We start from the raw sequence: 121,896 nt of genomic DNA, 5'->3' as shown, positions 1-121,896 counted from the left end.
CCTCCACACCAATCTCATCAATCCGTGTCTTTATGGACCTTGCTTTATGGAGAGGGACACAGTCATGCGGGATCAGGAAAGGGCCTTCCCCAAACTGGTGCCACAAAGTTGGAAGCATTGAATTGTCTTCAGTGTCTTTGTGTGATGTGGCATTAACATTACAATTCGCTGGAAGTAACAAACACTGAAAAACTGCCCCTTGAGATCTAACAATGCAAAAACTTGGTGATATCCTAGGAGGGGTGTCCACATACCTCTGGTCGTATAGTGTAGAAAAGCTTCTTCTCCTTCTGTATTCTGTAACATATTAATGTACTTTATTTCCATGTGTGCTACACAAATCGGACCTGCTTAGGTATGTAGTAAAACGAAGAAACAGAAAATAAGTTACTAGATTTTCATACAAAAAGACTTGTACCTCTTAATATCCTGCTGTGACATTGCCTGCTTTTATGGGTGTTGTGTTGTGATAAAAAATCCATTTATTCCCACATCTGCAGCAAGAGTATCTGTTTAAATGAAATAACATGGGCTACATGCATTGATTCTCCCCAGGGCTCAGATCAATAGGACTGCATAAGCAGTGAATACGGTAGATTGATTAAAGGTATGTGCTGCCTGGAAGTCAGGCAGTAAAAGCAGCTTGTTTAAGCTTATGAGCTATTAGCTGAATACCTGGAAGATTAAAGGGCCCCAAAGCCTATATTATCATACACACTTGGGTTTCAAGGGCATCATAAAGACCATACAGATTGCATTGCCTTTGAAGATGTAAAAGGTTATGCTAACTGTTGCATGGCAGGAATAACTCAGAGGAACCCAGCGCTAAACCCTTACTGAAACATTATGTTGTACAGGCAGAAGAACAAAGGCAATGAAGAGTAACAATTTAGATTTGTGTGGATTTAATGAATGTGACAAGTAGTCAGACGTTGGTTTTATCTTTAATAGCAAACCCCCTACTGTCCTCTGCACTCTATAAGAGATCATTAGCACTCTTTTATATATAGGACAGCAGGTAAAGCTCATTCTTCTTCTTCGATTCCGTCTCTTATTATAATAAGATGCTCACGTAAAGTTTTTTTTTTGTTACTGCTTTGTAAGTCTTAACTTGGATTAAGCTTTTAGTGTCAAAGAGATCCTTTGTGTTTTTTTATCTGTTTAAAAGTGTTCTGTCTGACCACTATTTCTTACAAAAAAAGGTTTTTGTACCACTGTGCAATGCAGCAGGGTCTGGTGGTACTGCAAACACAGTCAGTAACGTATCTTGGCTTATCCACACCACTTACCCTCACTGCCTCCATCCTCTTTGCTGAGCACCGGCGTTTGATATCATATGCCGGCATTATGTATTTTAAGGACATGCGGCATGGACATTACTCCACGCTAACAATAAACAAAACACTAGACAACTTTAGGCTTATGTAAAAATGTGCATTTATTTTTTATGCTTACAGGTGTCCTTGTCCCGGTGGAAAGAAGCAAGGCATTGCTATTGACTGGTGGGAGCACCGGTGACTACAGACTGCAACCTAAAGTCCAAGAGGGGGCTTGCATTTTGGAATCCGGAACAAGGTGGGGCTGTTTTGTTTCCGCTATGGAGCCTGTGTCTGCTAAGCACAGTGCTCGATATTGCATATGTGTCAATTATATGGGAGATCTCTGATCTGCCCAACTGGCTCATGGAGCAGTGGCAAGTTTGGGAACCTGATTGTCCTGGTAATGCGGCAGAGGCAATGCTGCCGTTAACAGTTGCCCTAGGCCAGAATATGCCACGGATCACAGTGAGATATGTGTCTCTGGCAGCACAGATGTTTCTTCTGCTTTTATTTGTCTGTTTGCTGGTGACAGAGTGCTGGGGTAGATCTTATTATTAATATTATATCATTATATTGGGGTACTGTATGGATATGCATCAGGATTCCACCGTGCCAGCCTGGACTATGTGACATCTATACCTCCGTAAACCAGTCTTGTTTCTATTAACCGGCCAGTCGTGCTGTTTCCTAAACATCCAGCTATGTGTGTGTTTTCTCTTAGTGTCTTAGTCTGTACTGTCACATCCGGTGTCATGCATCGTGGGGTACAGAACCCAAGGTATCCTCTACAACTTGGCTCCTACCTGACCTGCTTACCCGCGTCCTGACAGCAGCAGTTTAAGGCAACAGTGTGCAGCCACTGGCTGTCGTTAAATTACCAGGGCTGCTTTCTGACAAGATCAATTTCTGTAGAAGACAACATTATAAAAGATTAAATGTCATGCAGTGTAATGAAGGCCTGCCCTACCATATAGGCAAAGTAGTGCTAGCATTTCTCCTAAAGCACAAAACACCTTTTTTAATGCAATTAAAATCTTGCGTCTAAGATCTATCCTGAATCTAACATGAGACCAAGGACTGATTAAGGTTTGAGTCTCTACATCAGGGCAGACTTGATTGGGAGAATGTTTATTTGCCATCCACTTCTATGTTTTTGGTGTTTAATTCAGGCTGCGCTGAAAATTAAATAAAATAAAATGTTTAATGAAACTGCCCTTTTCAGTAATGGCATAATTAGTTAACATACATTGATTGCCCATTAGTGATGTATTTACATTACCAGCCTATAATGTATTTTATTTATCAAGATGGTTAGCTAAAATAATGATTTAAAGACAAAGCGTTAAATGCTTTGATTAATGTATATCAAAATGGCTCATAAAAACCCATACAATAAACTTAATAATATTATTTACTTATTCTCTGATTTAATCCTCAAACTCTGGAGACAGCAGCGATATTTTTTTATTAGCTTTTATTAGTGGACATCATATGTTTATGTATCTCAATTTCATGAAAACATGTAATATCTGGATTTTCATTTCAGTGCATCAATAAAGCGCATTAGTACTAGAACCAAGAGTAGTGCTGCGGGAACAGTCACTGCTTTATACAAAAGATTCTAATTAAATTTTACTTATTTGGTGGGCAGCGTCTGTCTATTAAATTAAGTTTTGCTCTTCTCTTTCAATACTGTGCCAATGCTGCAATATGTGTTTGTATTATAAAAAATACATAATAATGTGAAAAACCCACATTTGTTTTATTGTGAAGGATTATCTGAGACTCAATGATTCCGCATTTTCTAGTCTGTTATATACGTTGGCTCTAACCAAATAACGTTTATTATTTGATTGATCCAAGAAGACTCCTTTATCGTGTGTTTTATTAAACTAGCTAGTAAGGTTATTAAGAAAAAGTGTTTTTTGGATCCTTTTATCCCATGATGAGTCATTTTTCATATTCCTGTTCTATCCATTTATGATAAATGAGTGAAAAGCTGTAAAAAAAAAACATTCAGATTTCTAACATCTAGAGAAGATGGTCAAGAAGTTACTCATGGAAGAAAGCATTAACTATTTATGTGCTACCTGGGAGTTCTTATGGTTTTAACCAAGGCTGGACTGGTGATCGCATGGTGGGTCTGACGCTTTAAGGCCAGTGGCTGCCTGGTGGCATAGTTGCAGCCGAAGGATGGATATGTGCCGCTCCATGCTACTTTTTTCATGCCGGCCCTGGATTTTACAACAATCTCAGGTCTCAGAGGGAATGGAAGAATGCATAGATTCTCAAGCCACACAGTCCAAACGTGGATTTATTGGTATCCAAGCGTTCCTAGAATCCCTGTTTGAATATGGGTGACAATAACTTTTTAGAAAATCTATTTAGTTGCCACAGTCACTACAATATAACATTTGTGATGGACTATTAGAAGAATAATTTTGCATTGTTTTTATATGGCAAAATGGGTACAAAAACCTTTACTTTATACACTGTGTAAAGTAATCTTTTATACCTATTTGAGCTTAGATGTCTTTGTAATCAACCCCAGCATCAGGAAGCCTGCAGCTTATTACCATGATAATATCAAAAGATTCATCTGTACAAAGAGGCTTATTCTCTATTGATCCAAGAGCTAGCATGCTTCAAACCACTCTCATAATTACTTTTTATAATACTGTTAACCAATATTGTCGAACACAGGACGTAGGTATAGCAGAGACTCTTAAATCATATTCATAGAAGACTTTCATGTGATCATTAACTACTTTGGGGCGATTATAGTTTAATGACAATCATTCCTTGGTACTTACTATGGTGAGACAATGTGATTATTCATCAGTTTTAAAGTGATAACCCCAAAGATATGAATCCTTTTTAATAGAGAGCAATTCTGTATCCAAAACAAAACATTGGAAGTGAAAGATGGCCGTGGTTATTAGGGGGCATATACAGAAGTGATATAGTCTGACAGTTCGCATTATGTGGCGGCTAAGTCATAATTTTCCATCAAGCTGGCAAGGTTATTATGAAAAGTATCTGCACCTGGCCATTCACAGATAGAAGATAAAGTTCCATTAAAGCTTTATAGTAACTTGTTCAAAGTGAGATAAGGGGACTGAAGCACGCAGATCTACTGGAAATAGCCACATAAAAGGATGCATCAGGCAAAGTTTATGGGATGTTTACTTTGTGTGAGTGTGGAATGGTTGTTTAGTGTGGTCTGTAGTAATAAATGTACTCTCATCTTAATAGTATATATATATGTATATATATATATATATATATATATATATATATATAATAAAATGCCAAAACTGTAAAAAAAAAATTGTGTCCTGGATACTTTATGCTGTACTCGGTGCTTTTAATTTTTATACATGCTATTCCTATTTGATTCCATACTCCAAAAAAAGTTTATTTTTAGGATGTTGTTTCACATTTGTGGACAAGGGTGATTCCATACTCCATAGATATAGATCTATCTATCTATCTATCTATCTATCTATCTATCTATCTATCTATCTATCTATCTATCTATCTATCTATCTATCTATCTATCTATATATGTATAGTATTACAGAACTAAGGGGCTCTGTCCATGGTGCTGAAACTGGGATCTCAAAGGACATCAAGTAAAAAGCGATTTTTCCCATTTAATTATTCATGTTTTAAAATGTAGTAAAATATTTAGCCCAATAAAGAGTTAATAAAAAAGCAACATTAGGCTTTTTGCCGTGTTTATCTCTAAGCACTCCCTGTCTCTTTGAACCTGCATCTCTTCTGTATATCTCCTTAAGATAGAACCATTCATTGGGACAATTAATAAAACTATAAGGCTTTACCTTTTCTTTATTTGTTTGTAGTACCGTGGTATATTTTAAAACTTGATGCTAAGCTTGAATCACCTTAAGAACACCGAAGTATAACAGGTAGACCGATCATTTGGCAGCAAAAGTCTCACTACATCTGCAATGTATGAACCTTGGGTTTTGAGGATGTCTGATTAGCTTCCTTTATTTTATTGTAGCAGTTACAAAAACAAGCATAATCTGTAAAACATACAAATAGTTTGTCTTGTAGATCTCCAATATATCACAGATAACATTTTTTCCCCATTCAATTGATGTGTATATGGCTGTGATAATTACAGAGTCTAATAATTAATATTCAGCCTTAATGCATGAAAACTGCCGGATGTAATTTCACAATTTATGCTGTTAATAGCCTTACAGCACGGCATGACTTAATTAATTACTTAATGGGCTAATATGAATATTTAACTCACTTATAAATTGATTTGTTGAACACAAAACAATGAAATGATCTATGCTGTAGGAATATCAATACGACCATATGTTATAGAGAATCGGCTTTAAGAACAACCTATTGGCAAAAGTGAATTTAAACAGTAATTCGTGCTATGAACATCAGATACTTCTGTGTGAGGATATAGACGTCTTTTATGTTGATAGGGGATCCGTATCTACAATATCCAGTCTCTGGCAGTAGCCGATTTCCTTTAAGTAAATCAATACGAATTTAATGGCACCTTGTGGCTCATTCTAAAACAATGTTAAAAGCATTAGATTGTAGGTTCGGTGGCTACAGCTCTTACACTTTACACAAGAAATCTGGAATGGTTTGTGCCTCCGGCAAAGGCCAGGGGAGGAAATACATGACCTAAATGTTAAGCGAACACTAGAACCTGATCTGATGCACTGTTGCTATAAAAAGAAAGAGGGTTCTTAATTCTTAATCAAAATAAATATTGTACTGTTGGTCATCTAATGAATAATGGCAGTGACCTCAGCGTAATTCATAGTACAGTTTGCCATCTTTTCAATACCAGTAACAATGTATAAACTAAGAATGTTTCCTGTAAGATGTAAAATAGGATAATGAAAACTGCATGTAGAGCGACACTGCACACCTTTTTATATTCAGTGATGTATTATTTCATTTAATTTAATCTCTTATTCAATGCACACATCTTTAAAACATTTCCCACATCAACATTTCCCATTATTGGCATCCATCACCAAAAGCTTAACTAACTCTAGATAGATTAATCAGGAAAGTTATGGGTTTGGACGTGGTTGATCACATGAAAGACATGTATCAGTGGAGCCGCCTCATTCCCATTCTCTTCAAGCTACTTAATAAACAAAGTTTATAACCACAGCAACCAATGAAAAGATCTTACAAAAACACTTTTGCTTATTCGCCGCCCACTTTTCCCAGCTCTCACACACTATAGGGTGTCTAGAGTTAGCCCCACCCCTATGTGTGGAAAGCCACACCCCCAGAAGTGGGAGAGCTCCAGTTAGCATACCCCTGGAAGCTCCCATGTATGTTCATGGTTTTATACATCTGTGACATTATTTTAGAAACCATTACTTGTAGAACACGCCAGTACCTGCATAGAGCAATAGAATACATGTTATTCACATTTATTATAGTGACGTTTGCTGTTGCTGGTGTTTTGTAGTTTTGCTGGCTGGCCAACAGATGGAAATGTGTGCCTTGAAAACTCTATTCCTGCAGAACTGAATAGGCGATAGGAGACTAGACATTGTGTTAATTGTCTGCACACACTGTTATGTGATGAATGGCTTTAACAAAATGGACTTTTACATTACAAGTGTTTTTGGCAAATTAAATTATATTTATTTCACCCTGTGAGCATCAATGTGAAAAGTGTAAACATGAAACCAAGCACATTGTCGTGCCTACTTGATCCCTATGAACTGTTTGAGTTTTGCATATTGCCATACTAGATTTTTGTTTCTTCTTTCTTATTTTTTACTTTTGGGTTCTGTTTAGCTATTTGGGCTGTGCCGATGTACACCATCTAATTTTATTGTAAAATAGCTTATTGTGTTTCCACGCTTAATAAAAAAATATGGTCCAAGCAATATTTCATATCAATAGTATTGAAAGTATTCAAATACTGGTGTTTGTGTTTTATTATTATTTATAAATACCATATACAGCTGTCCAAGTGTGCTTAGTGTAAAAACGAAAAGTCATATAACATTTTTTTCGTGAGTGATAACTCTCAATTATGCAAAAAAAGAAAAAATGAATCATAGTGTATACTGTGTATGAAGATAAGCCGTACACTATTTAAAAAAAATGCATTCACAAAGAAAACTGATCAAATAGGCTCCAGAAAAAGGTTTGATGCTTTTACAGGAAGCAAAAACAAATGTGAACATCCACTTATGCATGAAGAAAACTCTTACATATGTAACAGCATATAGGCAGCTGCCTGAGGCTTTAAGAGGGACCACCACAGGTTTATTTACGATGTTAAGAAGCAACTGGGATTCCAGTGACTTGTGGGTCCAATAAACTTATTTTTTTTGCCAGATGTATAAAAAAATAAGTTCCTCCAAAAAGTTTAATATGTTTGGCAATTTCTATAGAAAGCAGTGCAATGCTGAGAAGTGAGGCTAAGATCATTTGTACTGAACATGCAAAGTATAAAAAATACTGCACCAGCCGCTGTGCATCAACAGAAGAGTGACCGACCATAATGTATCCACGCGTTCCATGTTCATTACAAAAACACAGCTTATTGATGCATTTATGTTTATTGTTTATCTAATCTAATTATCCATAACGCATTACTAGCAGGTAATGCCATTTACTCCTGCAACGTTCACTCTCTTTCTTCTTCTGGAGTGCAGTAGAATGAAGTAAATCACAGCTCCATTTTTCTGATTTTTTCAGCTGGCTTTGGCCGAATGGTCTTGTTCACGGCCTTTCTCCTGGGTACAGCTTTCTTGGAGATGTGTTCAGAGATCCACTCACGATGATACTGAGTGGAAGTGTACACTCCAGGGCTTTGCTTGTTGCCGCAGCCAGAGCCCCAGCTGCCGATCCCAACCACAGTATAGAACTTAGTTTTCTTTCTTTTGCACATCAAAGGTCCTCCAATGTCACTCTGTGTGAATTAAAGAAAAGGAAGCATTGCTTGAGATTTTCAATAATTATCATGCATTAATCAAGCAATAATTGAATCCAATAGATAATAACATGGCCTATTTTCCCTGTATCTCACTATCTTTGCAGCATTGTGTCTTTTCTATTGTGAAATTTTCACTCATTATCATGTCCCACCTGTCTAACCTGATAACCACCCCTCAGTCTTTTTTTCCTGACCCATATAACCCAGACCCAGAAGCTATTTTTGAACTTGCGTCCGTCCCACGGCAAGTTTTATGAAATTTCTATTGTCATGATACTTAAAACATTAACAAAGCGAAAGCCACACTGACAAAAATTGGCATACCTGGCACCTATCAATACCTCTACCTCCATATCCTGCACACAGGTTTTGGTCTCCTACGGCACCATTGTACCAGTCTGGGCAGTTGCAACGGTCAACTAGGATCAGATTCACTTCTGCTTCCCGGAAAATATCTGATGGTTTAGTGACTGAAGGAAAAACAGAATATTAAATGCAGGGCTTCCATCACAAATATTAGGCTAAAAACAAGACCCATTGCCCTGTCCAACCCACACTCTTCCAAATATAAATAGTCTGAGCAAAGCAATGTCATTTTGCCAAGTCACGGGGTTGTAGTTCTCATGTTGAATTTTTTTACGTACAATTCGGATCTGACTCCCATATCCCATATCTGATAGTTGATTGTTGCCAAACACAAGTCGCCAGGCATAATATTCACTGTGTAAACCAAAGTACAATTTTTAGTCATCTTACTTTCTCTGCATGTTTTTATCACAAAAGGCAAGCCACTAGCTCAATAGGGTAATTTAACGAGTTACATTTTGATATTTAATATCCTAGAAGGACTGACAAAGGAATACATTACACAACTAATTCCAACTGTCATCCTACTATTGTTTTTGTATGAAATCTGTGCTCTATTTTAGCACATCATGATTTTTACAGGTCTGCAATATCCCAGTCTCACACATTAAAGGGGCATTACATACATCAATTCAATCTGTATGGTGCTTGCATGGCCCCCGTGCAATAACAACTTTTTAGGAAATAAACATGCTAATGCTGTCTAATAACAAATAGATTAGAGTATGGTTCTGAATTATGTTTAATGTTTCTTTTTTTTTTTTTTTTTTTAAAGTTGTCGGTTAGTTGTTATACAAACACACAGATCTCCTAATCTGACCCAACTCTGCATTGTTTCTTCTACGAAAAAATGTAATTTACTTACTTGCCGCGATAATTGAAACAATGGGCAGCTGTCAGAACCCATAAATTGTTCAGGATGACACCTTCACATATGTGAAAATAAGCATCTTCACCTGGCTCCTGGATGCTGACTATCCAAGGCCAGTTACCGGGCTCCGCATCCCTCTCTCCAACCACACGGGAGCCAAGTATATCGTCCACTAGAGGTCTGTTTCCACAGCCTGAAAGTAAAATGACAGAGTCGTGAAATATAAGGATGCAAAACAACATATGTGGAATGGGTGGATATAACATATACAGATACCCTGCATATAACATTATAAGTTACCAATAAGAACAAAGTAACATCTTATTTCTCACACAATCAAGGAAGAGGTCATTTTATTGGTATAAACAGACTATAGGATCCAGGATCCACAAATCATTAGATATCTGATCACAATGTTTAAAACAAGTTGACAGTTAAAGGTAACAGTCTATACCCTATATATTCCCTAAAGCCACCAATGGCACATTACTAAAAACATGAGCTTTTCTTCCCTAATAACAAATTTATTTACCTCCATTGTCAGAGCTCTCAGAAACACTGAAAAAAGCACAAATAATGAGAAAAATCAGGTAAAGCTTCATGCTGAAACCTGCGCATTGAAATGCTATCTATAACAGAATGTAGAGACTGATGTACCCAACATCATAAACCGAGAATCACCAGTGAGGCCACAAGAAAGGGTTAAACTGAGCTGAGGATGAACTGGGACAGGAAAATAAATAAATGCAATCACATGTACAAAACCACCTAATATTAATAGAAAAGGAATTAAAGGAAATGTAATTAAAGGAAAACATTCAAACAAGAAAATGTTAGACGTTTAATCCGCTACATGTGTCTATTCTTTCTACCATTATCACTTTTAGTCCTTGTGATCCAACTTGTGTTACATTATTAAATATACAATTTATTTATATGACTTAAGATAGACCACCCCAAAGATTGTCTTCAAGTAAATAAATTAAAGATCCCAGAACTACACGGCTTCTCAACATTTGGATATTTTATTATGTAAGAATTCATTACAAATAATGCAACAAGACTAAACGGCACAGAAGCCCAGGTTATTCTTTTATAACAATATGTAGATGTAAGTTTTCTGCGGTCCTGGATATTCTGACAGAAAGACATATGGATGGTAAAAATTAGGACATAAATAAAGGATGCAGCTTCCTGGATATGGTAAAGCCAGAAGAATCTGTATATGCAGGAACCTGCGTAGGAGATATACCTAAGGACATTTACTTTACCAAGAGGGTGGTAGATAAGTAGCCCAACCTCCCATCAGAAGAGGTAGAGGATAATAGAGTGGTGGAATTTTACATGGCATGACCAAAGACTGATTAAACGTCTCTGTCTTTACATCGGGAAAATGGACAGACTAGATGGTCGAAGGGGTAAAATCTCAGGGTCACACAGTCTGGAGCTGACGTTCACTTTGTACGTTGATCTGATGACATCTCAAAGACATCTAATTTAAAGGGCGACCGCTACATGACAGGGAGACGAGACTGTCAGGGTAACGGCCGCTTAACTGCCAAGGCAACTTAAAACACAGTATGACACTCAGCTATGTGACTTGAGAAGGCATTCACAGGCTATATAGGTTGTGGGCGGTAAATTACATTCATTGGGCTGACCTAACGACTCCGAATTATTAAAACTTGAGAAACTTTCCTACTGTGTTGTCGTGAGAGTCAACAACCAATCAGTATTAAGTGTAGTCGATGGAGGACGGATTTTCAGTTAAGGGAGCCAATGAGAATCCTCGTAGTTGACGAGCTGCTGCCGGTTTCTGTCTCCTTGTCGCGGCCTGCGTTGTTTGACCCGGCGCGGCGCCCCTAAGGAAAGTGACACTGAGCCCGGCACTGGGACATGGGAGGCAGCGGCAGCACGCGGAGAGTCTCGTTCGAGGCCGACGAGAATGATAACATCACGGTGGTGAAGGGAATCCGGGTGAGTCAGTCAGCTGGAGTCTGGGCAGGAGCCGGCCCGCCAAGGACAAGCAGCACTGACACATGGGCTCTCAGTTACCGCTGCTAGTGTCGGGCTGCGGGGCCTGCTTTGAACGGACATATGTTTTTTACGCATTGTAACGCATATGATTATTGCCAATGTGCGGTGTCCATCCGGTGTCTGCACTTCTTCTCAGAGTTACCCAGTCCCGTCCTAAACCCTTCACTGCCTTTCCCAGTACCTCAGCACCGTGCGGTGTCCTCTCGTGAAGCATGGAAGTTATACTGTCTGTATGGAGAATTAGTTATTCTTAAGAAGCAGCAGCCTGACCTTCCTCAAGGTTGACGGCAATCGCCGTGTTTGTAAATATGTTGGTGGAATGCTTGGAACACTTTACATGTAATCTGTCATGCCTGGGTATCTCTAACATACATTGTACATGTAAAAAACACATATAACCCCTTGACCGTGTTATCCTGTATTATTGGCCGCTTGGGTCCTTGTGTGTATAGCTTGTGCTTATTCTGACATAAGAATAAAAAAAACATCCTGTAGATTACTGGTGTGTTAGTGCTGGCTACAGTGTAAATTATATATAAATTCCTGGTTTGTGATATGCACACAAGGTTGTGAATGAGTGGTTATTCCGCCAGCCACTTATTGAGTGGCATTGGAGATAAGCTTGATGAGCAGGAAAGTTGATATCGGGAAAAATAAAGAGAATATGGCCAGGACAGCACTAAACAAACAGGATAAGACTTTTTTTTTTTAACTAACTTAACCTTCATATGGTGCGTTAAAATGTTTGACTTTGTTTTGTTTAAAGGGACACCCTAGCCATCATATGGACTTTAATACAAATGAAAGCTGTGTGGTCCCTTTAAATAGTGGTACGGCCCATTTTGCAAATGCATGGGGGGGCGGTTTGCAGAATCGCCATAAGTGCGTATGCTTCCCCCCCCCCTGCTAAATGCCCTGTAGGTGATGCTGAATGCGGGTGTCTACGCACGGTATGCCTCCCCCAGTCAGGTCCAGCACTGGCTCTGCTGAAGGCTGTATGCATGGGGTCTCTAGATCTCACTGCATAGGTGTAAAGTCTTCACATTGATTTTAAAGGGTGAAGTCACTGATTGGCTGCTTACGATGTCAATCAGGGACAGAAACATTCCCATTGGTTTCATTGTACGTAGTTTACTGCCACTGATTGACGGCTTAAGCAGCTGATCAATAGCTAGAAATTTCAGATTATGGAGGGAAAAAATTCAGAGAAGGCCACCAAACTGAAAAGGCTTATACTGTACATGTAGTCCAGCTTATGGCTGTATCTGTTAACATTACATGTATACCAACAGAACACAAATGTTGGGTAAGATTTCTTCGAAGAAGTAATGTATTCACTATGGACCCTGTCCTGGGAGAGTCCCCTCTAAAGCTGCCGTCCTTACTGCAGAGTGCCAGGTAGTGACATAGTGAGTGTGGAGATCGTGGCAGCTCAGCACAATCCTCCATAGTGTAAATGGGCTGGTTGAGGAGATAATAGATCCATTTCTGTCCAGCACACTGAACAACAAGAAGGGGCCTGGCGTCTCCCGGACCTGCTGCCCTATGTCTTGTCGGCCTAGGCCAGAATACATTTAGCGGCAGACCTAATAGTGATGCCTGACTGTATGGAATGCAGCCAACAGGGAAATAAGCGTCTTTTCTGAAGGAAATGTGTCTAGTTGAAATAACAGTAATATTAATAAAGGCTGGCATGACTGCGCCTTTGATATAACATTTCCTCTATGCTACTATCCAGTTGCTGATAAAGTCTGACTGATGAAACAATATACCCTAAAAAGGACCTCCTGATGATAGTGCTAACAGTGGTGTCTATCTGTTTTTTTGTAGCTTTTTTTATATTGCTTAAGCAGCTGTTGCAGCACCTTTTATTTTTATATGAACACATTTTGTATAAATGCGCTAGTGCCCAAACAATTAAGCCAGATATTTACATGACCACAGTGATTTATTCTGAACACAGCTGCAGAGCAAACCTTTTTCAATAAATGCTCTTTTGAGATTAGCTATAATTTCTTTTTCCAAAAGCACTCCGAAAGCTAAGCACACCTCTGCGTTCAATTTTACGTATATATTTATTTTCCCTATGATATTATCCATTGCGTGCATAGGCGTAATAAACCTTTAGCTGCACAAGTGAGCATATCTTATTTTGAACACTGGCACGTTATTCGTCGTTTCTTGTAATATCTTAATGACCTGCGCCCGCTGCAGGTTTGTTTAGGTTCAGCACACAATATGTGTGAATTTGCCTGCTCCTTGCCCCCGAATTAGGCAGTTTTGCTTGTACAGTGAAATCATGGCAGTTTGATGGATGGATGTATTTTATTGGTCAAGGTTCTTTAGAAAAGAAATTGGGTTTTTTGGCAAAATGAAGCCTGAAACTAGTCATTGTAACGTATTAGGAGCACTGCGTGTCCATAACACGTCATTTCCCTCTTCACTGCGGGGTTACTATGAAGATCTGAGCTGATCTGCTTTACAACTCTATGATCAAAAAATAAACAATGTATTTTTAAACAAATTCTATAATGTATCATCTTTTTGTACATTTCTAGCACACATATTGTTTGTTTTTAATAAAACAGCTGTTACTTCACTGGTTCCCATATTTCCAGACGTGTCTCTTTCTGGCCTGATCACTGCTGACCACAAGTATAGTACTGGATTTTCTGGAGTTATACGAGAACATTCTTGATTCTTTTAGCCCAGGAAAGGTTTCTCATTTTTTTTTTTAATTATTTCAGAATGTTTGTTTTGTGAAAGAGTGCTATCATGCCTAAATATGATCCAATTCTTCTTGGTCATGCACCCGATTGCACCAACAAATCCCAAATGTCGGCATCTACTCCACCCTCTCACAACTGATAATGGCAGCGGTTACCTTGTGGTGACTTGGCTCAGACCCGTTATAAATGGCAAATTAAGTTGCAGGTAACAGTGAGATAACTGCGGCAGTATTTTGTGCTTCATTGGCCTTGTGTGCATGAGCTACGCTGGCATTGATGAGTTGCTAGCAAGCGGGAATGCCTGGTGTTGTGTAAAATGGATTAACTACCATTGGAGTGTGATAAATTAATCTCTAAATTGCCTACTGTTGGAATAAGTCATATGAGAAGATATATTATTTCTCACGCCCGACCAAGTAATCCTATAGTCCCTCTGATAGACATGTAGATCAAAAGTTCGGAAGGCTTTTTTCTGGCATTTTAATGGAGATGAAGGTGTTTTGCAACATGACAAAAGGCGATCTGTCAATTTACACCCCTTGTAAATGATGCGGCTATGCTGTTAGTTTACATAGTATTCCAATAGATGCCTTTAAATTATTTCACTTTCCAAATCCTGGTAAAGGGGTCCATACAAAGTGTGGCGGTTCTTGCATATGTCTGGTTTTTGCACACCAAAATCCAACAAAATTGGAGCCACATGCGGGAGTTTCATCTATTTATATTGTACGGTGCAAGCACAGCTTTAGATTTTGACCACAACATGGGTTTGTGGTACCTTTTTGTAACGTACCTTTATAGCTATAAAATATCTGTTATTAGAAATCGATGCCTAACCGACTGGTTCTACGTGTTTGAATCTATGTTTAAGACATGTTGTAACATACCGAGTGTAGCTGTTGGATGAGACTGATGATTGTGGTACTTGTAGCAGTGCTTGTACAACAGCCGGAGAACTTTCTTTTGGTTATGTGTGTGCTGCGTGCCTTCCACTTTCTGGCTATGAAGTGGCGATTTGTCGGCTGATGCTCATGGCTGTCACTTTTTCTCCTCTTCCATCCAGCTCCCTTGTGTTGTCCCAGAGAATAAGAGCACTAGAGTAATCCACGCACTTGGGTCCTTTTACATACATGATAGTGAGTTTGCTTCTGTGAGTACACCACCGGTGGCTGCAGGTTACACTGCCTGTAAATAAATAAATAAAATAAAAAACTATTTGCTAGGGGTCCCCAAAAACCTAGCTCTAAACCATTAAGAGGCGGTTTTTCCTTTAACAAATGAGACGTCTATATGAGACGTCCTATACCAGGATGCATTTATGGAGCCCCTACCTCGCAACTTACAGGACTTAAAGGATCTGCTGTTAACATCGTGGTGCCGGATACCACAGCACACATTTGTGAGGTCAGGCGCTGATGTTGGATGAGAAGGCCTAGCTCGCAGTTGACATTCCAATTCAGGGCTCTGTGCGGGCCGCTTGAGTTCCTCTGTACCAAACTCATCCAACCATATCCATATGGACCATGTTTGGGGGCAAAAGACATGTTGGAACAAGAAAGGGTCTTCCCCAAACTGGCGCCATCATACAGTTGTCTGAAATGTCTTCGTATGCTGTAGTATTAACATTACCCTTCGCTGGAAATAAGGGGCTTAACCCAAACTCTGAAAACCAGCCCATACTATTATCCTTTCTCCACCAAACTTTACAGCAGCCACTATGCAGTCCAGTAGGTAGCATTCTCCGGGCGTCTGCCAAACTCAGATAGTAAAGTGTGTTTCGTCACCCAGAAATCTCTTTTCCATGGCTCCAGAGTCCAGTGGCAGTGTGCTTTCCACCACTCCAACCAGTGCTTGCCATTGGACATAGTGATCTTTGGCTTGTATGCAGCTGCTGGAACATGGAACCATTTCATGAAGCTCCTGATGCACAGTGCTTGTGCTGATGTTGCTTCCAGAGGTAGATTGGAACTCTGTGGTGGCTGGTGCTACAGAGGACAGGTGATTTTAATGCACCGAGCAGGGCAGAAATTTCACAAAGTGAGTTGTAGCAAAGTTGACATTCTGTGGCACTGCCGCGTGTTAGTCGCTGAGCTCTTCAGTTAGACCCATTCTACTGCTGATGTTTGTCTATGTAGATGACTGCCTATGTGCATGGTTTTATACACCTGTTAGCAATGGATGTGGATGCTGAAATGTATAAACTCTTTAATCACAAGGGGTGTGTATACTTTGTCATATAGTGCGTGTTTATGTACACACACACACTGTTAATCGTCTTCCATGTTAAATCTCTTTAAGGTACATTGTGATGTTTAATAAGATGTGATAAGAATGTGCTGACTCTTTATTTTTATTCTTTTATATTATATAGCTGTCTGATAATGTTATCAACCGCATGAAAGAGCCATCTTCTCCTGTTCCCACGACTCGGCCTCCATCTCAGCAAAAAACACCTATTAGTGACCCAATCTCTCCTACATATGCAGGTATTTCTTAAAATGCGTTAACTAATTTTCATTAAATAGGAAAGATTGTATTTTGCTGTTATTTGTTACGCAAAAAAAATGTTTTAAGCTCTCTAAAAGTGTTTGTTTTTTGGGAGTGTGGCTAAGGAGTGGCCACGTGTGTGCTTTTATCAGTATTAACTAAAAACCCTTGATTAAGTAGAGAGAAGGGAGAGGGTGAAGGAAAAATAAAGTAGTTGAAAGAAAGGGGTTGAAAGAAAATGGTCTTGCAGGGTCTGATGACTTTCGGACTCCTCAGCAGATCCTGTAGTTTTCTAGGATGTAAAGGTATATCTGCCATCCTGCAATCGCCTCTTTATTGTGAGCCTGTCCCAGAATTAGGGGTCATTTCCCGGACCGATTCCAACCCCATCTCCTGCAGTGTCATTGTGCGGTTGTGTTATACGGCTCCCTGCACAATATACGCTCAGACACACACATTCACTAACACATATCCCTGTTTACACACACATGTAAATACATGGAGTCCTCCACTTACATACAATATTGAGCTTCACATACAGGGCTGCGAGTGTAGGAAGTGGTGAAATGCCAATCAAATCCATAATGGCTGCTCTCATCTGCCAAACGGGGAAAAGTATGTTGCTTTAGAAAACACATACTATTGTCCCCCCCCCTTTTCAAACAAATTTTATTAATCTGGAATTTTAGAAAAAAATAGTATACAGATAGCTATAGTATTCGCTTTATTTTGCTAATACTCTACTACTTGGGCACTTGTAGATAAAATACACTTTATAGATTTTAAAAACTTCCATTTTTGTCCTGTTGATACCTATGTTTTCGTTAACCAAATGTTAGATTATTGTTGGCCCATGCCTACAGGGATCAGGTCATTATGTTTGTGTGTGTGTGTGTGTGTATAATATATATAGTGTGCAATCCTCTAATGTGTAAGCTTGTTAATAGGGCACTCTACTAAAATATTGGTTTTTATCATGCCCTTTGAATTACGGATGCACTGATATATCGGTGGCCAAAATGTATCGGCCAAAATAATAATAGTGATGACTTGGGACATTTGGGGTATTTTATAATAAGTTGGTTTACTGTGTTTATAAATATAGCATATAACCCTATCTTATGTGTTTAACCATCAATACATTGGGGTGCAAATAGCAAATTACCGTATTTGCTCGATTATAAGACGAGGTTTTTTTCAGAGCAAATGCTCTGAAAAATACCCCTCGTCTTATAATCGGGGTCGTCTTCTAATCAGACCTCAAATAGAGGTCTGATTAGGAGACTAAGATCCAGATCCCCCGCACCGCTGCAGGGGACCTGGATCCTCCTGTCGTCACCCCCCCCCCCACACTTACCGGTGCTTCCGGAGGTGAAGTTGGCAGCGGGGGTTTGTATGCGTCCGTCGCAAATACCTTCCCCGACTGTCAGAGATCAGAGTTCCTGATCTCTGACAGCCGGGGGGAAGGTATTTGCGACGGACGCATACAAACCCCCGCTGCCAACTCCACCTCCTTCCGGCTGCCGCGGAATGAGACGTCAACCCGCTGCCCCGGCAATACAGCAGGAAATTGGAAGCACCGGTAAGTAAGTAAGTGTGTGTGTGTGTGTGTGTGTGTGTGTGTGTAGGGCATTTCTGGAATGCCTTACACCCCTATATGCCACTCTGGCACTTAGGGGGTTAAAAGGCATATTATGGGGCAGAGTGGCATATAGGGAGGTATAAGGCATTTCAGGAGGCAGAGTGGCGTTAAGGGGGCATTTAATAGTGCACTCTGCCTCCTGAAATGCCTTATACCTCCCTATATGCCACTCTGCCCCATAATATGCCTTTTAACCCCCTAAATGCCAGAGTGGCATATAGGGGTATAAGGCATTTCTGGAGGCAGAGTGCTCTATATAATGCCTTTTAACTCCCTTAATGCCACTCTGCCTCCTGGAATGCCTTATACCTCCCTATATGCCACTCTGCCCCATAATATGCATTTTAACCCCCTAAATGCCAGAATGGGATATAGGGGTATAAGGCATTTCTGGAGGCAGAGTGGCACATAGGGGGTCAAAAGGCATACCATGGGGCACAGTGGCATATAGAGGGTTAAAAGGCATATCATGAGCCACAGTGCCATATTGGTGTGGCAAGCCTGGGGGCAGATGTGCGTAACTGGGGGACAGGTTGGAAAATACAAGAAATAAAAACAAAAAAAAAATATTTTTCTCAATCATAGCTTTTATTAAAAAAAAATAGTTTACATGAATTAACATTTACTGGTAAAACTTTTTTCCTTTAGGGTCGTCTTATATTCAGGCTTTTTCTTTTTTTCCTAAGTTAATATTCAGATTTTGGGGGGTCGTCTTATAATCAGGGTCGTCTTATAATCGAGCAAATACGGTATATATTTACCCCCCCATTAAAAAAAAAAGCTTTCAAGCTACTTCAAAGATTGCCTGGTAAATAGAACCATGAACCCTATGAAATATGTCAACATTTAGCCTCTCTTATTTACTCCGTGTATTATTCTGAGAACCACTAGTAGTCTATCACAGTTCCAGAACTATAAGTAAATAAGTCATTTCTTAGAATATTGATTTCAATTAAAATGATTAATTTGAATTTCAGTAAATCAAGTATTTGTATTATATTTTGTGGAAAAGAATGTATTCATGAGTAATAGCCAATAAAATACAGCCTCTTAGTGGAAACTGCTATACGGATTGTGAAACAAACTGTGCACATCAAGTCATTGAGCGCTATTCTCAGTTGCAATAGCTTTTCCTTTCTGCCATTTACTCTAATTTGTCTGCAGAAAGGATTTTCTTTTTTTTTTTTTTTTTTAGCAGTGTTCTGTGGAGGGAATACAAGACCCCATAGTTTCTATTACCAAACAATTTAGATGGGTGCTGGGAGCTATAAAAAAATATATTGGGGCAGATTGGTACAAAAATAAGTGTTATAGAGCCTCTTAATAGTAGATCCCAATTAAGCATTCACAGAAACTTAAATAAAGGTAAATTCATTAATTCGATACCTAAATTCATAAAGGAGCAGCATCTGAGTCACCACAATGATAAATATCAATTCTATGAATTTGTGATGTGAGATGAGCTTTGTGTTCTTCTTCTTTTTCAGCAGTGGTTATCGCCTTCCATATCCCCCATGGATGTTTTTTTTTTTTTTTTGGCACAATTTCTTTGTGATTTGCGAACACTGACCTAGACGAAATCAGGAAGGGGGCAAATGCTTTTTTGCAACACTCTATTAGAAGTTAAACCAGACTATTAAGAGTAATTGAGTTCCTCTGCTCAGAATAGCTTGCACATTAATAGTGTGTGTTTACATTGTAAGGCACCCCTTTTTTTTAAAAAAAGATGGTATTTGAGGTTTGGTAAAGGTGTCTCTGTGAACTATTATTTTCCCATCTCGTACGGGTACTATTGCTGTGTTTGGTTGACCTGGTACTGGTTTTCCTTGATGAATGATAACTTTCCCAGGTGAAGGGTGAACCTTGGTTGCTAAAATAGAACTTTTTTGTGTTTTACAGAAGAAACTAGACAGTCATCAGAAATGACATTACTTATTCATATAGTGACAGCAGATTCCATAGCACCACTGGAGTAGGTGACTGAAAATAATTAACCAAGATCATTTAAAATGGACAATAACAATACACATTAAGACGTACTGGTGCAGAAGGGGAAGAGAGGCCTGCTCTTGTGAAGTGACACTCCTATAGCTTTAATGTTGGAAAATAATACTTTAATGACAGTAAAGAGATAATTTGTATTAACGGAAAACATTGTGCCTGACTGTCATCATATATACGGTGTGATATTTTATGACTCTTATAGATATGATGAGTCAATCACAATGTTTTCAGTCAATACAAATTATCTCTGTATTGTCAGTAAAGTATTCTTTCCAACATTAAAGCTATAGTCGATTTATCGCAAGAGCAAGGCCCTCTTCCCTTTCTCTACCGCTATGCCTTAATGTGTATTATTGATAAAATTGAATTTATCTCAATATTGGAAAAGTAGTCCTGTGTGTCTCATTATCTCATCAATATTTTTTTTTTTTAACCCTTCCTATGGTAATACAAAACACAGCGGTCTTCCTTTTGTATATACATGGATACTTTAAATATGCCACTAAATGACATGCATATGTGTGTGTATATGTTTATACTGGGTGATGATTGTAGGTGTCCTGTCCACTTTCATATCGTTGTCCAAGAGGGAGAGGGCATCCAGCGCTGATGGCTACAGAGCCTTGAGCTGCTGTACATATGTATGTGGAGGCCTGGGCTGTAAGGAGTGCATGGACGGCACACAATGTGATCCAGGACTACAATCTATCGCAACACCAATCACTTCTGTGAGGCCGTGCCATCATCATCGTCACAAACACAGAGCAACAACATAGCTTTTGTTGCGACACATGTTGTTCAAGCGCCCCATAAACAGGAGTGCAACATGAGAACAGTATCATCAATTGGGATGAAATAAGGTTTTAAATAGTGTTTCTGCAGACACCAACTTAATAAATAAATAAAATAAAAAAGAATTGCAGGCTAATTGAAGAGGCTCATGAAAGCCTTATGCGGAAATACCGTGTTTCTTTTCACGTGAAGAGGTGGCGCTTTCTCTCCGTGTGCGAGTCATCTCTTGGCGTGTGGAGGACCTATGAGTTCCTATCAAAGATTGATTTCCCAAATGCTCATTGTTACGGAGGAGCATTCATCATTGTTTGTGAAGGACTCAGCAGCTGCAGGTATCAAACTCTCACATCGGGCGCACATTTTAATTCTTTCCATAGCTTTTTATTCCCCATATGTTCTTCTGTGTAACTACACAGAAGGCATCCACTCCAAAAATCCAAGAGGCATCTGTACTTAGCATTCTGAATATGTAATTATGTCAGTACTCCTTCTGCACTGCCTCATTCATAGCATTTATGAAAATGTGCCCTTTGAACGTTTGCCCATGTTTATGGCTTCATGACATCCCAATTCTAAAGAAAATTAACAAATCTGCAAAGTATTCTGAAACAATGTTTTTCTTTCTTCCTTTCTTTCTTCCATATGTTACTTTAAATTCACTAGTCTATTCTCTGTAGGAAAGTACCGTATTGGCTCGGATATAGGCCACCCCCGTATATAGGCCGCACCCTAAAAGTTTGGTGCTTTTTTAAAGAAAAAGTTTTTTTTTCTTTAAAAAAGCACCAAAAAAACCATGCTGCCACTCTGTCCCCCCCCCCGAGATATGCTGCCACTGTCCTCCCTCCCCGAGATACGCTGCCGCTGTCCTCCCTCCCCGCGATACGCTGCCGCTGTCCTCCCTCCCCGCGATACGCTGCCGCTGTCCTCCCTCCCCGCGATACGCTGCCGCTGTCCTCCCTCCCCGCGATACGCTGCCGCTGTCCTCCCTCCCCGCGATACGCTGCCGCTGTCCTCCCTCCCCGCGATACGCTGCCGCTGTCCTCCTCTGCCCCCCCTCCTCGACTTACCGGAGCAGACTCCCGGGTGTCTTGCGGGGCCGGCGAGGGACATCTACGCAATACGCGTATGCAACTTCCGGTACCGGTACCGGAAGTTGCATGGGCGTATTGCGTAAATGTCTCCCGCCGGCCCCGCAAGACAGCCGGGAGTCTGCTCCGGTAAGTCGGGGGTGGGCAGAGGTAAAACGCTTAGATAACCTCCCGTGCCGGCACCCCCCCCCCCGTGGGAAGTGCTGGCAGGGGAGGCTGTCTGAGTATCAGACAGTAGGATGCAGGTCCCCTGCACCGCTGCGGGGGATCTGTATCTTAACCCCGCTGCCTGCCCGGCGCCGGGGACTGCATGTCCCGGGCGTCGGGCGCTAGAGCCCGAATATAGGCCGCACCCCCACTTTAAAAACTTAAAGTGGGGGAAAAAAGTGCGGCCTATATTCGAGCCAATACGGTATATAAAATGTCATATCTATAGAGGCAATGTAACTTGAAGCACGACAAATAGGTTTTACTGTTGCGTATTTGATTAGTAATTTAGTAAAACAATACGTTTCCATAGGAGGAAATTGTTCTAGTGAGTCTGTTACGGATGGCTTTTAGCTTTTCCTTTTAGTAGCTACACCTATTGGGGGCTCCTTAATTATAGCTACACGTATTGCCCCGAACACCTGCTATGAATATGATCAGCATTCGGTGATGCATAGGATGATTAAGGGACAGTGATTGTTGCGGGTACAGAAGAAAACTTCTGGTCACTGAAATTAAACTGAATTAGCTTGTTACCTCGCTTGTTTTTTTCTCACAGAGACGATCTTGATGAAAATGCAAGCGCTAACAGAGCAGTACTAAAATCTCTGTCCCCAAAAATAGACCCCCCAAAAATAGGGCTAAAACACTACATGTTGCTATTTTTAACAGAGTGCGTGATCATTTTGATATAAATTTTAAGCAAATTATTTTACTTGGGTTCTCATTGGATCTGCAGGTCCTAAAATGTAACAATCCCGTTACTCGTATCAATTGTGTTCATAACCGAAGAGAAAACGGTAATGAGGAGGAGAGTATGAAATTCATCTTGTATGGAGAGAATTTCCCTCTTGTGTTTACAAATGACCTCCAGAGCCAAATGGACATGAACTCATGCCAACACCAGCCAGTTTCCTCAGTGGGCTGGCCCTGTGTAATGTGTAATTCATGGGGCCCTGTGTAATGTGTAAGTCCTGCAGTGGATGCTCGCTGGGGTTGGCCCTTCATAATATATAGTGACGTCAGATGATACCCAGTTGACCATGCTTCGCCAAACCGACAAAAAATGCAACAAACTACCAAACTGATATACAATCAAATGCATTAAAGAGTCCGCTCTCTGGCGATGGTAATCGGGGAAGCTGCTGAAACTGTTCCTGCGATTGCATAAGCACATGGCCCCTGATGCCTCGGCTCCCGTTCAGGTGACGTATCTGTCACATGACCCGGATAATCCCCAATCTCCTGGGTATTGATGGGGATTTCAGTGTTGGATCACGCTCCCATTTAATAACCTAAGCTGCAAACGCAGCCGGACCTGGCATTATGTATTGTGTATTGTGCTTGTCTTTATTCTGTGCTCTGGATTAGAGAAATAATTGGCAGGTTCTTCACAATTTTGGCGCTTCAATGCCCTGGATATACGCCAAAAGCCCCACTACAGCTAATTTGAAATTTTGAATTAGTGTGCCTGTTATTAAAACAGAATTGTCTGTGTGCGCACTACATTGTCTTTTAAAATAAATGTCTTAATTATTTTTCCTTGTTTAAAAACATAATTTAATTATATCATATGTTCGTGTCCCAACAAAGTACAACCTGTGGCTACTTGGAAACGCGTCCTTTTCTAAGACACAAATGTTGTTGTTTTTAATTTTTTATTTTTTTCTTTCAAAATTCTTAGAATCTTTTTAGATTAAAACTTTATTGGCATAATCAGCCATGTCTATTTGCTCAAATCCATATTGCTTCTAAATACATATTTCTCGCATTCCCAAAGATAATAATTTCCCCGAGAAGTATTGCTGGACCTGGCAGATAAAAGACCTCTGTAAAATATAACTCTGCAGTCCACTTTAACAGCTGCTTATTGACCGCATGTGGGTACTTTAAAGATGGATTATCTTAATAATATGGTTCTTGGCTGGTAATTTGCTGCCAGGGGCCTCATATTGACAACTAATTGCACACTAATGCCTGTAACTCCCTTTCTTCTGAAACTTTTTTCCTTCCCAGCTTGCTGTACTAGGGCTGCGTCTGCAGTAAACAACGCGTTATGTGATGCTCGTGATGAGTTTAACTCATTAAGGTCGTGAGCGTATTGGCACGTTTTCTAGAGCTGTCGTGCCATTGAGTGAGCTATAGTTTTATTCACATGGAACCCCTTGCAGAAAGTGGCGACTTTATCATTTTTGTCGCCAGATATGACCTGTTCAAATAATGCTTGTAATAACATTGAAGTGTTTTTAGTATACCTCCCCAGTTCAACATTGTACCAATTTGTCCCTGACCAGAATGTGGATGCCCATAACCATTGAGTTGAATTGTTGCTGTGAAGCTGCACTGCAGGCCGTTAATGCGCAGAGCAAATTGCGTCCTATTCCACTAACTGGAATGTTCGGGGAAAACGATGAAGCCGAGGTTGTGTTCAGCACCTGATATTTAACCGTTATAACCCTTGAGTGCAGAGTTGGTGCTACAAATTGCAAGGGCCTGTGACTTTCCACTTCTTGCGTTTCTTCTGTTGACGTGGTGTCTGCTTTACTTCACTAAGAGTGTGGTAGATCCATTTCACATAAGTGGTAGAGACTAATACAGTTTAAACATGCATGGTACGGGCATAAAGCTATCCGGAGTCTGAGCCAAGGCTGAGCACTGAGTAAAGTCTTTACAGGCAGACTAGATGGACTGAATGCTTCTTATATGCATACAATTCAATGTCTCTATGTTCTCCTCTGTGTATTTAGCGCTATATCTCTGGATTGAGTGGCAACTGGGTGCGGCGACATTGGCGAGTCAGTAAACCTTAGACAAGCTTCTTGCTAGAATCTCTATTAATATCTTTGCACAGTGTTTGCCTCTGTTACAGGTGGGCTTGCTATATCAGTTAATATGCACAAATACAAATAGAATCCTACTAATGAACCATCCGGTATATTCTTTAGTACAGGTGCACATAGAGGTTTTCAGATCAGATTCATTAAGTGCAGGAAGTCCGGGAAGGGGTTACCTTGTGGTGCGTTGAAATAGTTCTAACAAGACAGCTGTACACGGTCACAAAGATGATCATAATATACAACGTCAATGTGTTACCCGCAAAAAATGTAGGAATAGAAGGGTGACATTTTGCACATTTATACACAGATCTCTGCTTTTGTTAAAACTAAATCTTAAAAAAAATCAAAAGAATAATGCTTATTTCAAAAGCGTGGGCTTTATAGTTGTAGAGCAAGTAAATTCATTCATTGTCCGCTTTATTGCCCCTCGCTTCACTCCCATAGCAACTATTAAAGAAGAAAAACTGCTTGAAAGAATGAATTGTTATTCCCGTTTAACTTTGAACTCAACCTTGATATTGTGAGAATGTGACCATATAAATTATGGAAATAGTGAACGCTGCACACCTCTACTTGTACATGAAGTATCTTGTTAAAGTAATAACGGCTATTTATTATTATTATTATTATTATTTTTTTTTACATAGGATTTTATTGTAGTTGAATGTTGAGAATGAGACTTTTAGTACCCAGTTTCTTCATTAGCCACAGAAACAATGCTTACAGGAAAATTGTGTTTTTTTCTCTAATACAGGCTTTCAGTTTTGTTTTTGATTTCAGCGTGGCTGCACAGTTTGATGTTTGATCTCTTTGTGGTCTTTGATTAGTCAATAACTCTCCTTATTCTGTAAAGGAAATGAGATTACCCTTAATCCTGGGCTAAGTTGCTCCGCTAAACGCCAACTCACTGGTTGTTGGAGAGGTACATTAACCTACATATGTCTACTCCTTTTGGATCTTTGATTGTTTAACAGTTTTGTGATACTAAAACAAGTGGGCGGAGTATTGGGGCAAAAATTAAATTTTTTCCCCCAAATCCCTTCATTTCACAGTCTGCACACTATAAACTCATGTATGTGTGCACAGGTTATAATAATCCACATTACGCTTTATCATGAGAGCAGCTATATTCCTGTCCTCGGGATCTGTGTGATTATTCCTCCCTATCAATTTATCTATTTTAAAAGGAACGCTCGACCTATCATATGTTATTATTTATCCCCTTGTCTGTCCTTTACGTGCGTTGCAGTGGGTTTCTGGTACATCATGCAAGGTCAGTTCAAGCCCAAGTGCATCATCCCCATAATGAACAGTCTTGTTGTTGCCTTTTATTTATATAGAGCCAACAATTTACGCAGCACTTCTACTTCGTACAATACATAGATTCAAAGGGTATGGCAAGACGGATACATTAAGTAAAGGGGCCTCGCTGACAAGCATACAATCTAGAGGAGGTAAGAATGGAGAATACACTCAAGGGAGAAATCCTGGTGAAGAAGCCTTGTGGGGGTAAAAAAGAAGTTTAGCCTTTAGGATGGGGAGATGTTCACAAGCCAATCTTGCCTGACGTGTGTAAAAACTGCTTGGTCAGAAGCAGCCAAGTCATGGACAGATGAGTTTTTGTCTGCCGGGTGTTCTCTTTGTGCAAGTGGATAGCATTCTCTTTCCTGAGTACCTTGTCACTGCCTGAGTTCCTAAAGCTGTGTTTTAAGATCATAAAACCCAAATCAAGATAAGAAAGTTGTGTATATCTTGGCAAAGCAGCACTCAACCTGTACAGTGCACGGCAATAAACTCAGCAATAAACACTTTGTTTTTATTCATCTGGAAAGGCTCTTGGTCGGGGAGAGATTTGTGATCTCCCGGACTAGACAGATGAAATAGCTGTCACTGATAGTCCTTATCAAGATCCAAAAGCTCATATATTTTGCTTCACTCATGTGGAATTCATAAATGCGCTTTGTCTTCATGTGGCATGCAATATCCAGCCGTGACACATCCTGCGGTCCTTATTAGGTGGCACGCAATAAAATGAGGATTATTTGCATATTATGCGTCTCAAATTGGAATGAAATAAAGAAGCAGATTAATCCTGAAGGGGCAATAAAAGGCAGATAATAAACTCCTGGTTTGATGCTCCAGGTCGCCATACTGTTTGGGACTCAATATTTATGATTATTAGTGTACGGTTAAGACTTTTCTTTTTGACATCTTCATTAATTTTTATGTCTGCCTCACTGCTGTTACCCTGCCATTTACTGTATTCTAGCAGATGGTGCTGTCATAAAAGGCCTTCAGGATCTCTATCCTGTGTTCAAGAGTTCACAAACGCCCCAGCTCAAAACAGCCGAAATCGTGTGTGTGTGTGTGTGTGTGTGTAAAAAAAAAAAAAAAAAAAAAAAAAATATATATATATATAACATAATATATACATATTTTACAAATATGGGTGGTGGGCATGTTAGCTTTGAGCCGATTAGTAGGAAAATGGTTATATGTATTACTGCTGAAGAATGGAGGCACTCACAGGTCTTTGTAATAAGATAATGGGGTTTATTCGCTCAAAACAGGGAGCTGGCTTTCATAGTACATATGTTCACTATACATTATAAGGTTCCCAATAAACTGTTTATAAATTGAAGCCTAGGCCAGGAGGATGCCCGCCTCTGTCTTGTGATTGCCCCCCCTGGCCAGTACCTGCCAGCCTTCACCTGCCCTTGACATGTCTATCCCACATGTCTGATGCCAATAAATACTGGTAAATGATACCGTGGTCATTTAAAATAGATTTTTGTTGCAGCCCCCCGCAACACCTTTTTGCTTTAACTTAATGCACGTTGATGTATACTTTTACATTTGTGATTTGCAGAAACACTGAATTTCTGAAAATTGTCACTATTGCGGAAGGATTGATGTTTGGTGTTTCAACAGAATGTTTTAACTGAACATAGATTTTCAAATTGTTTGCTTTTCCCCCCATACTTTCATTTCAATTTCATTTTGTCATCACTCTGTACAGTGATTTGGTATACATGTACTGTTTTTCCTTGATAACCTGAAATGAAGCCTGGAGAATAGTAACACTGATTCAGCTATTTAACTTTCTTTCTGGAAATGCATTAAGTTTCAGTTTCTTTTTTTTCCTTGCTTAGTTAATGAAGAAGAACTACGAAGAAAGATTGCAGAGGAGCTGGCTTTAGAACAAGCAAGAAGGGAATCTGACAATCAAAAGAGGTTTGTGTAGCTGCCGCATAGGAAGCAAAACGTTAGGTCTTACCACACCTTGCTTGCATAGCATTAGGAAGCCTAATGTACTGAAATACTAATATAATACTGAGCATGCTACTAATGCGCGAGTTTAATTTAAGATTACAAAGGTGACTAAAAATGATTTGAAGTTGTAATAACTTTAACAATAATGCTACATACAAGAATAAAGTGTAATCACGAAGGTATATATATTTTTACAAAATATATACAAAACACAAATTCTCTGTCTGTGTGTGTGTGTGTATATATATATATATATATATATATATATATATATATATATATATATATATATATATATATATATATATATATATATATATATATATATATATATATACTTTTACTTTTTTTTAGAATGGGTGCAAGGACTATATAGCATTAACAGGAATGACCCCTTAAAAAGATTTTTGTTAGCTTGCTAGATCAATGAATCTCAGAAAAAGTCACTTTCTTAAATCAGAATGCAATTATTGCTCCGCTGTTTAAACGTCTCATACATTCTGTTAATACATTCACACGTAGAGCATTATATCAGTATTTATTAAGGTAGGCCGACAGGACTGGTAATTGGTTAGTGCAGTGTAAATTATCAAACCCTCATTGGGCACATTTTAAAAATAGCGAGGCAGTGTTCTCTTCTGAATTACGTGGAGTTCTTTTTATTAGTAGAATCTGATGTTTATTGAGCGTTACGTGTTTCCCTTTTTTTTTTTTTTTTTTTTTTTACACTAATGCATTTTTCGTATGATGATTAGAAAAAGGTCCTTTTGAACTTTTGAAGGCTTCACACGATATATATATATATATATATATATATATATATATATATATATATATCCGTTATCTTTTAGTTTCCTTTTGTAATAACTGCAAATAACAACCTTCCAATAAGTGCTGCCACAAAACAGTCATGGGCTAGTATATTATTAGGGTGTATATTATATTTTCTAATTAAATTTCTTTATGCAGGAAATGAGTGAAGGTGGAACTTTAAATGCAGATGAACTCTAGTTAGCGCAATCATAATTCCGATGCTTGTGATGAGACTCCAAACATATGCTGCACTTACTCTATTTAGTTAAAATGTTTCTATATATATATATATATATATATATATATATATTATTATAAACAAATATTTGTTAGCAAACTCTGCGGGTAACTTTGGCTATAGACTCTTTCTCTCCAAGATAATGCATTCTGCAGAGACCACGTGGTCTGCCTGTGTTCTCTCCGATACTGCAGGCTGGGAAAATGATTTCCGTGTTTAAATTCTCTGAAAGTCATGGTGACCTATAACTTTATGTATAGCGTACTGCGCCGGGCATAGATCTTGCCTTACAAAAGAACGACATTTAATGAAAGCGGTGGTTTCATTTTTGAGGACAGATGTATTCAGAATTTGATAAATTGCACGAAAGCAACATTGCCTCCATAATTTATCCTCGGGCCGCATTGGTATATTCATACATTCTTGCACACAGTTTAACACCATATGTTGTATTATGCTCCTACGTGCTGTGCCGTTATTTCTGGATTACAAATCCGCTACCAATCAATATTACACACTGTTTAGAATTATTATAGCTTATTGCCACATTTATTATTTACTACATATTTTTGAGTAAAGAGCCTTGGAGCTTTGCATAAATATGTTTTTAGATTTAGAAGGCTAGTTCTTTCTTGACTGTGTGAAAGAACATGGCTATATCATTCTGTCCAGCAACTCTTGGACATGAGATAAGTCTAGAGGAGTAGAATTTGTTTGAAACCCCACTAGTTTAGCAGTTTTCTGGGTTATCTTGTTTTTAAAGAGAAACCCTTGATACCTTGGAGAGTTGGCTTATATCCTGGTAAGGTGTGCAAGAGATGCGTCTGCCAGTGGATAAAATTGGCAGCATTTTTCTAGGCGAGTCTGTTAAGCCAGATGGTGCCATGGCTCATGAACTTTGGAAATGAGATTGTGCGCCTGGTCAGCTGGGTACAGATGCTCCATTACGTTCTCCTGAGAAATGTGCGCTACCCATTGGAACAACCTTGTAACCTCCTGCATCAGGGAGCACATGGAAACAAATAGCTGGCCCGAGAGATCGCCCGACTATGAAATTCACTTCAGCAGTAAGCCGAAATATATGATTACAAAGCTTACAAAGTTTATGGGTTAGAGAGAGTGACATTTTCGGTGCCCTCTAAGGTTTTATCCAATTAACTTAGTTTAAGGTTGCCTTTTCGAGTGAATTCCTGACCCTACGCCAACTAAAAATGTAAGGAGAAGGGAAATTGCATGGCGTGAAGGAAAAGTAACTTTAAGAATAGTTCTTTTTAATCTGTTGATTGGTCTTGTTCTCAACCTTTACATGAACATTAAACATTTCAATGTAACAGTGTTTGGTAATAAATTGGTCATATCGCTTGCATGTTTAAATTCTCTTATTAAGAAGAGAAGCACAGACAGTCGTTTCTAAGATCAGCATTGAAATAATGTATGCGATATTCAAGACTAACTTATATTTTACTGATGCGATCTGTTTCATTTCAGGCGCCTATGCTTTTAGTTTTTAGATTAGTTGCCCGTTCCTGGTTATATTTATAGTCCTTCGTTATATTCATCCTCGTGTTGGTGGAGGATCCCAACGTTCACTTTGTGGAGGCTGGATTCTCACTTGGAGAACAAGCTTGTCCCTTTGTTGTGAGCTTTGCTAGACTCTGACAATCTATTTGCAATATCCTAGTCTGACTGTTCTTATGGCACATTTTCCGAGAATGATATAAAGTGTAAGAAAAATGAGCTGTATTACAAAAGGAACCCTTCGGGGAGGATAAGCAAAAAATGTTATATTAAAATCAATTCTAGGGGCCTAGCCTTTTGTGGTTTGGTACACGTTGAGCCTTTTTTTCTTATTGATTTTAGTTTTAATAACATGTTTATTCTAGTCTCCTTGACTGGGTCTTGAGAGAATAAACAGCAAAGATTAAATTCTTTATTATAACTGCTATTTAGGTTAGGCTGCGGTATTCCCACTTGCAAGTGATGTATTATTAGTTTTGCTTTATGTAGAAAATATATTAGACGTTGAATAATGGTAAAAATTCTATCAATCATCGTGTTGCTTGCTTTTGACAGGTTTAGAAATTGACCTCATTAGTTTGATATTATCCTGTTTATTATTTCAAGTCATGTTTTTCAGCTGAGTTGGTGGTCTAATAAAACAGGCTTTAAAGGGACCCTCCAGCCATCATATCTGCACTTAAATGCTTATGATAGCTGAGCGTCTCCTTTACGTTGTTTTCTCCCCTTTGTAAATCATGGAGGCGTTCAGCAGAAACCTCCATGCATCTGCTTCTTTCTCCAGTCCTTGACTTGCAGGAGACCTCTATTTACCACCATACCTGTCTTCGATTTACCACCATACCTGTGTGCTATAATCAGCGCTGTTTGTGTAAGAGTTCCTGGGGGTCTAATGAACATCGCCCCTACAGAGAGACGGAGAGAGCTCCCATTGATTTTGTGGGGCCCTTTCTTGCTACTTCAAGCAGTCATAAGGGACCGTGACTAGAAAACAGTATCCCAAAGGGAGGGGATGGTTTACTGCAGCTCTGGAGCTGCTACTTCTCCTAAAGGAAGTGCATTTTTTTCCGATACAGATTAAAGATTGCAATTAAAGCACTTTCCAAATATTATTAAATCTGGGAAGAACGTACAAAGGTTCAAATGCCAGCCAGAAAACTAATTTATCAAATGCAAGATCTGTGTCGAGGACAACATACTTGGAATTTTTAGTTAATGCGACAATAATATAACAATGCCATTTTAAAAGGTTTAGGATTAAGTTCATTTTGAGTGTTAAGATTTATTAGTTTTGACAATGGCACCATTATAGTGACAGTCTTATTTGCCACTATAATCAACTTGTTTGCTATGGCAAAACTTTATTATTTTTAAGTGCGTGTTTTGCGATTGAGGCTGCTTCTTTGTTTTTATCATTCAGATTTACATTTTATCAGATTAAAAGTGTCAGTTTGTAGATATCTGAGTGTAAAGTCTAAAGTGCCAGCCGTGGTGAGTTCCTCCTGCAGGAGGGCCGGACCCTGGATAATGCATAGCTGAATCAATAAAACCTTTCATCTCTCCAATGCAGCTCTGCCTTATACAGAGTCAACTCTCAGGCTTTCTTGCGAGGAAGCCATGTGGGTGACGGTCCTTTTATAATGCATAGTGAAATCGGTTTTCCAAATGAATCCTCCGTAAGTAGTGTTGCTCGGCTCCGCTTGGTACCCGGTTTTGTCCAGTGACCCAGACTCCAAACAGTGTGAAATATATATGCGATCAATGATTCATTATCGGGCTGAGAAACTCTGAGCTCTGTGCATACGGTCAGCTTGTGAACCCCTACGTGTGAAATTTCCGATTCCCATAGTGTGGCAAGGAAGACCGAACTTTTTAATTACAATATTGACTTTCATTGTGATTGCGCAAGTAATTGAATCCAGTGGGAACGTGCTTCATTATAGGTTTTATGTTTTTCTTCCCCCCTATTTTTTTATTTTTTTTAATTGAGTGAATTACCCTTGCTGCAATTATTTCCTCTTTGGTATGGTTACATTTAGAAATTGTTCTGTGTGTCAGGGACTGATAGCCTTTGGTAAATAACAGGTGCCGTAATGAAGCCCAGCTGATTGATAGCTGAATTATATTATATTTTGTTGTTTTAAGATAGTGTGCTTCATGCCGTGGCAGATTTTTGTCTGGCGCTGTATTATTAATTACTGTTCTATGACCTTGCACTGGATTAGACATTTCGAAGGGGGATATTCACATTTGGTAAGATGTTGGCTGACCGTGATGGGAGATATATACCATTATACCGTAGCATAATTAATTCCACCATTCAATCAATGGATTGTCCCTTATATTTTGCCTTTAAAGAGAAACAATAGAATTTATATGTACATATTAAGCACAGCTTCATTTTTACAGATAAGAAAAGATGATTTTTAAATTTTCCATGAAATATTCTTTCTTTCTTCCTATGTGCTGCTTCATGTAGGTAGGGCTTGACCAAGTTGTATTGAAATTGAGAAAACGTACACCGTTTTTAACAGTGATATTTATACCTTTGATGGTAATTAAATAAATGTTAGATACATTGATTAATTTAATGGCCAAATACTCACTACTGCACAGATGTATTTGGCTTATATCAGAGTTCCAAGGGGTCTTATGAGACCCCCACAGGCACACTCGGCATATTTTAGCAGCCCAAACTGGCAGGAATATCAGACAACAGAGGGGTGAGGGGGTGACGGTCTCCTGCGGTTCTGGATCTGCAGCTTCTCTTAAAAGTAAGTTGTATTTCTCTTTCAACTTAAAATACCTATTAAAGTACCTTTTTAATATGCATTCTTCGTTAGTGGGGTCTGCATATGGTACTGCTGTGCCCCTTTAAATACATTATCATTTTTATAGCCGCATTAAAACATTTTATTGCAGCACAAATTATGTGTTTAAAACAGCTGAAGCGTTCTACAACTGAATCATTTGTCACTGGCACACATGGAGATGGGGTTGGAAGTGGTGGTGTGTTTCGTTGGCCTCTGTTAATAATTGCAGGTTAAAGCTCACTGCTAAACAAATGTGTGTAAAACGCTGTCCTTTTTGTGCTTTTGTAACGGAGCTAATCAAAGCACTTGCTATGTTGCGTTCTCCTGGATATATGCCCCTTTGTGTTTGTCACTTGCCATTGAACAGAACAGCGACAAAAACCCTGGTAAAACCCTGCCCTGTATCCTATTTATTCTGCAGATCAATGAGGTTTACTGTAAGCGCTGACTCAGTTGGGACAGTTCTTTTGTTCAGTTTTTATTTCCCTGTAAAGCATTGAAGTCCATGTGAATAGAGCCAGCAAGTTGCATATGCAGGAGGAATGTTATCATATGGCTATCCAGAATCTAATACAAGACCAAGTACTGATTAAGGTCCTAGTCTTTACATCAGGAAGAGAGCAAGCAGATTGTCCCTGATTCCCAACATGCTTGGTTAGTCATATGAGCTGGGGAAGACTTATTAGCACTTTATTCACCTAAGGCATTTTCTTTCCATAGATTGGAGCAAGGCAAATTACTGGTGCAGGATGAACTTGGGAGAGCTTTAGAGCGAGAGCGAGCGTCCTCCACAGAGCAACTCACCAGGGCTGTGCTGCGAGAGAAAGCAGCCACCGAGGAGGAGCGTCTCAAATCGAAGACCTTTGTAAGTATTGCCCATTGCTTAGCGGGCGAGTTTCATATTTGAAAAGCTGCCATTTAGCATACAACACCTTCGTTATCACATAAGTATATATATATATATATATATATATATATATATATATATATATATATATATTTATATATATATATATATATATATTTTTAATCTTCTGACGCTGATGGCCAAGTAAATATATTTTACTGCACAAAAGTGAATTCGCTAATGGTCTGATGCAAAGCAGTGCTGATTAACTACTAGATTTCTGGACAAACTGCGTGTGGCTCTTGTCTTGTTTCAGGTGGAAGAGTAAAGAAAAAGTAGTTTTTCTTTTCAGTTTGAATGTTTTCAAAAATAAAACACTATTTGCAAACGCACATAATTGAGTTAAAGTGTACGTTTTATTGTTGGGTATAACATAAATGTATGTATTATAATATTTCACTATACACGAAGACAGAACTCCTGTAATCCTGCTCTCGAAACACACATCTGCAGCAGTGATTGATCCATTGTTCAGTCCCACATTGCCAAGAACAGGTGTATTTTCAGTTTTTTCCTCCTGTAGATGTATTACTGTTATAAACACAAATAGAAATGTCTTGTTTGCCTTGTTTAAACCATATATCACCATGTAAATGTTATATTAGATATACATCCAACATAATTTACTTATCAGGACCCCCCCCCATAACTATACAGCGTCTGCGCTGGATCCAGCTGGCACAAAAATGGAGCAGGTGCAGAGAGCATTTTGTGAAGTTCGCTCCAAAAATCCTGCACTGAGAGCTTGTCTTTAATACAGTGATCAATTTAAAATGATAATGTATTAATTAAGCAATTAACAACCTGCTGCACTAATGAGCTCTACTATTATGCTCAATATAACATAAATGTAGCCATGTAAATAGCTGCACAATAACCAAACTCCCAAATAACGCGAAGAGGAATCGGCATCTGGGCTCAATTGGTTAATGGTTAAATAGCATCGTGCTTGAAAGAACTAAATTGGACACAGCTGGTAAAGCAGATTATATATATATATATATATATATATATATATATATATATATATATATATATATAGACATATATATATATATATATATATAGACATATATATATATATATATATATATATATAGACATATATATATATATATATATAGACATTACTCACACTCACTCACACACTCTTATTTCTTGTCCTTTTCTTTGGGGGCTTTTCCCCACTCTCTGCTCTGTTAACCAGGTATCCGGAGCACTACCGCGAAAGGGTAGAGCACGAAATTGTCCCTTTTTAACATGGTTCCATGAGCCTCCAGAGCATGTCAAGTATTTTTTTGCCCACATTTTTGTCACATTGTAAACTCTTGATTCATGTGTGGATTCGCTTTATGGACGCAGGCGAAAATGTTTAAGTTGCATGAGACGCGTGATAGCTTTACAATGGGTTGTGCTGGTGGAATGGTGCCTGCACAGTTCATTAATGGAAGAGATAAACTAACCTGCAGTGATTATTACATAGGCCATTTAGCTCACTAATCATCTTAGTAGATATGTGGCTCATTTGGAATGATTCTGAAATATGTAAAAGCTGTATGAACAGAGCAGAAAAGCAGTTTCAAGGCACAAAAATAGAACAAAAGCTGCCGGCTTAAAGAAAGACCCGAGAGGGTACTTTGACTTTATATTATTCTCCAGACTGCTCGGAGTGAAAGGTGTTTTACAAATTAACACAGACTTTTCTTCAGCCTGTTTCCTCCATTAAGAGAGTGAGTATGGGCTATAAACTTTCATACTCGTTCTATCCGTATCACCTTTCGGTGTCCATGGCAGTTTAAAACTTGACACTTTTCAGCATGACACTGTAATGCCTGAAATACAAAATAAAGCTGCTGGCATCATATCTGTTACTGACACTCCGATAATTATGGCTGCAAAACACCATAAGCCTCTTACATTTAACCCTTCTGTCACAGCGGTCCTGAAGGAGCGAGGGAATATAAATTGGGTTTCTACTGATTCTACTTTATTTTCTTATGCTTAGATGTTTAACTAGAATAAACATGTTTTCTCTGATTTAGTAAGATGCCATCAGTACATCTCAGATAATGCTTATGTCTAAAGATAAAAACTCTTTGTGGACATTAAGAATGCTCTTCTATGAGTAATTTACATCATTTATTGTTCGCTTACTTATACAGAGAACATGGTGGATATAGGGCTTCTCACGGATGTGCCTAAGGGATATGATATGGATTTCAAGCCTATGAGGGTTCATCTGCATCAATACGTTTGTAAACTAGGCTCCAGTGTTCCTTCCTGAAAACGGATGTTTTATGTTTAATCAGCCGACCATCAAAGCTGTCATATGTTGTGCTCATAAGTGAATCAATGATTAGCCTGGGCAAGGATCTTTGTAAATCTTGTAAAGGAAATATCCATCTGCTCTTGATTCGCTAAAGTTGGTGTTGGTAGGTGAGTTTATAAGGAGTCTGCCTGGTGCATTGACTGTATTCTGCAGGCTCTGCTTAGCCCTTATTGCAGAGGGCGTCCATGGATGGCCCTTAATAATGTTTGGTAAAGGTAGAGAATTCAAATGGCTTCGCTCTTGTAGGTTCTCACATTGGTGAATAAACCCTGAGTCTCCCCCAGAGATGTGTATGTAGAAACTTGCTCCTTGGATATATTCTGATTCATTTCCTTTTAATACACCATGTCATAAAACGGCAGATGTTGTGAATTCCTTTTTAAAACCAAAATGTCTCTGACCTGTAGCCTTCCCTGTTCCTGGAATTTTTAACTATATGGGTTATTTTGAATATTTGTGTAATAATAAGGTATAAATATTATATGTGTGTGTGTGTGTATATATATATATTATATTATATGATATATTATATTAAGTAACTGCCTCTTCCTGAGCAGTTGTATGGGTAGCGAGGGGAGAGGTCTGCTTTTTCTTCTAGATATGTTGTCCTTCAGCAAGAGCAATGCCATTTTAAAGAGACCTTACAACGTGAATATACTTGTAATATGGTAGCTGTGTGTTATTGTGCGTCTTTGCATATCGGACGACGTCATGGGTGAAGCATTTTGTAATATTAAGGAAATTTCTGAGTTCCCAGGGTATATTACTGGAAAATTGATTAGTATTTTGTAGGAAGTATTGTATTTCCTGGGGCGACAGTATCATGGTAAATCCCGGTACACTGGGGGAATTCCGTTTTAATTGGATTTCCATGTAAGCTCCCGGCGCATTAAGTGGCTTAATATTTTCTGGATCTATCTACCTGGAAATGCGTTCGGGTTGCTTCAACTTTTTACTTTGTGTTTACTATCCCTCTTGTACACAGCGGTTATTTGTGTACTCCTTGCCTTAACAGTATAATTATGTTCCACAGCCCAGTGTAACGATGATTCTTGAAATCATTCCCTCTGCAAATCCTCCATATTATAGCGCAAATAATAGACATTTGTTCTGGTCTCGGCGAGAGAACTTTCTGATCTTTGTCCGTTAATTCTCTTTATAAGTGCTGGGAGGCAGGACAGAAATAACAGAACTCAACAAATGGTTGTAAAACTAAGAGAAATAAACTGTATTTACCATACTGATTTCTTGCCATCTCTCGCCGACAGTATGGGGGGCGCCAGTGTCTCTATTCTGTCAGATCCACGCAAACTACAAATTTTGCATCTCCCGGTTCCACCTTCCTTTTTACAAGTTTATAATTAGACACATTCAGGAAGGTGGTGGGCGGGGTTCAGTGTTGTGCGCCGGGATATGACCTCAAATCCCGACCCGCAGCATCAGTTGCCGCGCATGTTGCAAGGGAGCAGGATCGTAGGGTCTGCATCCTTGATCTCCCCAACTGAGCCTGCTCCTCTGGAGGGGTGCGTACCCGATGCCGGCCTGATGGCACCCCCTGATGCGTGGCACCCGGGGGGGACTGCATTAAACACTGAGTATATATGTATGTTTTTATTTACTTTGTGCTTTACAGATTACAGTATAATAATAATAAAGTGATCGTGGTACGAGTAGAGAAGTATCTTCACAAGACTTTTCTCATCGACACTGAGCATAACATAATGCTGACATTTACATGGGAATATGGAAAAACATGTTTTTTGAGGCGTACTTTGCAGTTGAAGGTTTACTTATGACTGTAAAATAATATTTCACAGTGTTTCATTTTCTTAATTATCATGCGGATAAACAGTAGGGATCTGAACATTAGGATAAGTAAGTGCTGCGTGTTTTTGCCTGCGAGACCGCACACCCCTCACTGTTTCCTCCCCGTAGGCTAGGCAGTTGTAATAAATGAGCAAGTTCAGAGCACTTTATGATAGATAGTTAATGGTGCCGTGCCTGAGCCAACAGGCCTGTTTCTTCAGCATCTGTCACAATTCATAGTCATTAGCATACCTTTAATGGTTTCTTTTCGAAATAATTTCAACCAGGGCATGTAGGATACATCAATAAAGAAACCGTAGAGAGAAAATATCGTTTATGATGTAGACAAAGGCTGCTGCCTGTTTCGTTTGGCTTTGATACTCGAAGTGCGAGTGACACTTACACAGGGAAAAATCTACTTCTTCTTCTATTGCATTTTCGTTTTGGGACGCTCACAAAACCTATAGGAACGTTCCATAGCTTGTTGGGCCTAAATGAGGTTAAATTTTTTTTTTGGCCAGTTTTTATTATTATGGCAAAAACCATTTTCTTTTGGACTTTTGGAAGCGGACGCTGCTACTCATCTGGAAATTGTAGTTCCATTCACTCCTTGGGAGCTTAGAATACGTTCTCGTAGAATCTATATTATATATAATCCGATTTTACAGCTTTACGCCTGAGCTGCTCTTTTTACATAACCCCCACGATATTAAGACACCGGTCCCAAGGCTGGACACATCTATGTTCAATAGCAAGCATGGTTTTTCTAGGAGGCACTGTGAAGACCATCCCTTGCTTCCATGGCTTTCTGGCGCCAGCTGTTTAGGGCTCTGTTTGCAGAGCTTCATCAGTCTATAATGTATGTTTAATTTACAACTTGTTTTTTATTTTTTGTAAATGTTTTTGGAGAAGGAGAACGTTTGTTTCCCTTTCTTCCTCTGATGAAACTCTCTGCAGCCCTGCATCGTGGATCCCAGTATGTGTGATCGGAGCAGGAGGACATCATTAGAAAGCTCAGCAGGGTCTCCACTAAACTGATACATGTGTCCTGCGGGAAAGGAATGCCTCAAATGTCATCTCTGCATTTAACCCGCGTGCAGGCTCTGTCAGCGTGTGATATGAGACTAGATTGTTATATGTTAATGTGTTAATGTGTCCCGATGGTATACCGCACACCCACGCTTACGACATATTTCTAAGTGCTTGCCCATGCTGGCTTTCTGCACCGCTTTAGTACTCCGCACACTCTCCTGTTATTAGGATGCGGCTGTTTTTATTACACCAAAGTATTGAAGTGTTCTTTCCCAAAGAATATAGTTTATCATTTAGTAGTTTAGTTGTATAGTTTGCTTGCGCCTCTGGTTGGGGAGTGAAGGATTCCTTCTTTGAATGAAGACATGAATGTGTTTATGAAGCCAAACAAAGTTATTACGTGAACATTCTGCGAGAGCCCCTGATGTTCATTGTTACTTTGGGTGTTTTCATTTTCTTTGTGCACGTTAAATTAGCTACGTTATTGCACACATCTGCTCGGTCTATAGATTTTTCTTTTCTTTTTCATACTCTGTGTACTAGGTATTTGCATTCTGGGAATGCATTCGTGCAGGTAACACAAACGCAGGTAACACAAACCGCAAGATGCGTGGCAGGGGGCAAGTTTATTGTTGAAGGCTGTAAGGAGTGTTATTCGGGATGAAGTGCTAGCTCTCTGCTTTAGTGTGATCTTGGCTTTCCTTGCAGCTTTCGCAGCGGCTGAGTTCTTCGTGCTGTGTACAAATCGCACGTCTCCTGTTTGTGAGATAACCTAATGAGGTCTGAAAGGGTTATACATCCCATCACTTCCTGAGAAAAGTATGGTTCATTTAAATGTTAATATATGATATATATGTACCATTACTGCGACATAATCCGTGCATTCAATTAGGACGATATGGAAACTTTTACTTACTGTGTTAGGCTGCGTTTTATGCATATTTTTCTTGTTTTTGCCCTGTGTGCGTTCTGATGTATGGGAAATATTCTACGTCTGGCGGAGAATGACTATTTTTTTTTTCCTCTTCCCCCTGCAGTGCGATATTGAAAATGGATGCGTATGTCAGGACGAGTATGTGGCTTGCTTTCGAAACGTTGTGATTACTTGTGTGTGCATGCAGCCGTTTCTATCGGGTGGAAAGCGAGAGGGGGAAAAAATCCATTTGTTACTTCATTTAACTATTCTATAACATTAATAATTTGTAGCGGTTCTGCTCTTGTTGCTGCATCCTGGATGATAAACTACTGGCAGTTTAATGAATCATCTTTGAATCCCCCCTCCCCCCTTGCTGTTAATGCAGTTTACAATTCTAACTGTTAAACTACAAATCCCATAATGCTCTGCCAGTGTAGCTGTGTTCCAGTAGGAAAGGCACCTATTATGGAGGGTGCTTTTTTGTCATTATGCAATGAAAATGTTAAGATCCTTTTTAGTCATTCAGAATTTTTGTAAAGGTATTTCTAAAAAAAGTTTCTACTTAACACAGGGCTCTACAAATCCCAGGTGCAAGGTCCTGGCGCCTAGGTCAGGGACGTCCAACGTTCGGCCGCGGCCCGCTGGACTTAAATGTGCGGCATGGCACAGCCAGCGTGTGCAAGCCGGCCGCTTAATAAAATTTAAAGCAGCCGGCGTGCACACACGGCGGCCTTACCACCTCACTGCCGCACCACGTGAACCTTGGTCTGCCCACCAGGTGGGCTAGCAGACCAACGCTCACATAGTGCTTTCATTTTTTGGGGGCTTTAGGCGTGCACACACCATGCTGCTGAGTGGCAGGGCCTCAGTGAGGCTCTTTGCCCCGCCCCTTTCAAGACGTGATGCTAAAGGGGGCGGGGCTCACAGAAGAGTTCCTCGTGACGGGGCGAGGATCGTCATGTCAGAGGAGAGTGGGGAAAAAGAAAAGCAAAAATGTAAGTATTTAAAAAAAAAAATAGGGGTTCGAGGAAAGTGGACCTTTATTTAAGGTGGGGGATTCCCTCGGGACATTATTAATTTTTGTCATTGAAAATAAAACTTTTTTTATTTTTGTATTATTATTTCGAGTGACTTTAGCAATCACTGTAAATTTATTGACCCTACATATAGTTTTTTTTGCCATTACTTTTGCTTCATGTGCGATGGATCTGCTAAATCAACTCCAGAATGCAATGCATGGCTGCAGAAAGAACGATCCTAGTCTCTCGTATCGTTTTAGATCTAGGATGGCAGCAACAGGCGGCTGCGGCAGCCGGCAAGAGTACTCCCAATCCTGCCGCATGAGTATATTAAATTTCATTTTTTGCAACGCTAGAAAATTAATAGAGCATCAAATTCTAACGGCAGTGTGTCGAGAATGGACTCTGAGAAAGAATTGTCCTTTGACAAATTAGAACTCATTCTTTTTTATGTAGTACACTGCAAAACAGCCGCTGCCATATTAAATCTTAATCAATAACAATGTTTCACTAATTACTGGAACGACTTTATATATTGGCTAGATGGCTGTTTTGTAAATGTTGGATTATATTAACTAAAGCAGCTAATTGCCGGCAGAAAAAATCCCGTTTGCTGAAAGCCTCCATCAGAATATGTGAGCTGTCAGCGCAGCCTCATATTTCTGCCAGTGCGGAGGCTAAAGGGATGACATTATAAATACATTTATTACACAGGCTGATTACTTTGGAAATTCATGTGACCATTATTGCATTATTACAACACTGTGAAATATGGGCTATTTAATGCATTGCAGCCTCTGCAATACTGAGCAATAATTGATCTAAGAAATAAATAAATAAATAAACTTAGGCCATGAATCACAATTGACAAAGCAAGTTAAAGGTACGTCTTACTGCAGCCCTGGTGATGGTGGAACTTCCATGATGTATTGCTAGTCGGTTTTGATTATCGGGACGGTGGGACCGAGGTAGCGCATGTCTTAATAAATGTAGGCCACGTAAATGCAAAGTTTGGTAATGAAGAACTGGCCCGTCCATTCCGGCCATTTCCTTGAGCGAAGAGTTGCGATTGTTCCCTTTCTTTGCTATATGTGGCATGTCCTAAATTCTATATAACCATCAACAGGTCCGCGGTGGCTGTGCGTCCATGAATACCTTTTTAGGTTTGCTGAACGTTGTAACCGCATCAGTTCCAATGCCAGATGTTACATTTAACCAAAGATTTCAGTGTGGATGTGAAACCAATTGGGAAATGTAAAAGTTAAAGTTACAAAAAACAGAATCCAGAAGATCATGGCTTGCACATTGATTTAGCATCACAATAATCTGATACTTCTAAAGCTTGCTGAAAAACCATTTTCCTGCAAAGCCGTGGTTAAACTTAGTATTGCAAGCCGAACACCAGTGTACTTGGATGACTGACAATCGCATTAATGCTAAACCAGACCGTAAATAGGTACTTTTAAAATGTTTCTTTGAAACCATGGCTATTACTGCAAATCACAGGCCTTTGGTTTGCACTTTAATTGCTTGCAGAGAATTGCCTGCAGTTTTGCAAATCTCTAGACTCAATAACAAATTATTTTAGTGTTTCTGCATGACTCGCTTCCACATTTCTGACAGTGTATCAAGCAATTGTTAGCATTTCATATTAACATACTTTTGCATAAAAGCGAAAGTAAATGAGTAATCTAGCACTCTGAGACGATTGCTATTTAGCGTGTGCGTTCGCTTAGGTATCTGATGCTCCAGGTAAGAGAGCTGGATAAACACGCAGTATGTGCTTGCTCGGTGTGACACATGTTCAGCAGGCTTGGGGATGGCCAGGTTTACCGTTGGGCCTTAAAGGGTTACTCCAGCCATGATATGCACTTTAATGCACATGTTAACTAAGTGGTCCCTTGGAAATGCATTGAGGGATTGTGTGGAAAATCCTCATGCATTTGCATCCTCTTAGAGCCTGGCCCTTGAGTGTCCCTTTAACATTACTTTACGATTTAAAGTTTATAGTGCAAAATTTATACTGTTTATAGAGGCTTCGATAGACCCATAATATATTATTTGAAAGTATGGTCTGAAACAAAGAGGAGTTTGCATGAAAACGTTATATAAAGATGTAATCTCAAAGCCTATTGACTTAAAATATTATTCTCTGCTAGATAATTTAATAAAAAAATCTCATGTTTTATGCAGAACGTCGTAGAAGTTTGTTCCTTTAGGTGAAAGAAGAACAGTTGTGTCACTAATTCTCCTCTTGCTATTCCCAGGATAAATAAATTGAAGTCCCCAGGCTATGCCTAGCATACTGCTTGGATGCAAAACAATTAGTTTTCAAATGTAATAACCACTAATACTATTATAAGAATAAAACTACCTTTTTGTTATGTAAAAGATGCATTTAGATAAAGCAATTATTTATAGTTACAACTTTGTAGCACTAGTACAGTTACTTAAAGGGCAAGAGTCATGCAAATGCTACAATGTGACATTATTGAGAGTGCAATAATCTTTCGGGGCTGTATAACCCCAGTCGTCTAGGCCCGCAAATAGGGCCACACATTCTATGTAGTAGCTGTACTTTTATTCCAAGCATGATATCTTTATATACACTGCATTTCATGTTCACAGTTCTGTGTAAAGCTCACATTTGGGGACAATCTTAACTTAAGGAATTTGTATGCAAGGGGATAGGAAAAGTTAGATCTCTGTTACATTGTAACTATCAGCAGTGGTTATTTTTTTGTTGTCAATAAGTGCAAGATGTAACACAAAGAGTGAATTAGGGTGTATAGCTTCATAGTCACAAAAATGACATTCATTGTAAACTGGTTTTACAGAAATCTGTAATTGTGATTATGAATAAGATGTCTTTGGCTGTCGTGAGATGTGAAAGACGTTGCTGCTGGCTGCATTGTACCTCCTGTAACATTATTTACATTGCCAGTTAACTGGTATGTTACAGAACAATAGAAAACATACTCTTGTGTGGTTTACATGTTGGATTGCTGAAAGATGACATGCAGAAGTGTAATAACTGTCATTAAAGCAACAGGATAAAAAACAAAGTTCGGAATTTGATGGTGGATCCATCCAGTCGGCTCATCAGTCCTTCCCATTTTTCCTGCTGTAAAGACTCAGACCTTAATCAGTCCTTGGTCTTGTCTCAGGTTCAGGAGTCATTTGCATATCCAATGCTCCAGTAGAACTGTAGAATATTGTGTTCTATATAGTTGTTCATTTTTAATTAGCTTTAGTCATTAGTTATGAAGAATAAAACTAAACAGGTATGTGCAACTTCCAAAGACATTGCTTGACTGGGTTGGGTGGTGAAAAGAAAGACCATTGTGATTAAAGACCGGGATCCCAAGAGTTCTAGGCCCCCCCAAAAAGGTTTGATCTATGCATGTTGGCAGGTTTAAGCAGGTGTTTTTATACGGTATAAAACATGAAATGTGCTAACATTTCACTGGACTGTTAACATGACTGATGAATATTACTCGTTAGAATGTCATTGCTTGCGTATACATGGAAATAACTTTTCTTATACTGTAGTATTTTCTGGTATTGTTTAATGCTCCAGTAAGCATTTAGATCAAATTTTCATCTAAATGCTTACAGAATATCCTTTTAGCATTTTGCAAAGAAAAACCCAATAGCCTTAATATGAGAAATCATTCAGTCCACATGAGCCTCTATTAAGGCAATCGTGAATGCTCTTACATTGTCACTTGTAGTATCTGTTTACTAATGTGCCATTGTATTTAGAGATTTGACTGTTTTAGCACACAGCGTAGCATATTAATTTTGCCTTGCATCAGCACTAATCCATTTTACTTAATGAAAATACATAGTACTTGGTTACTCGGTATCTGAAGATGAGTAGCAGTATATAGTGTGTGTGTGTGTGTATATATATATATATATGTGTGTATATATATAATATATATATATATGTGTGTGTGTATATATAGCCTCACATTCCCATCAGAATCCCCTCGTTAAAATTTAAGAAATTGTTATCATTTGCCTGGTAGCTCTAATTCAGATTTTTGAAGAAATAAATACCATTTGTTATCCTTTAATTTTACTTTTCCCCCCAGCACACCATTCCTACCATTTACCTACTCTTCCAGAATGATATAATCTTTATTTTTAATTTGCCTCTGAAAGATTGGTCTTTTAAAGATCCCTCTGGGTCCCAATGAGCCATTTTCAATACAAAACACATCCTACTTCAAAGGGCATGAAATCCTTTTCATTGCAAGAAATAAAAGGAGTTGCACTGATTTTATACTAAGGCATATCTATTCCTGCTGTTAGTCTGATTATGGATGTTGGGTGTATAGTAAATACTTCCAAACTTCCATATCAATGTCCTAAATTTCCAAGGGCACATTCCTCTTGATTTGCAGTGACTGAAGTTATATTAAGGTGATGCCATTATCTTAAACGCATAAAGAGATTACATGGTATCTGAGAACGTATAGAGCCCATTTGACTCATGTAGTCCTATTTTTCTAGCACCTGTGCAACTTTAAACAATACCTGCTGTCTGATATATACTTATGTTTAAGGTAACCTTATGCCTGTCCGGTGCTTTTCTTCACGGTGTTACCCTCTACTACATCTGCTTGAAAGCTCCCCTTGTAATAAGTAATGCTTTCTAGTATTTCATCTAACTCCTGACCCTCTAATTTTATGGTATGACCCTTTGTCCTAGTATTCCTTGTATCTTGAAATATACATCCCCCTTTTTGTTTTTGTAATATCTATTCTTAATTGTGTTTTGTTCCAAGTGGCACAGAGCAATAGCAAATTACCAATCTTTTTGGATCATGTAAACTGCTACCTTTTTTTGCAGAAAGCAATTAAAAAAAGTTAACATTTTGGTAACAACTTTAACACTATGCTTGATGATAGGTGGATTTGTCTTAAGGATGAATAAAAGATGGGTTTGAGAGCTGGCTTGGGAAATGTTTTTCTAGACATGATCATGACATATCGTAACCCTCTATTGGGAAGCCCGTTCCTCTGGGACCCAAGTCCTTCTCTCGCTTTCGATCAGACTTTCGTCTTCTCTGTTTGTTTGTTTGTTTTTGGTTTTTTTTTTGAGTAGTAGAGAGATCCACATCAAAAACATACAAAGTAATATGTTCATACACGGCAAGAAAATAAGAAGAGCAGTTTTAAGGCACTTAATTACATAGTTCAATAAATAGATTATGAAGTAGTGTCCCCTAAGCTTTTAATGACCACAGGAGTTTCTTCAGTTGAAGGGACCTCTGAGGTCCAAAAAGCTTATGTAACTGCTATAAAATGTATACTTTGACTAACCCCTCCATCTTCTCTTGGACTAATATGAAATAATTTTCCTTATTTAATAAAGTTACCTAAATTGTCTTTCTGTAATGCCCTGCCCCAATCAGCCCCAAAATAAAACCTATATTAGCCATATTTCAGGTCAATATGGTCATTCCACAGGCTGCTGTTACTCTAGAATACAGTTGATGATTTGTGGAAGATTTGAAGGATTTTTTATTTATTTAAAGCCGCTAGAATGTGGTAATAGAATATTGGGGATTTAGCAATAATCTCCAAGCAGTGACTGGCCATACATGGTTATTAAACAGTGATGATGAGGTGGCTGAAGCCATGTGTTGAATTGCGACAGAATAACTATACCAAAAGGATAAAATGTGTCAGTCTGGCATCAGAAGCCACCTCAGTGCTCAGTGAATATATTTTAATGTTCATTAGGAAAAATGCAATTTTAGGTGCAAATGAACATGCAGAGAGAATTCCCATAGCGCATTGCAAGGTGCACATTATAGCATTTCCACACCATCCTATTTTTCCTTGGGTGTGAAGCTGCTCTAAATGGTAGGTGTGAAAGTGTTGACATCTTCTAGCACAGTGTATAATGTATATGTCAGACTCGGAATTTCCCAGCCAGTCTGTATGCTGCAAGCTATGGTCTTCTGGGTGCTAAAAGGCATTTGCTGAGCCTCAATCTTATTCGGTCATTTACAAGGTATACTAGATTTATATTTTTGTTCTCAAATGCCAACACTTTTCTAGGCAAACTTACAGCAATTACTAGATGATTGACTGTTTGTGATGTGGTTTAATTACGTGCGTTTTTGTTTTACTAGAGTTTAATACAGGCCTCAACATAGAAACATAGAATTTGATGGCAGATGAGGACCATTCGGGCCGTTTTTCCTGATGTAAAGACTTGAACTGTAATCAGTCCTTGGTCTCTTCGACAAGTTCACTCTGCATGCTCCTCTCTATAACCGTGAGGTCAGGTGATGTTGCGTCATGACCCCACTGAGCTGCTGCTTCCAGGGAAAGCCGGCTGTGTGTAGAGCATGTCCAACGGGTGAAGTTCTGGGCGACAGGATGCTATAGTAGCTCCTGGGTTTTGTCACGTCCTGATTTATTGGTGCCATGAAATTGACTGTGTTAAACATACTGTCAAACAAGAAAATCCCTCAGATCCCTAATCTTCTGAAATTTATATACTCTGTCATGAGAAAGTTTGTAGGTTTTCTTCACTAAACATTGTGTTGCTTTGACATCATCTAGCCTCCTTCATTATAGATTATACATGGCCAACTTGGCTATTAACAGAGGGCACATTCATTCAGCTTGGCTCTTCACAGGGCATAGTTAATGCGGGGGCCCACTCTACCTTTTTAGAAAAGGTTCAGATCTAAATGTACATCCTGCCTAAGACAACTAGACAAGCTTTTGGCTTTATAGATCTGTCCGTTTGAACTTGCCGTAGGAGTCTGTGTCTTATAACAAGAGGCAGAATGGATTGCCCCAGTAATTCCTGTGCCGGTTAGCGAGTACAGATTTAAGACATTACAAATAAGCCTCGTGGCATCAGAAGTACCTTTTCATACATTTTCCTAGAAGAGCATAACCATTTCAAGGGCAATATATAATCTAAACGGAGGCATTCAGCTGTTTCTTTATTATTGCAAAACTTGCTAAAATGTTATTGCTCACTCTCCCCAGAACGGCAGAGAGAAATCGTTACTGAACTGTTAATCACAAGCCTTGTCTCATTGTCAATGTAGTGTAGCAAAAGTTCTGCTAATCAGAAAACGCCAAAGCGCAGGCTGATAATTTCCAGACTCTCATTCCATTAAATCAATATGTTGTTTTCAAGTATTGGCATGTGGGAAAATTACCAGTCAATACCATCTACACCTCTGCAGCTAAAAGTCACCAGTTTAAATAAACTGTTTTAGTTCTTATTTGCTGGAAGAAGAGCAGACAGAAGTTATTCAAAATGGCCTTTACTTGCGAGTGAGAATGTGCCCTGCGTTCTTCTATATCATAGGAATGTTTATGTATGGTGTTTTTATGTACTGGTATTTGATGTTTTCATAGAATGTTAGCATTAGTTTATAGTGCATAAGCTTCCAAGTACCCATGGGAAATGACACGTACTAGCCCATAGAACTTTAAGGTGGTGTGACCATTGCATATGTAAAGGAATAGGAAGGTAACCTTTGAGAGCCAAGTTTTTTCTATAGTGGTCATCAGATGCAAAAGGTATGATTCAATGTGTAAGTATAATCATTGCACTATATATCTTGTAATTGAGATCACACACGTGCGGTTAGAACACGATGTAACAAAGTTGCATTCGTTCAGTTGAATATATATTTTGAATAGCACTAAAAGGTGTGCACAGAATTTTACAGTTGATATTGTTACCCGTGTAGGTGAGATGCCGTAAGTGCCCTAGGTTATTATTATAATGGGCGTTTGACCAGAATGGCCTTGTTTCATAGTGATTACAGAAGGGGTACACAACTCCAGTCCTTGAGGGCCACAGTAGGAGCACAAGTGTCATTATTAAACTGCTTGTTTTCAGGGAAAGATACGCAGAATTCATGGCGTGTTTGCGGCCCTTGGCAGCTGGAGTTGTGGAGTCCTGTCTTACAGTGTTAACTGGAAATTGACTTATGTACAGTTAGGAAACAGGTAAATTAAAGCAGTTCAGTCACGATCAAGGGGTATGGTGCAAGTTTGATTTACTGTAGTGAAACATGCCCTAGCTCTTTGAACAGTTGTGGTGGGACTTAAGCAAGATGCTGTATCTTCAACTTAATTTATTGAGCAACAAGCTAACAATCAATGCCAATTAGCTTGATCCTGTTAAAACTAGCTGGAATTGACATCTGGTCATCAAAACCAAACAATCTCATTAGCTGTTAAAGGGATACGTCGAGCTGCCTTCGATGCCTAAAGGGCAACACGCTAATTCTTTATAAGGAGATTATTTCAGATTTTTGGATGACTATTAAACCAAGCATGTACCATAACTGATGACTTCATAGTGAGCAGAACTAGGCATTTGATTTTATATTAATATAGAAATATATTTCCATTTTGGTACCATTATGGCTACTTCATGTCTCTAATGGGAAGGCTTTCCACAAGATTGTATTTTTGTTTGAATTTTCGCCCATTCATCCAGTAGAGTATTTGTGAGATTAGACACTGATGTTGGACAAGAAGGTCTGGCTCGCAATCTCCATTCCAGTTTATTCCAAAGGTCTTAGATGGGATTGAGGTCTTTATGGACCTTGCTTTGTGCACTGGGTCACAGTCATGCTGGAATAGAAAAGGGTCTTCCCCAAACTGTTCCCGCACAGTTGGAAGCATAGCATTGGCCAAAGTGTCTTGGCATGCTGAAATATTAAGCTTTCCCTTCACTGAAGTTAAGGAGCCAACCCCTGAAAAACAGACCCATATCATTATCCCTCCTCCCCCGAACTTTACAGTTGGCACAATGCAGCCAGGTGGGTAACGTTTTCCTGGCTTTCACCAAACCCAGACTCGCCCATCAGACTGCCATACAGAGAAGCAAGATTTGTCACCCCACAGAACACGTTTCCACTGCTCCAGAGTCCAGTGGCGGCGTGCTCTATACCACTCGATCCCATGCTTGGCATTGTACTTGGTGATGTGAGCCTTGCATGCAGCTGCTGGGTCATGGAAACCCATTCCATGAAGCTCCCACCACACAGTTTTTTGTGCTGATATTAATGCCAGGGGACGTTTTGAGCTCTTCAGCTATGGAATCAACATGATGTTTGGCGACTTACGCACTCTGAGCCTCAACGCTCAGTGACCCCCGCTCAGTGACTTTACATGGTCTTCCGCTTCGTTGAGATGCTGCTGTTTCTAAACGCTTCCACTTTCCAATAATTCCACTTAAAGTTGACCGTGGGATATCTAGCAGGGATAAAATTTCATGAACTGACTCATTGCAAAGGTGTCATCCTATCACAGTGCCTATTTTCAGAATGACCCTTTTTTCACGAATGTAAATGCAGACTGCGTGGCTAGGTGCTTGATTCTATACACCTGTGACAATGGATCTGATTGAAACACCTGAATTCAGCAATTATGAGGTGTCCCGATACTTTTGTCCATATAGTGTTTGTGTATGTGAGAAATAGGTACTGAAATAATTAAAATCACTGTCACTACTAGAGAGTGAAAAAAAAGCTAGAGAAAAAAATAAACTACTGTTCAGATGCCTTAGTGTCCTAGGTATAAGAGATTCCCCTTATGATATGAAAAGAGACTGAGCTGAATGTGTAATACATTGTTTTTAGAACTTTTCATAAATATATTGTTTAATATAATCTTGAAAGTCATATTGTGACTAGGAATATGGTAATCTGTGTTAATCGCATAGCAAGACAGCAGGAATTCACCGGGTACCCTGATTTCTACATGCTAAGTGAATAGAGCAATGCAAGTAATTACATTACTTTGGTCCTAACCATATACCCAAATCAGATTCATTAAAAAAAAAAAAAAAATACCCAGCAATAATTCAAACAAAGGTTGTGGTTAGTGAGGTTAAATCCTGCCTGTGAAACAGAAATGCCAATTTATTTTTAAAATATGTTAATTTATGTGAGAATTTCATAATGTGTTAAGTTTGCATAGCCCAATTCTTAATTTATGGGAAATAAGCCAACGCTGCACTATGACAGAGTCCGTCATCGCATCAGGTGGCCATTGGGCAGATAAGGTGATATCCCCTAAGCAGTCCATGGGAGGTTATTGTTGTTATTGAAAGAACTTGCACAGGCCGCATTTCCTATAGAGGGAAGTAAAAGGTATGCAAGAACGGTATGTATACTTTGTGCAGTTGACTGAGGACCCAGTTTATATTAAATTACCCACAGGCTAATGTAACATTTACATTCAGATGGGAACGCTCCAAATCTTTTTTTCATGTTAAATGCATATTGGAGCCTATTTTCTTTTTACTGCATGCAGGCATTCTTTAGTTATTTTGGTCTCCTTTGTTTAACTCTTTCCTCTGATTGTCCCTACTGAAAGCAAGGAACATATCCCAATATGCTTCCTGCACATGCTCAGTAGCTATTACTTCATACAATACTTTGTGTGACAATCCCAATACACCTTCCTAGAAATGACACGTCCCGTGTTTGAGGGGCAGTTTAATGAACTCGCAAGCTGTCTAAAGCTGTTATTCTATTCCACAAGGCTGATTCTACTGGGGATTGGTGGTAGATGTTTCCTAGCTCTGAGCTAGCAGCATTATACCGGGGTTCATGTCAAGACCCCTATAATAATGACAAAAACCCCACAGACGCGTAAATCAATAAAAAAAGCAAAAGCTTCTCTGTATTTTATTCTATAGCTTTGGAAAAAAAAAATAATTAAGGACAGGCACTTTTTTACTAAAAAAAAAAAAAAATGCTGCTGTTTGGAAAGCTTGAAACCACTTTATCACCTCTTTACGTGATAAATGTGAGAGCAGACAAATCCCTCTTGGTGTCTGTATGAGTGCCATCGTGATAGATGGGCCTCCCACATCAAAAAGTGTAATCTGATTTATGTTCGACGCAGCACATGGCAAATCTGATTGCAGCAGATAACTTACCGGGGACATGCTCTTTGCACTCTCCACTACTTTCGCTAGAGGGCTTAAGTTTATTTACAGCAAAGTGTGAGCATCTGTTATGCGATATCGCTCGCTTCCTGCCGTGATTTGTTTTTGCTCTGGAGATTTATAGCAGTGTTGTATGTTCTGTATTTCTCAGAACATGATACCATCTGAATCGGTAGCGCAATTATGTATTTAGTCTGCTTTGTCTTTTAAATCCATTAAGTGAAGATGTATCTTGGCCACTGGATGTTTCGTTTGATTATGTTTTTAATCAGGCAATAGTAATTAATATGTAATGCAGGGGGCAAGTATCCCAAGATGTGTACAGTATCTGCCATCTGTTAGACAGCTTTGGTACATGCTTTAAGCAATAAGCATTAAGTATGTTTAAAAAAGTTTCTGTTTGTGGCTCGAACCCTCTAAATTAGCAGTTGCAGCCTCTCTGAACAGAGTTTAAACCGGTAGACTGCCGTTTCTAACAGTCCTTGGTAAAATTCTGTTCTAGTATACCTTACATGAGGTAGGTCTCTGTTTGGGACACTGTAATTAGCTCCTAGCATTAGAGCTGATTATAAACACTGAAGAGGTGCAGAAGACTTGTTATTCTCTACCTTGTGTCAACTGTTGAGACTTTCAGCCAGCTCATTAGGTGACACGGCCACCTAATAGCTTTAGTGTTAGTGCTTGAAGCAAGTAATAAGTAGATAATGGGCCCCGTGAAGATACATGTTGGAGGCAGATAAGCCAATTAATTGTGATCATCAAATTGTTTTCTCTTTCCATTCCTTTTGTCCAGCTTTGATGTAGAACTTGAATTCTATGTTGCTCATAGTTGCTCACGTGATGGTTTCCGCTTCCCACCTGGGTAGGTGCAATTTTGTGTTTAGTATTTGATGTCACAATCCCCTTTGCCTTCCTGCCATGCTTCATGCTGATATTTTTTCCTGGGTGGGAAAAAGTCCTACCAAGTACTTGTTCTTGGCTACTTTGGTATTTGTAGTCGAGGTCCTGGTACACTTGGTATGTTTGCCATGGATGTTTCCGTTGGATCTTCAGAGTCCTGAAGTGGAAGGTCACAAATGTAGCAGCTGCTCCTCTCTTGACCTTTTAATGCATTGACCTTCTCTTCTCTTGTACATCAGTCAGACCAATCACACATTCCGTATGTTCCATGACCTTTTGTTTCGTTTCAATACAAATAGTCAGAGTAGTTCAGTAGGTTTTTCTTTTTATTGAGAACTGTCAAATCACGTTGAAAGACATCTTTTTGTTTAGGGGAATTCTCCAGGCATTTCCCTGGAAAGAATGCTTTATTGAAAATTAAGCTATGCCGGTGTTTGCAACCTTTTGTTCACATAAGTTACTGATAGATTTGAGGTTCTACGTACTATAAGCCACTGCTTCAGATCCTACTAACCGCAACTCTGAGGCCTTGGTTTACCAAAATAATTCTTGTGGTACATCCCCTCTCCGTTCAGCTACACCTGAAAGAAACCTTGCCCGTGCTCACCCATTGTATGTAGCAAATGAAACAAAGTATTAATTACTAATATGATCTGTATATCTACATAATTCCCCCTTCACATCATCATATGAGGCTAAAGAAAATATTTTAATCTCAAAATGTTGAAAATAGAATTTTATGTATTATTGTATATGTTTACGTTCCAATCTTATATAGCTGCGCTTATCTGAATCATACATCTTAAGACAAAGTCAGAACAGTGTTTTTATTCGGGTGGCTGTAGCGCTGTTATGGATTTGACCTCTCTATTGTACACACTGCCTACAGACTTTATAGTGATCTGCATATTTTGCCATACTGCCAATACTAATGTTTCGAGAGTTTTATTTAATACATTTAACAGTTAGATGTTATATTTAAAACCCATGGCTTGCTCATTCCCAAACACTATTTATTTTGTAAAATCTGATATCAGTTTAACTACTTAAATACATGTCATATATCCTGGGGTCTCTCTTAGCTGAAGGTCACTAATGTAGTTTACAATTATTAGAACAATTGTAATTTAAAGCATCACCTGTCAAGCTAAATGATATTTAGCATCTCTCAGCATAGTCTCATTATTATACATCTGTTACGTTCCAGATATAGTTTAACCTGATTTGTGGTTTTGGGCCATAGGTCACTGAGAATCAGGGCATCTTAGTGAAATACTGTTTCTTAGGCTTAACAATTGAGGTAGGCATTCTTCTTACACAAAGAGTAATAACTTATTGCAAAATATTACGTTGAGCCTTTAAGATGTCGGTAAAATGTGGTAATACCGGTGCTGTACAAAGATCCTATAGTGACTCTGTAGTGTAATACTCCACTCAATCCATAAATGTAACATAATATTTAATAGGTTGGTTTGCTTTTATAGCTGTGCAATTACTGCAAAGAATGTTTGTATTATTACTGACAATTTATGTATTTTTTCTCATTGCTTCAGGAGCTGAAAACACAAGTAAGTGTATTTCACATGAACAAACTCAGAGCCTATTTTCTGTGCTTATACTATGATATATAATTCCATACGGTACGCTGAAAAATTATTTCATGTTACTAAATTACAGTAGAGATTATATGGTTAGTTAAAAATGTGTTCTGTATGATTTTATTTTTAAGACACTAAAATCAGTCCAGTATGGTAAAGTGGCATTTGTTTTTATTTTGTATGAAAAAAAACTCAAATGAATGTTTAGGCTAGGTTTCCACTTGTTTTTTTTTTTTGCTAAAAACGCCCATAAAAACACCAATAGCGCCACCTGGCGTTTTTTTAGTGAAAAAACGCTGCAGCCAGATGTTAGCTGTTCTTCAATAGGAAATCGCAAAATGCCATTTCCACTTGGCGTTTTTCTGTTTGGCGTTTTTTCAGTCCTCTTTGGCGTTTTTCTGCTTTTTTGGGCTCTGTGGCAGTTTTTCAAAATCGCAGCATGTTGACACTCTGGCGTTTTTTGCAAGGAAATCTTGGCTTTTTTTCTCCAATAGAAGTCTATGGGAGAGAAAAAACGCCATGAAAAAGCCATGTGGGTTTATTGCCTTGGCGTTTTTTATGGCGTTTTTTCCACAGTTACAATGCAGAGGATGGACCCAGTATCTGTGTGTCCTACGAGAAATAGGCTGAAAACAAACAGTTTCACACAAAACAAAGTCCTGGACTGGTTCATATTGAATTTTACACCATTTGGAACAAACATGCCATTACAAACAAACATACCCGACGCATCAACTGGATCCTGCGTGCCAAAAGCAACAGCAAACAATTTGCACCATCATTTGGGGCCAATCTTCTTAGAGGAGCAGACATTCGGAATAAAGCATGCCTTACAAACCACAGAAAAGAGACAGAAGGGTCTACCAAGTAAATGACATCAGGAGAGGGCAGATACTTGCCATTTATCCTAATCCCTTTTAGCTGGGTGAAACTTCTAACCTGTAAAGGCTGGAAAAACTGCCTAAGGTCAAAAAAAGCAATTTCCACAGAAAGGCTAAAACGCCAGAAAAAACGCCAAAATGCAGGTAAATGCAGTGGCACTTTTCTTGGCGTTTTTCCTGGCGTTTTTCATCAAGAAAAAAACGCAGGACAAAAACCCAAGTGGAAACCTAGGCTTATAATAGCCTTTCTAGCTGTAGATTTAAATACCTTGGGGTTACGTAGGTGCATGCTCTGCACACATTGAGGTGATTATTACACATTATTTTTTGCTACAAGATGTTAATGTTGGGAGATCTGCACATTTCACATGGTGCCACGGATTTGCAATAGGGTATATGGAATTGACATGTCCACTCTACTATATTCACCTTTTTGCTCTTCTATTCATCTGTATATGCTTTATGAAAAATACTTTGTGTTTTCAAATATGATGCCATTCACAATGCTACTGTCAATATCTAAATGCCTCCAAATACTTTTTCTGCAGTGTATGCATTAGCTAATAATGAAAAAGAAAGAACGCCCTCTTTGAATTCTATGGTTTTACATATGAAGAAATAGTAACAATCATCTTTTCCTTAGCATTTGGTTGAGGTGTTTGTGCTGATATGCTGTGGTTGGTTTTCGCCAAACGTGGCGCTGTACATTATGACCAAACATCTCCACTTTGGTCTCGTCTGTCCAGAGACATTATTCCAGAAGACTTGTGGTTTGTTCAAATACAATTTTGCAATCCTAAGACATGCTGCTATGTTCTTTTTAGAGAGAAGAAGCTTTCTCTTGGCAACTCTTCCAAACAAACCATACTTATACAGTATTTTTCTAATTGTGCTGTCATGATCTTTTACATGTAACATGCTAACTGAGGCCTCTAGAGATGTAACTTTTATTTTTTGCAATTTCTCTAAGCATTGCCGTGGGGTGACTTTGCTGGGACATCCACTCCTGGGAAGATTGGCAACTGTCTTGAATGTTTCCCGCTTTTGAATGATGGACTTTTTTTTTATGGCCTTATAAGCCTTCCATAGGTTGATGGGCAGCAACAGCTTCTTTTCTAAGATCATTGTTGATGTATTTTCTCTTTGGCACCAACACCTGAATGCTCCAGACCAGCAAACTGCTAAAGCTTCAGCTTTTATAAAGGTGGTCACACTGATCAATTAATCAAGGATATTTGATTAGCAGCATCTGTCTGCTACTTAGCATCTTAATTCCTATAGGAGCAGTAAGGGTGTACTTAGTTTTCATACATGGTTACTCCATTTTGGCTTTATTTTTGTTGAAGAAATTATGACACAGTGTAATGTCATGTAAGGTTGTATTTACCCAATTTTGAGATGATGATGTGCTGATATGTAAAACCATAGAATTCAGGGAGAGTGTACTTTCTCACACGACAAAAAAAAAAAAAAAAAAAAAAAAATCAAGAAATCGTTCTACATGATGCATTGGTACAGATAAATTAGTTGAGATTGAGACTAGATAGAGTTTGTAGTGCTCTTGCAACCCAATAAGACACCCAGGTGTAGGGAACCTATGTTCACCTTAAAGCTTCATTAGATCAGTCTCATGGATCTTCTCTTTCTATCGACTGCGCTCTGCCGCAGCAACTTATTCTAAAATATTGTGATTTTGCTTTTCCCATTTCTGTGATATAAATATTACCATTTCTAATGAACTATGTGTGTGATGCCTTCACGTTTGATACCAATGTACAGATGCTCTGCCATTTACCTGTTTTACAGAAATGTTCAACATTTTAGTTATTGTTATTCAAATTGGTGTCATCAGTCCAAGTGAAGAGATTAAGTTTATTTACATGGCAGTGCATAAATAAAGTGCATCAAGCATGTTGATTCTCAAGTATATGGAATATTTTTACAAACAAATGTACTGTTTATTTAAATCTTTAGGCAAAGAAGCTGGAGGAGAAGGAGCGAGAACTAAAGAAACAGGATGCTTACTACAAGGATCAGCTGGCCAGACTGGAAGAGAGGGTATGTGTGTTTTAGGAAGACAGCACTATTACAAAAAAGCATGGTTTACCCAGTAATAAAAATACGGACTTGTAACATGATGGATGGGCGTTCTTGTATGTTCACTTTATGTTCAGGTTTATTTTATAGTTAAATGTACATATGACTTAAAGTTCCTGTTATAGTAACTAGACATCACTGTGCATTATAAATGCTCTAAAAGCAATAGTCTAAATGTGTCTAAGATGCCACTTTCAATAGCGGAACGTTTATGGCTTAATTATATACGTTTTACTTATGATCCAAACCAACAATGCCTTACGTCCATAGGTGTCTAATTGTAACCTCAGTGAGTTTAAAGGGTAACTCCATTGTGTGCACTCTAATATAATAACCTTTTATTATGTTGTCTGTTTGGCAAATACATCTGGGGACTTGGCAGGATCCTGCCATCTGCTATTGCCACTTTCCCCACCCCAGCTAAATGTTGTTCGGCCGAACGCATCTTGCTGCAGTCTGGGCTATACTCACCTCTAGTCAGCTTCAGCCCTGCCGGGGAGGTCAGGTCAGATTTTAGTTCCTGTGCTGGAGCACAAAGGAATTCAATAAATAAGTTCTTCTGTTTTCTTGGTACAATACTTGACTGAAATACGAAAATATCTTTTGTGTCTGCAAATTATCAGCTTCTCAAAATAAAAAAATAAAAAAACAATGGAGCAGAATACATGGGCGAAATGGCTCTTACCTGCCATCGATTTCTATGTTTATATATTGAGCAGATGAGCGCTGGTAGACTGGCTGAGCGTTCTGCTGAAAGGATGATATGTTATATATGTAACAGCAACTAGTGTATATAATAAACAGACATGTCTAGCCACATTTTAGTATCATTAAATATATCTAAGTTGCCTAGTGTTTGTTTCCAGTCGTTGTTAGTAATATTTTTTATAAGGATCCATTTGAACATTTGAGTTCAGTGGCAGCTAGTGGCGAACCCAGTGTAGCTAATACTTGTCTTTCTATGGTTTTTAGAACTAATAAACATCTGCCTAAGGAGAGAAATGAAAGAAACTTGATTCATTTTTTTTTCTATCAGCAATACAATTTTAGTAGCCATGGCAACCTACCTTCGGGAATGTTTCAGCCTATTTTAAATACACCAGTATTAATGTCATATTTCTATAGTCTACTAAGTCTTTTACATTCTGTTTCTTATTGTGCAAATTCTATGTAATAGGAAAGTTTATGAGATGTTTTAATTAAAACAAACATTAATGGGACGGCATATCTGTTTGCCATGCTTTAGTTCCTCTCTCCCTCTGTTGGGCAGAAAGTGATAGGTGAGTGCAAGGAGTCAGATTTCGAGCAGTCTACTGTGGCCTCTTCTCAGCAGAACGTGTGATTTGGGTTGCCAAATTATTTTGTGCTATTTTTGTGTTTGATTTTGACGATAGCCATAAAGAGCTTTATACCGGTTTATCCAGTGCTTTTGAGAAGGAAAGTAACTTAAATAAGTTAGACAGTTCTCTACAATGAATATTGCTGGATCAGTTCCTTGTAGATAAAAAAAAAAAAAAAAAAAAAAAGTTGTCTTATTTATCCATATCGTGCTATATGCCTTTTTGTTATTTTGAGGGATTATTGCAGCAAGTCTTGATTTGTTTTGCTTGGTAGCATTAGTCATTTTTACAAAACACAATTATTTCAGTCGATAATCTCTAGTCCAAGCAACTGCCGAGTAATTTGACGGTGCAATCAAAAAGAAAATTCGCTCCTCGACTGGTGCAGTCAGGTTATAGCTTGAAGGGTTGAGAACTTTGTGGTCCTGTCTGCTTCTTATTATTGAGATGATTGTGTGTGTGTGTGTGTGTGTTTTTGTTTTTACTGCAAGACATTCTAATGGGATCCCATACAAGGTGTGTGTATTGTGAATATTGTTTGTGTAACAGCCGCAGGGAGCTATTCATAATCTTCTATTCCAGTGTGCTGGATATTTAGACGATATTATGGAGATAAAAGGCTACTTTAATAGCTAGATACTTCAGCATCACTGTAGAAAATCCATATTTCTCCGTACATCCTTATTTCCTTCTAAATACTGTGTAGAACCCTCCCATCTGAAATGAAATGGTTTATCATTCAATTGACCATCAGCCCTTCTGCCTTTTTATATTTCTTTATTTCTGTATCTTTTCAAAAAAGTTGACAGGACTTCAGTGGAGACAGCAAGGTATTTGAAAAGTGACAGCCATCATCTGCCTCTGAATATGTCTCATAATTCCTCTTTATAAGAAGCAGTCAGGGCTGACACTAATCTGTTCTCTTGTCATCTTCCTTTATTATCATGCTTTTACCCCTCTCTTTGCACAATATAGGAAGCATCTAATTGGAAAAACCAAAGTAATCAAAAAGTCAATTAATCATATAGATGAGCTGTGACACTTAGTGATGCAATCCACTAGGAAACATCTCCAACTAGCAGGCGATGTGCATTTTAATTTACACACGATGGGAAGCTTTCTATGACATTTTCCAAAGGGTAAGTGGCCTTGATACAGTTCTCATTGGCAATTAAATAATCAAGTGATCCATTGCTAAGCCTTAGACCAGTTTGAGAAGAATTAGTTTACTTCTCAAATGGCCTAATAAGCCACTGCTTTATTTAATAATGAAATGTATCTTAAAGGTTTAAAGCAACCTCTGTATTCTAGCTCAGATTTGTATAACTGCCGGAGATGGCACCCAGTCAAATCAGTGGAACCTCTGAAGAAGTGTCAGAATCTTTCCCACCCCTGATTTAAGGCACGTTTCTTTATTTAAATATATATATATATATATATATATAATGGCTTGGGTCATTATGTAGGTATTATTGTCCTAAGGTACCCAATCAGGCTGGAGTCCAGAGACGTTCTGTAACTTCAAATCAGGTCTTTTACAAGGCAAGCAAAAGTATCAAGGAATATGGGTGTCAACTGAAGTAAAGTTTCAGAGATGTACAGGGCAAACTGTAGTGTTCCAGCACAGGAAGCTCGGAGAGGCTGAAATGAATTGGCAGATTCCGAAGGTGAGTGTTTAAAATAAAAAAGGAAAATAAAGAGAAGGGTTCTCAACAGGATGAAAGGCTCCACATGAATGCTTTCTTAAGTGTCTTGGGCCCCACTCAAGAAAATACAACTGTCACTTGTGTGGGATTTAGCAACATTATTTTATTTACAAAAACTGCCTGTATGTTTTTGTTTTTTCCTCCTCTTTAATTTCCATTAAAATTTAAGGTGTTTATTTTCTTCCATTATGCTGAGTTCACTGGTAAAAAGATGACATAAATCCTGAGAGCAGAACAAAGATGACTTGTTCAAATGGTGATAACATGGTGTGGGTTTCCAATAAATTGCATTGTTTCTAAATAACCAAGCACCATTACGATTTACCCACCTGTATAGTGCAGGATTTTGCATAATAGTAGCAAATACGGTATATCCCATGCTCCGTTCTCAGTGCATGGCTGCCACCTTACATTCAGAAGCAGTGACAGCAGACTTTTGCCACAATTAGTATTGTTCTATCGTATTAGTATGTAACTTTTAGCACTTCTCTACCAGTGAATGAGTTAACATGCCTTTATTTATGCCGTAACCTGCCAGGAATTATAAGTACAGCATTAAGACGATGGTATGGTGTATAAAGCTTTGAGCTGATGCCACCTCATACACCCGGTATTAAATAGTATTATCAACTCTGCCTGCTGCAGTAAATAGGATTTCACCATTATGATGTGTCAGGATTTTCCACAAAATCAAATTTACAAGACACTAAATGTCCATCTTCACAGCAGAGCGGCTTTATTCTCTAACACTAATCCGTTTGGTAGGGAATACTCGTACCAATTGTGCAGTGGAATGATAATGTGATGATCTCTTCTTTCTCTCTATTCAAAGCTTAGCAAAGTTTCCCTGTGCTTTGCGGTAATGGCCTGCAGGTTGTGGGAAGCATACGATATAATGAAGAATTCCGAAATACATAGGGTTTTTGGCTTGTGTGTTAATAAAACGAGAGAACACCATGTCTTCGACCTCTTCAATAGAGCCAAAGATTAGCATAACTGTATTCAGACAGATTGTTGTATCTTCTGATGCATTAAAGCACCATGAGTTTTTATTTTATTTATTTAAGAAACGTAACTTTGTTCTCATTTGCCTCATGGTTTTGCATTTAAAGACTGGCCACGTCAACTTAAAGGAACATTGGGTTTTATGTATTTTTTTGCAAAGTTTGGAAAGTGGTCACCATAACAACTAATGGAATGCCCCTGTTGATTTGGCAATTCAGACCATTTTAAAACTTGCCATCTGTATGCAGAACCCCCCCCCCCCATATAAAACATTTTTAGAGTATATAAAATGGTGTGTAGTATGTAAAAATCCCAGTCTTAATCCGATTATTCTGTCTTTTCTTCAGAATTCCATTTGTGTTTTATTTAAATGTAAGGCAGTGTGTTCTGTTCTGATGTCTTATAGCTCCTTCAACAGCATCTAAAGCACTGCTCCGTGTGTCATAGAACTCAGAAGGCCTGCTCTTGATTTCTTACTTCTATTCCCTTAACCTGTTTGACACTTTGATGAGGAGGTTGCTGGCCTGGTTCAGCAAGATTAGAAAATTCCCTGCCAATTTTAGTTTGTCAAATCTCTACCTGTCAGGGGGAACAGATGAACAGCAGCAAAGAGATAAACATATACCTATCCAGGCATCCTCATAATCCAACAATTCCCTTTTTTCAGTTCTCATTTTTATCTTCGTTTATGCATTCAATGTGAAGTACAAGAGGATGTCCTAATAGTAAAAGAGAGATTCAATTTCTGCATAAATCCCCGCTCTGTAGGTGCAAATTGATTGCTCCCATGGATGGTTAGTTTTAATTCTTGTTAATTTAATTATCCTTGTGTTGAGATATTCCCTATTCCATAGCTTTTAAGATTTTTTGTATCAGCATCCATGTTTCCTGTGGCTTAGAATAGTCAATGAAAATATACCCCATTGCAGATGGGTGAAACACGCTGACATTGATCTCAATGGGAGAAAGTTCTTCCCACTGATTCACTGCTTCAAGCAGCCAATCAGGGGCAAGGATAGTTGGGCCATGGAGGAGTGGGGCAGCCTCATCTGTGTCCAGTAAGTACCGTATTGGCTTGAATATAGGCCGCTCCCTAAAAGTTAGGTGCTTTTTTAAAGAAAAAGTTTTGTAATAGATATGCTGCCACTCTGTCCTCCCCCCCCTCGAGATATGCTGCCACTCTGCCTCCCCCCCGAGATATGCTGCCACTCTGTCCTCCCCCCCAACTTACCAGAGCAGACTCCCAGGTGTCTTGCGGGGCCGGCGGGGGACATCTACGTGATACGCGTATACAACTTCCCGTGCCGGCACGTATTGTCCCCCGCCGGCCCCACAAGACACCCGGGAGTCTGCTTTGGTAAGTCCTGGGGGCAGAGGTAAAACGCATCGTGCGGATGTTCACCGGCTTCAGCGATGCGCGTAAACAACCTCCGCTGCCAGCACGCCTGCACGATGTGCTTTAGCAATATCCCTTGCCGGGACTCCCCTTGTGGGAAGTCCCGGCAAGGGATATTGTTAAAGCACATCGAGCAGACCTGCCGGCAGCGGAGGTTGTTTACATGCGCATCGCCGCAGCCGGTGAACGTCTGCGCGATGCGCTTAGACAATCTCCCATGCCGGCACTCCCCCTTTTTTATTTATTTATTTTTTTTGACGAAAAATCAGATTACTTTAATATGCGTTCTACCACAGTGATGGTGTCTAGGACGGTGGACTCTCCTCTTTAAATGTGCCTTCCCTATATTCCCAGAATAAAATTGCTGTGGTGTTTGAATAGGAGACACAATAAGCACAAAACTGAATTCCTTTATGCGATATCTGATTAGTGGCTGGGAAGATCAAATTTGGGTTCAGTTCAGCGTGTCTACCATGCTGGCTTCAGTGTCGCATGCAGCCTCACTAATAAAAAAAAATAAAAAAAATAAATGTATATCAAATTGCTTTTATAGGCATCCTTCAGCCTGTGAAAAGTCACAATCGTCACTCATAGCCCTGTTTTCACTCCACGGATTGGCTCTTTGAAGCAGCCAGTCAATGGCAAGAAGGCACTACTTTAAAAATGAGTTTCATTAGACAGACCTTACCCCCCCTAGGAATCTGAGCCAGCGCCCGAGCTAACTGGAGGTGAACCACATGGGGTAGACAGAGAGAGGTTTGTTCCATCAAAGATATCTCCTGCAAGCCAAGTAGCTGGGGAAAAGGGTAAATGCATGTGCCCCCCCCCTGCAGAATCCCGCTATGCATTTTGAGGGGGAATAAACTACATATGATTACTGGAGTGTCCATTTTAAGAAACCTAAACACACACACCTACACACACAAACTTGTAAATATATTACAGAATTTTTTTTGCTATCCTGGCTATTGCCCAGCAATGACTGCATCATTGTTGAAACTGCATTTTAAAATGCCCTTCAGGGGACTGATAGGAATGATTAATGAAATGTTTTCCGGTAAACATTTATGAAACTGACCCAAACAGCTGTAAATATGTGACACCCGTAAGTGCCCATAACTATTTTAATTGGGAAAGGATGCTCATATAAGCCCATTTTCACAGCACATCCAAATGCACAGTACGAAAGATGATTAGACATATTAATCCTTTTTATTAATTTTTTTGTTCTACCGTGAAAATCATGCTGCTTTATCGCCCCTGTCACATTCCCAACCTAACACTCTTAATATTGCTGTAATTTTTTTCATTTACTTAATATTGAGTCTATTCACTAAAGGGAGAGTGGACGGAATGGATGATGGATAGCTGCTCTAGTTCTCAGAGTAAAGTTGCTTCTCTTAGGGGGGGGGGGGAGGGTCTCCCAAAGAATTGAACCACCAGTCACTACTCGAAACACCAGTCAGGATGGTAGAGAACACACTTTATTGGGACTGGGCATAGTTTATATAGCCGCTTTACCAGGGGAAAGAACATTTAGAAAAACAGAGGAAAGGATTAATGCATAGCACAAATGACATGGGGTTATGCAGACCACCAGACCAATTTTATCACGTGTACAACAATGGTACATAACAGAGGTGTAGGGATTAGGGAAATAACACTTAGACTGGACGCGAGTCATTCTTCATTCATGTAGAAATGGAAACAAGCAATTGAACATACAGTCAATGTAAAATTGGAATCCTAATAATTTTCCAAAATTCCAAAGATTTAAAGATTTGTGCATCCCAGCACTGTCTTGCTTTCATGGGGGTTCACCTATCCCACACTTATGTATTTTAATCCACTAAAGTGTGCTGCTTGTCCAAAAGCTGCAGTGCTTCCCTTGACTCATGCCAGGTACTTTTTTTTGGGGGGGGGGGGGGTTGTCATACTAGTCCACTGTTTTAATAATAATAATTAATTTTAGAGAGCTAGTTCATTACAACCTTATACAAAGTGAACATAAACCCCAAACAGCCTGTCATATTGTTTTACTGGTTTATTATAATCCATAATATAGTGTTTAGATTTTTATAAAATGATTTACTTGTTTGTTTGTCCTAAAACTCTCTGTTCTTATTATGCTTGTAAACTCCGCACAAGTTTGTTGGCTATTTTATTATTTTCATGGTGAAGGCTAAAGTAAATCTTAATAGGGGTTTCAAATGTTGTTGCCAAGTCTGTATGTCACAGCATGCTTACTTTATTCACATTTGATTGTCTGTCCATTATGTAATTTCCCTATGTTGGCATATAATCTTGAATAAAAACATAGGTTGTTATGTAATATATATGAAGTCATTTTTAGAGGTCAGCGTGACTTTCATTAAAAAGTTAGATCTTGTGTTATCCTCATTTATCTTCACCTTAGATAACGCACAGTAGTCACTGGAATCTCTTGTGTATTTTCATGTTATTTCTTTGACAATATACATCAGGACTAATCACATTTTCCCAATATTGTAATAAATGAAAATAATATATTTTTTTCTTTTTTACCATGCTTACTCCTGCATTTGCAAACCCTAAGGGATGTTCCTTATTTATAAGGCCTCTAATATTTGTTGCTGTCACATTGAGTGATATTTTAATTTTTCTTTGCCCAGCAAAAACTTCAATCTTTCTCTGAGCCCCAAATGACAAGGCTCCAGGGAAAGCTGTCAAAGACTTTACCTTGTCTCTATATTACAGAGCTAATAACTATATTCTCATGAAGGAAAGAGAATCGCCAATTTAATGGCATAAAAAAGGATGACCACCGCTGAATTCTCCTAGAAACGTTTTGTTGAACAACACTGACCGCAGAGGATTGTTATAGTACTGTACATTGCTATGGCAGTTGATCCTTCTGTATATGTGAATACAGCTATTTACATCTAGGCAAATTATAGTAAATTTATTTACTTTATTTATAGAATTTGTTTTTATATTTTGGAAGGTATAATGCACTTTTATTAGTTTTGTTGATTAAAGCATGCCTATTTTTTTTTATATGTATATTTAAGTCTTAAGTCTTTTTTGCAAGTGCTCCAATGCACTTTTACTGCATACACATTAGTCCGCATATTCTTTTGCTATTTGCACAGCGGATTCTTTTAGTAGAGACACGCAAAAAGCGGATTTGTAGCTCCAATAGCAAAAAACCCAATGCACTCATTTGAACCAATAAAATGCATCGGCACCTGTGTTGAATACATTACAATGGGACATAGGCTATTGCATATGGTGGTTACGTATTTTAAGGTGCATTGGTTGTACCAAAGACCAGAAAAGTTTTATCACCATCGGTTGCTGTAACGATGAGAGCATTTTTTCATGGTCTGTACCATAATCTGTTTTACACATAATGCTCACAGACTGCATCTCAACTGGTTTTCATCGTTAAAAAAAGTGAATAAGGCAAATGAAACTTTGTGTTTATCTTATAATACCAGTTACATATGTATCTAAACAAATACTGTATGTTAAACAGAAGCCCCATACAACGCTGAATACAAGTAACTATGTAGCGTTCTGTATGGCTTTGAAAATAAAGGGAGCTCCGGTCTCCTGGGCCGCCTCCTCAACAAAATTCTTATAAAAGTACTTTGTCAGTAAAATGCATTCTTCAACCTGTAAAAAAATCACTTTCCTTAGGAGAAGCTTTGCTTGCTTTAAATAATTGAGATACCTCCATGGTAGGGAAAAAATGGCTCTACCCCCGTTCAAGTTCAGTTGCCGCTCAGGAGCCCAGGGTTCCCAGATATAAGTAGGAATGACCAACTCCTAAGTGCATTTCTCCTGAAAGAGGGGCTAAGGTGGCTATACTTAATGCCTCCTTATACTGAAAGAAGGGACTTTCATGGAGTCTGGCTGCTTTAAGCTGCATGTGTCAGGCTCAGTTTGGTCTTCTTGGAGGGGGAGCATCTTTAGGCTTCATGTTTTGTAACAATAGATTAAATGTGTCAAACCCTCTTAACCTACAACTTAGTGAAACAACTCCTTCTGTTAATGGTATTGATGAAAAATGTTCGAGTACGGACCTAAAGCATTAATGGAAACAAAAACATGGGGAACTGTTCAAGTTACAATGTCTGACAAATTACAGTTCCCAAAGGGGATGTGCAGGGTTTATTCCTGAGCCCAAGCACACGCGGAAAAGCACTGCCAGTGTGTACTTATTGTAGCTCTGCATGAGCATACTTATAGATACTACACGGTTTGGACTGTTGAATATCGGGAGGTAAACAACCAACCAAGCCCATGCCTGGCTCCACTTTGAAATGGCTGCAATGTACAACGGTTACACACCCATATACATTTGTGCTTCATTAGAAAGGAGCTATCCTCTTCTTGGATGTGTAAACTGCTTTACCATATGTGCTTCCCATGAATGAATAATAGTTGGGGACTTTGCAATCATAACAGATATACAAGTATTTCACTGCGTGTGGCGTTTCACTTTGAGTCTTGTTTAGTAGCACTGTGTGTAGCAAACAAGTCTGCTTATGTCCAGTAGATACCGAGCACATTAGACATGCTAAGAAGCCCTTAACATCTACAAAGATCTGTTTATTTAGGGCATCCAAATGACATCCTTTCTAGTTGATTGCTTTTGTGATAAGCGTGAAATAAATGGCTTATGAAAATATGAACTTCAAAGGCCTTAAACGAAGAATGCTGTATTTTATAATAGTATTTTTTTTCTGAGAGATTTAGGTTTCAGACTTTAATTGGTGATATGTTTGAAAAATCAGACATCAATATAGAAGTTCCTTTTTTTTCTTTTTAGTTTTTTCTTTCCTTTACTATAAAAATTAAGTAGGAGTGTGCTTTTGATTATAAATGATGCCATGTGTCTTGCAATTGTCATTTTCTCATGGACTGCAGCCTATTGTATTCATTCTTGCCATTAGTTCCAGCACATAGTAGGAAGAATTAAAACTTTAGTGCTTGAAATTGGAAATATACAGATAGATTCATCACCCCTCCAAATAACTCTGTTTCACAGAAAAGCAATCTATTTAGCCAGTTGTGCTTAATTAACCAAGTCAACAAGATAAAAAGCTTTTGAACTTCCATTTACGATAGCCCTCTTCATTTTCTTGTATATATTTTCCTCGTCTTAAAGAGGCCTTGTCTTTTTGCTTCTCAGGTAGAATAGGATGACTTTTTCTCCGCTAATATTGGCACCTTTGGTAAATATGAGCAAATAATGTGTGGCACAATTATTGGCACCCTAAAGTCTTCTCCTATAATACCTGATGATGTTGGAGAATATGTGGAAGGGACCTGAGACCATTCATCCATACAGATTCTCTCCGAGGGTAGATGCTGGTGGATTCTTCTCCTTAGTTCACCCCACCGGCTTTCTATGTGGCTCAAGTCAGGGGACTGGGATGGCCACGGTATGACCTTGATTTTATGGCCAGTAAACCATTTCTGTGTTGATTTAGATGTATGTTTTGGATCAATGTCCTGCTGGTTGGAATGCAGTATTCTGTTGAACGAATACATAAACTGAGCTTATGCAGGATACCCTGTCCCTTCAATTTGCAGAAATTATTATGCACAGTATCTTAATTTGCAGCCATATTAATAAATACAATAACACTATTCAGATATATTAGAGCAACTTCTCATTGCTAGAGAAAAGATCATTTCTAGATCTTTTATCAGCTGCTGGTAAATGTTTGGATATGCACCTGAAAAGTGCAAGACTCACATTGTTTCAAGGTGATGGGGCCATATGTAGTATAGAGGTGTACCTAAGTAGAATATACAGTACCTATGTGCGACAGGATCATGTGTAATTGATGCATGACGACGTATAGATAAAGCACACATCCTCTAACCTCTTGCTTCTCAATGACCACTTGTGGCAATTTGGTTAAGCAACTATTGAAAGCTGTCGGTGAATGCCCTTATGTGCATCCATACTTGGTAGTGATGTTAATCCATAAAACGTGTAATGTAAGGTAAAGAAAACCATGTAATTCTGTTAACTTTCATTTAAATCGAAACCAACTTTGAGATGTATTTTTCAAAATACCATTTTGATTAATATCCAACACAGCAGAGGTTGAATAGATTACTAGTCAAATCACCAGCTCAGTATCTAATTTGCACTTAAATGGGTGGAAGTGAGTAACATTTTGACCTTTAACTCTTCACTTCACTGTCGTACACATTTTATACTATGTCTCCTTCTGCTCTGTTTAATTTGTTAATTTAGTTAGCAATGTGATCCCCTCTGTGCTAGATAATTACCTGTTAGGGATGTTGTCCATGCTGCTTTGCTTTATAGCTGCTCATGTGAAACAGATGGACATCTGCAGCGTCCCATTGAACTAGTTGCTGCATTCTGCTAGTAGCTCTCTTTATACCGTATTTGCTCAATTATAAGACACCCCAAATTTGAATATTAATTTCGGGGGGAAAAAGCCTGAATATAAGACTACCCTAAACTAGTTTTACTAGTAAATATTAATTCACATGTAAATAATTTTTTCATATTTAATAAAAACTATGCCACTCTGCCCCCCAGATATGCCTTTTTAACCCCAAATTTGCCTTTTTAACCCCCCATATTTGCCAATCTGCCTCCCAAATATGCCTTATACACCCATATATTTGCCACTCTACCTCCCTGAGATGCATTTTAACTCCCTATTTGCCACCCCCACAAGGTATGCCTTATACACCCTATATGCCACTCTGCCCCCCTAATAAGCCACTCTGCCCCAGATATGCCTTTTTAACCCCCTATTTCCCAATATATATGCCATTCTGCCTCCCTGATGTGCCTTTTAACCCCCTATATAAAACTCTGCCTCCAGAAAACCATTACCCCCCCCCCCGACTTACCAGTGCATCCCTTTACTTGTGACCCGTGCTTGAGACTCCCTAGTGTCTAGTGGGTGACGGTGGAGGTCTGTGCAATGTTGACCTCCGCTGCTGGTGGCTAGGGCTTCTATGGTGGAGCACCGGAAGGTTATGTGATGCTGGCTATGTTAACAGCTATCTTAATATACATCGGCTTCAGTTGTCTGACCCCCCCCCGTGGGGTATCCCACCTCTGTTGGAGCTTTTGGTCCAAACCCTTTGTAATGCATTATTATGCAAATTACCATACATTGTAAAACCAGATATCTCACCTTACAAAAACCCAAATCTTCCCCAAAACATTATGCAATAAATGTAGTATCACATTTTAAAGGCACCCTTCATTTCTTACAGGTACTTCCTCCGGGGATTCTATGGTGGAGCACTGGAAGGTCATGTGATACCAGCGCTCCGTCATAGAAGCCCCCAGAGGAAGTTTCGGCAGCAGCAGCAGAGGCTGCCGAAGAGGAGCATCTGGGTCCCTTGCAGCGCTGTGGGAGATCTGGATCTTAGTCTTGTAATCAGACCACTATTTGACATCTGATTTAGATGACGACCTCGAGTATGAGACGAGGGATATTTTTCAGAGCACAATTAAGATGTGTCTGGCATTTCTCCACCATTGTTATTGTGCTGAACCTGGCTCAAACTCTTAATTGTAGTTTGTTGCAGAAGCATGAAAATTCTGATTCGATTGCAGGAGGGCAGGGAAGGTTGAAGGAACGTAATTTGCATCACTGGTCTGGTAAAAGAAGAATAAGGGCACATATGTTGCTTTCGATCCTTCAGTGACTTCTGGGGTTTTCTTTGTTTTTTGACAAAGGCATGTTATGTTCCTGGAATCAAGTTTTCATCCTTAATCACTAATTAGTGTCATTGTTGTCAAAGCAAGTCAAGGACTCTTGACAGCAGTAGAGGCAACATAGAGAGCATCCAAGTCTCTTGGTTCCTATGATTTATTACAGTCCTTTGGGGATGCCCAGGTCATTCCTGGAAGGCCACAGTCCTGCTAAAGCTAACGGCTCTTGCTGTCATGTAATTAAGCAATCACCCAGAACCATGTGAAGTGAACATGACAGCTCTGTTTACTGCTTTGTGAACTAGATGGCTTTACCAGCAACTTTGTGACACCTTTCCAGATGAAACTTTGGAAGGGTTTTCAGTTTGCCAAATACATTTCCCACCTATAACGTAGAATTGTTTCTGAGGCGAGATGCCAGTAATATCTGCAGTGTGTACTATAATGTAGAAATTTGGCGCATGTGATACGTGGTTTTATTCCCGTAAAGTATGTGGAGTTTTAATCGGACAGTCGTCATGTGAACTGTTGTTTTTCTTTTTAGATATCACATTACTGCTTTCATCAGCTGCCTTGCCATGGGCTGTACAGACCTGAGCCCCGCTGTGCTGCCATTTACCTGTTGATGGATCCTTGCTGGAGTTAATACTTTGCCTTCCGCTTCTTTATTCGAGCATACAACTACTCCTTGGTAGCAGGAAATGTGATTTTAAGGACGTGAATGTAGTGTAAAAATAAAAGAAAGATCTCCTGGCTGCAATGTTATTAATACCGACTTGAAAATGCCATCTCTAAAGCTGCTTAAAAGTATGGAAAATGAATGATCACATTTAGTTTGCCAGTAAATAATATGGCAGGGTATAGTTTAGCTGTAGTGTGGTGGCACACACTTAGGGATCATTATCTAAAAGTTCCACTGTGTTAATGTTGACAAAATGGTAAGTAAGCACTGTTAGTTACATTTTAGGGTGCCCTAAAAAATGACATTTATAAACAAACTAAGTAAACAAACTATATTTTATAGTTTAGGTATGCTTCCTGACATACCCTCTTACCTGTTGCATACCCTAGCCTGACTGAAAAATGGCAATTTCACAGATGGGGAACTTGAATCTTAAAAACTTGAATCTTAAATGTCAAGAAAGTACGTATATCTGGTGGCCGTACTGTCTTGTCATTGAAATCATATCCTTTTTAACCCTGGAAGCAATCTCCAATTAGCTGTTTATACTGGTTAAAATTGTGCCCCCCCACTACAGATAAGGTTATGCTCCCCATCAGTTATGTTCTTCTCAAAGATTTAACTAGTGTTAAAGTGGAGTGTGTGCGAGATATACTAATGTTGGGTCCTTGTTTTATGCAACCATCCATTGTAATAGTTTTAAACATGATTCTCAAACCCTCGGACAGAACATACTTTTGTATTAAAGGCTTTTTGAAAAGCCAGTATAGGTTTATATTTAAGAATTAAATCAAATGCGGCTTCTAGATCTGACTTTGACTGAATGCTTTTCCAGGAATATTTCAAAAGTGGCGGTTTGATGAGTTTCCTCATACTTCTGATTACAGTAAAACAGTTGAAAAGCTGTCTGACTTTGTAGCCTGGCCACTCTCTGAATTCAATAAAAGGAGTTTAAAAGAAGGTGAAACTAAAGCTAGGATATTGTCTCCATGTCAAAACGGTGCCTGAAAATGATAAAAAATAGCTATTGATCCCTGCAGCTGTTATGTTCATCTTTATTGATCAGGCAAAGGAAAGATAAATCGCAGCCTAAATAAGATTATAGTGAATGCTTGCATCACGGGGACAGTGGCTTGATAGAAGGCCATTCATCATCTCAAACGGGGGCCTGTCCTCTTTCGCTCAGCGGTCTGTCTACTGCTTCATAACACGCCTTATTGATCTAATACAATGCAGAGCAAAGATACTGAATATCAGCCAGAGTAAACTTCAGTTTATTGAAGGCACGTATGGTGCTTCTGGCACCCAGTGACTTCTGCATGCACAGTCTCATCGCTGTCCTCTAGAAAGATTATTGCAAGCTACTATGGGGCATGGACGTCTGCAGTGGACTAAATGCGCCATTAGTTCCGGTATACCATGAAAATCCATTCCTAATTTTGGGCCCCTTTTTTCTGCGACTTGTTGACAACTTCAGTAGTTTGAGGTTAGCATAACTTGGTTATAACTCTCAAACTCTGAAATGTCCAAGTCCTCCGCAGAGCCAACATTCACAAAGCATATCTCATGTGGGTTTGGGGAGTTCAGTCTTCATTGATTTCATTGGGAAACTTGGGTTGCTGACAGTGTCCTGGGAACTGTTTGACCTGTAGAACCCATCAATGCTTTTCAGTAGGATTTGCCAGAACAGAACCTATTCCCGTGGCACCACTCTTGCACCGTAAGGCACATATTTATTATTATCTCAAGAATGTTTCTATGAAATTATAACTTCGGCAATAGACTATTCAGCAATAATGCAAGTTAGAAAATTAAAACTAAGCCCTAAGGCTAGGTTTCCACTTGGTTTTTTTTTGCTAAAAACGCCCATAAAAACGCCAATAGCGCCACCTGGCGTTTTTTTAGTGAAAAAACGTTGCAGCCAGATGTTAGCTGTTCTTCAATAGGAAATCGCAAAATGCCATTTCCACTTGGCGTTTTTCTGTTTGGCGTTTTTTCAGTCCTCTTTGGCGTTTTTCTGCTTTTTTGGGCTCTGTGGCAGTTTTTCAAAATCGCAGCATGTTGACACTCTGGCGTTTTTTGCAAGGAAATCTTGGCGTTTTTCTCCAATAGAAGTCTATGGGAGAGAAAAAACGCCATGAAAAAGCCATGTGGGTTTATTGCCTTGGCGTTTTTTATGGCGTTTTTTCCACAGTTACAATGCAGAGGATGGACCCAGTATCTGTGTGTCCTACGAGAAATAGGCTGAAAACAAACAGTTTCACACAAAACAAAGTCCTGGACTGGTTCATATTGAATTTTACACCATTTGGAACAAACATGCCATTACAAACAAACATACCCGACGCATCAACTGGATCCTGCGTGCCAAAAGCAACAGCAAACAATTTGCACCATCATTTGGGGCCAATCTTCCCAGAGGAGCAGAGATTCGAAATAAAGCATGCCTTACAAACCACAGAAAAGAGACAAAAGAGTCCGCCGGGGCGTTTAAGTAGAACTCTACCAAGTAAATGACATCAGGAGAGGGCAGATACTTGCCATTTATCCTAATCCCTTTTAGCTGGGTGAAACTTCTAACTTGTAAAGGCTGGAAAAACTGCCTAAGGTCAAAAAAAGCAATTTCCACAGAAAGGCTAAAACGCCAGAAAAAACTCCAGAAAAAACGCCAAAACGCAGGTAAATGCAGTGGCAGTTTTCTTGGCGTTTTTCCTGGCGTTTTTCATCAAGAAAAAAACGCAGGACAAAAACCCAAGTGGAAACCTAGCCTAAATGAAATGGCTTCAAGACAGAATGTGTGGAATATAATACAGCTTTTATAGACAGATTTTCCTTGTTAAAGCCAGCCAGAACCCTTTGAATGGAATCATTTTACATTTGTTTTCCTTTACGTGAAGCGATGATTGAGAATGGAGCAGTGGTGTCTATCCATAGTTATAAATGTATTCAGATTGTTATAACATAGATAAAGCACAAAATGTATTTAAAGTCAATGAAAATCTTTGTTGGTGAATAAGGGGGAAAAAGACTGGCTTGTCCAAGCTGTGTTTTATAGTAATCTTATAGTAAATCTTGTATATAAAACGCAGGTATAACTACGCTCACTTTAGGACCTGTGTATAATAAGCACCCACCAGGTTAATCATTGATCAGAAAATTTATTAGATTAAAAGCTATTAAAAACAAAAAAAAGTGACAAGTTTATGCCACGGACATTAGTTAGTTAACCTGATCAGTGCAATGTCTCCAATCAGTGATCAGATAGTAATCAGATAGATTGTTATAAAGATATACTTTTTACTATTAATGCATGGATTACACTGCAAAGTGTAACTGACAGAAACTGACATAAAAGTACCTTTGACTTCCAGGCCAGTACTTTTTGAAGATTTTATTTATTAACTCTTTCAGTGCTGGTGCTGAATAGTAGCACAGCATTGATTGTGACTTGGTCCCCGTGATTTCTTACAAGCATGGTAAAATGAGGGTGTTTTCCGCATTTTGTTTGGGCTTCTGTTATTCACGTTTGTGCTGTTCTGTCTTTACAGAGCGCTCAGTTTTACAAAGTTACCACCGAAGAATACCAGAAGGCCGCCTCTGACGTGGAAACTAAATTCAAGTAAGGTTTTGTTTTGTTTGCTTTTTTTTTTGCCCCATGTGTATTGAAATACTGCTCCTTGTAAACATCTAGTCTTTCATGTATTGATTCCATGCGTGTAGAACGCTTATCCTCTGTTAATGTTTGTGTAAATACCGGGTTCATTAACATTAGCAATTTACTTGGCAAGGCTGGCCTTCTCCTACAAAGGTGCTAAAGCTCATTGCTCAACATGTTAGCACTGTTTATTAAACTCATTTTTCAATTTTGTGGAGGCTGAAAAATGCAAATCTGCAAGCAGTCCCAATATATACAGACATTTGCCAAGTCATAAGCCTGTTTGGGACTGTTATTCCAAATTCAAGGTAACTGGCAGCTATGAGTAGGCTTTCTTTACCATTTATAGTAATAAAGAAAGCATATTTTTCAGGTGACCACAAGTTCTCCTATATGGGTTTTTCCAATATATAAATATTATTTTCAATTTATGATTCATAATAACAAAAACTATTAAAAGTGGCAACATGAGAAAGCCCTAGCTTTCCTTAAGAAACTAAATATATAATTTGTGTGGGTGCACTAAACATGAGCAAAGATATGCTAAAAATGGCAAAAAGGCTCTGGTCGCTTAGGGGTTAAGATACATTGTGGGAGGGGGCGGGATACGGCAATGTGATTGAGTTGTTTACTTTGTGTGAAACAAAAACATACCAAAAACCCAAATCTGCAGTACTTTGCAGCCTGCTTTCCCACAGGTATATCAAGAAGATCGGGTATAGAGGTCTGCTGCATAATAATAGGCTGACACTTTATACCACTTGTGTATGATATTGGTGATGTTTAATCCTATTGTAGTCATGTTTGTACCCACATAAACATATAGTACTATTCAACCACAAGAACCCTCTATCATTACCTTTGCAGGGGGTAGGGGTCTTTTTTTTGGTGGAAGAACACATGCAAATAGCAGTTTCTGTATGTCTGCATAATTAATAAAGTATTTATGCATCTTTTATTACAGTAGCAAAAAAACTCTAAATGTAGGGGACAGATATGTATGGTATGCTTTCTATAAGTATATGCATTTAAAGGTTTCATGGCGTAGCACCTGAAGTCTGTAGGCATTCTACTCCTGTGAATTATTCAATCAGTCTCTACATGGTGACTAGTAAGAACTGGTCATGTTTTCTAGGAACACATAACCCTTCTGTCATACATTTCTGCTTCTAATGCACTGTTTAATGCTGGGTAGAATACAATGAGTGAAAATTGCATCTGTTATATGAACTATCTACATATAAAACAGGAAGGAATCGGAATATATTAGTTGTAAACCAAATGGGAGATCATAACTCACCTCTTTAACATGTTTTGACATATTTTATTTTTTACTTCTTTATAGAAAATGTAATGAATGGAACATGTTTTTATTTTAATATTTAATATGAAATATTACAAAATAGATCTTAGAAAAAAAGTCTGTTTCTTCGTTTTCTTTTAAGCACAGAAAATCTCCTTCGTCACAAATATTTTCATTCAGCTGATAATCAGGCGTTTTAATCTTCCATCCTGCCTACGCACTGTGCCAAACGCCATCGAAAGTAGCTTATTATTACCTCTTTGGCTTTCCACGAATAAGCCGCCGATAACGTACGTTCATGAAGTCATGCCTTATCGCTGCCAGGCCCCAAGCACAATTGATGAAATCCTCAATGATCAAATGGTTTACCTTTTCTGAGGCACCAATTCACATTGATCAAATCTAAATGATCACGTCGAGTTGACTCCTGCAAGTACGCAAATTGCATTAAACGGACATTACTAAAACATGCTTCTGTTCCTAATGCAAGAATAATATTTCCAGCAGCTGCATTATAACCAGGTCTATTAGATTATAAAGATGTCTCTTTCCTAATGAAAAGTTTACACAAGAAGCAAAGAATGTGATATTGCAGGAAGAACATGGCTTTGGGCTAGGATTTGGGCTTTTACAAACTAATTACATTTCAACATTTGTAGTAGTTTTCTTCCCCTTAATTAAGGGCTGGTAGCTAGAATCTTAACAGATGCCATGGTAACATTTTGTTCCACAAGGATGTCAAAGGAAGTGTATTACGGTTTTATTATTTTCATATAATGACAGTAATTAGAGAGCAGAAATTTCCTTTTTTCCCCCTTTTCTCTGTTCTTTTTATATTTTTTAGTGACAGGTTTGCTGCAGTAGATATTGTTATATTGCCACAACAAAGCTTACTGTACTATTGCACAACAGTTATGGCTGTTAAATCCATCTTCTTGCAGGTCCCCTCACAATAGATCTGAACTAGAGGTAGCAAAAACATCTTAGATGATATTGTTGCTTAGCCCCTCAGCATGGGGCTAAAAAACAAAAAAAAGTTTCCTACACTTCCACCATCAAACCTTTGATGAAATAGAAATCTCAGATTGGATCTGGCATCTTCCTACATCTTTCAGTTCAGTATACCCAAACATTTTAACCCCTTGTTGCCTTCATGACCTTCCATGCCATCATAATAATCATAATCGAAGGTTCTGCAGCAAGTAGTGGTGCATGCTTCAGGGACGCTCCTGTCTCCTTAGGCCCCAGCAAAGGGACCTTCTTCTCAGGACCGCATCATATATCCCTTAACAGTGACCTTCCCTTAACAGTGACCTTCTGTATGACTACTGGATACATGTAGGAAAAACCTGTGGAAAACGTGTATTTTTTTTTAAAGAATATTATTTATACCAAACGTTTGTGTGGATACATTACATTTATTTATAAAGCGCCCAGGGTATACTGGGAAAAAAAGACTGGACGTGATAAAAAAAAAAAAATGCCTCAAAAGCATGAGTTTTGGGGTACAATATACTCATGGTCTAAAAGGAGTTAACGGTCATGATGTGTATGCTTCCAGCTACCTGTGGAGACGTTCGGATATAAGGCACACATGCAGATGCATTGACAGTCTCCGGTAGTGTCTTTAAGAAGCAGCTGTGCACATGCATTCATATACCCCTCTTAGCCGTGACAAAGCAGAGCCCATTATTGATTACGATGGTTAAATAATTTGAGTGAGAAAAAATGCGGCAAGTCTATTTCAAGAGCTCTTAATTCATGTGCAACTCTATTGGATTGCGGATTAAACTAATGTGCCATATGTTCAAAGCTTGCCAATGCGGACACCTGTAGATGTTTAAATGCGTCCCTTCGTCTGACAGCCAAGAATCCTGATGAATAATAAGTCTCCTATTTCAGCCATTTAGAGCCTCATTGTGAGCGACGTATTGGATTTAGTTTAGCCTTAAAAAAATAATAAATGTACTAGAATGAAATTGCTTTGCTCGTTTCCAGATTGATTTAATGCAAATAAAGCAACTGTCCATTTATAATGCATTCGGGTTTTAGAGGAGCATTATGACTGCCAGAACAAGGTTAGCAGATAAAGCCTAATGCTTCAATAGTGCATCCTGGTTTATCTCGTATTGTAAGCAAGCGATTTACTGGAGGCTGTAATAGGGTTCAGGTTGTTGTATCACAACAAAATCTCTATTTGAATTTGCTGAAAAGTTGTTTGCAGTGGTCTTACTGTCTGATACATTGGACAGGAGAAGGGGTAGTTTATTGAAGGGGCCATTGGACTGCAATGTAGAGCCAGGTGGATGGAGATGGCTGATGGTGGTGATTAAAACCAGTGGTAAAAAAAAGTTAGTGGGCTAAAGTTTATGGGAGAACAGGTTAAGTGGCATGAGGGCAGTTGCTTGGCCTATTGCACCATCTAGCTGTGTGTAATCTTTAACTTCCAATAGGGAAGACGAGTAGACCTTTCATGTGTTTCTATTATGATTGCTAACTCTAATGTTAATATGGGATGACATGCTGTGGGTTATATTTCCCACAGATCTATCATGTAGAAGTAGGAAGGTAAGGTCTGTTCCGGATAAATCTTTCATGAACCTACTGCTTTTATTGGGGGGAGGGGGGGTAGTCTGGCTGTACAGAGTAATTTCACAGACGTTACTGAAGATCCATAATGTGTCTCCTGCAACTGGTTTATAGTGCTTAAGTGTGTCAGTTTATTTACGTTTTATAGTCACCCCCTGAGACCAGTCTCCCAGGACCAAGACAAAAAGGTCAGTCTCATCTGCCGGTGTTATGTTACATCTCTTCTGTTACTCAGACTGAACAAGGTGATGCCACTTAAAGAGGATGTATTCATACATAGAACAGGAGAAGAACATTTGATTTCAAGCAGAAGTGGTGCAAATTAATATTTAAACCATACATACGGTTTCTATGGTCTGATCTCCATTTTTTTTAATCAAGAATGCACTGAATGCACCTGTTAATGATTTCACAAAGACCTACATGGTCCAATCTCAAACATAACTATTTTATTTTTAGAGTATCATACTCTGCCACCCTGTAGTGATACATAACTGGAAAGTGTTTTAGCTCCCCTTATATTCTTGATTAAAATATGTTTTGTTAAAGTTGACCGATGTGATTGCTTTTATTGGGCAGTCAAAAGTCTAACAGTGTATCTACAACCTACTATAAACCTGTTCACATACACAAAGGGGTATATTCACTAAAGCATGATTTTAAGGAGAGTTGTGGTTTTGACTCTCCAGCAAGAATGAGTGAGGTGGTCCTGTATAGTACATAATTCAATCTCATTAATTTAACTACACACTATACAGGGCCAAGAAGGTTGGCCTTTTGTAGTGCATTGTGAAGTCAAGGAGCTGAAGCACAACTTTCTGTTTTAGTAAATAAACCCTTATTTGTAGAGTGAGGAGGACTGGCAGCAGGGGGTGAAATGTTGGCAGCATCGCAGCCATTTTGCAAACCTCAGTACATTTTCATTGCACTTTTCACGTGTGCATGCAGAATCTGAAACCGGTAAAACATAATTGAATTGGCTGTGAGCAACACCTTTGCCTTCAAGAAAGTAGTCCTTCAAATATAAGCCACAGGCTTAATTGCTAATTTTGTTTATCCCTTATTCAAATATGCAGAAAACAATACCCCAGAAGACACAGGCCAATTCACACACAATTCTTCGTAAACTGAAACCGTTTCAGTTTTCCCTCCAGCGGCAGAGGCATTTAGCTGTACTCTTTTGATCAATCAATACAAGCCATTATGAATGCAGTGAAACATACACAGTCTATGAAATATTAATTGTGGCCATTTCAGCTAGATAAATGTAGATTCATCTCCTCAAATCGAAGAGCCTTTGGTGAAGTTATATACCATGGATCCAGATAGAAGGGATTAATATTGTACACATGACTCCAGTGCTTACGAAGTCATGTTTTTGGAGGCGTCACATAGAATATAGTGGAGACTTTTCCAATAACTGTTTAGTTTATATTTCTCATGGCGCTCCACGTTCTTCCCACTTTCAATACATACAGGCTCCGTGTGTATGTTGGCACTTCCTTGTGTGCTATGAGGGATCATTGTACTACCAACCAAAATGAATTAATAGCTTAATCATTTACTTTGTTCGGTTTTGCGTGCTGAAAGCTCCTAATATAACATTAAAGGCATGGTTATATCCTCTAGCGCAGGGGTGGGCAATTAATTTTCCCATGGGGCCACATGAGAAATTGGAATGGTTTTAGAGGGCCAGACCTCTACAAACTACAAACTCCGAAGCCTTGTCCATTTTGTTAACTTATGTGCTGTTTAATAAAGTTATTCAAGCCTACGTCATTGGTAGAGGTGCTTGAATAAGTAAGGCCTGAATAACTATTAGCACAGCACAGAAGTGAACAAAATGAACAAGGCTTCGGAGTGCATACCGTATTTTTCGCTCTATAAGACGCACCTGCTGATAAGACGCACCTAGATTTTAGAGGAGAAAAAAAAGGAAAAAATATTTTGAGCTAAAAAATGGGCTAAAATATTTATTACAATAACTGAATAAGCTATGAACACAGTAAGACACACAGTAAGACACACACAGACACAGTGAGACACACACAGACACAGTAAGACACACACAGACACAGTGAGACACACACAGACACAGTGAGACACACACAGACACAGTAAGACACACACAGACACAGTGAGACACACACAGACACAGTGAGACACACACAGACACAGTGAGACACACACAGACACAGTGAGACACACACAGACACAGTGAGACACACACAGACACAGTGAGACACACACAGACACAGTGAGACACACACAGACACAGTAAGATACACACACACACAGTAAGACACACACACACAAACACAGTAAGACACACACACACAGTAAGACCTCCCTCCCTAACCCCCCTTCTCAGTATCTCCCCTCTAACTCCCTAACCCCCCCTTCTCAGGATCTCCCCTCTAACTCCCTAACCCCCCCTTCTCAGGATCTCCCCCCCCGCCCCGGTCACTTACCTTAAACTCCTGTGTTGGAAGCGTGAGGCGTTTGTCTCGGGTGCCGGCGCTTCACTGCTGATCGCCGGCGTCTGACATCATATGCCGGCGCCCAGCGTAAAGCGCCGGCACCCGAGACAAACGCTTCCAACACAGGAGTTTAAGGTAAGTGACCGGGGCGGGGGGGGACACCGGACTCATTGGTGAGTCACCAGGACACTCTTTGCGGGCCGGTCCGAGCTATTCAGCGGGCCGGATGTGGCCCGCGGGCCGTGCTTTGCCCAGGTCTGCTCTAGCGTCTACTGTTGAAGTTCTTTATGCTATTGGTAATAGTAGTTTTTCCAAAATAACCTTTTCATTTATTTTTTATGTCATACAATTGAAAATAAGTGCTTTCCTCCCTAGGTCTAAAGTATTGGGGTTTATTCACTAAAGCAAGAGTTTGCAGGGGGGTTGTAGTTTCAACTTCGCTGTTTATTATGAAGGGCCAATAATTCCTCCAGCAAGAGGCGGATGAGTTGGCCATGTATAATTCAATGGGTAGGGAGACTTTGGAGAACTCTCACTGATTTACCCCTTAATCACAAAGCCCGTACATGCATTGTTTTCAATGGGTTTAGGGACCGCCCATTGTCCTTAAGGGGTTAAGAATTTAATTCCTGCAGAAGAAGTGTATTGGGGTTGGACCTTTATGATGTACAGTAAAGTCAAGGAGCTGGGACAATAACTCTCTTGGCAACCTTCCTGAATAGAACCCCATATATATTATTGGTCAGTATCCGTAGTTTTTGTGATGCAGAGCGTAGCACATACCACTGAGGTGTGAGTGGGTTTTTATTAAGGCTTCGTATGGTGGAACCAGTTACTCATTTTGCATTCACATCTTCTGAACACTGTCACATAGCTGTTTCCACGATATCCCCAAGAACAACCTCTGAAATGCTCCCGAACCTACACACCAGACATATTTAGCCTCCTGAGTGGCTTATTGTGCTATTTATGGTAAAGCAAAAGTAAAAAAAAAAAAATCAGCATACATCCATCTCACTGGTTTTTGTTTGGACAACATTGTTTTGCATGAATATTGCTCCCTAAAAATCTACTAGTGGTTATGCAGTCAATTTCTGCAAATACAAAAAACATTAGTATATTGAGATCCATTTTATAGCACAAAATCCTTTTTACAAATGGCTGCACAAATAAATGCAGTCTAAAAGTGCACAAGTGCCTTCCAGTAAGAGAGAAACCCCACGTTACAGCTACCTGCAAATTGTGTCTTATTATTCAACACTTAAAGAAGCACGAGGGAGCAGAATCTCACTAAGTGCTCGCTGAATAAAAAGCAAACATCAACAAAATGTTTGAGCGTATTCCTTTTTTCATTTAACTCATTCAGCAACAGAGATGTTTATTCCTTAAAGACTGATTTTTTTTTTCTAGAAATCCTTTACCCAAAACTCACCTCACATCACAAGCAAACAATCATTTTAATATATTTATAGAACACAGCATATTGACTAATTTGACAGAGACAGTGGATGAATAAGATAATGATGGTTCTGTCCATAAGTTATGATTTAGAGAAACAGAATGGATGTGCTATTAAGTGTACATTAAGGAATAGTATGTAATATTGAGGTATACGTACATACACGCATTATAACACTGAACCTTTCCTGCAACTTACTCAGTTCCCGCTGAATTAAAATGCATATTTATAGATGCCATTATGTTCTCTGCACATTTTAAGCCAAGTATATTGAAAGGTCACTTTACTTGACTTGGAATAATGTATCAGAATTTAGCATTTATTAACTACACTTCCCATAAAAATTATATAGCGTGATGATGGATTTTGAAGATTAACAGTGGAGTCTGGGCTCCATGACAAGGCAACTCAAGTGCTAGTGATAAAGCAATGGTTTCTTCTTCTGTGTGCTGGGAGCAGAGTATATTGATAATGGAAGTCAATGAATACTGGTCTGAGATTGGAGAATGAAGGTCATGTTTACACAGGTTTGCTGTGGGATATAATGTTATAAAAGTGGTATAATGTGTTTGCAGTATTAGATCCCTCCCACTATTATTTCTCCAAGAAATACCGTATTGGCTCGGAAATGGGCCGCCCCCGTATATAGGACGCACCCTAAAAGTTTGGTGCTTTTTTAAAGAAAAAGTTTTTTTCTTTAAAAAAGCACCAAAAAAACATGCTGCCACTCTGCCCCCCCCCCCCGAGATATGCTGCCACTGTCCTCCCTCCCCGAGATATGCTACCACTGTCCTCCCTCCCCGAGATATGCTACCACTGTCCTCCTCTGCCCCCCCCGGACTTACCGGAGCATACTCCCGGGTGTCTTGCGGGGCCAGCGGGGGACATCTATGCAATACAACTTCCGGTGCCGGCTCCGGAGTCTGCTCCGGTAAGTCCGGGGGCGGACGGTCCGCACGATGCACTTAGACAACCTCCCGTGCCGGCACACCCCCCCCCCCCCGTGGGAAGTGCTGGCACCGCTGCGGGGGATCTGTATCCTAACCCCGCTGCCTGCCCGGTGCCCGGGACTGCATGTCCCAGGCGTCGGGCGCTAGACCCCGAATATAGGCCGCAGCACCCCCACTTTAAAGACTTAAAGTGGGGGGGAAAAAGTGCGGCCTATATTCGAGCCAATACGGTATGTCCAGTGTGGTATAGACTCTCAGAAAGTAATATATTCAGTGACACTGTGATATTTTTGGAAAATACCGTACACAAAGTGTCTGTCTCAGCCAGGGGTGCTCAGGATCCACAGCAAAGAGAATACTTGAGCATAAACTACCAACTACATGCAGGGACTCTGGTTCAGGTTTACAAATAATAGAATTTGACAGCAGATAGGAGCGATCCAGTCCATCTAGACTATCTAAGGTTTAAGTCCTTACATAAGGAAAACGTAGTCAGTCCTTGGTCTAGTCTTATAGTCTTGCTTTATGCATGTTCCAGGAAATTGTATTAACCACTACCACTTCCGATGGGAGGCTGTTCCACTTACCTACCACCATCTCGGTATTTCTTTCATATAATATCTAAGCCTCTGACCCACTAATTTTATATAATGATAATTAGGTATGCACCAAAATGGACCGAAAATTCAGGATTCACTTGGCCGAAGCCAAAACCAGAAATGACCCCCACCTTTAAAAATAAAAAATAACCACACTTTCATTAAAAGTAACACACCAAAATTGGACCAAAAATCCCCAATATTAATATATATCTAATATAAATATCTATCTATCTATCTATATATATATATATATATATATATATATATATATAATATATAATAATCACACTCCTATCATGCCCAGGCAGCTAGTACATGCTAGAACCTGGGCATGATAGGAGTGTGATTACAGGCTCTCTATGCCATGCTATCCCCACACACACACTTACACATCCATGCTATCACACACTCTCATTCACAAACATTAATTCACTCATTCATATATCCTCCCCGACCCCCTTACCCGAACTGAAGATCTCTCACTCGCAGACTTCTGCAGGGGCCCAACTTCTTCCCTCTGCAACTTCTCTTGTCCCGCCCCCAGGGGAAGAAGGAAGGGAGCAGACTCATGTGACGTGCATTCACGGGACTCTGCTGGACAGAGCAACGCACAGGAAAGCAGCCTGGCCCCTGCGGACAATTGTTTTCGGACGTTTTTTTTTTTTTTTATTTTGGCATTTTGCCGAAGATTTGATGATAATCTCTTGTTTTAGTCAGGACCTTTTCAACAGTACATAGAGAAGTAATCAGAACCTTACGGATCTAATGCAATTTTTTTTCTTAACCCAGGAGCGTGTAATTAGTCCTTTTTGTTTCTGTATAAATATTCACTGTACGACAAATTTGTTTGAAAACAAATTTAATTGATGATAAAGAACAGAGGATGGTAGCAGAAAATAGGAAATTATCCGCTGCTTGATATCGCATTGCATTGTCACCAAATTATTGCAGAAACTCCGTGCTGTGCAGTGTGGCAGCAGTCAACATTAATTCAGATCAATGTCAGGTACACAAAGTGTTCAGAACGAGTGAGCATGCGCAGAGACTGTGAATACGAAATTGGTTACTTGATAAAAGCATGCACGTGGCGTTCGCAACACGCGTGAATACCATCCAAGTTAATCTAAGAGATCCATTCGCTAAAACGCATGTTTTTTTATGAGTTTACCGATGCAGTAAAGATTTCAGCTTCTTGGCTTAACAATGCGTTTTAAAAGCCCAAAGTCAAGTAAGACTTGGGCATGTGTACCTACTGTTTTAGGAGGGACAATAAATACCTCTATGGAAGTTAAACCCTGCTGCCCCTCTTAACACCCCAATGATCCTATTTTCTAGGATCTTAGAATGTGTTCTGGATAGTAGTGTCTTGCTGTATATATAGAAACAGCAGAAAATGGTTTCTAAATTCATATAAAAGGAAATCGCTCATCTAAATGGCTTTAATTTATTACACAGAATTGTACTGTGTTAGCAACAGAGAGAAAGCAAATTTGGTAAATATGATCCCTTTATTACCGAAGTGACACATATAATGGATTGCAAGCTTTCAAGGCTATCTAGGTCTCTTCTTCAGGCATAATATAATATGCCTGAAAAAAGATCTAGATAGTCTCCAAAGCTTGCAATCCATTATATGTGTCACTTTGGCAATACAGGGATCATATTTATGAAAACTGCTGGTCACATGCTTCTACCTGCAATCTCTAAAACAAAATGTCTGTCTACGTTTGGTTATTTGACATGTTGAGAGGGATGGATTTGGGTTTATATCTCTTGTGCACTTAAGACAAATTCACTAATAGCTGACATCCGCTATTAACACCTCTGCAACTGTATTTGACAACGCTTCCGTTGCCAGGAACCCCTACAGAAAAAATATTGACTAAATGGTTGAGCTGGCTACAAATAAAAACTAAAATGTACCATGTTGTGGTTTGAGTTCTACTTGCACAGTAAATTTTGCTGTAAAGTTTTCTGAAAGTTAAAGCAGTGCTCATTCAGAGTTTTTAGATGAAAATTTTTAGGTCGCATTAAGATTGGGACAAAAGGTTTATTAACTATTAACCTATTTGATGAATTCCCAGACTGCTACTTCAGTAACCGTCTAGGGGAAATTACAACGTTGAAGCAGTGAGGGAGAGATATAAGGCTGTCCTGGACATTTCACATAACCAAAGACCAAAGAAAATAAAAATGTTAGGTTATATAGCACGGTTCCTGTGGCTCTTCCTTCTGAGGCATTTAAGGTTTCTGTATTAAATGTAAAAAAACACATAGTGCTAAAACGCCTTTATTCAATGTAAGCTGTGTCAGATAAGAATGCCTTATTCATTTATCCTGGTTTTATTTTTAACATAAAGCAGAGGGCCTAATGTCTCCTGTGTACCCACAATTAGCTTTCTAAGCCCATCTTCTGTCTGTTGTTGCCGGGGGATTGTTCCTGTGCATGCATTAAGAGCAGCTGCATTGTGATGGGGGAGCAGCCATGCCATATCAGAGTCACGCTTATGATGATTGATAACAGGCAGGGTTCAGTGTTAACTTCGGTTGTCACACAGGCTGGAAGAGAAACTGCTTTGTATTGGCTTTTGCCTTGATTTATGAAAAGGTTGCCAGATGAAAAAGACATCACATCAAATCGGCACAGTTTGAATCAGCCCTATAAAACAGGAGGATAACTATTACAAACAATAACGGCAATTATGTTCGTTACGTGCCTTACAGCATAGCATGCCTATTGATGGGGCTCCTTTACAACGTATAATGGACTCTATAGGTCAACACAATGGTCTTCTACAAAGCCTAAAACACAGAGCACAAATAGAAGCCTGGAAATGTTTTATCCGTTTAGCTTTAGCTTTAGCTTTGCAGAAACTACATGCTATTAAATTATGAGGAAGGAACAGTCCTTGGTATTGATACTTCTGAAAAGTACCCCCTTGTATGGTTTTTCTGCTGATAAACCCCCACTGTTCCCTATTAACAAGGGTGGAGTTGGCGAGGAATATATTTTGTTCTATAAAACATGTGGAGGTTACATCTGTTTCAGCTAATCAGGATGCCTGCAAATTGTCATACTTCACAGCACACTTCTTCCATGTTCAGTGAGATAAAATTCCCTTGGCAGAGTCATTTCAGCAGTTACAAGTATGACAGTACAAAGCTCAGTTGAGAACTCGGCATTATATCATATTTCCACCAGTGACATTGGCATTATGAGTGTCTTAAGTCCAATGTAATGTCATTTAAGGTCATGCAAACACGAATAGGGTAGACCATAGCAAGACCAAGTGTCATGTGAGGTATACAAGTACATATGAGGTACAAGACTAGATGGGCTGTCTATATTTCTAGGATTAATCACAGCTGTGGTTACTGTAGATACAGGATTTAGTTCAAAGAAAGTCATCACGCACACTTCCAGCGATATCGTAGAGTACAATTACTGCTATGGTATATTGACATGTTTTGAAACAAATGTTTTCTGGGTGTTATATAATAGGGAAGTTGAAGTATCCTTTAACAAAACATACGGGCAGAAACACTAGTTATGGGCCCTGTTCGGCAGAAGTTGGCAGCCTTTGTGGGGGGGTGGGTTGAGGAGAAGAGTAGATAATGTAAAGGGGAGACAGTCGCCATCAGAGCTATTCACATCGTTAATTATATTGCTTGAGAAAGTAGATTAAAAAATGTTTGTGTAGATCAGTTTCTCAGTGTTCTTAGAGCCAGATATATTTGATCATGTATGGTATATTAACCACTGGCATAACGGTTTCCCCGTTGCAGCCACATTTTTTGGGGGGCACCTGTCTTTTCTTGGCACTAACACATAGAGTGTAAGAAACGTGAGGAAGCGGAAGAGCTTTCACTGGCCGAGGGCGACAATCGTAGGAAGGCAGGGTTGTGTTATTGAGTGTGTCTGTGCAAGTACGTTAGTAAATAAGTATGTTAGCATGTATGTAGCTATGTTACTTTGCTTGCATAAATGTGTGTGGGAGGGGCTTGCCAACTGGGGAAAATATTTTGTTACGCCACTGATATCCAGCTCCTGCGCTAGTTTGCACGAGGTCCAGAAGGTGAATTCAGAGGAACCTGACACACACACAAAAAAAAGAAAAAAAAAAGAAATTGACCCTCCAATGTTTGTTTGTTCTCTTCACATCTCTGTATAATATGTTGAAGTGATTTTTGTTTTTGCATTAGTGGAATTTGACTGCAGATAAGAGCTATTCAGCCCATCTAGTCTGGCCTTTTTTTTCTGATGTAAGAACTTGGACCTTAATTAGCATTCGATCTTAGATTCTGGGTAGCCATCTTTCTCCCTATAGAAGAATGGTTACATGCTTATTCTGAAATTAAGAAATATTCACACTGTTTAGGGATGCAAGAACTTTATTATAAAATTACCCATAGATGGTATAGAACACCGGCCCAGATTTCTAAATATGATAAAAATTCCTCAGGGCTCTGTTGGAGATGTGGGAAGGAAGACGGTACAATTTATCATATGTGGTGGGAATGTGAAGAGGTGAGATTAATTGTATCAACTCTTTTCAAGATAATTGAAGAGTTGGTTGGCTGTATAATTAAACCATCTCCCCAAATATTTATTTTTCATATGGGTCTTACAAAATTTCATAAAATACAGAGAAATCTCATTGTACAATTAATTCTAGCATGTAAACTCGTTATAGCGAGGAATTGGAAAAAGAAAGGTAAAATAAGTTGGAATGAGATACATGCTCAAATCCAACATCAACATAAAATGGAAAAAGGTTATTATATGAACATAGCTAAAAGTAACATATATATTGATATCTGGAAACCATGGGTAACCCGCACACAAGCAGAACTAGAAACTGAAAATTGAATAGAAATAACCACAACAAATTTAAGAGATACTGAGATGCTATTATTGATCTTTTCCTTACGGATAAACGTATTTATAATATATATATGACTTATTTATGAATGTGTATATATATATATATGTTTAAGTATTGTTGTTTGTATTTTTCTGTTTTTTATGTTGTCTAAGTAAGGTATTTATTAAGAATTTATGTCTGTATGTTATTTGATACGTTTATAATAAAAAAAAAAGAACTTGGACCTTAATTAGCATTCGATCTTAGATTCTGGGTAGCCATCTTTCTATGCCGTGCATGTTGAAATTCACACTCTTTATAAGCACTTTACCACTGTTGATGGGAGGCTGATCATTGTAGGTTTAATGTGACACAACAACATTTTCTGTCTTGTGTCTATTATAGTGGGATAGGTAGACAAACTAGGTCTAGGTGGCATTTGTCTGTTGCAGTCAAAGTTGCATATTATAAGGTTAGTATAAATCAGAAGCTAGGTATGTTGTAATGTAAGTAGATTCGTATAGGTGATATTGTGGTTCCAGCAACTTACTATTCTGAACCAGACATACGTTTTAAAATGTTTGGATAGCTTCAACCACCTTTATTGCCATATCTGTGTCCTCTGTGGACTATCGGCAATAAATCACAATAAAGGTTGGTGTGTGGATCCATTTACGAAGGCAGACCTCATTTAAATATCAATTTGTATTGATCCAGAACTATTGCACTGAAATGGGTTAAATAGTAAATATACTTAAAAGCATGAGGTCACGCATGAGTGCTAATATAGATTCCAGATGTGTCTATTATTAGTTCTTACATGCTTAGAGACTTTAAGTAGAGAAAAAAAGGTCTACATGAAACCTACAATGATCAGGTAATTTTTTATTTTGAAATTTCATCTTATTTTTTAGGTTTCCTACAGTGCTTGATATTAAGATGTTAAGGTGCTATACTTCCTCAGTATTTTTGTTATATGTTTAGTGGTTAAAAAAATAACATAGTAGGCCAATGATTTGCAATAGAAACAGGTAAGCCATCTAGTGGCATGATGAAACCCAATCTGGATTAGTACAGGCATATCAAGCCTTGCATGTGCCTGCTGCACCCAGCCCATTCCTGTATTGTCCAATCAGACATTGAGCTAAAGGCAAGCTATAAATTTGACTACTCAGCAAAAGCAGTAGCGTAATGGACAAGATTCATCATGAAGATGAAATGTGGTTATTTTGAGTTTATCCCTATAATGTATGTATATATATGTGTGTGTGTATATTATACAGTACTGAGCAAAAGTTTTAGGAAGGTATGGGAAAAAAAGTACGAATGCTTTCAAAAATAGAGATGTTTATAGTTAAAGTGCAAAGTGAGTGAACAGAAGAAAAATCAATATTTGGTGTGACCACCCTTTGCCTTTAAAACCGCATCAGTTCCAGGTACACTTGCACAAAGTCAAGGATTTTGTAGGCGTATAGTTAGATGTATGATTAAAACAGTTATACCAAACAGGTGCTAATGATCATTCGTTTGTGTAGGTTGAAACACCATTATTAACTGAAACGGAAACAGCTATGTAGGAAGAATAAAACATAAGGTTGGTGCACTGCGTCAGCAAGGTCTCTCACTGGAGGAAATTTTAAAGGCAAACAGTAGTTTCCAGATGTTCTGTCCAAGCTCTTTTGAAGAAGCACAAAGAAACGGGCAGTGTTTGGGAACATACGCTCAGTGGTCGACCAAGGAAACTTAGTGCAGCAGATGATACACTTCATGCTTAGTTCCCTTGACAATCAGGAGATGTCCAGTAGTGACCCAGATACACCCATCTACTGTCTGGAGACGTTTGTTCAGAAGTGGTCTTCATGGAAGACATGAAGCTAATAAACCATACCTCGGACAAGGAAACAATGCCAAGTGACTCAACTATTCACGAAAATGGCAGCAGATGCTCTGGACTGATGAATCAAACTATTGAAATACTTGACCGTAGCAGAAGGCAGTTTGCTGCCTTGCTGGAAAGTGGTACAAGAATGAGTGATTGCAGTCAGCGGTGAAGCAAGGTGAATGTGACTTGCAAGTTTGGGTTTGTATTGCTGAAAATGGAGTTGGGGATTTGGTCAGAATTAATGGTCTCCTCAATGCTGAGAAGTGCAGGCAGATACTTATCAATCATGCAATACCATAAAGGAGGCATGCCTGGCCAGAAATATATTCTGCAGCATGACAACGAACCCCAAACATACAGCCAAAGTCATTAAGATCTATCTACAGCATATAGAAGAACAATGAGTGTTGGGGGTTGTGGTGTGGACCTCACAGAGCCACCGATCTTTACATAAACCAGTCTATCTGGTATTACATTGAGGAAGAAGCAATGGAGGCTGCCTAAATCCACAGAACTTTGGTTAGCACCCCAAGATGTTTGGAACAACCTACCTCCTGAGTTACTTTGACAAAGATTTTTCTTCGGTTCTCTCATTTTGCATTTTGTTAAATTATAAAAATAAACGTCTATTTTTGAAAGCGTTCTTACTATACAGCATTTTTTTCACACCGGCCTAAAACTTTTGCACAGTACTTTGTCTACGTATGAATGTATATAAACTATATATGTCAGTGTGAGTTTCATTTTTATTGTTCATAATATTCTTGCTTGTCTGTCACTTGTGGGACTGATTTTGTATCTAAATTATACTCATTGCTGTGGTGATATGGATTAAGATATCCTTGGTGCCGAGTCCTTTGGAAATATTAACACTAATATTAATAGGTTGTACCGTATTTGCTTGAATATAAGACAGGGTTTTTCAGAATGTTAATGCTGTGAAAAATACCCCTGAATTGGTACGTCTGGGGGCAGAGTGGCTTATAGGGGAGTATAAGGCATATCAGGGAGGCAGAGTAGCATATAGGGGGTATAAGGCATATCAGGGGGCCAGAGTGGAAAGCTGGGGGCAGGTTGGCAAATAAAAGGGGGAAAAAAGAAAGAAATGCATTTTTCTCAATCATAGTTTTTATTTAATATAAAAAATTGTTTACATGTGAATTAATATTTACCAGGGTAGTCTTATATTCAGGCTTTTTAAAATCAAATCAAATTTTGGGGGGTTGTCTTATAATCAAGCAAATACTGTGTTTTGTTGTTTCTCAATATGTTGGATGTATCAGTCTTTTCTGAGATGTCTTTATTACTTTAGTCTACATCCTATTCCTCTTCTGCTTTTCTTGACGGGAATCTGGTATCCCTAATGAACAAAGCTAGTTATTGCCTCAAAGATTTCAAATACCTCTGTGAGAGTTCAGAGAACTATGAGGCCTAGTCTAGAGCTCTCCTCAGAATACTATGATTGTCCATAAAGAATAACTAGGTGGCGGCACATAAGGCATTCAGGGGGATACGATTATCATATACAAGGATAATACAATGACCTGTCTAGGGGTCTTTTCACTCATAGAACCTTACAGGCCACATGGCACGGTCTCTAGAGTCAGTAAAAGATTCCTTTTTTGCAACCTTTAGCATAGGTGGTGTTCATCCTGGGAATGATTAGCCTTGTAGTCGAGCAGGGTTTTTTTTCCCTCTTGGGATAATAGCATCTTTTGTTAAATATGTGTTTACAAACTCTAACAATCTGAGTTTGTAAGTAAACAGTATTTTGTATGCTATGCTTGATCATCAATAAAATGCGAAACAGAAACCGCGCAGCTCATGAACTTTGCCAATTCATCAAGTTTAAAGTCATCTCCCATCGCCAAAAATAATTACCTATCTTATGACAGCCCTGGAAATTATCCATGGTAACTCTTTGCTAATAGCTTAAGTGGTTGGTTCATTTGACAGTTGTTAAGATGAGTCGTATACTGGGTCACAGAGCAGAAACCATTAATCTTGAGATACTACACTCATTCTACATTCGGAATTGTAATGGAGGACAAATTAGCGCTTCTTACCAGATTGTGATGATAGGGCATTGTTAGGAAAGTTAAGATCTCATTTTTTCAGTCATTCCAGCCATTTTCAAATCAAGAATAAATACACTAAAACTGGCACATTTATAATCATCGCAACTTTCAATCAAACAACTTGGTCAGTCGTAGACTTTCACGGGCTAGGATCCTATTTAACGACATTTTATGTATATCTATAATTTTATCATGGAAAGTATTTGTGTTAAGTGCTTCTTTTGATTTAATGATAAGTTTCGTTTTTTTGTTGTTGTTTTGTTTTTCTTGTTCTGCAAGATAAGTTTCTTGTTCTTAGAACACTAATATGATGCCCCAAATGTGCCTGGAGTTAAAGCTGCATGTGGCATAACTAAGTTAATTGATTACAGCTTTATTACAATTGATCACATTTTGGAGACATTTAGACTAAAAATCTCATGGCAGGGAAACTCTTTTTTTTCTGAAATTTTATTTATTTAGTTCAGTTCAGTTGATGCAATACAGTATACCATGCAAAGCATACAGTGAATCCGGCAACAACGCGCATCTTAAAATTGTTATGAATGCATAAGTTGCACAACGGAATAACAGAGAGAGAAAATACTAAAAACGTAACCACGAAAAAGTGAAACAAAAAGCAAGACAATATCATGCACTATTGGTGATCAGTCGGAGACTGCAATTCTACATGTGTTGTATTAACCAAAACTTAGAAGAATACTCTTCACCAAATAACCACGGTTTCCTAGTCTCACACAAAAGGAATAGTTTTAGATTTTTATCTGCAACCAAATTCAAGCTTGGTAGCTAAGAACAAACATATTAGAAATTTACTTTTATTAGTAGATCGGTTAAGTGATGGAGTAGGGCTATTTTGGGTCTTATCAGGAGATACCCACCGGAGCCAAAAAACATGAAGACGTCTGACCGAAGTAGAGCTTAGAATATTTGCAGAATATAAGTGAATGAGTGTATCCCGGTGTTCTACAAAAACATCCATACAAATTGAAATCTGTGATTAAAACATGCTATTTGTCTTGTAAATGCCTCAATCAGTTCCACAAATAGCTATAAATGGTTCACATAAGTCACAAGTCACCATTAACCGCATTCCCTAAAACAGTTGTCTACCTTTTGTTGAATTGTTGGGAGGTATGCTGTTTGATGTTATTTCTCAAACTTTCTATCTTTAAGAGTTTAAAATGATGTGCCTCAACCACAGATGATACAAATATCCAAAGCAGTTTTTTTATATACTTTTTTTTGTTGTTGTTCAGCCACATGGATCTGCCATTAGTTGAGTTGTGGTCCAGAGCTCCGACAAACAAGTAAACATGGGATTACATGTTAGCAAAGTTTAAATAGTCACATACAGTTTCCAAAATAATGATTTCCAAATTCTTTTCATGCACGAGCTGCTTTGAAATGTACAAATCGCAAGATCACATCACATATGAATAGGTGTTTTTTAATCCTGCGTGTTACCATAATCAAGCTTTGATTTTGCTATATATATATATATATATATATATATATATTTTTGTTCTTGTCCTTTTATTATCTGCATCTTTTCATTAGGTAATTCTGCAGTCTTGGCATGTTTCGAGTGGCTACTGAAGTCGTGTACATTAGCGAGACTAGGGAATCAATTGCTAACACTGTATCACGCCTTTACTAGCAGAGCTTGCATGGGCTTCGTGTTCGCATGGATTTGTCTGACCCTGTGTTTTATGACTGTATAATGTCTGACAGTAATCTCATTTGGAGTTTTCCCAAAAGTGAAAACTGTGCATTAAGGCAGCATAGCAAGTACCTCCAATCAATACAAGGCCAGCACTTTCTCTGTGTATGCTAATCTAGGAAAATTCTGCGGCTGTCCGGGGGGGGGTTAGGGGGGGTTAGCTGGAGCCATTTCTGTCGAGGCCTCATCAATATCACATTGGAGTGGCTAAAGAGATCGGAAATGGATATGGGAGCGTATGAAAATACAATGAGCGCTAGTCATAAGCAGACAGGACATCAGGGGCTTGAAATGGGTATTGACTGTTGAATGCGAAAGCTCATTTGATTTATTACATGTCAGGAGTGTTGATATGTGCGGGGCTTGCTAATGTCACCTCTGGCATTCGATAAAACAATCTAGTCCTAGTTTTGCTTTTAATGGCAACAAAATATTAGCACTTTTGCTATCGAAGGGGGGAACCCCTTATATTTGTACTAACGTGCCCTTTTGCAGGTCAGAAATGCATTGCTCTGGGGATCGTATGTATGATTTCACAGCAATATAGAAAAAGTGAAACGATTTGTGCCCCATCCCCTGTGTTATGCATCGTGTTCACCTCTGCAGAAAAAGAAATGCTACCTCTCCTGGCCAGGTTTTATTACTATGTTTAGCTTTGTTTACCTGCCAGTTGGTAAATTAGTTCCAAGGTATCTTGTACCATCGTTGAAGAGTATAAACAAAAATTAGATCTGAACCATAAAACATTACAATTGCCATGTGTATGGCATTCTGGAGCATTTGTACCAAATATGATCATTTTTTATTCTGTTTTATTGTGTTAGCATTGCTAGATGGCCATTGGAGGACATGTAGCAACCTGGTGTGTGTGAAGTTGCAAGCATTAAGTGTAGGTTGTTTTAATCTTCATGTTTGTATTTCAGTGTTGTTGCTATATATTATATATGTGTGCAATAGATAAACGGGATTTTACCTGGAATATGTATCATTAACTATTTGAGTTGGGTCTTTTACCTTGTTTGGCATTCAAGGGGTTAGTGATCAAACCATCTTATAAAAATACCGGTAATATTGTGCAGTGTTTTATTTACAATACTCTCTATTCTGTTCTCTATTCCAGGAGGTATGAGGCTCATCCAATTTGTGCTGACCTGCAGGCGAAGATTCTCCAGTGCTATCAGCAGAACCCACAGCAGACGCTGAGCTGCTCTGCATTGGCCAGGCAGTACCTGCAGTGTGTTAACAGCGCCAAACAGGTGAGCCCACAACTGCTTTGTATGCGAGGAGAGCGGGAGTATCCCGCAGGCTTCTGTGTCCTGTTAACGGAGGAGACTTGGTGTCATTTATTAAGTCTGTTATTTCAATACTCATTTAGTGTATGCGTCCAGGGTTCCGATAATGGAATCATTCTCATGCATTCGTAAATTGTAACGTCCTTTTTGGTGTTGACAAGCAGATTGGTAGGCTTGCAAGTCTGCCTTTCCTTTCTTTCTTAGGTCTCGGTTTTCTTAAAACATCTATATTAGCGGTTTCCAACCTTTCATGTAATATTTCCTGCTTCTGAGTAGCAATCAATTCATCAAGCTACTACAGAATATCATGCAAATGTTTTTTTCTATATTAAACATTCTATTTCGATTTGTGTACTTGAACTATATTTATTTGCAAGAAGGTTTGCAAGGTCTGAGTTTGTTCACCAATGGAAGAGCTGTCATGAGTATTTACAGGTGACCTGTGCTTTCAAGTCCCATACTTCACTATTAATTATGAAGGACCAATACTTTCAGGTTTCTATTAATTTATACAGGGTATGCCGGGCTCTTCCTGCAGCAGAGGCTCACTGGTTTGGACATTCATAATGTGCATTGAAGTTAAGAAATTAAGACTTCAGCTCTCACAAACTCTCCTGTTAACTCTGCCTTTAGTCAATAGATATATATGATTTTATTGTTTGCTTCTAAAGATCCGATAACCTTGTGCATTTCTATGTTCTTTTTAACAAAGTAGAACTATTTTATTTTGTGCAAACTCCACAAAAAGCATCTATTTTAAAGAGACTGACAGATGATTATGCATATATTATCCTTTATGTAGAATTTCAATTTATGTAAGCATTAAAATGTTATAGAAACCCTCGTGTTATTTATGTGCATGACCAGTGATGAGCACTTCGGTTGTAAAGATATTGTCACCGTTTTGTCTGTTGACCTCACGTATCTAGCCTGCTAATGAATGTTTAGAAAGTGAGTACCTAGTACACTAGGCAGTTTGAAAAATACCCCTACTTTCGTTGGAGCTAATTCTTATACTGAAGTAACAGGGCTGAAAAATTCTGTACAGAAAATCTGCCGTTGGAAATTTAGATAATTCTGTTCTTATTACAAGATTAAGATCCAGACCCCAGGAAGGAAACAATTTGAATTTTCATCCCAAATCTGCTTCTGCTTCGTTAGGCCGTCTCTGTTCTGTATTCACTGACAGCAGCTGGCGTTTGTTTCTCCTTTCTTAGTCGATTTACCTGCACTGACTGCGAAAGTACGGCGTGATTGTCCTTAGTTGTCAGGCCCGTACGCTGCTGGCACTACCATATGAAATGCAATATGAGTTGTGCTCACTCTCGGTTTACCTGCTTGAATACTTTTTGTGAGCCCTTCAGCAGTGAAACTTCATTTTAAAAACGTTTACAGAAGTTAATAAAGGCGACCTTGAAGGCAAAAGGGGAAAAAAAACACCTTCCATTTGTAACTTTGTTGAAGTATTGAAAAGTTTTATAATAACGAACATCAGAACAGTGCTGGAAGGATAGGATATATTGCACTGGGAATCTGGGTTCAGCCAATCCCTGTTGAAATCAATAATTGGAAACACTATAACGCTGGACCCCGCGAGGATTGTGTTTATTGACTATTCACGTCATATTGTTTCCACAATACTAATTACATGTATAAATCAGAGAAAAAAGTAATGTGTGTGTGCAGGTTGGGTGATGTGATCGCCAAGGTTATGCGTGTTGGGAAGTTGATAATAACACAGAAAGTTGGGTTGTTTCATTTATTCTTCAAGCTAAAGTTTGTGTAGTCATTCCGTTATTCCTCCATCAGGCAAACCGTGCTAGGCTGCCATTTTCCTCACATATTTGTTATTGTTTGAAGCTTTGTGTATAATTGCATTATTTGGCACTGTTCCAAACGATGTAGGTTTGTGTAGATACTGGCTTACCGCTGATGTGTAAACACAATATACCGTCTTATGTTCTGAGAGTTAGGTTTCTCTAGCATAGTGTCCTAGAGCGTGCTGTAATTTGATTATTATTTTTTTTATTGATATAGCGCCAACAATTTACGCCGCACTTCATATGTTCAAGGGGAATGACAAAACTAGAACTGACAGACTAAGACAAGAATCCAGAAGCTACTAAAACATGTCATATGCTATATTGCTGTTTAGTGATCTCACACTGAAGTTTGCATTTGTTTAGCTTTTCCCATCGCTAAAATAACCATTTTTCTCTCTTGTAACGCAGACCATGCTTGGAAGAGGCGGCTAGACCCTGCGTGTTCATAATAATGAAGCATATCTGGGCTTGTTGTGACGGGAGGCTGCACAATATCCAATGGAAGTGAATGCATCAAAGAAAGTAGTAGTATGTCCTCACACTTATGTATGCACTACCTGTCATCCCCTATCCGCTGAAGGAACCTGTATACATTTATATTCCGGAATACGGGTTTGTGAGCACCCCAGTGCTCCTGCTATTATGCAACAGATTCTCTGACTATGACCTGTTTTCATTTACCAAGTGTAAAATCGTGATTACATCCCAAAGCATTCTCTCGTTTAACCTTTCTGTTAAAATGATGTCTCTGGTGCCGCTTTTATTTAAGGAGAAATTGCAGCTCTATCTGCTGTGCTGTACTGTTGCATATCAGTACATGTGCACTATTTGACTTTCACACCTGGATTCCTAATTAAATAAATATATTTTCTGAATGAGATATTCAAGCTTATATTTATTTTGTTTTCAATGGAGTTTAGAGAAGCAACATACACGTGAGAAGCAACATACAGGAGATGGTTAGTGGAGATTAAGTGCCTAAATTAAGTGCTTCATGTGTATAAGTGTATAAAGCAGGGATGGGTTTCAGGGCTGTTTATATATATATATATATATTTGTATTGCAAAACCTTTTAACTAAAACCAAACATATGCAAGTTTCAGGATTAAATGTGCATTTTCCCCTTCAGTCCATCTCTGTCTGTAGCCATTTATGCAAACATAGAACGGGCAGTGTTGTTTGCAAGGAATAGACTTTTGGGGGGGATGTCATCTTGCCGATTTTATATATTGTACCAATATATAAGAGTGGTAGGTGACAGTCCTGATAAACAAAATAAGAAACAACAAATGGAAAATTGGTGGGTTTTTTTGAGCAAGTAAGAACACTGACATTGGCCAAGGTCAGAGGAAGTAAAATTTACTTATTTTATTGAGTGTTTTCATCAGTGTTTTCTACAGTTCAATGGTTCTGGCAAATAATTACACCACAACTTTCTTCTGTAGCAATTCTGCACTTGAAGGACATTTCCAACACACTAATGTATTGATTTTCTACCAAGCCATCAGGATGAAGATAGGCCGGTACTGTTGGTCCCACCACCAGTACAGAGTTCAGTCTGAAATCTGAAATAAATTAGGCCGCTTCTCGCGCTTAGAGATCTCAGATTGGCTTCCATGTCATGGAAAAAGTAGGGTGGGCCAGCTCAGGACACATTTTAAAACAAAAACATCTTGCTATTCTTCTATGTGTGCTAACAATTTTACTATTATGATTGCCGGACGCACCAGAGCTACACAAGTAACAATGTTTTTGGAGCTAAGACTAACCTAGGAAAGTAGTTTTGCATACACTGAGGAAGAGAGCTGTCTGAGGAAAGAACACCCTAGCCCCATTAAACCTTAAACGTTGTAAACCTCCCCACCATATCTGCTGCAGGTGGGCTGAAGATGAAAGGATGCTGCAGCCATTTGCATGGTGACAGAGGGTTTGATGCAGAGCAGCGGCGTGCCCTGTGTAAATCAAGCTTCGTTTGCCTTCCAAGACAGGAAAAAAAATTGTGGGTTTGATCACTGCTGACATCTGGTGTTTAAGCATCAGTGTGTAGTGTTAAAACATTACGAAACAAAACACATGCACCGCACCTCAGTGTTTAAACCTGAGCCGCCTGATATTAAAATGTTAAAGATGTGCAGGCCAGGGTTTGTATGAAAACAACATTGTTGAGTAGAATGTATATTTATATTTGTAATATAAATTAACAACCGCTAACAGTGATATAGATTTATTAAACCTGATTCCAAAGCATAACGATTCAAGCTACAGATGCATTTTCAATCACACGTGTCACAAACCTTAATTGTGTCATCCTTAGTGTTGGACCACAAAATATTGTTATTAACACAATCTGCTACTTTGCTTCCATAGTTTCTGTTAATGTAGCCTTATTGTAGACTCTATATTAAGAAAATAAATACAATCACTTTTGCTTAACCCCTTAACGACAATCCCCGTACATGTACGGGGTTGCCGTGCAACGGGTTAACGACAATGCCCGTACATGTACGGGCTGCCGTTAAATAGCTGCATCGTTTTCGCCGCGATCGGCGGCTTTGCAGCATCCACGGAAGCCTCACAAGTGAGGCTGACCGTGGATCCGGGGAGGGCAGCCCTCGGCAGCCCTCCCCGGAAGAAAAATGGCCGCCGCCGCAACGATCATCAAAGATCGCGGCGGCGCCCGGCTAAAACAGCTTAGGAAGCGATCTGAATCGCTTCCTAAGCATAAATGGTGTTACTGACATGCCTCGATATCGAGGCATGTCAGTAACACTACCCCCCTACCCCGATCACCTTGTGATTGCTCCGAAGAGCAACCACAAGTGCCATCCTGTAAATGACGTTGCCGTCATTCACAGGATGGCATCAACAATAAATATGAGTTCATAGAGGGTCTATCCAGACCCTCTTGTGAACTCTCGAGCTCCTCCTGCAGGTTGAATGCAGGTACTGCATCCAACCATGCAAGGTCAATGGAGCCCAGCTCACTAATGAGTGATTAGTAAAAAAAAATTAAAAAAAAAAGTAAAATGTTTAAAAAAAATAAAAATAATATGGTAACATATAAAAATCCCCACTGTCACCAAAAAAAAAAAAAAAATTAATAAGCAAGTCCTAAAATTCTTTATCTTTACAAAAATTCCAGCATGGAAAGAGTTAAAATATTGGCATTACAAATGCCCATAGGGTGTCTCGTATTAAAAAATGCATGAGTGGATGGGATAAATTGAATTGGCCGGGTTCAAAGGTGTCCCAAATATGGGACATGGGGGCAGTAGGATCAGATGTCTAAATGGCCAAAAAATACACACCTCACAAAGGCGGCCTTTTACCTCCCAAATAACCCAACAAACCCATGCATGTGGGGTATCACTGCACTCAGGAGATGTTACTGAACACATATTGGGGTGTTGTTTGACACGGACATATACCAGGAGCGATAAATTTATACCTGAAGTACAACGTGTGTGAAAAAAATACAAAAAAATGTACTACCATAAAGTTTCACAAAGGCTGGTGGTAAAATTAGTGCATGGAAAGGGTTAAATTACCAGCATGTGAAATACCTTGGGGTGTCTAGTTTTTAAAAATATATGACTTGATGGGGTAAATTGCATTGGCCGGCTTCAAAGATACCCGAAATGGCACATGGGGGGAAGAATTACCAGATTTGGAAAAAAAGGTTTTGAAATAGCAAAACGCTACCTGTACTTATTGCCCCATAACGTGCAGAAAAAAGCAAAAAAACATAAAAACATTGGGTATTTCTAAACTCAGGACAAATAGTAGAATCTATTTAGCAGGTTTTTTCATTCGTTTTTAGAGATGAGTAAAAGTTTTTTGTTTAAAAAGTGAGAAAAAGTAATTTTTTAACAAAAAATCCCCATATTTTATCATTTTTTTTATAGTAAATTAGATGATATGATAAAATTAATGGTATCTAAAGAAAGCCCTGTTTGTCCTGAAAAAAACAATATATAATATGTGTGGGAGCACGAAATGAGAAAGAAGAAAATCACAGCTAAACAGCAACACCGAAAAATGTTAAAATAGCCATTGTCCCACAATATACTACGAGTAAAAACCCCTATTGTCCTTAAGGGGTTAAATATGCTATTCATATCTCAAATCAGAGTAACAGACTTTAAAGACCTCAGAAGTCAGTCCTTCAGGTATGACAGACGAAGGCATAAAACAACCAATGCATAGACTGTACTAGAAAGCCATTTGCTGCCCATTGGTAAGAATAGTCACAGTGTTGGTGTCCATACTCTGTTATCAGGTGCCCGTTTTTGGAGTTTTAAGAAAAAATGCACTTGCTGATGCTCACTTACATCTGTCTCCTTGTCCCCGATGTTCACTGCATATGTCTGTAAAGTACGCTTGGTTCCTCGCTGTCTCAGTCCAAGGTGGAATTAGAACTTTAGACATTATATTAATGCTAATTGTATGTGTAACATTGTCTGTTTTATCAAAGAAAACAATTGGAGATTAGTTATTTCAGATGGACCATTAACTCATTAGCCTATAATTTTAATCTACATACAACCACTCTAACTGGCCACATTAATTGAATGTGAGAATGCTACCTAACAAGCAGAAGCTTTACATGTCACATTAAAGCCATTTTAAACGGACAGGACAGTAGATCATTGAGAAGCCTAGGTTGGGTGGCTGGACCCTACTAAATAATGTATTTGAAACCACAGTACTTTTAAATAAAGACACAAAAGGTACTCCTGACCATCAGTGGTGCACAATACGTACTGATCCACCAATTTTGTTACCGATGCTTTACACTTGAAAGAACAACTGTAGTTTGAGGGCTGTAGTATATCATTGTTTCTCCCCATTTTTCTCTCTGTTGGGCAGCTCACCGTAAGGGCATCTTATGTATATTTAGAACGTTTTTGTATATATGAATTTCCAATAGAGTAACACTGGTCTTAGAAAGCTCCCTGTCACTTGTAGACATTATTCACAGCTTAATGTGTTCCCTTTGAGGCTTCAACCTGGAAATTGTAGCTTGACATTGATATAGGGAAAATTGCTTCATGGGATACTAATTGGCAGTAATCATGAATATATTTTCGGCAACAGGATTATTAGTGTGACTGCATTTTCCTGAAGGATGTAAATTTATATTTATTTTTTGCAACCGTACGTAAGAATTTACACCAGCTTAATGTAGCAGACACAAGCTTCTATATTTTAGATATGTTGTCACACAGGGAATTACTGTATAAACTTAAATATCTGAGTAGTGGAAATATCCGTTTAAAAAAAAATAAAGGAAGACATTTTTAGAGTGTGTGTAAATACAAATTGGAGGAAATGGTGAGTTTTGCAAGTAGATAAGAGGATTGGGTCAATATATAGAAATGTTGGAATAAGAGGAAGTTTTAGGTGAAAAAAAGTTGCCCTTATGTTATAGATTTGTAGTGTCCGACGGAAAATAACCCAGGCCCTGTCCAGAACACATTTTCTGGGGATCTAACAAAAAAAAAGGATTCAGCATTCCTATCCTTTTTATTAAGAATACTTTCTGCCAGAGATTGGCAGTGCTTTCTTGCCATGTAATCCTTTTACAGGTTATGAATGCTTACAAAAGTACTAACAAAGTAACTTAATATGAATTCTTCATTGGTAAGTCCGTTTGGGACATTAAACTGTCCCTTTAACATGCATTTCACTGCATTTGATCTTAATATACAGAATTTTCTGCAATTTCAAACAGCTGGGAGTTGGAACCTCATTTTGTTAGATGATAGCATGACATGCACACCTTAGATCACTCAAATAGGTACACTGAATTAATTGTATCTCCTCCAGTTCTGATAGGGTTAAAAAGAATGACTTTATAAAAAATGTTCCCTTTATCACATGTAAATGCGGCAGAGCTGCCATGGCTCTTTAACATTCACCCTTCCAGGACACAGCACTCCTGTTTCCCTTAACAGAAAAATCTTGCTTGTTTTATTACCTATCCTTCTGTGGTTGTTTTATTGACCATTTCTAGCTCCTCTATTATTTTATGTGGTTTTTACTTACTAAAATTCTGTTATCTTTTTCTACAAAATCAATAGCTGCCTCCATGGTAATTTATTGTTAGTATTAGGATAAATGGTCCAAAACCAAAAGATGTCCTGTTGCATTTTATGTCCTCTACACTAATAAAAATTAAATTATAGATTGAATTTTTGTTGTTTAGAGATGAGGCAGAACCATAACTGCTCTGTTAAGTGGTATATAAGATGGAACATGCACGTGAATTAGAATTAAGACAACAATGCAAGAGAATAGAGGATCTCTCCCCAAAATATGGCCGTTTTAACCCTGGAAGTGTAATACAATACAATGCCAACACAGAATATCTGAATGTAGTTTTGATTAATTGAAATATTTCATCTCAGTGGCTTAAAGCTGCTGTTCCACCTACACTGCTACATTTATTGCTGTTTGCTATTGTTTTTCAATGCTGTAAACAAAATATTACTGGTGCCAGGAAATACCCAACAACCAGCAACACAACAACTGGGCAGTGATAACGTAATCCAGATCCTAATAAAAAGTTATAAGGAGGTTACCTGTATAAATTTGGTTAAAAGGGACAGTCTAGTGTCGTACGACCCATCAACAAAGAATTCATATTAATGAATGTACTAAAATATCAAGTACTTACCGTGGACTTCCCCCTGCCTGTTCTTACATCTCAGATTAGCTGTAGATAACCCCACAGGGTAGCGGGCGATTATCAACATGTGGAAATTAGATGTGTCCTGGACAACAAATTGCTGGGATCAGGTTCAGCCTGATTTCAAATAAAAAAAGACCATTTTACATTCACAGTTGATTTTATATATGTAAAAATATGGCATTCCTGGGTCTTGGGCAGATCCCAATGTTAAAATAGGAAACATGTTCTAGCAACACCCTTGTTTTTGGACATTCAAAGCAACAATACAAAAGTTCCTCAAAAGTCACACTAAGGATTTGTGCCATCAGGATATACACCACCCAGATATCATGAAGTGGTACCTTAATACACAAAAGAGATTAGCTGGCCTGTTTAAACATACACCAGGCTGGGAAATGTTACACGCCACTCGCGTATTAAAAGAATGAAATCATACCTCGGCACAATCTTTTCTTTATTTTTATCATTGAGGAAGCACAACTTTTTTTTTAAGTGGATCTCTATCGATGTTTGGAGATAATAACTTCTCACCTGTAGGATAGCTATTCCATATAACCCACTTATGCTAATTTTGGTAGGTTTTATGCAAACAAGCTCCCACACAGATGCAGATTAGCCTCCCACATACGTGTTTTCAGAAAGAAAAAAAAAACTGTGATGTGGAGAAGAAAACGCGTGTAATAGCCTGATTCATGTAAAAGCAGTGGGAGCTGAGCAAACACAATCCTACAGACCACTTAAATGTATATTTTGCAAGAATGAATACTTTGGGGGCAGGCATGTGATTTCTTCACTAACCCTTTCAGTAACACAAAGTCTACAAGCATTTATATAGTATACATGTCTCAGATGTTACATTTTATCATCTCGCAATACATAAGTCCAGGAGGTGGCAGATTGTAAATTTAAAATGAATTAAAACAACAAAGTCTAATATTTCTTCATTGAGTAAATCTCATTTTGTTAATGGCACTTAGCGTCTGTGTAGGTCTAATTATTTTAACTGCCCACGTCGGGAAACTCTTTTGTTTATTTGCAATAACCTTGCTTTGTTTATTATTAAATGTGGCGCTTTACTAGAGTTTACTCACCCTTCCGATACTCTAGAAGTGTTGCCTATGCCAATGTATTATTTGGTGTTTCCATCATTTATCTTGTTCTTGCAGGCCTAATAGAAAATACAGGTGGGTTTCTGAAGCAATTTTTATTTTTTGCCAATGAAGTGTTAAAAATGTACATTTTATAAGGGTATTTTTAATTTCACTGCACGCTGATCTTATGAAAGGCTATTAAAATGATATAGCGGTGATAAAAAGCCAAGTGCTTGGTTCACTTACAGTAAATTTACGAGGAGACGGCGAGGAATAAGTATTGTTTGCATTTGACTGTCATCCAGTTTTGACTCTTATGTTGACCTGCCCATAATTCAGACAGAATAAGCAAGGTTATGGCAGAGAGATGGGAAATACCCGCTGATGCCACTGATCAAATGCAATATTTTAAGAGAGGAAAAGCATGTATGAAAGTTAGATTATAAATTTATGTTATCAGAATTATAATCACTTTCCCCGGTTCTCGTAACTCATTATTTCCAGAGAGGCCTGTGTCACCTCCTCAGCACTGTGATGGTTGATGTCTTAAACGAAGTAGGAGAATGAAGAGAAGGTTCAAAGATCAAGTTTATAAAGTTTAGAAGAGGGTTTCTTGCAATGACAACATTTTAAACACTGAACAGTACACAGGATAAATCCTAATATGTACACAGCCAAATGGTGAATTGAGGCAAAAAGCCTGGGACTAAGGGTCAAACACAAAATAAATATTTGTTTAGGCATATTTGTGCCCAATACAAAAATCTCCTCAAACTCTGGAAAAGCTATCCTTGACTCAATTGGGTTTCTTCAGGACTGGATTTGCCATCTGGCATCTACTGAGCAAATGCCTGGTGGACTCTTTCATCAACAGGCCAGGAGCAGCATGTGGCCTGTGGCTGGATATGCCCACCTGCACGCTCCACAGCATAGTACCGTAGTGTGTGCTGCGCATATCCAGCCGTCAGCCGCACATTCGGTATCAGGCACCCACTGGCCTTATAGTGCCAGGGCTGCCTGGCATCATCAATCCAGACCTGAGTTTGGAAAAGTTGACAAGGGAGTCATGGGCGTAGGAACCCCTAAAAATCTGGGGGGGGATAGCATTTTTACTGGTAGGGTATATTCTTGTTCAGTAAACTGGGAATTGTTCATGGCAAATTTTATATAAATGTATGTGTGGTGTGTGTGTACAATTTCCGCACAAAAAAAGTATCATGTTCAGTTTTCACAGACAAGCTCTTTATTAAACAAACAGGTCAAAGAAAATTAACCAAAAGTTTGGCCTATATTTCAGTTATTTCACTTAGAACAACCGGTAATAATACTTTAAGTAATGCACAATTGCCAACATTTTAACAAAAGATCCTACAGAAATGCAATGATGCAATTAACCCTTTCCGCATTTGTGGTCTGGGAGCAGACAACACTTAAATACTCTTATAGAAATATTTTATTAACTGCAGGCAGAGTAAGACCCTACAACCAACGCACTGTAGTGGTTATGGTGCAAAGTAGCTGTTTTGCACACTGGGGCACAGTCATGATCCCCAAAACTGTTCCCACAAAGTTAGAAGCATAGTGTTGTCCAAAATGTCTTGGTTTATCGCCTTCAGCTCATAAAACGTTCTACTAGATAAATGGGAGAAAATTCCCACAGAAACTCACAAAAAGACAAATCTTACAACCACAGATGGACCCCACTGGACACGGCCACAGAGACTACTATGATGTATTGAAGGAACCATCTAAGACTCCTAACACGTCATACACACAGGAACATATCCACACACTTAAACACTTGAATAACATACACACGCATGCACACACTTACGTACACACACACAATGGGTTAAACATGTGTTACAGGGAATCATAATCTTCCCTTTAAGTACGACATGCCTGCTCATACCCACATATGCACTGCTCTTACGCATGCCTGCCCACAAAAACACACGTATACGCTGCAATTGCCTGCACATACACACTTGCCAGTACTCACACTTATGCACTACCCTTATACACGCCTGCCCAAACATACATAATCTGCTCACACACACATGCCTCCCCATAAATATACACTGCCCTTGCACATACTTACACAGACATATACACTATAAGACAAATACACTCCTTATATACACACATATACACTGCCCATACAGACGTACACGTATACAATGAACATACACACGTACACATATACACTGCCCATACACACATACACATATACACTGCCCATACAGATACACACAGATACACTGCCCATACACACATACACATATACACTGCCCATACAGACGTACACATATACACTGCCTATGCAGACATACACATATACACTGCCTATACACACATACACATGTACACTGCCCATACACATATACACATATACACTGCCCATACAGACGTACACATATACACTGCCTATGCAGACATACACATATACACTGCCTATACACACTGCCCATACACACACATATACACTGCCCATACAGACATACACATTTACACTGCCTATACAGACGTACACATATACACTGCCCATACAGACATACACATATACACTGCCCATACAGACGTACACATATACACTGCCCATACAGACGTACACATATACACTGCCCATACAGACATACACATATACACTGCCTATACAGACGTACACATATACACTGCCTATACAGACGTACACATATACACTGCCCATACAGACATACACATATACACTGCCTATACACACGTATACATATACATATACACTGCCCATACACACATACACTGTCTATACAGACATACACATATACACTGCCCATACAGACATACACATATACACTGCCCATACAGACGTACACATATACACTGCCCATACAGACATACACATATACACTGCCCATACAGACGTACACATATACACAGCCCATACACATATACACATATACACTGCCCATACAGACATACACATATACACTGCCCATACAGACGTATGCACATACACGCACATATACACAGCTGCCCTATACACATATGCCTGCCCAAGTGCCCATACACATGCCTTATCATATGTATATACACACACAAATCTACCATCAGACCCCCCCACCTTCGTTCTCCACATCAGACCCCCTCCCACCTTCATTCTCCACATCAGACCCCCCAACCCACCTTTGTTCTCCACATCAGACCCCCCCACAACCTTTGTTCTCCACATCAGACCCCCTCCCACCCACCTTCATTCTCCACATCAGACCCCCCCTAACCCACCTTTGTTTTCCACATCAGACCCCCCCACAACCTTCGTTTTCTACATCAGACCCCCCCACAACCTTCGTTTTCTACATCAGACCCCCCCCACAACCTTTGTTCTCCACATCAGACCCCCCAATAATCAACCATCCACCCACCTTGGTTCTCCACAAATCTTACCTTTTCTTCCTTCTTCCTCCTTTCTGCTTTCTCTTCCTTCTTCCTCCTTCCTGCTTCCTGCTTCCTGCTTTCTGTTTCCTCCTTTCTGATTTCTGTTCTAACTTTCCTTCTGTTTGCCGCTCGCAGTCTGTGCAGTGCGGCTGCGCACAGCTGTTTCTGCTGAGCGCCGGGGCTGGATATAAACGTCATATCCCGTCGCCCCGGCGCTCAGTTACAGACAGCTGGTGAGTGTGACCTTAATGCAGCTGCAGGACTGGTTGGGGAGATCACGGATTTCCCTAACCAGTCCTGCAGGCTGCAGCTGCCGATCGGGCAGCTGTGAGCACCCTCACAGCTGCACCCGAGTGCGCTCACCCTGGGGGGGATTTCTATATTATCGGTCCCCCCCGCATGATTTTCTGGGGGGGATCCGTCCCCCCCGTCCCCCCCGGTTCCTACGCCCGTGAAGGGAGTTATGATTTTAGCTCCTTAACTTCACTATTCATTACGAAGGTCCAACACCAATGGGCTTCTGCTGCAGGAAGAGCTTGGCTTACCCTGTATGATATTGAGTTAGATCTGCAAGATTTTCTCAGTTTCCTCACTCATTGATTTTTACATTATACAGGGCCAGCTGAGGCTTTCATATTGGAGAAAAACTAACCAGTGTTGGCCCTTCTTATTGAAAAATGCCTTTAGGGAGTTTAAACAACCACTCTTCTTCTTACTCTTCCTTTAGTGGATGAACCCAGTTGTCTCCTCTTCTGCCAGAGTATCTTTCCCTATGCCTTGTACCTCGCAACGTTTGTTGATACCATTGTTGCATTCAGCATATGCCGGTCTGTTGGAATTGATCTCTGAAGTTTCACATAAAGGCTTATTCAGCCTCCAGCACAGACTTCTCCACTAGTGATTTCTCCTTTTCAGTCTCTGTGCCGACTGATATTGCACACTACTGGAGCCCAGCATCAGGCTTTGCACAGAGAGGTCTAAGTCAATGGCTGCATGGACCTCCATCACACTGCATCACCAGGAGTGAAGGGGGCGCTGGAGCAGGTATGACTGGGAAGAGCCCACTGTGGGAAGCTTGCCACACTATAATTGGGGAGGGCCCTGCACATGGGTGGTAAAGAGGCATCATATTACTTAAAATCACCACGACGCTGTGTCTATACGTAAGCATACATGGGCTTTAAAAGTGTTAACTAAAACTAAATCTAAAGAAGACAGAAAAAGGCTTTATGTTGTGGTTAAAACTCCCTTTTTTTTGCACACATTTTACATAATATTCATCTTGATATTTGCTTTCAATAAAATGATCTGCATTCTGGCCTAGTAAATCAAATTATATTGTAATCATAAGCAAGATCCTACACAGTCTGTGTGATTTATGTGACTGGTTTTAGCAGCCTTGACTGCAGTTTATATGTTCAGTCATCTCATACAAACAATATAAACTACATGAATAGTAGAACTTCACATGGAGTAGATGCTGAAAACTATACCCCATGCCACCATTATCAGGAGTGTATCAGGAGCTTATTTTTTATCCAATATCCTTTATTTAAAAAAAAGCCATTATGTCGGTTCACTGTGAAATATTTAGGCCACTGCACATATGTTTCATGATCACAGCACATAACGTGACCAGAATAAGAAATTGAGGATGCTTTAAAGAAAACAGTTCCATGTTATGCTTGGGAAATATATATATATATATTTCCTTATTATTTAAATTTTGACAAATATCTAATTTTCGAGTTCACTCACCTAGGCATATGTGTGCCCAATAATCAATGGGGTTTATTCAGGACTTGACTGGCCATCTCGCACACACTGTGCAAAAACCAGGTGGGTTGCTGGCCCACAGTACCACACTGTGGCATTCTTTTTTCCCAATTTTAATTTTGACAAAAAATGGTATTATTGCTATTATTTCTTTTCCTGTTTGTCTTTCGTATGCACACTTTGACAACTTCCATGTTATTTTTACATTTTAAAGAATTGTTTAAAGGCCAAATTTTGTTTAAAATAGTTTCTTATCTAGTTTAAAGTATGAATAGTACTATCGTTTGTATAGGCCTCCCAGAGTGCCTCTGTAAAAGAACAGTTCTTCGCAAATCAATTCCCCTGGTTGCAGCGGGTGAGAGGCTGTCCCCTGTTAGTGGAAGTATTGGAGTACTCCAAGTGGCCAGAATAAAGCAGACGTATCAGCAGAGAAAGAATAGTGTCTGGCCCAACCTACAGGGATAGCCTTTCCCCCCCATTCCTCCATTTAGGGGAGAAGCTGTGTGTGGAGGCTCCGACTTCTTGGAGGCTTGGCTCTAAGCAAGGCTTTAGTGCATCTGATAACATTCCATAAATTCCATAAACATAAATTGCACAACATATACTGGAACATGAATATCAAAATGCTTCAGATTAGAATTTAAAAAAAGCCTACATTGACCAAAGAGTATTTCGAAATACCTATTACCTACCCAAATTGACTCTCTGCCTATAAGATTATTTTTTAGGGAGGATTTAGTTCTTTCTTGAAAACAGTTACTTTTCAGTCCATGAAAGTCTTCCCAACAGTACAATACCAAACAGACAGGGAGGCACTACGGATAACTACTGGAGCTGCTCTGGTCACTCTTGCTATTCCCAAATTAGTCCAGGCAGACTCACAAAGAAACATCTTTGCACAACTCTTCAGGACAATTAGAAATCGTAGACATTTGGTAAAGCTCTCTGTTCTCTTCTTCTATGTCTGTCTCATAGAGAATGAAAGGTGCCTGATGTTCTGTAAGCACCTGGAGTTTACACAACTACATTTATGGTGGGTGTGATTTATTCCTCCATCGGTGGAGCTGTACATCTTGTCTAGTAAAACAAAAGGTACACACCGTGTCAGTGGTTATTACAAGAAAGAGAGAGAAAGCTATGAAAATCTCCAATGTGGGTAATAAAAGGAGGAAAAAACACACATAGAAATCTCCTTATAGGATTTAGAAAAGGTCAAAGAGAAGATGAGCATCCACAAGACTTCACAAGGGAATCTGCACCTAAATATGAAAGGTCAGCTGCAACAGAAGCCACTGTAGCATTGTTCTGTACTAATTAACTCTATGGTGCCTGAAATGGCAGCCACATTTGTGTTATACAGTAAAGGTATTCCATTTTCAAACTAAACTAAATGGCATATGCACATAAAGGGCTGCAATAGATAACAAAATAGCTTGAAATAATAAAAAGGATAATGTACTAGAATAATACTATTGCCAAAATGGTTAGCAGGTAAAGTGAGACATTGCCAAAATCATTTCTTTCTCTTCTCACATGTTCCTTATTCCCCAAGCCTTAAATCTTACAGTTTAAAACCTACACACCCTGCAGGTTGTCATAGATTCTGTATTGAAGATGAAGACCTATTAAGAACCTTTGTCATAGTTTTCCAGGGGCCGAATCCCAAGTTTAAGACTCAAAGATCAAGCCAAGATACAGCCTAGGACTAGCAAAGCCGACTTTGGGATTATTGGGATTTCACAAACCAGGAGTGTATTAGGAAGACTGAGTGTGTTTTTCTTCTTGCCTTCATTACTATTAATAACTATTTGCCAATAACAGCCAACTTGTCAAAGAACGCAACCAAACCTGGATATAAGTGACACAACTGTGCCTGCAGCAGACTTTTCTTGGGAGAAGCTTGGGAGATTCTGGGAACGGCAACAGCAGCATCCAAAGAGGGATCTAAGAGATTTGCAGTCCATCCCTACATGGAAATGAATTTGCGCAGTAGAAAATGTAACCTAGAAAATCTAATAATCATAAAGTAACGTGTAGATAATAAATGTGCACACTCAGTGTTTCCTTGGCTCTACATCAGAAGCAAAAGGAAAGGACATTTGGTGCTATGCAATTGCTAATAAAATTCAATTGCGCTGCGAAGAATGAAAATGACTATACAAAGAGGTAGTAAGAAGCGGAGCAGGACACCGTTTGTTCCTGAGCAATGAGGTCTGTTTATTATAAGTGGAATCTCGCAAAGAGATCTTCTAGTCACTGAAGCACAGATAAGACCATGAAAGAAAAAATATGTGCCATAACATATATTGTACGTTTGTTTTCAATTTCACATCAATATAAAACATTTCGTTGGTTACCTGGTTCTCTTGATATGCATATATCTATTTATTATTGCCAAGAGGCAGAGTACATAAAAAATTGTTGTTTATTTCCAACTTATGCCGCCAGGAAAAAAAATACTTTAAGTCCCATTGAAACACATTCAAGCATTAGTGTGTTATATAACAGAAACAATCATTGCTATTTAGGATATTGTACAATTACTTTTGTTTTATCGTTACTCAAAAAATGGTAGATATTTTTTTAAAAAAAATATTTTGTGCAGCTGGGACATTAATTGGTCTCAAATTCCATATATAAATATATATATATATATATATATATATATATATATATATATTAAAAGATACATATACTCAACAAAGCCAAAGATCAGCGCACACCTAGAAGATCGTTAATGTGGTTGAAAAGCTCAATATATAATACGATACACACAGAGATAATATCAGCGCACACATAGAAAATACTATTTAAAGGGACCTATCACCTTGGTAAGCAATATAGCATGCAAAATTGCATAGGACTCAATAGGACTCAATTTGACGGGCTAAGCAATATATGGCTATATAGTGTGACTGAATCACCATTATTTATTTACCGTATTTGCCCGAATATAGGCCGCACTTTCCCCCCCCACTTTAAAGTCTTTAAAGTGGGGGTGCGGCCTATATTCGGGGTCTAGCGCCCGACGCCCGAGACATGCAGTTCCGGGCACCGGGCAGGCAGCAGGGTGTGACATTCTGCCCTGGTTTCCTGGCTCCTGTATTGTGCATTCAGGTTTTTGGACTGTTCCTAGTTCAGCCTCTAGTGGCCGCTCTGCCTATGTTTCTGCTCTCCTCCTTTTGTTGTCAGCTGGCCTCGTTACCTGCTACCCTGCAGTATAAAGGGCTGCAGCTTCCTGCAAACTGGGCCTTGGCATTGTAGTAATAGGACTGTTTTGCCCTGGTCCTGTTCCTGAATTATTCCTGGCTTCCTTTTGTACCTGATTCTGGATTGCTCCTGCCTTCAGCCCTGCTTCTTGTCGTGTGCCCTGCGAGTGGGCTTCTTGTCGTGTGCCCTGCGAGTGGGCTTCTTGTCGTGTGCCCAGCCTGAGGGCTTCGAGCAGCATGTCCAGTCCTGTGCTCTGCCAGTGAGCTTTCAGTCGTGTGCCCTGCCGGTGGGCTTCTATTTCAGCATCAACCTTGCCAGTTCCAGTCCCGCACTTCTGTCTGCTGTGTGCCTGTCTACTTTGCACCATGAATCACGGTGTACAAACAGACAACGCTATCCCTGCACTGAGGCACCTCGCTAACCTGCTTACCCAGTGTGTGACACAGGGTTAGGATACAGATCCCCCGCAGCGGTGCAGGGGACCCATATCCTACTCTCCGATACGCTCAGGGGAGTCCTGGCAAGGGAGATTGTTAAAGCATATCGTGCAGACGTGCCGGCAGCGGCTGTCCCCAAGACTTACCAGAGCAGACTCCCGGGTGTCTTCCGGGCCCGGCGGGGGACATCTACGCAATACGCGTATACAACTTCCGGTGCCAGCACTGTGTATTACGTAGATGTCCCCCGCAAGACACCTGGGAGTCTGCTCTGGTAAGTCGGGGGGGGGCAGAGTGGCAGCATATCTCAAGGGGGCAGGACAGAGTGGCAGCATATCTCGGGGGAGGACAGAACGGCAGCATATCTCGGGGGGAGGACAGAGTGGCAGCATATCTCGGGGGGGCAGAGTGGCAGCATATCTCGGGGGGTGGGGGGGACAGAGTGGCAGCATATCTCGGGGGTGAGGACAGAGTGGCAGCATATCTCGGGGGGGGGGGCAGAGTGGCAGCATATCTATTACAAAACTTTTTCTTTAAAAAAGCACCAAACTTTTAGGGTGCGGCCTATATCCGAGCCAATACAGTATTTATTTGAACTAGTCCCTAGAACTCCCTTATATTGTTTGTCCCACAAAAGTATGCTGCGAGTAAAAGGATACATCAAAATTATAATAAGCAAGAGAAAACCAGAAAATCCAGGCAAAAATGATGAATGATATACAATATCACATGATTAAAGAATAAAATCTGGGAGTGTGTTGATCATTTAAAAGTATGAGGGATGATGCATTTAGCCAGAAAAGTGTCACATTCAGCAGAGTAGATGAAACAGCCACTTTTTCCATGGAAAGCATAAAAACTGCCACCATTTCAGCTTTTATCCAACATGGTCAGTTTTAAAGTAGTTTTGACAAAATGTGAGGTTTCCAGGTAGCCGTTAATGAATTAGACTACAAACCATTGGTAAATGCACATTTGGCTTTATTTTGTTGTTTTGATTCTTTATTTGTGCATAAATGAATCACGTTTGTTGTTTTATTATGTTTCTTGCATACTCTTTCTGTTGAATGGCTTTCCATTTTCTACTGATGGGCACTAGAGCACAGCCAAATAGAAAAAGCTTTTGAGGATTGCTCTCAGGCATGGGGACAGTAATCAACCTTTGCTTTCATTGCCTGAAGTGTTCTTTTACTTGAGCCATGACAATGGATGTCACTGAAGGGCTATATTGCTATTTGTCAATTGCTTTTTAATCCATGAACACAGGTGCATTTTATAAATATTCAGACAAAAGAAGTTCAATTTATTACATTTTTTCAAGATTTTGTTTTCTTGTAAATGTGTTCAGTGTTGCATTTTTTGATAATTATGGCCCTGCTCCATAGAAAAACTACAATGTGAAAAAAGTTAAAGACTTTCTGGATTTTTCCTGCATTAACATAATGCTGGGCCACTTTAGACCTTGATGATCCCCGTTGGACTTTCATAAGCATACATTTCGGGGAGTTGAAACTCTAGATTGTAAGCTTATTTGAGTAACCCCCCCTCATCTGTTGCTTTTGTAAGCCAAACTGTTACAAAGTATTATTATTTGCTTTAATTAATAACGATTATTTCTAAACTTTCACATCCGCCACAGAGTATTAATCACCAGGTCTATCTTTCAGGCATGCCTGGTAATAGGTGTAACTATCAAGAGCTCATCAGACTGGGCCATGATCCTGATCACTAAAAATATTTCAGCTATATGGTGCTTGGTATTATAAAGGTGTAGCAGATACAGACAAACCTGCTTCAAAAATGTCTTACCAATGTTTCTAAGCTAGGCAAAGGCAAAAAAAAAGTATGAAAAGACAGTACTTTTGGCTCATCAGTTTCTTGCTTTGCCTCACCGAGTTTAGGGAGGCATCCTCACAGCAAATCCTGAAAAGCAGCTTTACGTGAATCTGTGCTCCACTGCTTGATCAATGTTCATTCACCACCATAGCTGTCGTTACCTCTTGATTTCAAATTCTTAGAGTTTGCATAAGCATGCTTTATAATACTAATTCTAAAGTAATTTCAGTCCCTTTGGGGAAAGAGTACCAGATAATTAAAATTATTATTATTTGAATAAGTTTAAATGTATTCAGAACAAAAACAGAGAGCAATACCAACTCTAGGATTGGGTCTGAAGCAATCAGCCTTGCTCAATTTGTACATCAGCTATTGTACTGCATTACCCAATTTACGAGCTCTATTAGAATAGACTGTTAGCTCTCATTGAAGATCGTTAATGTGGTTGAAAAGCTCAATATATAATACGATACACACAGAGATAATGTGAATTCATATCAGTAATATTTAATTATAATGAGCTATACATAAATATTTGTTCATCAAAAAGATTGAATCAAGACAAGAATTTTAACAAATTTGTTGGGAACAGTAACATTTTAATATATGCTTCCAAATGAACGTAAAGCTTACAAAAAAAAAAATAGAGAGAGTAATCAGGACCAAACTCAAGAGTGACCACTAAAGTCGGCAGCCTAATTCTTGAACTAGCCTGATGCAGCCTGCAACATAAGACTGTGGCCATGTTGGCTACCAAAGGAAAACATCTTATGAAAGGCACTGCTCCAGAATTCTTGATTTATAATGCTGGAACTGGAAGAAGTCAACAGCGGTAATTGGTTTAAGTCTGAATCAGTTTGGTGGAAAGAGATCAGTGGATGAGTTCGTGTCAGTGTAGCTCAGTGTGCATCGGTGGGTCATTCTTAACAAAAGGTACTGTTTTTTGGGACCATCCAACACACAAAAGGAACATTCTCTTGTGTAAATGACTCTATGTTCCTGCCAGGACAGGAAATGGTTACTATTGTTTTGCTTCATGGTACCCAATGAAGAATGGGGAGAAGCATCCAAATTTAACACTAATCACTAACATGTTACATTGTGCTTTAACCACAAAACACATTTGTCTTTCTCAGGATTCAATTAGTTTCATTACCATGTCGGCCTGAGGCTACTGATGGGCTAATTTCTGTGCCATCTATAAGTTAAGAACTAATTAAGCCCTAATGGTAATTAGCAGAAACCACTATACTGATATCTATTTTTTAAAGAAAGAAATAAAAAATTCATGCACTAAGTGACTGGACGACTCTTACCACAGAGTCATCCTTTCCATCATTAGTGAGTCAGCTCTGACCTTTTCAACAAAATATTCTTTTGGTTTTCAGAATCCATGTTCCTAACGTGCGAGCCACAGCCTCCTCTCTACATATGTCTAAACTCTTACATTGGAAGTAAATACTGTATAGGAAAACAGTCTGGACACTTTTTGGTATAAATAGGTTTAAGTGTTTTGATGAAATTTGTATTGAATGTAAAAGACTATTTTACCTCAGGGAAGTGGAGAAGTTTCCATTAAAAACTAGTATAACTAATTGATTTTCTGTTCTAAAGTTCTCTTTCTTCTCCTTGCTTGACAGAAAGGTTGCCCGAACCAATCAAAAACTGTCAGCAACTTCCTGTAATCTAAATCAGGATGATTATTCCTCCAATTTAGTTATTTATATTAAAAATACTAGTTTCAGTGGCACTAAGAGGGGGAAGCGACTGGTGGGCAAAGAACTCCTCAAAGTTCCACAGGCTTTATCTTGTGGTACCCTGCACCGGATTCTTCTCTTTTATGCTGTTTTATAAATGTTAAAAAAATGTTAAAACCAAAACATTAAAACCCTTACTTTAGAAAATCTGTACTATTGCGCATTATAAATGATTTTGTTTTATACATTTCCATTTGCACAAATCAAATTGAAATTAAAAATGGCCTACTGTATATAAAAACTGTTAGATAACTAATTTAGCAATAGATAGAATATACAATATCAAAGCCTCGTCTAAACATCACGTCTCGGCATACCTAGTGCAATTTTAGATTAGACTTAATTGTTTCACAATGTGAAGAGGATCGGTTATACCATTAAAAAGTTAATTAATAAATAAGTAGACCCATTGCCAGATCATCCAATGGCTCCTCCATGTCTCGGCCACTTGTCTCAGAGACGACATGTGATGTGATAATAGAACCCCCTTATTTATGGTATAATAAACTAATAACACATGGATGAATCAATGATGCTCTTGTGTGTACTGAAGTGATAATGATAACAAATGGCTCAGTGGAGATTACGGCCGGCTATGTCACTCGCTGAACAAGCTGATAGACTGTCCGTTCTGGGATAGAAGTTAATAGAAAAATCCCATATTGACCTACAGTCAATAGAAGAAAAGGAAAGTCAATGGCCATCTGGAAAACGACATCATTGGGGAGATATAGGAGGAGGGGTAGATTGGAGAGCAATGACAAAAAGGTGACTCGCCATCAACGGTCTGACATGAAGGTTTATGTAAAGGTGTGTTTGAACCGGAGATAAAAATCATATGGTGTGACCCCCATCGTATCAAATACAGGCATAAAATAATTTTCTTCCAAACCTAATCTACCTTTGCGATTCCTCGTTAAAGCCACGGTTGCTTGTAATAAATATAATTGAGTAATCTGTGATTATTATAGTTTTTTTTATATCATTGAAAAAGGTTACAGTCAAGATGCAGATCAGGAAGTGCTGATCTTCTCGATGTATTATGTATTAAAGTATTTTGTTTAAAAGCCATATTTTATGTTCATTTGTACATTTTAATGACATTGTGCTTATTGGGAAACGACTACATATTAAATTCATGAAAAGAACATTTTGCTGACACCTGCCCATTAAGGGCAATTGAGTAGGATTGAGCCAGCTACGTGTAGTGAATAGAAAAGTATTTCGAAGAATCCCAGGAGTAGCATTTGATGCGAAACAAAATCATGCCAAAATAACAACGCAGGCTTAAAATATATGTGCATTTCCTAAGCCAACAATAATTCTGTGAACAGTTTACATAAATATCACCTTTTAAATATTACCCTTTTATGAGATTCTTCGAAATGACTTTAGAAAGTTGTATTTATTTCCAGGTGATTGCCCTTAGTTATCTGTGATCATGTATTAACATTTTGAGTGTGGGAGTCAGACAGCAAATGCCAATGACAAACACACTAATGTAATTCATACACTCCACAGTAAGAAGTATTTTAAAGTTCACTGTTAAGCGTCTTCAGTGATGCAAGAAAACTCCTAATACAATTACTGCCTGAAAGTAGCCTGAACTTTCACGGAAACATTTCATCTCCTCCATACTATGATTACCATGGATAGCTATGTAATAACTGCCATATTCACAAAACTATATATATCTTGTGCAGGTACAATCAACCTCAGTGCTTCTCACCTGCTAATACAGAAAAGAGTCTACGGATGGAGCCACCAACTCTATTCTTTAGGCAGCCATGTCAGTTGCCAATATGGTAGGCAGTGCACAGACACTACAGCCTTATAAATAGAGTTGGTGAGAGGTTCATATATGCAGAGTTTAGTCTGTAGTATGGTTCCAGAATCACAATCACAGGTGAACCTGTCACTTTCCTAAATGTATGGCCACGGAGAGTTACCTTCACTACTTGTCATGGAATGTGAACACTTAGTCCTCCCCATTACACAGTCGTTTCTGCCCTTTGGGTGGATGCTGATATATATTTACATGCACACTAAAGTTTATCTCCCAACAAGCAAGAACTAACTACGTTGGCAAACAGGCAATTATCCTCCCAAAATACCAGTGGTGGTGCTATTAGTTTGGAAATAATGGGAATTTGAAGGATACTTATAATTGTTAATGTCTAAAGCCAATTTTTAGAAATCTTGTTTTTTTTTCTGTGGTTATTGACTTCTGCAGAAATGCTCATTGTTTTTGTGATTATGTTATAATGGGATTAAATGATTAGTTATTTAATACAATAATGGCAATGTGATAGACTGCAGAATTGGTTTTATTCTTTTCAAAAATAAAGTATTTTGAAGAGTGTCCTGAATTATGATTTCTTTTTTTTAAATCAATGTGATTAAACCTTCAGATAAGAATAAAAAGACAGATATGTGGATGTTTATTTGCTTATTATTATACAGAGTGCAATTAATGTTTAGTAAATCAGCACCTTTGCAATTTAGCATGCCATTCGGGAAAGCGGCACGTTCCCATTGATAAGATTAATACAGTGAGGGAATTTAAACATGAGAGAGAAAGGCATCAAGACCGCATTAGCCCCTTTTAATGCTTTTCATGTTCATATCCTTGGCAGGAGAACCAACATACAACAAGAGGTTTTTGTTTGGGTTCAGATCTG

General features: G+C 38.9%; 1 protein-coding gene across 1 annotated transcript; it reads left to right on the top strand.

Annotated features, from left to right (window-relative positions):
• Positions 1 to 11,318: 11,318 nt before the first annotated feature.
• On the top strand, positions 11,319 to 99,876 carry CHCHD3 (coiled-coil-helix-coiled-coil-helix domain containing 3). The gene is made up of 8 exons (XM_053462197.1): positions 11,319 to 11,509; positions 16,670 to 16,784; positions 28,508 to 28,589; positions 34,731 to 34,875; positions 58,336 to 58,419; positions 75,844 to 75,914; positions 97,002 to 97,137; positions 99,405 to 99,876. The coding sequence occupies exons 1-8, from the start codon at positions 11,429 to 11,431 to the stop codon at positions 99,426 to 99,428; spliced, it is 738 nt and encodes a 245-aa protein (XP_053318172.1). The 5' UTR covers positions 11,319 to 11,428; the 3' UTR covers positions 99,429 to 99,876.
• The last annotated feature ends 22,020 nt before the right edge of the window (positions 99,877 to 121,896 follow it).

Source organism: Spea bombifrons, chromosome 4 (genome assembly GCF_027358695.1).
Source record: "Spea bombifrons isolate aSpeBom1 chromosome 4, aSpeBom1.2.pri, whole genome shotgun sequence".
Taxonomy (NCBI): domain Eukaryota; kingdom Metazoa; phylum Chordata; class Amphibia; order Anura; family Pelobatidae; genus Spea; species Spea bombifrons.
This window is presented reverse-complemented; position numbering and strand designations above follow the sequence as displayed.

What these genes read in the sequence shown, in the direction of transcription:
- CHCHD3 (XM_053462197.1), top strand. Translation starts at nt 11,429, where the DNA reads ATGGGAGGCAGCGGCAGCACGCGGAGAGTCTCGTTCGAGGCCGACGAG. An exon ending in GAATCTGACAATCAAAAGAG is followed by an intron (nt 28,590 to 34,730) that starts GTTTGTGTAGCT and finishes TTCTTTCCATAG; the next exon opens with ATTGGAGCAAGGCAAATTAC. An exon ending in TGGCCAGACTGGAAGAGAGG is followed by an intron (nt 58,420 to 75,843) that starts GTATGTGTGTTT and finishes CTGTCTTTACAG; the next exon opens with AGCGCTCAGTTTTACAAAGT.